The following is a 137654-nucleotide window of genomic DNA, read 5'->3' on the forward strand; positions in this document are numbered from 1 at the left end:
ACCAGTGTCTTGTTTTCTTCTTCTTCTTTAAACATAGCACCCAAGTCAACGCCAGAACTGCGTTTGTGGTTATTCTCACTACTGTCAAAATACTCACGAATACGAAGTGTCTGCTGCTGATCATCTTATTAGCATATTGCCTGTAAGTTTTCAACATGACCTTCCTTTTGACAGAGTCAGGCAATACAGATAATGACCAGGATCTTGGATATAACATGTCAACAATCACCATGGACAGCATACTGGAGTTCGCATCCAGAGCGACTTCCAGATCACATCCTTGTTCAAAATTTTGTTCGAATTTCATCGATACTGAACACATCTAGTTTGTCATATAACGCTGACGCAGAACTCACATAACTTCCGCATAATCTTCTGGAGCTGTGGGATCTGTGTACATTTGTGCATCTTGAGCCTGTGAAATACACGCTTTATGGTTTATAGAAACTGCTCATACGGTGCAGCCATTACCCTCTCCGTGCTGAAAAATGAAGTTAGTTATACAAACAACAATTCGTATAGATAATGGTATAGGATTATCACCACTATTGTTATAGTTATTCTGTATCAACCGTGGTGCCACAGTAGTTATCACAGCCGGTTAGAGTCTGGACGAGTAGGATCCCTTAGATCTGTCTCGTGGTGCTGATTTAGGTTTCCATGGTTTTCCAAAATTACACCAAGAGGAAGTTCACTCCCTTTCACTACTCTCCTCTATCAAAAAAGACCCTATGTCTGACGTTGGAATCAATGAGGCGTTAAACTTTCTTTAGCCTTCAGTTTCGTATATCCAAATAATTTATTGGTCTCGCGTCCTGATCTTTCATGCTGCCTTTCTATGAATGCTTTCAATGCTATGCTGACACAACCTGTGACGGATTTTTGTGTTGTAATTGGGGAATGAACAAATAATTTGAATGAAGACGATATTTTAAGCAATATAAGGAAGAGCTATTGTCGAAGTTAATTTAGTGACGTGAAATGAAAGCCAGCGTGTATATATTTCAGTCGTGTAATTAAGCAAGTCACATTGTAGCTGTAATTAATACGGTTTCCCAGACATGATAAGCTTCAGTCTTCAAAACTTAATCATCTCTTATTTTTGATGCCTTTTTTCTTCTTTTTTTGCTTGTGCTATTCCTCGCTGTCATCTTGTGATCTTTGAACGTGGGAAGAAGAAAGTGCGCCTTTGAATTGCGGTTTGCTCGAGTTTGTTGGAAAGTTGTTTGAATGTGGTACAATAGCAGAAAGCAGCTTCAAAGATTTTTCGGATACTCCTAGGTTGTGATTGTGCCGTTACATGTAGCTGTCATCGCATGGTTGACGAAGAATTGTTGCCGTTTTGAAATGGGGGTCATTTACAACAAAATACGCTGTAATTTCAATATGGCTGTACGTGAATACGTCGCACTGGAGTAGCGGGCATGATCTCTATATAGCATAACAAGGCTGACTTGCCAGTAATATGTTTTCATCTAAAACTATGAAGTGTAACTAAATACATTGTGCAGCGAAGTTGTTGTGAAATTAAATTTGAGAAATCAATAAATGAAGCTCGTTCTAGCAGCAGCAGCTGCTGCTGCATGTCAGTTATTTTGCACAGGTAGTTCCTTTTACGTGGAAATCTTTAATTAAAAAAAAAGAAAATAGTTTTTTGCGACGATTACTTGCCGTGAATGTCATACCGTGAGTGTTTTTAGGCCCTGATTGAAGACGTTAATTTTCAGGTAGCTGTTGGCTGGAAATTACTTTTCTAGCCAACAATGCGGCGAACTTGGCGAAATAGAATCAAGATTACTGAACTCAACGCCAATTTGGTATGTGTGCTTTGCGGAGGATATTACATAGATGCTACAACCATCATCGAATGTTTACATTCATGTAAGTCATTGTTTTCAATACACGCGTTAGTTTATTGTAGTAGTAAAAGGAAAATGATTTGACTGTAGGGTCTTGGTTCATCCGCAATATTTGTGTCGTCGTTGAACCGTATTTATTATACTGTAAAAGTAGTGGAACAAAAGTCATCACAATACTGGCAAATTATTTTGCTACGGAAAATTGACACCTTTGATTTCTTAGATGAGGGATCTTGTGTAATTACTTTAACTCTGGAACCAAAGTTTCTTCTTAAATAGTAGACAGCCAGGCAAACAATTTGACGTGAAATAATGAACTTAGTTTCAATAACACGATTGAAAGAGAAATGTAGTTTGCAGTGGAATGACAGGTTATCTGTACAGTAAATATCCCAACAGTTCCCTTTTGTACCAATGCACTTCGCTGTTTAAATTATTTATGTACCTCTTAGAGAAGAGGGTCATCGAAGCTTAAGAGACAAAATTGACATTTTTTCCAAAAACATTGAACGTCATGTGTTTACTGCTGATTCACGATTGCCATAAAATCATTTATTTTGATATGTCATACAATGTAAATCCTCGTTTGGAAATAAGTCATTGTTGTGTAACATTGTTAGTTGTTTATGTTGGCACCAAAATAGAACTTACTAAAGTGCAGTAGCATACATTGTAAGGGTTCTTCTAGGTTACAGTCAGTGCAATACCACTTTTAACTATGAACGAACTTTATAGTATTACACCACTGAGAGATTTGTCGTAATGAGATTATAGATTGTTCTATAACAGCATTCATTATATGTGAGTGTAGCATGTGCTATACAAAGTCATAATTTTTATCTAACTAGTAGCAGTGGACCTCCCATGTTTGTGGCACAATAAAAGATCACTGGACACAATTGATAACAATATAGATACTGTGATGATTTAGCTAGTAACATTTGATATTACTATTACTTCAAGTATACAAAAAATACAAAATATTGTGGTTTAGTTCACAGATAATCAGCTGACACTGTTTATTAAATGCTTATGTTTTGAGTGTATTCTAAGCTAGCCCAAATTTATCCTTACTCTTATACTTCAGCATATGTTTCAGTCCGAAATCTTGTAATTGAGTATATGTTTCAGTGGAAAGCTATAGTCTGTGTACTGTTGTTTAGTTTGTGTTACCTTTGTCTATCTCAGACTCTGTAGAGCTAATTGAAATTCATTCTTGATCATGGGTCCCATTTAAAAGCAACATGAACTGGGTGAAGGCGAAGATTCAGTACTAATCATTGGCTTTGACCTGTGAAATAACATTAAAGGCTGTTGTGACATCACATTTTGATGAGTATTTGCACAGTTGGTTGTTAGTTGCCAAAGCCAAATTACATGAAAGCATAAAACAAAATTGTGACACTGATCTGTAGCTTAGCCTGAAGTCTATAGTCTATGTGTGCAGTAAGAAGATCCCTGACAGTTCAGTGGACTGGGCACAGCAGCTTTGTGCACCTACTGCAGTCAGTCATGGTACGTGATTTTGTTAACATTTTGATAGCAATTCCTCAATGTTTCCACAGCGCTATAGACTGTGATTGCTCTTGTCTGCAGCTGTTGACACTTTGTAGTTCAAGGCCAACAACAGCATTGCCAGCTGTCAGGGATTAACTTTTGCTGACTTGACTGTAGGTTAGGTAGGAAGGAGCTAGTTTAGTTATGAGTTGGCAAAGACAACTAATGTGAAAGCAAGAAACCTGCTTGTCATGACAGACTTAATTTGTAGCTTAGTCTCTCTGAAAAAATCACCGTTAATATCACGTTATATCTCAATGTTGTTCATGACATTTGTTACATGGTTCCTGCATCACTGGTCATATCTGACAACTAGAATGAAATATTCCTCTTTATCCCATGCATTTGATGTACTGGAAGGATTCTTAAAGGGATGTGAGTGGCAGTATGGTGAACTCTGTTCAGGATCATCATGGAAGTCTGTAAGAAAAGGGAAATTTGAGCAGAAATAGAAAAGTTGCCATTAAAAAAAGGGGGGGAGGGGGATGCTAGGGACTGTACTAATTACAGAACTGTTTCACTTCTATTTCACACACAGAAAATAGAGGTAAACATACTAAAGAAGAGAGTAAAAAAATGACTTTTACATCAGGGAAGATCAATTTTAATTTCGATCTGGAGGCTTAGATATTAAGACATGAAAATTTACCATAAAATAATGTTGGAAATAAACTACAACACCATTGTTGCTTTCATAGATCTGGAAAGGGCTTTTGGTATGGTAAACAAGAAACTTTATTTTCGAATTTATTTAGGATCATAGAAAGCTCATTTGAAAAGTGTATCAGTAACAGGCTGCATGAATAACTATTAATGGGAGTCAAAGAGCAGTTAAAATCTGAAAAGTATGAGGTAGGGCTGCTGCCTTTATTCATGCAAATGAAACATGTTTATTGAGGACAGTAAATAGAGACCTAACTCACTGCATATGATTTACTTAGTTGCAGACACAGAAAAGGATCTGAGCATGATGCTGGAAGTATTAGTAGTTTCTCCTAAACAATGCAAGTTATGCTGGAGATAAATACAAAATGTCATTTCTTAAGATAACATATGTAATTCTCAAATTTAAAAAAGTAATCCTTGCTAGCATCACCTTCCAGAACAAATAAGTCCAACAAGGAACCACATGAACCTAAAGATAAGGAGGACTAACCAATGCTTAACGTCTGGAATGTACTCCTGTATTGAAGTGCAAGCAGGACAGTAAGCATAAAAGACATTCTGGGAGAAAATGTTGGGGTATGGAGGGAAGTAGCAAAAATGACCTGGACAAATTCCGTACTTTATCTTATAGAGCAATTTGTTGTGCTCTGTGCAATCCAATAGGACCCAAGAGTGCAATCATTTGCCAAGTTCTGTGGTGTTTCATTCAAGGAAAAATAGATTTCTTTAATTCCTTGTTCATTTCCAAAGCAAGTTTAATAAGCATTGTGATTACTAAATATAGAAAATACTGCTTTTTCTTTATTTTTGTTGATTGTGTTTTAAAATATGTGTGAAGGCTCTGATGGAAGCATTATTAGCCTGTAGCTGTCTTCATAACACCTTTCTAGTCTTTCTTATTTAGACAGATTGTCAACTCTTCACATTGTTATTTTTTGTAATAGATACCTCGTTTGAGCTTAATTCAGTCGTTCTGTGAACAAATTACGTTAAAAGTATAGGATCAAAGTGACTAACCGAAGTTCCAACGCAGGAGGGAAGATAGTCTTTACTGTTTTGATCCTATTTGGTAATAACATGTGAAATTCTCCTTGTCTATTATTATTATTATTATTATTATTATTTCTTCCTTGTCTCAGACGTTATGTCTGGTTAAAACTGGAAGGTGACGCGGACCTTGATCAAGCGTGACTTCCTTTTAACTGTACGGTATATGTTACATTGCATTTAGGAACTTTCGGGTAATTGAACAAGTGTCAATAATTAAAGATTTCTGTAGCTGTATATATAAGTTTGGATGTAGCTGTATTGCATTGATGTACTGGTGGATATTGTGTGGTATGACTCCTGTAGTTGATAGTATAATTGGTATAATGTCAACTTTATCCTGATGCCACATGTCCTTGACTTCCTCAGCCAGTTGGATGTATTTTTCAATTTTTTCTCCTGTTTTCTTTTGTATATTTGTTGTATTGGGTATGGATATTTCGATTCATTGTGTTAATTTCTTCTTTTTATTGGTGAGTATGATGTCAGGTTTGTTATGTGGTGTTGTTTTATCTGTTATAATGGTTCTGTTCCAATATAATTTATATTCATCATTCTCCAGTACATTTTGTGGTGCATACTTGTATGTGGGAACATGTTGTTTCATAAGTTTATGTTGTAAGGCAAGCTGTTGATGTATTATTTTTGCTACATTGTCATGTCTTCTGGGGTATTCTGTATTTGCTAGTATTGTACATCCGCTTGTGATGTGATGTACTGTTTCTATTTGTTGTTTGCAAAGTCTGCATTTATCTGTTGTGGTATTGGGATCTTTAATAATATGCTTGCTGTAATATCTGGTATTTATTGTTTGATCCTGTATTGCAATCATGAATCCTTCCGTCTCACTGTATATATTGCCTTTTCTTAGCCAAGTGTTGGATGCGTCTTGATCAATGTGTGGCTGTGTTAGATGATATGGGTGCTTGCCATGTAGTGTTTTCTTTTTCCAATTTACTTTCTTCGTATCTGTTGATGTTATGTGATCTAAAGGGTTGTAGAAGTGGTTATGAAATTGCAGTGGTGTAGCCGATGTACTTATATGAGTGATTGCTTTGTGTATTTTGCTAGTTTCTGCTCGTTCTATAAAGAATTTTCTTAAATTGTCTACCTGTCCATAATGTAGGTTTTTTATGTCGATAAATCCCCTTCCTCCTTCCTTTCTGCTTAATGTGAATCTTTCAGTTACTGAATGTATGTGATGTATTCTATATTTGTGGCATTGTGATCGTGTAAGTGTAGTGAGTGCTTCTAGGTCTGTGTTACTCCATTTCACTACTCCAAATGAGTAGGTCAATATTGGTATAGCATAGGTATTTATAGCTTTTGTCTTGTTTCTTGCTGTCAATTCTGTTTTCAGTATTTTTGTTAGTCTTTGTCTATATTTTTCTTTTAGTTCTTCTTTAATATTTGTATTATCTATTCCTATTTTTTGTCTGTATCCTAGATATTTATAGGCATCTGTTTTTTCCATCGCTTCTATGCTGTCGCTGTGGTTATCCAATATGTAATTTTCTTGTTTAGTGTGTTTTCCCTTGACTATGCTATTTTTCTTACATTTGTCTGTTCCAAAAGCCATATTTATATCATTGCTGAATACTTATGCTATCTGTAGTAATTGGTTGAGTTGTTGATTTGTTGCTGCCAGTAGTTTTAGATCATCCATGTATAGCAGATGTGTGATTTTGTGTGGGTATGTTCCAGTAATACTGTATCCATAATTTGTATTATTTAGCATGTTGGATAGTGGGTTCAGAGCAAGGCAGAACGAGAAAGGACTTAATGAGTCTCCTTGGTATGCTCCACGCTTAATCTGTATGGGCTGTGATGTGATATTATTTGAATTTGTTTGGATATTAAGTGTGGTTTTCCAATTTTTCATTACTATGTTTAGGAACTGTATCAATTTAGGATCTACTTTGTATATTTCCAGTATTTGTAGTAACCATGAGTGGGGTACACTATCAAAAGCTTTTTGGTAATCAATGTATGCATAGTGTAGCGACCTTTGTTTAGTTTTAGCTTGACATGTCACCTCTGCATCTATTATCAGTTGCTCTTTACATCCTCGTGCTCCTTTGCAACAGCCGTTTTGTTCTTCATTTATAATTTTGTTCTGTGTTGTATGTGTCATTAATTTCTGTGTAATGACTGAAGTTAATATTTTGTATATTGTTGGTAGGCATGTTATGGGGCGATATTTAGCTGGGTTTGCTGTGTCTGCTTGATCTTTAGGTTTCAGATAAGTTATTCCATGTGTAAGTGTGTCAGGGAATGTGTATGGGTCTGCAATGTAACTGTTAAATAATTTAGTTAGATGTGAATGTGTTGAGGTGAATTTCTTTAACCAGAAATTTGCTATTTTATCTTTTCCAGGGGCTTTCTAATTGTAAGTATAATTAATTGCTTGGGTGACTTCATGTTGCAAAATTATCACTTCAGGCATTTGTGGTATCATCTTGTATGTATCTGTTTCTGCTTGTATCCACCGTGCATGTCTGTTATGTTGTACTGGGTTTGACCATATGTTTCTCCAGAAGTGTTCCATGTCTGTTATGTTTGGTGGATTGTCTATTTTAATGTGTGTGTTATCTATTGTCTGGTAAAATTTCTTTTGGTTTGTGTTGAATGTTTGGTTTTGTTTCCTTTTATTTTCACTTTTTTTGTATCTTCTAAGTCGTTTGGCCAATGCTTGTAATTTCTGCTTCTTTTCATCTAATTGCTCTATCACTTCTTGTTGTGAGATTTTACCTAACCTTTTTCGTTTTTTTTCTAACATTTCATTTCTTATAAATTGTGTTAGCTGTCCGATGTCTTTTCTCAGTTTTTCTATTCTGATCTGTAGCCTGTGTTGCCATGCTGGTTTTGTGGGTTTCTTCTGTGTGTTGGTTGGTTCTGATCTCTGCCTAGTGTGTATATTTAGTGTAGTGAGTGCTCCTATATAAACCAGTAGTTGTAACTCTTCCATAGTTGTGTTTTCATTTATTTTGTTGTGTATGATTGTGTTGATAGTTTTTATTGTTGTTTCGACTTGTGGGTTATTTGGTGGTCTATACAAGAATGGTCTAATGTCTGTATTTGTGTCTTTGTGTTCTATATATGTCAGCTGAAATTTTTCTTCTATATCTAACATGTGTGTCACTTTGTGTTCTATTTGTGCTTGTTCTGGTGGCTGTCTTAAGATTTCGTTTTCCTCTGACTGTTTAATTGATGCGTGTTGTTCTTTGTTTGTTTGCTCTGGGATGTTTGAGTCCATTACTGTATTTTCTCCTTCTTCTGATTGCACATTATTTTGTTCCAGTATTTGTTGTACTTGTTGTTTGATGTTTTCTAATTCTGACTGGGGTATCCTGTTATTTTTTATTATTACACGGATCTGATCAGCTAGTCGTTGTTCTGTTAAAAATTTTAATTCTGGGTATCTGGTAATAAATGTTGTGTATACTTGTGATCTGTATCCAGGTGTGTTGGTTCCTAGGTTTGTTGCTTGGTAATAACAGAACATGAGGTGTCGATTAACTTCATCTGACCATCTCATCCTCTGTCTTTGTTTTCCTTCTAGGGTGGTTGCAGGAAGCATATCCTGCAAAACACCTCTATTTGGATTTGAATCATTTTCCAGTTGGCTAGCAGTGTCATGACCATTGTGGGCGGGCATAGGGTTCAAGCGCCGTCTCCGACTATGACGGCGCTTGTCTGAGGCTTGTTTAGTTCTGTCCTGAACCAACTAATCACACTAAAAGGGGGGTTAGCCCTATTAGTGGTTTGTTCTTTTCGTCGCCTTTTACGACTGGCAGAACATACCGGAGGCCTATTCTTTTCCCGGGCCTCCACAGGAAAATGTGATATTCTCCTTGTCCGTTATTATTATTATTATTATTATTATAATGTGAGTATCCTACGAGAGGTCTGTGTACAGAGAAAAGGGATCTGCCAAACACCATAATCTTTTAGGAGCAGCTGAATTCAAATTCTGCTCTGGTCTTTCTGTTTTAAATCTTTGTCACTAAATTGCTGTACACAAATACTGAGAATTCCTTTGGCAGAACTTCAGCCACTTCCTTGCTGTCTTTGTCCACCTTTTTCATCAGAATGCAGCAATGTTGTCACGACAAGAAATTTATAGTTAATTAGGTTGGGCTTCTAGATTTTGCATTCATGTTATTAGAATTTTTTCTTGTGGGATTCGTGTTAAGTTGTACATAAGCTAACACTTGTCTCAATAAATATGGCAGGGATTAGTAAATAAATGTTGAAGGTGTCAGATGTGTTTTTGTGTGATGAACCAATTTATGTAAGTGAGTCACATGAGTGAAAACCTCAGCAAGTAAACACATGAAAATTCTCTTAGCACCAATGCCTAAAAATGCTAAATGTATGTGAAATAAACTGTACTTGTACATAACTAGTTACTGTGAGTTCTTGATGATTTACATGGTTCCATAATATTCTCAATATTCTTATTTCCCATTTCACTTAATTGCTAATTCTGGATAGTGTCATCACAATACTCCTATTTATTTATTTATTCATCCATCCATCCATCCATGCTTAATCCATTCAGCACAGTGGAATAGGAATGTCTGTGAAAGTTTTCATAAATGAAAAATGCACATGTAAAACGTGCACAGTAGGGAATGGTAAGGTGAGGATAGAGCAAGAAGTCGACCATGGCCTTATCAGCTGAACCATTTATCATAGTGAGTTTCATGTTCCATGGACCATTTTTACAATAAATCATAATGATGTGGGACGAGTCTTTTACATACACATTACAACTTAATTTTTAATATGGTTGCATACTGAAAATTTAGACTTTTTAAAATGTCTACAAATGTGACTTAATAATTCCTGCCCAACACCTATTACACATTACAGTAATAGAAATACTTCTGCAGAATAGGAGTTGTCGAGAAGAAACTTTCACAATTTGTTTTCAAATTGTACTTTCCTGTCTGTCAGACATTTTGTATCACTGGGTAAGCTATCAAAAATTTTGTTGCATCATTGTCCACCCTTTTTTTTTTTTTTTTTTTTTTTTTTTTTAAGACAATCTTGATGTTCAGTAACGAATGTCATTTTTCCTAATTATGTACATTACTGTTCTTTTGAAATGTAGTGGATTGTTTACAATGAAGTCCATGAGGGAGCAAATAGACTGTGAAGCAGTAGTCAGAATGCCCAACTCCTTAAACACATGTCTACATGATGATTGTGGATGAGCACCAAATATTATTCTTGTAGCACATTTTTGAGCAATGAAGAGTTTCTTTCTTAAAGATGAGTTACCCCAGAATATTATTCCACATAACTGAATGAAAATATACAAAAGTCAACTTTACTAATTTGTCCCATCCCAAGATTTGCAATGATTCTAAGTGCAAATGTGGCTGATCTAAGTTATTGTAGGAGTTCTAAAATGTGCTTTTTTTCACTTTAAATTCTCATCAACATGGACATCTAAGAATCATTTAGTTTCCTCCCTATTTGTTATTTCCTCACCATGTTTTACACTTACCATTGGTGTAGTACCATAGATGTGCCGAACCATTCACAGAAAACCAGTCAATGATAGTTTTAAGACTATTGTTTACTATTACATCAGTTTCTGTACTACGCTTGGATTGATTGCAATACTAGTTTCATCTGGAAAAAGGACTAATACTGCTTGTTGTTTATTAGAAGGGATATTAAGTATATGAGGGACAACAGTGGATGTAAGATTGAGCCTCGGTGAACCCCATACGTGATTTCTCACCAGTCACAATAATGTCCCCGGACTATACTAAGTACAACTTTCGGTGTTCTTTTGGTTAGATATGACATTGTCCACTGATTGACTGTGCCATCAATCCCATAAAACTTCAATTTATCCAGGAGACTACTGTGTTCCACACAGGCAAATGCCTTAGACGTGTCACAGAAAATACCAACTGGTGCTATTTTATTATTTAATGCTTGTCAAATCTGGTGAGTGAACATGTAAATGGCATCCTCAGTACAGCAACCCTTCTGAAACCCAAACTGTGATTTGCTGAGGATATTATTGTTGCTAAGGTGAGATACTGTTCTAGAATACATCACCTTCACAAAATATAGCCTCAAGTCTGTTGTCGGAATTACTGATTTCTGATATCATGTTCATGTTCCTTAATTTTTTAATAACCTTTCTTAGCAAATTAGAGTAGTTTCTGTAGTATGCAACTACTGCGGACTCTCTGCTAGTTCTTGCGAAGAGATACGTTTCCCTTTTCTTTTCACAAGATACTTTAATCTCTGTAGGGATTCATGTTTTTTTTTTTTTTTTTTTTTTACATGGCTTTTTTGATTAGCTTTCAAAGAAAGCTTTTTCGAATTATGTCATGAATTTATCATAGAGTAGATTAAATTTATGTTAGCATTTGGTTCGTTATAAATTTTGTCCCAGGTAATCTCCTGTTAACTATTCTTAAAAACATTTGCCCTGGAGCTGTTAATTATTGTAACTGATTTCCAGTGAGGAATATCCATACTGTTAGGCACTGTGTTATTTATCTTAATTGTGCATCATGATCAGGGAGAACATTTGTTACTGGGTAAATAGTTATTTTTCTTGCTTTGAGACTCAGCAAGGAAAACATTATCAATTAGGGTCCTATAGTCTTTATCCACCCGTGTTAGGAAGTTAATTACCAAGATGAAATCGTAGGATCCAAATAGGGTTTCCTGGTCACTTTTCCTTTCAAAATCCAGTAGAAAATCTACAACCACCCTATTAACTGCTCGCTGCTGTATGACAGATAGCATAATAAGGAAACCGAATTCCTCATAAACATTTCCCAGTTTCCCAGTGGGAATCTATAGACTGATATAATTAAAACTGAAATATTTTTCAGTATTAATTCCCAAGCACACAGTTCTACGTGCTGATCACTACAAAATCTACTAGTCTCAATGTTTTTGACCTTGTGTTCTGTCTTAATATAGGTAACAGTGAGCTGTTGGAGTTAATCTTTTATATGAAACCTATCTATCCCTGTGGTTATGTGATGCTCAGATAGATACAGGATGCCTAGTTTTTCAGAGCAAGCAGACAAGGAGCTCTTGTACCCTATTACTTAACCCTCTAATATTTCGATGAAGTGAGCTAACCTTACTTTTTTGTGCATTCTTACAGCCAGACGGGGTAACTTTGTACCATTTTTTGAAAATACTGGACACGCCATAAATTATACATGACAGCAGACATTGTAACATTTTACATCTGTAGTTACTGAGTGCTTGGAAAAGTGAAAATGTATACTAACTATGCCTTATCAGTGTAAAATTTCAGTCACTGTCATTCAGGATAACTTTAGACCAGTCTTAAAGAGAAAAGTAATTTTTCCTGTATCTAATGCTCTAGATGAATTTAAATCATGCCAGAAGAAAATCAGGTGCTAATAAGAAGTGAAGACAAACAATGTTAATTGAGTACTGCAGGTGTACTTTGAAATACCAATATATTTGTATCAACCTGGTGTTGTTCAATGTGAATTACTGCTGCCAGAGCTTTTTTCACAGCCAACACAATTAAAGGATGATCACAAGCCTAAGAGCTTATAGGGAGTTGGAAAGACAACTGAAATAGTAACTAGAAATACCAGAGGTGATTAAATACTGTTACTTTTAATAGAAAATAATGCAGGTAGCTGTAGCAACAGTGATTTGAAACAAAAGTGGTAAGTGATACAGAGATACCCTGACTGGTAAAAAGTCACTCTGATTGACTGTAAGCATTTTATGGGGCACTTCTGTTATTTTGAATTCATTCAAAACAGTGTGCCTGAATCCTAATTCTAACCTAAAATAGGTATCTGACACAAGTAACCACAGGGATCTTGCCTTGTGTGATTGTGGCCCCCATACATTTTCTGCAAGAAGTCACGCAACCTATCTTTCCCTTTCCTGTTCAGGTGTAGGCTGTGTCTAGTATATCCCCATCTTCGAATTGTAGCAACAGGCACTATCCTCATATTAGTTTCCATTTCAGTCAGCAACAGTCTGCTCAACTCACTGTTCACACAACTTCAGCAGTGTTGACCCAAGGCTAGTCATGGTGTTGCAGGAAGTCCACAAAACTCACATTTATGTGTGTGCACTGATGAACCAAAACATTATGACCACCTGGTTTATAGCTTGTCTGTCTGTCTTTAGAATGAAATACGTCACTGATTCTGCGTATCAGAGATCCGACACATGTTTGATAAGTTTGTGGAGGTATGTAGCATTAGACATCTATGCACAGGCCATGTAATTCATATAAATAATGGGCCACTAATTTGCGTACGCGGTGATGGTGCCATCTGATAGTGACCCAGATGAGTTCCATAGGATTTAAATGAGGTGAATTTGGTCTCCGAGACATCAACATGAATTCACTATAATGTTCCTCAAACGACTGTAGCATGGTTTTGGCCCGAGACATGGACAATTATACTGCTGAAAGATGACATTGCCATCAGGGAAGACATCAAGTGTGAAGGGATGGAAGTGGTTCACAGCTGTCAGTGTGTCTTGAGTTACTGCCACAGGTCCCATGCAAGTGCAGGAGAATGTCTCCTAGCATACTGTTGTTCCCACCAGCCTGTGTACGTGACACACTGGACTTTTCAAGCTGCTGTTCACCTCGATGGCAGTGTTTGTGGAGACGACCATCGACCTAGTGTAGCGAAAATGAAATTCACCTGAAGAGGCGCCACGTTTCCATTCATCAACAGTTGAATCCTGATGGTCCCATGCCCACTGCAATCATACTTGAGGATGTCGTTGAGTCAAAATGTGAACATGTAGGGGTTTGTCTGCTGCAGAGCTCCATGTCCAACGACGTACAATGAATGGTGTGCTCCGAAACACTTGGGTGTGCACCAGCATTGTGCACTTTCAGTAGAGATGCCACAGATCACCATCTATCCATCTTTATAGAGCAAAAAAGCCTCTGAACCCTATGTTCTGTGAAGAGCTGTAGACGTCCAACTATTTAGCACCTAGTGGTAGTTTCACTGCCCTTCTACCTCATTCCATAGGTGCTCATGACAGTAGCATGTGAACATTTGACAGTTTCACCATTTTCAAGATATTTGCTCACAGGCTCTCCCTAATAATAATCTGCCCAATGTCAAAGTCTCTTATCTCAGCTGATTTCCCCGTTTGCAGCCCATAACTTTGCTAGGGTGACCCTCCGCCCACATCTTCTCCACTTAAATACTTCTGTTACCGCGTCTCGTGCTCTCAGCACCACCAGGCGGCGCCCAACTTCGCAGCGGGCAGTGGTCGTATTGTTTTGCTACTCCTGTTTATTCCAGGTCACCCCTAGTTCTGTGACATCTGTCCTTAGCCAGGCTGTTCCTTGCTCCACCTACTACAATAACCTGACCCTCTTTGTCATATTCTTTGCACAAAAACCCTTTGTCCTCAAGTCGCCTGCCTTAAGGCTAGCACTTGGCTTCACAGTACTTTTGTACTAGCACCCGGTTTTTAATTTGTCCTGAACCATGTGGCCTACACCTCTCCTATGGCTACTACATAGCAGCAAGGCTCATTTCTTCCTACTCTGTTTTGGAACTGACCTACACTTAGTTTCTTTGCTAGAAATTTGCTGCACCTCATGACCTTTTCCCCCCTTCAGACTATCTAGTTAAAATTTCGCGTGTTCTAATTCAGCCTCTTCACCGATTCTTATGTCTTTTTTACATAGCCTACTGTTTTGTGGGTCAGCCTCACTGAGTTCTCCATATACCCCATTAAAGTCATGAAAACGAAATCCCAACCCACCATCTACACCCACCACTCCCTCTTTGACTATCCTATGGTAACATCCATACTTACCACACATTGCAACACTGATTACTTGCAGAGAAAACAGAATAAAATCACTTAACACACTTTACACTACACCAATTTTTGTTATTTGTGAGTTGCAAAAATTAGGACTACAGGTTAGCACTTTGAAGTGTATGATGTAACTTGGGAAAACCTTGGAAAACTCAACTCAGGACGGTCGGACAAGGAACGAATCCTGCCCCTCCCACCTTCCTTGATATATAATTGGGAAAGAAAACCACATGTAGCTTGTCTACAAGGAGCTTACAGTGTGCACAAGGAGTGTAATCAGTGATATTACTAGAACACAAAACTTTGTTATATTATATAAACTTTTGGAAAAATGTAAATACGTGAACATGTTACCTAACACTGCTGAAAAATATAAACGCATGGACACCTGCCAAGACATACAATTATTCCTGCAACAGATTCCCTTCTCAGAGGGGGTTGTATTGCACTTTATCTGAAACAGGGAAAACAAACGAACAATTAGAAACATTCTTGTGCAAAAACACACACAACATATTGTAAAAATTGTTTTCCATAGGCATAAATGGTAACTGTGATCCCTCTAATAACATCAGTTAGAGTATTGTAACATTTCCTGTAATAAGATGCTGCAGATGTTGTGTTGTATGGCTGTTATTTTGATCCCATTGGTGTCTACTGGAACTTCGACCCTAGTTGATAATGCTTTCTTTGGTGGAGCTCAAAGCAAGAAAATAACTGTTTACCTAGCAACAAATGCTCTCTCTGGATTATGATGCACAGTTAGTTAGGATACATAACATAGTGCCTCACAGTCTGGATACTCCTCAGTGGAAACCAGTTAGAATAATTAATGGCTCCAGGACAAACAGTTTTAAGAATAGTTTGCAGATTACCTGGGATGATGAAGAGGCGACCTGGGATGAAATTTGTTATGAACCAAATGCTGACATAAAATTTAAACTATTCCACAATAAAGTCATATCATAATTTGGAAATACGAGGCATGTTTTTTAAGTAAGTACCATTTTGAAATTAAAAAAAAGACATGCTAAGATATCTCAATAATTTTATTTTTAGATGAAAGCCTGTACCTCAATCTACTTTTCTACATAATTTCCGTCAATACTGAGGCACTTGTCATAACAGACCAGTTTTTGAATACCCTCCTCATAGAAGTCTGCTTCCTGACTGACATAGAAGTCTCCCCTGACCTTGTGTTCTGGGTGACTTTCCTGAACTCTACTCCTTTTCCTTCACCCCCCGTTCCTGCCCCCGTAACACTTCTGCCAGAAGAAGAAGTCACTGGTTCCAAGAGCTTGCAACCTGTATATCTGTTATATGCATGTTCTCCTGCCACCACTTGGTGAGTAGATTTACCCATCCAATTACATTATATTTTCTACATGAGCTGTATCAGCCGTATTCCCAGCATATACACTCATGCAAGTCAGCTGCATGTAGGCACCATGTTGCATGAGCTCATTGAATAATTGTTAGTGCAAAACTCTTGTGAACTGTGCAGTCACTGTTCGCTCTGATGTTAAGGAGTAGAGAATCTAAGTTAATACCAATCGTCAAAAGTAATGTTTAATCATTGATGCAAAGAATTTGAAGAAAATATTTTTAAAGTGATGATACTGAGTTTGAGAGAGCCACCAAAGAAGTTTTTTTGCATGTAGTACAATAAGGAAGATACTACGTATATTTTGTCAATAAAATTTTTTATGATATTTTAAAGCAACGCATCAGTTAGATGTTCAATAAGTGCTCTTGCTTACTGAGTGAGACAGACACCAGGGTTGTACTCAGGGTGACAATAACATTTCAACTCCCCATCCAATTATCCTGATCTAGGTTTTCCACCATTTCCCTAATTTGTGACTGACCTGTTCCTTTGAAAAGGACATGGCCAGTTTCCTTCTCTAACCAGAGCTCGTCATCTGTTTTTATGGTCTCATCAATGGGACAGTAAACCCCCATCTTTCTTCCTCTCACAGTTATCTGTATGTATATTGGTGTCTTTTTTAAACTTTTATATTCAAGCGTTCATCTCCTGCAGCATATAAATAATGGAGTCATAATAGTCCTCATTTGTAATAAATAGCCTGCTTCATTCTAGTACTGGCAGCATTGCAGATTGGCCTGGGTGATCCATTACAGTCTACTGCAGTCAAACTACTGCACATTGATGTAGGTGTAATGGTTAACATTTAATAAGTGTGTATAGTATGTATTCAATAAGGCAGTCTGCAATAAGATTTAGGTGGACCTTTTTTATCTTGTCTAAATCCACTTCAACTTCATTGTTGAGTAAGACAGTAGTTTCAGTGACAGTAGGATGAATGAAAGTGAAGTTTGATGAGCACAGTTTGTCAATGCAACAGTTGAACCATAGAATATGCCCTTCCTCATGTCCTAACAGAAAGCTAATCATGTTGTTAAGTACATTTTTACCAGTCTGGTGTCAATTTGTTCTTTTATTTCCCACTTTCTACTGGATGTTTCTAGTTTTAGTGATAAACAGAGGACAACTCTATTTTTTACCATTGTACTCACAAGACATTTAATAGTTGTCAAGAAAGATGTTTCTCCAACAAATGCATAAAGAGATGACCTTCAGTCTCAATACATTTATTTATCTGTATTGTAAAGGGTTATCGACAAAACAATATTTTGTTGTCAGTGTCTTTGTAGTCATTTATAATATGTTCAGTCGTATTTGTATGATTTGTAGGCATTCCTTGTTACATTTTCTCTTTTAAGACACCACAGAGAAAGAAGTTTGGAGGTGTAAGATTGGATGGTCTAGAAGACCAATTTATTATACAGCAACTTCCAGTCCAGCAACTGCTGCAATTTCTATCAAAAATCTCCTGCACTTTGCCTAAGTAATGTGATGGCCAACTATCAAGCTGGAACCACATAATTGAAGATCATATAGCAATAAAATAAAGACCAACAAGTTTACACATCAAATTTTAATTGACCAAGGACACTGGTGATCTACTTCATCCAGTCCATGTGGGTTTATGATCTGCTTCATCCAGTCCATGTTGGTTTATTGAGCTGCAGTAAGGCATTGTTATGTCTATTTTCTTCATGATTCATGAAAATTCATCATCTCATAACATTGCATGGGGAAAAATTCTGGATTTATTTCTATTTTTCGCAAACCGGCTGTGATGTCCTAAGAACTTTAGTCTGTGATATTTCAGAGTCACAAGCAATATTTCGAGAACTTTTGTGATTGTTTACAGCAGTAGCATCTATCACTGCATTTTCTCCCCATTTTAATTCATCTACATGCTCTTTTTACAACACACATTTCCTCTGGTCATGACAGCATTTGTGGTCTCCCAGGTTCACCATAAATTAATCATGACTTGAATACCATAAAACAGCAGAAAAGACTGATGTAAGTCTGCCATATGATGTTGTTCTACAACACAGACAGAAGATAAACACAGACCAATGCTCTTTGCATTTAGATATTTACAACAGGAGGATAAGAAAGTCTATCTATCAGGTGACACTGTTGAACAAAGCTAAGTACAAACTCAGCAAAACTAACTCTCTGTTCAGTATGAATGCTCACATAAACACAACAATTTCCCATTGTGTACTGTGAGCTGGTTCAAGCAGTCTAACTTTCCTCTTAAATTCTGTATGTACAATTCTGCTTATGACGTTGGTTTTGGACCTTATTTCAAGAAAGAAAAAGAATTTAAAAATAAAATATAGTCAGTACAACTTTCACTTCTTTTCTTACAGAACATGAATAATTTTTTAAAAATGTGGCTTATCATTTTCAAAAAATGTAGTGTCCTGAATGTTTCACTAAGAGTGCTACCTGGCAGAAAGTGAATAGTGCCATATTGTATTCCCCTGTATTAATGTTAATTTGGTCTGTGCTATTTTCTAGGGGAGGGGGTGGATTGTTCTAATAATATTTTCATGCTTCAAGTTCAGTGACTTGCCATGTATAAGTTTGAAAACATAACTAAGCTTTTGGACAATGTCCTTCTTCATAGCTAACCACAGAATATACTGGCATAGCTACATGGTTGTGGCTGATTATATTGTATTGATACTGCACCTCATGTGTCGGCTGGAATGAGAGATAGGGGCAGAGGGGAGGCTCACACACATCTGCATCGTGCATAAGATGTGACTGTGTTGTCTCGTGTATATTCATATGAATTCTTCTTGAGAAGTCAGCTGAGTAATATCCTCACAGATAATAATCAACTTGATTTTTGTCAGTGCAGTTCACTGAGCTATCCTGCATTCACATGTAGTGTAGGTTCTGTCTGTTAGCAATAATTTGCAGTAAGTTTTAACAAAGGATAAATATTTGTAAAGTATCTTCAGTTTCAGAAAAAACATTTTTTTGAATTCCAGCTTATCTGTAAAAAGTTATTCAGTTGGTTGGTTGGTTTGAAGATTAAAGGGACCAAACTTCATAGGTCATCGGTCCAAGTTATACAGTAAACATGTTTAACATTTTTACTTATACAATTACATGCTTCATTAATCTGAGATTCATTCTAATTATTTAAAAAAAATTAAGGTTTTTGCTATTTATAACTTAATTTGTGTGTTTTATTACTTTCAGTTTGCAAGTCTTGCATTGTCCGTTACCTGGAAGCAAATAAATATTGCCCAATATGTGATGTTCAGGTTCATAAAACACGACCTCTTCAAAATATTCGCTCAGATGCTACTTTACAGCATTTGGTTTACAAATTGGTGCCCGGATTATATCAGAGTAAGTAAATCACCACAGTAAGAGGGAAATTGTTACAGCCTTTTCTGTTTTAACTGTCTCAATTAATGTTAAAAATTTTGAACTCCTAAGTTGAGAGAAGCCTCATATATACCATCAGAGTATTGTTAAAGTACACTAGATAAGTAAACAGTAAGGTCAGTAGTGAATATGTTACATACAAACATATAGGGTGACAGTTACTGAACTACATGAAATAAAATCATCGTAACTTCTGAACGGTTTGCATTAGGACATTCAAACTGCATGTTTGGCCACGGAGCATGATGGGAATTAGTATGTGCTCTATGGTTTGGTGTAGCGGCGAAGCCCACTTTCATTTGGATGGATTTGTCAGTAAGCAAAATTTGTGCATTTGGGGATGGAGAAAACACATTTTGCAATCTAGAAGTCTCTTCACCTTCAATGGGTGACTGTGTGGTGTGGAATGTCCAGTCACGGAGTAATTGATGCAATATTCCTGGATAGCATGGTGATTACTGAACAGTACATGAAGGTTTTGGAAGATGATTTCACCCCCATTAACCAAAGTGACCCTGGCTTCGACAAGTTGTTGTTCATGCAAGATGGAGCTTGACCCCATCGAAGCAGGAGAGTATTTGATGTCCTGAAGGAGCACTTTGGGACCGAATTCTGGCTCTGGGGTACCCAGAGGCCACTGGCATGGGTCTCGACTGGCCGCCATGTTCTCCAGATTTGAACACAAATGACTACTTTTTGTGGGGCTACATTAAATACAAGGCTACAGCAATAACCCCAGAACCATTGCTGAGCTGAAAACAGGCATTCAGGAGGTCATCGACAGCATTGATGTCCTGACACTTCAGCAGGTCATGCAGAATTTCGCTATTCGTCTGCGCCACATCATCACCAATGATGGCAGGCATATCAAACATGTCATATCCTAAATCGGAATATCCGTAGTGATGTGTTCATGTTGAATGAAGTGTGTGCACACCGTAGTTTGTAATTAATTTATGTTTTTTTCATATAGTTCAATAACTGTCACCCTTTAGTTGTTCCATTGAATTTTAATCAGGCAGGCTGCAGTATCCTTTGAATTACAGTCCTGTGCTCAAAAAAACTAAAATAATGTTATTTTTCTAGCTTTATAATAGTTACTCTTTATAATGTGAAGTGATAAAACTTCCAGATGAATAATGGGATATAGTTGTAATTTTACATTTCATTCAACTCGATGAAAGAGGAGAACTCTTCAGTGTATAAGTATGGAACTGGCATCAATGTGCTCTGGAACAGCTGCACTGTGTTTTCATTGTAGTTTTATTTGTAGCAACAAATTATTAAGACAGTGTATGGATAGTTTACGAAAATGCATTTTGTAATAACATTACTTAATTTTTGATATAAGGTAATTTTTTTGTTATTGAAGTCAGGTAGGCCCCCCTAAATACATTACACAAATGAAATCTTAAAATACATTTTCATCTACTCCAAATTAGAACTCTGTCTGAGTTTTCTGACATGAGATAAATTCAGTTAAATATGACACACAATGGTCTGCTTACATATCAAGTACTAAGTGATCACCATTATGGGTTAATTATGAAAAACAGAACATTAGGTTTATAATTAACCTGTTATTAGGTCTTCCGATCTGCCTACTTATTTCTAACATAACAAAAATAGGATTGTTTGTTTATCGTAGCGAGGAAAGAAATCTTAAATACGCCAACTGGTATTGGGAGTTAGAACAAAAGCAATACAAAAAACAGTACATCACTATTGCAGCAATTGTATTGTAAACAGTAGTGTATGATGTAGACTGAATTCCTGAGATGAACTTCAGTTGTAGTTAATTGCTGATAAGGCCTTCGTACTAAAATGTTAAAACTTTTTTTAAAAAAAGTAATTTTATTATGATGCTACTTACCATTATAAAGTGTGCACTCCAGACATGAAGCTGAATAAGCTTCTGTTTCATTTTTGTCATGATAACTAAACAATCTGCTGACATCACTCAACGTCTACATCTACATATATATGCTGCAAGCCACCATATGGTTGATGGTGGAGGGTACCTTGTACTATTACTAATGATTTCCTCTCCTGTTCCACTCCAAATAGAGTGAGGGAAAAATGACTGTCTATTTGCCCTTGTATGAGTATAATTTCTCTTATCTTCATGGTCTTAGTGAGAAATGTATGCTGACAGCAGTAGAATTTTTCTGCAGACAGCTTCAAATGCTGGTTCTCTGAATTTTCTCAGTAGTGTTCTTCAAAACAAGTGTCACTTTCCCTCCAGGGATTTCCATGTGATTTCACAAAGCATCTCCGTAACACTTCTACGTTGTTAGAACCTACTGGTAACAAACATAGCATCTCATCTCTGAGTGGATTCCATGTCATCCTATAAATCTGACATAGTGGTGATCCCAAACACATGAGCAGTTCTCAAGAATGGTTTACCTATGTCATATATGTGGCCTCTTTTACAGGTGAATCACACTTCCCTAAAATTCTCCCAATAACCGTTTGCTTTCCCTACTACAACAATCCTTACATGCACATTCCATTTCATATCACTTTGCATTGATACACCTAGATATTTGATCAGTGTGACTTTGTCAAGCACCACACTGCTGTATTCAGACATTACAGGATTGTTTTTCCTGCTCATGAGCATTAACTTCCACTTTTCTACATTTAGAACTAGCTATCATTTATCACACCAACTAGAAATTTTGTTCAAGTCATCTAGTCTTCTCCAGTTACTCAATGATGACATATTCTTATACACCACAGCATCATCAGCAAACAGCCGCAGATTGCTGCTCACCCTGTCTGTCAGACCATTTGCGTATATGGAGAATAACAGTGATCCTATCACACTTCCCAGGGGCACTCTCAACAATACCCTTGTCTCTGATGAATACTACCTGTCAAGAACGACATGTTCTGTTCTATTATGCCAGAAGTCTTCAAGACACTCACATATTTGGGAGGCAATTCTGTATGGTCATACCTTCATTAACAATCTGCAGTTGGGTACGGTATGAAATGCTTTCTGAAAATCGAGGAATGTGGAATCTGCCTGTTGCCCTTCATCCATAATATGCAGGATTTCATATGAGAAAAGGGCAAGTTGAGTATCACACAAGCAGTGCTTTCTAAAACTGCTGATTTGTGGACAGAAACTTTTCTGTCTTAAAGAAAATTATTATATTCGATCTGATAATATGTTCAAGAACTCTGCAGCAAACTGATGTTACAGATAGTGGTTTGTGATTTTGAGGGCTTGTTCTTTTATCTGCTTTATATAGAGGAGTCAATTTGCTTTTTGCCAGATGCTTGAGACTCCGTGCTATGCGAGAGATTTGCAATAAATGGGAACTAAGTGAGGGGACATTGTCGGAGAATACTCTTTGTGAAACTGAATTGGGATGCCATTCGGACTTGGCAACTTATTTATTTTCAACTCCTTCAGTTGGGTCTCTAAGCTAGGGATACTTATTGCTATGTTCTCCATAAAGGAGTCTGTGTGATGGTCAAGCAACAATATGTTTGTACGATTTCCCTGTGGGAAAAGTTTCTTAAATGCAAAACTTAAAACTTTGGCTTTCCTTTTGATGTTCCTACTGCCTCACGAGAGTGGTCAACGAGTCTTTCACTCACTTAGCAATGGTAAGTAAGACAGAATTTTCTTGGGTTCTTGGCATGCTCTTTTGCCAAGGTGTGATGGTGGAAGTGGTTGTATGCTTTCCACATTGATCTTTTTACAGATGCACAAATCTAGTTTTGCCTGTTGTTATCTACATGTTCCCTTGTGAACCAACAGTGCAACACCCTTTGCATCCTCAGCATTTTAAGAATATCGTTATTAAACCACAGTGGGTCTCTTCCGTCCTTAATCCACTTATTAGGCACATATGTCTGCAGAGCACTATTTACAGTCTTTTTAAACTTTGCCCATAACTCATCATGCCCATTATAATGGAACTAAATGATTGTAGTTCATTGTCTAACTGGGATGCTATCAGCTGTTTACTGCTCTTTCCAGCAAAAATACTCTTAGCCTTTTTGATTGATTTATGAAATTTAGTAACCATTGTCACTAAGATACCGTGATCACTAATCCCTGTCTCTATACTGACAGTGTCAGTATGGTCAGGTCTGTTAGTAGCTACAAGGTCTAGTGTATATTTCCATTGTGTGTGGGCTGTCGAACATGTTCAAAAGTACTTCTCAAGACTGTCTGTCTGTACCCCCTGCAATGAATCTATGGGTGTCCCAGCCTATACTTGGTAGGCTAAAGTCACCTCCAGCTGATATTGCATAATCTGGACGTTTCCACACTACTGACCATAGACTTTCCTTGAATGACTCTAAAATTGTCACAGCAGAATCTGACAATAGCCAGTAAAAGAAGTCCAACAATTAACTTGATTTCTCATAAGCCTGTTATAGTAGAATCTGATGGCCAGTAAAAACATCCAACAATTAAATTGACTTTACATATGCCTGTTATACACATCCAGATAACTTCACTGTCACACTCAAATTCGGCCTCAATAGAGAGAATATTTTTGTCAATACTCCTCGTCCAATGGCATCTAATGTGCCTTTTTGATATACACACATCAAAAAAAGTTTTGCATCATATTGGTTCTGAGAGTTCTGGAACCTGTACAGAAAACTGGAATAGATATAAACGTAAACATCATTTCCGCCCTTTTTATTGCTTATGAAAACCACACATAGAATGCTGTACCGCCATACAGGAGACCTTCAGAGGTGGTGGTCCACATTTTGTACACACTGGTACCTCTAATACCCAGTAGCACGTCCTCTTGCATTGATGCATGCCTGTATTCATTGTGGCATACTATACACAAGTTCATCAAGGCACTGTTGGTACAGATTGTCCCACTCCTCAATGCTGATTCGGCGTAGATCCCTCAGAGTGGTTGGTAGGTCATGTTGTCCATAAACAGCCCTTTGCAATCTATCCCAGGCATGTTCGATAGGGTTCATGTCTGGAGAACGTGCCGGCCACTCTAGTCGAGCGATGTCATTATCCTGAAGGAAGTCATTCACAAGATGTGCACAATGGGGGTGCAAATTGTCGTCCATGAAGACGAATGCCTCGCCAATATGCTTCCAATATGGTTACAGTATCGATCAGACGATGGCATACACACATCGTACAGCCATTACAGCGCCTTCCATGACCATCAGCGGCGTACGTCAGCCCCACATAATGCCACCCCAAAACAGCAAGGAACCTCCCTCCACCTTGCTGCACTTGCTGGACAGTGTGTCAAAGGCATTCAGGCTGACCAGGTTGCCTCCAAACACGTCTCCGACGATTGTCCGGTTGAAGGCATATGTGAGGCTCAGTGGTGAAGAGAACGTGATGCCAATCCTGATTGGTTCATTCGGAATGTTGTTGGGCCCATCTGTACCGCGCTGCATGGTGTCGTGGTTGCAAAGATGGATGTCACCATGGACGTCGGGAGTGAAGTTGCACATTATGCATCCTATTTCGTTCAGTTTGAGTCGTAACACGATGTCCTGTGGCTGCACGAAAAGCATTATTCAAAGTGGTGGCGTTGCTGTCAGTGTTCCTCCGAGCCATAATCCGTAGGTAGCGGTCATCCACTGCAGTAGTAGCCGTGGGCGGCCTGAGCGAGGCATGTCATCGACAGTTTCTGTCTCTTTGTATCTCCTCCATGTCCAGACATCATCACTTCGGTTCACTCTGATACACCTGGACACTTCCCTTGTTGAGAGCCCTTCCTGGCACAAAGTAACCATGCGGACATGATCGAACTGCGGTATTGACTGAGGTGTAGGCCAACTTCTGCAGGGGGAATTAGGACCAGAATACCAGGTCACAAATTTTTTCAAACCAAGTGCTAGTCTGGATCAGGTGACAGAGGATTTAGGTTCACTCTGTAAAGGATTTACGAGGGAAGACACCGTGGTTATTGTGGAACAGTATCGACGGAGATCCTGGGTACAGTATAGAGTGTGACCTGGTAAAGATTGCGTCAGCATCGAGACACACCAATGTTGAATTTGTATCTGTCCTGAGACGCCATGACCGGCCTCATATGAACTCTTCTGTTGGGAGAGTTAATTTGGAGTTGGAACGGCTGCTTGGGTCGGGTGCGGGGACTCATATTGGTGTGGTTCCTGTTGGGCCTACATCTCAACAGGAAAGGGAAGGGTAAACTGGCTGGGGTAATAGCAGGAAATTTAAGGGGGAGGGGGGGGGGGGGGGGGAGGCACTGCCATGAATGGTAAACTACCAGTGGTTACGGGTGTTGGAGCAGCACCTTTTATAGGATAGGTAAGACAGAAAGATGTCAAGTTCTGCGAGAGGTCAGGATTGAAACAAACCTTCAGTTTAGGAAAGAAATTAAACAGTACAATTCTAGCACATTGGATCACCAATCACAGCTGTCAATTATAAATTTTCACCAATCACCAGAAATTTTATCTCCACCAAGTTGTATCACAGTCCTAGGTAATTGCATTGATGAATTAAAGTCACCCAACCCAGTTGACATAATCTGCCTCTCTGAACACCATGTGATCACTGGTATAGGAACTAGGCCTAAGCACAATGAGAAACTCAGACAGGAGAGTAATGCAAATGTTAGAATAAGGAAAGGTTCTCATAAAAGTATAATTAAAAATAATGTACGTATATTTCATCAAAATATTGGGAGTTTAAAGAATAAAATAGATGAGCTTCTGGTTTGCTTAGAAGATTTAGAAGCTGGGGATGAAATAGATATACTATGCCTGTCTGAGCATCACATTGTTACTGATATGGATAAGGTAAATGTAAGTGGATATAAGCTCTCTGCACATGTAATTAGAGAAAACATGGAGAAAGGAGGAGTTGCCACGTATGTCAAAAGTTATCATTGTGCAAAAAGTGTAGAAACAAAAAAGTTTTGTGTAGAGAAACATATAGAAGCATGTGCCTGTGAGCTTAAATTAAATGAAGGCACATTTATAATTGTAACTGTATATAGGTCCCCATCGGGAAATTTTCATCTATTTCTGAAAAATTTGGACTCCTTGTTGTGCTATCTGTCAGACAGGGCGAAGCAAATTATTATTTGTGGGGACTTCAATGTAGATTCTCTGAAAGAGGGTAATAAGAAAAATGACCTTGAAGTATTACTCGGTTCTTTCAATTTGACACCCGTTATTGAATTTCCTACTCTGGTGGTAAAGCATAGCAGGTCACTGATAGATAACTTCTTTATAGACCAGGATAAGTTTAACCAGATAAATGCTCAGCCTGTTGAGAATGGTCTTTCTGATCATGGTGCACAGCTAGTTACAATATATGACATAGCTCCATTCAGCAGTACTAAACAGTCCTCCAAAGTAGTACGTTCAGTCAACGATTTAACAATTGCAAATTTCAGGGGAAGCCTACAGCAGTTAGACTGGGATGAGGTGTACCGTGAACCTGATGCCAATTTAAAATATAATTTATTTCATGACACTTTTGTAAATGCATTTGAAAACTGCTTCCCCAAGAAAATAGTTAAATATACTCGTAAGAAACCATGTAACAAACCATGGCTTACTAAGGGTATAAAAATATCTTGTAACCGGAAAAGGGAAATGTATCTGACAGCAAGAAAGAGTAGTGACCCAGAAACTATCAAACATTATAAAAACTACTGTGCTATATTAAGAAAAGTTATTAAAAAATCCAGAAGTATGTGTATCATGTCTGAAATCAGCAACTCTGATAATAAAATTTAAACAATTTGGAATATTATTAAAAGAGAAACAGGTCAACCAAGAGCACAGGAAGACAGTATTACCATCAAATTGAATGAAACTTTTATGAACAAAAAGTCAGAAGTTGAAAATATTTTTAATAATCATTTTCTAAATGTTGTGGATATAGTAGGATCCAGGTGTTTATTAGAAGATGCTAGGCGGTTAATGGAAGAGGCCATTCCTATGCAATTTGATACAATTGAAATCTCACCCACTTCTCCCCCTGAAATTAGGAAAATAATAAACTTGCTTAAAACCAAAAATTCACATGGATTTGATGGCATTTCCAGCAAAATACTAAAAGCTTGTCCTCAACAGATAAGTAAGACTCTCAGCCACCTGTGTAATAGCTCTCTGGAACAGGGCATTTTCCCTGATAGGCTGAAATATGCTATTGTTATACCTTTGCGTAAAAAAAGGGGATAGATCTGATGTCAACAATTACTGTCCAATCTCCCTTCTAACAGCTTTATCCAAAATTTTTGAGAAAGTAATGTATTCAAGAGTAGCTTCACATATCTGTAAAAATGAAGCACTGACAAAATGTCAGTTTTCTTTCCAGAAAGGTTTTTCAACAGAAAATGCCATATATGCTTTCACCAATCAAATTTTGAATGATCTGAATAACTGAACACCACCCATTGGGATTTTTTGTGACCTCTCAAAGGCTTTTGATTGTGTAAATCATGAAATTCTGCTACACAAGCTCAAGTATTGTGGCATGAGTGGGACAGTGCACAAATGGTTTAATTTGTACCTAACTGAAAGAGTGCAGAAAGTTGAAATAAGCAGTTCTCATAATATGCAAAGATCAGCACATTCTTCAAACTGGGGAACTATCAAGAATGGGGTTCCACAAAGGTCGGTCTTGGGTCCTTTGTTGTTCTTAATATATATTAATGACTTGCCATTCTATATTCATGAAGAGGCAAAGTTAGTTCTCTTTGATGATGATACAAGTATAGTAATCACACCTGACAAACAAGAATTAACTGATGAAATTGTCAATAATGTCTTTCAGAAAATTACTAAGTGGTTCCTTGTAAACGGACTCTCACTGAATTTTGATAAGACACAGTACATACAGTTCCGTACAGTAAATGGTGTGACGCCATTAATAAATATAGACCTTAATCAGAAGCATATAGCTAAGGTAGAATATTCAAAAATTTTAGGTGTGTCCATTGATGAGAGATTAAATTGGAAGAAAAACATTGATGATCTGCTGAAACGTTTGAGTTCAGCTACTTATGCAATATGGGTCATTGCAAATTTTGGTGATAAACATATTAGTAAATTAGCTTACTACGCCTATTTTCACTCATTGCTTGCATATGGCATCGTATTTTGGGGCAATTCATCACTAAGGAATAAAGTATTTATTGCACAAAAGTGTGTAATCAGAATAATAGCTGGAGTCCACCCAAGATCATCCTGCAGACATTTATTTAAGGATCTAGGGATATTCACAGCAGCTTCTCAGTATATATACTCTCTTATGAAATTTGTTATTAACAACCAAACCCAATTCAAAAGTAATAGCAGTGTGCATAACTACAATACTAGGAGAAAGGATGATCTTCACTATTCAAGATTAAATCTAACTTTGGCACAGAAAGGGGTGAATTGTACTGCCACTAAAGTCTTTGGTCACTTACCAAATAGTATCAAAAGTCTGACAGATAACCAACAAGTATTTAAGAAGAAATTAAAACAATTTCTGAATGACAACTCCTTCTACTCCATAGAGGAATTTTTAGATATAAATTAAGAAAAAAAGAAAAAAAAAACAAAAAATTATAAAAAAATTAAAAAAAAACAAAAAATAAAAAAGTTGTTATATTAACTTAATTATGTTGTTAAATTAACTTAATTATGTCATGTATTGGAAAATTTGACTCATTCCACATCATTACGAAATATCGTATTCATGATCCATGGAACTAATATTAATCTAATCTAATCTATTTGAGCATGAGAAATTTCCTGAAGGGCAGTAAAGTTAGGGACATTGTTGTGAATGTTGTTGTTGTTGTTGTTGTTGTCGTTGTGGTCTTCAGTCTTGTGACTGGTTTGATGCAGCTGTCCATGCTACTCTATCCTGTGCAAGCTTCTTCATCTCCCAGTACCTACTGCAACCTACATCTTTCTGAATCTGCTTAGTGTATTCATCTCTTGGTCTCCCTCTATGATTTTTACCCTCCACGCTGCCCTCCAATACTAAACTGGTCATCCCTTGATGCCTCAGAACATGTCCTACCAACCGATCCCTTCTTCTAGTCAAGTTGTACCACAAACTCCTCTTCTCCCCAATTCTATTCAATACCTCCTCGTTAGTTATGTGATCTACCCATCTAATCTTCAGCATTCTTCTTTAGCATCACATTTCGAAAGCTACTATTCTGTTCGTGTCTAAACTATTTATTGTCCATGTTTCACTTCCCTACATGGCTACACTCCATACAAATACTTTCAGAAACGACTTCCTGACACTTAAATCTATACTCGATGATAACAAATTTCTCTTCTTCAGAAATGCTTTCCTTGCCATTGCCAGTCTATATTTTATATCCTCTCTACTTCGACCATCATCAGTTATTTTGCTCTCCAAATAGCAAAACTCCGTTACTACATTATGTGCCTCATTTCCTAATCCAATTCCCCAAGCATCACCTGACTTAATTCGACTACATTCCTTTATCCTCATTTTGGTTTTGTTGATGTTCAGCTTACATCCTCCTTTCAAGACACTGTCCATTCCGTTCAACTGCTCTTCCAAGTCCTTTGATGTCTCTGACAGAATTACAATGTCATCGGCGAACCTCAAAGTTTTTATTTCTTCTCCATAGATTTTAATTCCTACTCTGAATTTTTCTTTTGTTTCCTTCACTGCTTGCTCAACATACAGATCGAATAATATCGTGAAGAGGCTACAACCCTGTCTCACTCCCTTCCCAACCACTGCTTCCCTTTCATGTCCCTTGAGTCATATAACTGCCATCTGGTTTCTGTACAAATTGTAAAAAGCCTTTCGCTCCCTGTATTTTACCCCTGCCACCTTCAGAATTTGAAAGAGAGTATTCCAGTCAACATTGTCAAAAGCTTTCTCCAAGTTGACAAATGCTAGAAACGTAGGTTTGCCTTTCCTTAATCTTTCTTCTAAGATAAGTCGTAGGGTCAGTATTGCCTCACATGTTCCAATATTTCTATGGAATCCAAACTGATCTTCCCTGAGGTCGGCTTCGACCAGTTTTTCCATTTGTCTGTAAAAAATTTGCGTTAGTATTTTGCAGCTGTGACTTATTAAGCTGATAGTTCGATAATTTTCACATCTGTCAACACCTGCTTTCTTTTGGATTTGAATTATTATATTCTTCTTGAAGTCTGCCGGTATTTCGCCTGTTTCATACATCTTGCTCACCAGATGGTAGAGGTTTGTCAGGACTGGCTCTCCCAAGGCTGTCAGTAATTCTAATGGAATGTTGTCTACTCCCGGGGCCTTGTTTTGACTCAGGTCTTTCAGTGCTCTGTCAAACTCTTCACGCAGTATCATATCTCCCATTTCATCTTCATCCACATCCTCTTCCGTTTGCATAATATTGTCCTCAAGTACATCACCCTTGTATAGACCCTCTGTATACTCCTTCCACCTTTCTGCTTTCCCTTCTTTGCTTAGAACTGGGTTTCCATCTGACTCTTGATATTCATACAAGTGGTTCTCTTTTCTCCAAAGGTCTCTTTAATTTCCCTGTAGGCAGTGTCTATCTTACCCCTAGTGAGATAAGCCTCTACATCCTTATATTTGTCCTCCAGCCATCCCTGCTTAGCCATTTTGCACTTCCTGTCGATCTCATTTTTGAGACGTTTGTATTCCTGTTTGCCTGCTTCATTTACTGCATTTTTATATTTTCTCCTTTCATTAATTAAATTCAATATTTCTTCTGCTACCCAAGGATTTCTAGTAGCCCTCGTGTTTTTACCTACTTTATCCTCTGCTGCCTTCACTACTTCGTCCCTCAAAGCTACCCATTCTTCTTCTACTGTATTTCTTTCTCCCATTCCTGTCAATTGTTCCCTTATGCTCTCCCTGAAACTCTGTACAACCTCTGGTTCTTTCAGTTTATCCAGGTCCCATCTCCTTAAATTCCCACCTTTTTTCAGTTTCTTCAGTTTTAATCTACAGTTCATAACCAATAGATTGTGGTCAGAGTCCACATCTGTCCCTGGAAATGTCTTACAATTTAAAACCTGGTTCCTAAATCTCTGTCTTACCATTATATAATCTATCTGATAACTTCTAGTATCTCCAGGGTTCTTCCATGTATACAACCTTCTTTTATGATTCTTGAACCAAGTGTTAGCTATGATTAAGTTATGCTCTGTGCAAAATTCTACCAGGCGTCTTCCTCTATCAACTCTCCCTTTTCCTACTATCGAATTCCAGTCCCTTCGCTATCTGGAGAATTTCTTTTATCTCGTCATATATTTCATCAATTTCTTCATCATCTGTAGAGCTAGTTGGCATATAAACTTGTACCACTGTAGTAGGCATGGGCCTTGTGTCTATCTCGGCCACAAGAATGCGTTCACTATGCTGCTTGTAGTAGCTTACCCGTACTTCTATTTTTTTATTCATTGTTAAACCTACTCCTGCAGTACCCATATTTGATTTTGTATTTATAACCCTGTATTCACCTACCAAAGGCCTTGTTCCTCTTGCCACCGAACTAATTCCCACTATATCTAACTTTAACCTATCCATTTCCCTTTTTAAATTTTCTAACCTATCTGCCTGATTAAGGGATCTGACATTCCACGCTCCGATCTGTAGAACGCCTGTTTTCTTTTTCCTGATAATGACATCCTCTTGAGTAGTCCCCGCCCAGAGATCCGATTGGGGGACTATTTTACCTCCAAAATATTTTACCAAAGAGGACGCCATCATCATTTAACCATACAGTAAAGGTGCATGCCCTCGGGAAAAGTTATGGCTGTAGTTTCCCCTTGCTTTCAGCCGTTCGCAGTACCACAACAGCAAGGCAGTTTTGGTTAGTGTTACAAGGCCAGATCAGTCAGTCATCCAGACTGTTGCCCCTGCAGGAACCACACATTTGTCTGGCTCTCAACAGATACCCCTCTGTTGTGGTTGCACCTACGATACGGCTATCTGTATCGCTGAAGCACGCAAGCCTTCCCACCAACAGCAAGGTCCATGGTTCATGGGGGGGTTGTTGTGAATACTTTGACAATTTACTGATAAAATTTTGACAGTCTGACTTCACTATTGGTGCGTCAACTGGTGAGTGTTTATCAGAGTACCATATACACTCAACAAGTACTCCGCTACCCGAGTAGCTGGTTCATTTGTGCGGTGCACCCCTGATGTATCAGGGTGAGTCCTACAGTTCTCCACCTGATAACTCAGGTTCAGAAATCTGCAGCCAAAACCATCACAGAGTTGATGAAGCCTTTGGCTGAGACCCTCCACTTGCTCCAAACCCAAGGAACCTGGTTAACTGTTGGAGAAATGCTGTACACTGCAAGCTCTGCATGCAGCCCACACATTAGGCTTTCATCACTTGTGCAAGCCATCTGCATGAAATGAGGGTGGCACTTCACCCTGTATGCTTGATATCCACAGGCAAGGCCGTCTCCACATATCGGATGAGCCTCCCCCCCCCCCCCCCCCCTCCCAAGCAGATGTACAGAGTGCTCATTGTCTTTCTTACCGTATCTAAATGCTATTTCCCTAAGAGGCTCCAGAACTCAACTAACGTTGGAGCTCCCAGTAACTAGCAATCCCCACCCCCTCTTCCCCCCTCATGTGTGCTTGCTTGTTCCTGCTGAAGGAGTGGCTGTCTGTCCACCCGCAAGGTGAATGGGCAAGGCCAGCTGACCAGCCTCCACAGTGGCCTTCTCCCTTGAGTGGCACAAATATGTCACTGCATGCCATTCACCTTGTGGTGAGGGCAGACCCCCACCACATTGGGTGCACTGGAAGATGCCTCGGCAGCAGAGTGGGTGGGCAAAAGGAACAACACCCGAGGTGTCCCATGCAACATGCCAGATTCTCCGCCACTGCTACAACCTGATGCTGCAGCCTGAAGGTGGTTAATGATAACCAGAAGTGCCTTTAGTTGTTTGCAGGTTGCACTGAGCTTGTCCTGTGCCTGCACACAGTATTACACAGCCTACCTCTCACAGCACAACTAATTTAAGATGTAAACTGTAGAAGCACACACAGATACCTAACTATGCTAATTGCTAACCTGCTGACGTGTTGCCAATGGAAGCTCACACTTTAATGAGCTGTGTAGCTGGCTGTTCAGAAGAAATGACAATTGTGCTACAAACTGCTTGACTCAACACTTTACAGTTACAGAAATGTGAGATTAACCTCATAAAAAGGAAAACACCCATGGAATTTAAGAAATATACCAGTAAGCTGCTGCTACTACTTAGCTATAATACTTTGCTAGGACAGATGCTTGAAGTATCAGTGTCACTGTTGTTATTTACTGAAATAATCATCTTCTCAACTGAATTTTCTAAAACAACTTCATTCTGTCATTCTCTTTCCGTGGTGATCTGTGTATGTTTGATAGCTTTCTTGTATTCCCCTCAGGTGACCTTCGTAACAGTTTCTTTTGTGAGAGCTGCAACTACCGAAAGAGTAAATTTATTATTGTTTTGTGAAATTTTGGGCAAACTGCTGGATGTCTACAACTTGCTGCCACAATATTTCGGCACAGAGTCTGCTGACAGTTCACCATAAGTTTTTATTGTCGAACAATCAGTACTTAGAAAAAGTTTTAAAATTCACAAATTTATAGTTATTCCTGGCAATGTAACCTTTAATTTGGTTCTTTATTAACTTTGTGTTAAAATGCCACAGCAGTAAGGTGGTAGTGTAATTATTGTATGCTTGCATTTTTTTTGCCAGCTCGTCAATTCTGTGTATTAAGAGTTGTGAATACTAGGCCCTTAAGCTCCACCTCTGTAATTTTATCGCCTACATCAACATGATGTTGAAGCCAATTCCTCCTCTCAGTTTGCCATGGTATTTGCCTTGTCAATAACAACTGAATGGTAAGGAGGGTAGGAGCATCCTGTCTTCTTGCAATTAAAAAATGGGCTACATTTTGGGGGAAACTCTTGCAAGGTGTCTGCATGAAGGAGAATAAGTTGTCCCCCTAGCCAGAAGACATTTCCATTGTTTCTTTAGTTGTGTTGTCTTCCCAGCCTTGCTTGAGAACATGACCAGAATTGACCCACATTTCATCAAGTCACACCACTTTGATATTCATGCCAAGGATCTGCCTTAAAAATAGGCATTGATGTGTAGCTAATCCTCTCTCCATCAACAGCATATGACCACAGAAAAGTCCATTGGGAAATCCTCGGTTGTGCAAAACAGTGAATAACAATATGTGACTGCATTGGAAAAAAGCTAACTCCTTAAGTGCGGGCAATAACTTGTTGAGTGCTGGATGTTCCTTTATATAATAATAATTATAAACCTGACGGTGAATCACACCCTCAGCAAATGAATTTATCTTGATTATCTGCTTACCTCTACAACATTTTTTCCATGGAGTTTCAAGCTTCGATGTTTTCCCAGCTTCCTGTTCTTTCTCAAACATTTCCTTGCCAATATCACAATAGTGTTTTTGTTTATATTCAAAGCTTAGCAGTTATATTGATTACCTTGTTAAAGGTGCACAGTGAGCAACCATTAAGTTTTTCTATCTCAAAGTAGGCTTGTAATGAGCAAACTATTTCTCTTGATTGACCTTGTACAGCAATAGCAATTACCTGGCCAAGAGAACAACATGGAACATTTAACTCATAACTTTCGACTAACTTTCTTCCGACATTGTTCAGTAGCACGTAAAAAATAACGGTAACAAGTCAGATAACAATTCCTGCAACAAGTAAAATGGAAACAAACAAAATCATGTGGTACAGTGATCATACAGTGCGACAGGCTGCCAGAAACTTGAGCACAGTGCTAACAGCAAGTGTTGTGATGGTGGGGATTAAGGTTGGGTAACTTTGAGTGCTTTCTGCGGCTACAAGTCTGAGCTTCTGCCACACTACATACATGGTAGCTGTCAGTCATAAGTAATTTTGAACAGTGAATATTTTACATACAGAAATAGTGAATTGCAATCAGTCAGACTTAAGTTTACTTTGAATTACAGTTATGTGCTTCAGACAACTGGAATAATCTTTTTTCTATCTTTACATTAATCACTCTTTTTATAATGTGAGGTCATGAAACTTCCACATGCTGGGAGTGTAATAAACAAGAATACAATCATTTCATTTGCATTAGATGAACTATGAATGTTTTTCATCTGAAGGGCAAGCTACTTCATCAAACTTTTTCCATACATCACTTTTCCTGAAATGGAGCCCACTTGGAGTTGTATACACTGCTCATTTAATATTCATCTTACAACATCCACAGATTCACAAAATACAGCTTGGTTAGAGGCTCTCTGATCCTTACAATTGGTCATTTTTCCCTGTCAGTGCTATTTTACAACAATGAGATTGGTTTTATGCTTCAAAGTACTGAACTGAAAAGGTGTTTGAATGTTGTGCAGGTGTGGTTAAATTTGATGCAGCTAAACTTCTAACTGTTGTTATTTATAGATCCCCAGACTCCGACTTCACAACATTTTTGCTAAAGCTAGAGGAGGTTCTTGGTTCACTTTATAGGAAATACAAAAAGTTAGTTATATGTGGTGACTTCAACATTATTTGTATAAGTGACTGTGCAAGGAAAAGGACGCTGGTAGACCTCCTTAATTCATATAATCTTATGCAAACCGTATTCTTTCCAACGAGAGTGCAAGGGAACAGTATAACAACCATAGACAACATTTTTGTTCATTCCTCATTACTAGAAGGGCATTCTGTTAGCAAAAAGGTGAATGGCCTTTCAGATCATGATGCACAAATTTTAACTCTAAAAGAATTTTGCACTGCAACACATGTTAAATATAGTTATCAACTGTTTAGGAAAGCTGATCCAGTTGCTGTAGAGACCTTTGTAAACCTTAACAAGGAACAAGAGTGGCAAGATGTTTATAGTGCTGATACAGTAGATGATAAATATAATGCTTTTCTCAAGACTTTTCTCGTGCTCTTTGAAAGTTGCTTTCCGTTAGAATGTTCAAAACAGGGTACTAGCACAAACAGGCAGGCTGGGTGGCTGACTAGAGGGAGAATATCTTGTAGAACAAAGAGGCAATTATATCAAAATGTTAGAAACAGGCAAAATCTAAATGGAGAAGCCCATTACAAACAGTATTGTAAGGTGCTTAAAAATGTTATTAGGAAGGCAAAAAGTATGTGGTATGCAGATAGAATAGCTAAGTCTCAGGATAAAATTAAAACCATATGGTCAGTCGTAAAGGAAGTGGCTGGTCTGCAGAGACTGGTCGAGAATATAGAATCAGTGCGTAGTGGGAATGTCCGTGTTACTGATAAGTAACGTATATGTACAGTATTTAATAATCACTTTCTGAATATAGCAGGTTGAACTAAATAGAAACCTAGTCCCAACAGGGAATCACATAGTGCTCTTAGAAAAAAGTGTTCCGAGACTGTTACCTGAAATGCTCCTCCATGATACTGACAAGAGGGAGATTGGGTTGATAATTAAATCACTAAAGACCAAGAACTCTCATGGATATGACGGGGTATCTAGCAGAATACTGAAGTATTGTTCTATGTATGTTAGCCCAGTACTTTTCCTTTAGGAGTGGTCGGTTTCCTGACCGATTAAAGTACTCTGTAGTGAAGCCACTTTATAAAAAGGGAGACAGGGATAATGTTGACAATTTTAGACCTATTTCTATGCCATCGGTGTTTGCTAAAGTTATCGAGAAGGTTGTATATACAAGGTTACTGGAGCATTTAAATTCACATAATTTGCTGTCAAATGTACAGTTTGGTTTTAGAAATGGTTTAACAACTGAAAACGTTATATTCTCTTTTTTCTGTGAGGTTTGGACGGATTAAATAAAAGGTTGCGAACGCTAGGTGTTTTCTTTGATTTGACGAAGGCTTTTGACTGTGTTGACCACAAAATATTACTGCAGAAGTTGGACCATTATGGAGTAAGGGGAGTAGCTTACAATTGGTTCGCCTCTTACTTTAAGAACAGAAAATAGAAGGTAATTCTCCGCAATATTGAGAGTGGTAGTGATGTTCAGTTCCAATCCATGGGTCAATGTTAAGTGGGGCTTTCCCCAAGGGTCGGTGCTGGGGCCACTGCTGTTTCTTATTTATATAAAGGATATGCCTTCTAGTATTACAGGTGATTCAAAAATATTTCTGTTTGCTGATGACACCAGCTTGGTAGTGAAGGATCTTGTGTGTAATATTGAAACAGTATGAAATAATGTAGTTCATGAAATAAGTTTGTGGCTTGGGAAAATAATTTGATGCTAAATCACAGCAAGACTCAGTTTTTACAGTTTCTAACTCACAATTCAACAAGAACCGATGTTTTGGTCAGACAGAATGGGCATATTATAAGCGAGACAGAACAGTTCAAGTTCCGAGGCATTCGGATAGATAGTAAGCTGTTGTGGAAAGCCCACGTCCGGGATCTTGTTCAGAAACTAAATGCTGCTTTATTTACCATTAGAACAGTGTCTGAAATAAGTGACAGCTCAACACGAAAAGTAGTCTACTTCGCATATTTTCATACACTTATGTCGTATGGTATTATTTTTTGGGGTAATTCTTCTGATTCAAAAAGGGTATTTTTGGCTCAAAAACGGGCTGTTCGAGCTATATGTGGTGTAAGTTCGAGAACCTCTTGTCGACCCCTATTCAATAGTCTGGGAATTCTGACATTGCCCTCACAGTATATATTTTCTTTAATGTTGTTTGTTGTTAGCAATATTAGCCTATTCCGAAGAGTTAGAAGCTTTCACTCAGTTAATACTAGGCAGAAATCAAATCTGCATGTGGAATGCACTTCCTTGACTCTTGTGCAGAAAGGTGTGCAGTATTCTGCTGCATCCATTTTCAATAAGCTACCACAAGAACTCAAAAATCTTAGCAGTAGCTCAAACTCTTTTAAGTCTAAACTGAAGAGTGGCTCACTCCTTCTATTCTGTCGAGGAGCTCCCGGAAGAGCTAAAAAATTAAGCAAATTCCAGTGTTACATTGTTGATTTTCTTTATTTAAACTTAAGACTTATCGCCTGAATATGTTTTTTATATTTCATTTTATCTGTTTCTACTATCGTGTTACAATTCCATGTATTGACCCGTTCCATGACCATGGAGACTTCTCCTTAATTTGGTCCCACAGAACAATAAATAAATAAATACGGGACTTCTGTACTAAGTCACAACTTGCCTTACACCGATGCATGCTTCAGTGAGAGAGAACAAGTTGTGAGTAGGAAGTGATCACAGTGCCACTGTTTCAGGCTCTTTATACTTGCAAACTATGGTGGGAATGAATGAAGCCAAGATAGGAATGACATAACCATGATGCATTGATTCCCAAAGTATGCAAACCTCATCATCAGACTCCTACTCACTCCGTTTTTGATCTCTGGAGAGGATGCACCACTGTGCAACACTTATGTCATATTCATTTCAGTATGCCACAATTTAACTTATTGTATTTTATATACAATATAAAATAACAACTCTATTATGAAAAGGGCAGGCTGCTACTCACCATATAGAGGAGGCTTTGAATTACAGACAGGCACAACAAAAAGACTGCTATACATTTAAGGTTTGGGCCAAAAGTTCCTTCTTCTGAGGCAGAAAATACACACACACACACACACACACACACACACACACACACTTTTGACCACTGTCTCAGACCAGTCCGGCTGCAGTAGCCTGAGACAGTGGTCACGTGTGCGCGAGTTGTGCTTGTGTCAATGTATGTACACACATCCACCCACTGATCTGCATCCCATGATTATGGTCTTTTTATTTATTTTTCTCTTTGCTCCGACTTTGTTTTAGCTTCAATTTTAGTTCAGTCCCACCCTATTCGCACAAGTTTCACCCATTTCCTCCAGGCTTCATCAATTCTATCCTTTTTGAGAGTTTTTCACAGTAAGTCTGGGCACAGCAGCCTGAGACATTGGTTGTGTGTGTGTGTGTGTGTGTGTGTGTGTGTGTGTGTTTCCTACTTCAGAATAAGGTACATTTGACCGAAAGTTTAAATGTATAGCATTCTTTTTTTTGTGCTTGTCTGTGACTCAGCATCTCCTATAGAGGGTGAGTAACAATCTAGCCTTTTTGTAATATTGTTGTTATTCCACCCTTGAATTTCCATTGTTTGATAATATACAATAGTTTCGGTATTTTATATACAACAATGCTGCTGTATTAGTGTGGGAAAAGATTATTCTCTGCCTTTTCTGATGGGTGTTGGTATTATAACGGTTATTGTATCATCTGTTCACCATTAATTTTACAGTTTGGCTTGCATTACTCATGTCATGCTTTAATAATAATAAGAAGAAGAAGAAGAAGAAGAGGAAGAGGAAGAACAACAACAACAACAACAAATGCGAAACTCTGATACTAAAACTCTCATTAGATCAGAATGCTTTTATGCTTCAGAATGCCTTTTGTTCAATACAACCAAACAATTAAGCGAAATAGGAATGAAGGAAAGAACAAATCAGGAAAACCTTGAGACCAAAATATGATGATGGAAAATTGAAATTAAGAAGTAGTAAACAAGTTCTTGAAGGAATAGAACAAATATTAGATACAATGAAGAAGAGAAGAGCTGCATACTGTGGACATCTAAAAAGGCTAGATGAAAAAAGACTAACAAAAAGGTTTTGTAACTTTTTTTGAAAGAAACTTAGAAACATGTGTGATGTGGATCAAAGAAGTTAAAGTAAACCTGAGTACAATGGGAATAATGGAGGAAGAAATAAGAGAAAGAGAAAAGTTCAGAGTAAAAGTAAAAAGTTTCAAGGGCTTCCAGGAGAATACAAAGAAAAGACAGACATAATATGGACTTAAGAAAGAAGAGAAAAACATACAAAAGGAATGAAAAACTGTTGTAAAAGAAGAATGGAGAAAATAAAGAAGACATAAGGTATTTTATGTGATCCTCTGTAGACCAAACAAAATAATAATAATAATAATAATAATAATAATAATAATAATAATAACCACACTGGCTGCTGTGAATCAAATAAATTGTGAGATTTCTCCCAAGGATGGGAAGCTACGGTATTTAACTCGCATCTTCTATTTTGACAAAACAGGCATCAGAGGCAGGGTCAGTGGAAGACATTTGTGTGCTTGTTTCGTAAGGGGAGACATCCGTACCACAAAATCTATGTTTGACTCGTATAGTGCCTTTGAGAACTGGAAAGGCTTTGTCCCGAACATGTTGTTAATGACAGGTGTGATATGAGAACATTGGAGTGTGAGGATGCTAGACTCGAGATAGTTTGCCATGCAGCTTCAGCCAGTATGCATACATCTACATCTACATGGATACTCTGCAAATCACATTTAAGTGCTTGGCAGAGGGTTTGTCGAACCACCTTCACAATTCTCCATTATTCCAATCTCATATAGCGTGCAGAAAAAACGAACACCTATATCTTTCTGTACGAGCTCAGATTTCCCTTATTTTCTCATGGTGATCATTTCTCCCTTTGTAGGTCAGTGTCAACAAAATATTTTTGCATTCGGAGGAGAAAGTTGGTGGTTGGAATTTCGTGAGAAGATTCCGTGGCAACGAAAAACACCTTTGTTTTAATTATGTCCACCCCAAATCCTGTATCATTTCAGTGACACTCTCTCCCCTATTTCACAATAATACAAAAAGTGCCGCCCTTCTTTGAACTTATCCGATGTACTCTGTCAATCCTATCTGGTAAGGATCCCACACCGGGCAGCATTATTCTAAAAGAGGACGAACAAGCATAGTATAGGCAGTCTCCTTAGTAGATATGTTACATTTTCAAGTGTCCTGCCAGTAAAATACAGTCTTTGGTTAGCCTTCCCCACAACATCTTCTGTGTGTTCCCTCTAGTTTAAGTTGTTTGTAATTGTAATTCGTAGGTATTTAGTTGAATTTATGGCCTTTATATTTGACTGATTTATCATGTTACTGAAGTTTAACGGATTCCTTTTAGCACTCTCATGTGGATGACCTTACACTTTTCACTATTTAGGGTCAGCTGCCAATTTTCACACCATACAGATATCTTTTGTAAATCGTTTTGCAGTTCGTGTTGATCTTCTGATGGCTTTATTAATTGATAAACGACAGCATCATCTGCAAACAATCTAAGACGGCTGCTCAGATTATCTTGAAAATTGTTTATATAGATAAGGAACAGCAAAAGATCTATAAAACTACCATGATGAACGCCAGAAATCACGTCTGTTTTACTCAGTGACTTTCCATCATTTATTACAAACTGTGACCTCTCTGACAGGAAATCATGAATCCAGTCACATAACTGAAACAATATTCCATAAGCACACAATTTCACTACAAGTCACTTGTATGGTACAGTGTCAAAAGCCTTCCGGAAATCCAGAAATACAGAATCAATCTAAAATCCCTTGCCAATAGCTCTCAACACTTCTTGCGAACAAAGAGTTAGTTGTATTTCACTAGAACAATGTTTTCTAAATCCAAGTTGACTGTGTGTCAATAGACCTTTTTTTTTGTTGAGGTAATTCATAACAATCGAACACAATACTACCACCACCACCACCACCACCACCACCATTAATATTGGTGTGACCTGTGCAACTTTCCAGCCTTTGTGTATGGATCTTTTGTCGAGTGAATGGTTGTATATGATTGTTAAGTATGGAGATATTGTATCAGCATACTCTGAAGGGAACCTAATTGGTATACAGTCTGGACCAGAAGACTTGCTTTTATTAAGTGATTTAAGTTGTTTCACTACTCCAAGGATATTTATATATATGTTACTCATGTTGGCAGCTGTTCTTGATTCTAATTCTGGAATATTTACTTTGTCTTCTATTGCGAAGGCATTTTGGAAGGCTGTGCTTAGGAGCTCTGCTTTGGCAGCTCTGCCTTTGATAGTATCTCCATTGCTGTTGCGCAGAGAAGGCATTGATTGTGTCTTGCCACTAACATACGACCCCCCCCCCCCCCCCCCCCCCTGCCCGCGTGTCCGGGGGTTAGAATAGGCCCAAGGTATTCCTGCCTGTCCTAAGAGGCGACTAAAAGGAGTTTCACATGTTTCGACTTTTATGTGATGGTCCCCTGTAGGGTTTGACCTCCATACTTCCAACTTTTCCTGAAGAGTGAGCCAGTTGGGGAAGGGCACCTTACATGGTGCATCGTGTCTATCGTGCATTGAGATCTTTAGCCCACTTTCTCGTCGTCGCATTGCAGTCCCGCCCATTCTCCATCTCTTGGGTGAGGACACCTTCCTGAGTGCGTTTTCCACCATGCACTATGCAGTGTTGCTTTCTGTGTCAACAATGACCATGGACTTCTTTGCACCTAATATCCAGCACGGTAGCCAGTCCGTTGTGGTGGGGCTGCCATGTACCCTGTTGGCTGTAGCCGCCTGACCACACATGGATCGCTCTGCTGATGCCTGCGCCGTTAACTCCACACGTATGTGCCCCCTGGGGCACCGGGACTCTGAGCAACGGCCCTCCTGCCGGTGGCCTTTGCTGCGTCTGGGAGGCGCCCGTGGGAAGGGCCCCTGGTTGAGATGGGTGGCATCAGGGCAGATGACACGCAATTAAGCATAGTCCATTATCTCTTGCTGGTGATGAAACGCCAGCAGTCTCTAAGTGTTCATGAGCTCGATTCAACGCACAAACGTATGACCCCAAATCGTTCCCCTCTCTGGCCACACCACGGGAGGAACGTCAGGCTAAGGATGGCAGTGGATCTTATTTGCCCCGGTACCTTGTATGTTTGAGAGTTGATGGGGAATCTTTCATGATGATGAAGCCTCAGTTTTTTGTTGAGCATTTACAGGACAAGTTCGTGGAGGTGGAGGGCGTGTCTAAAATGAGATCTGGGTCAGTCTTGATCAAAACAGCATCCTCTGCCCAGTCATGGTAGTTGCTCGCTTGTGACAAGCTGGGGGATGTTTCTGTAACCATCACACCCCAGAAGTGCTTAAATATGGTCCAGGGTATCATATTTCACAGGGACCTTCGTTTGCAGTTTGACGATGAGCTGCATGCCAATTTACAGCGGTGAGGTGTACATTTCGTCCGGCGTGTCCACCGGGGTCCGAGGGATAATCAGGTTGTCACCGGTGCCTTCATCTTGGCCTTTGAGGGTGATACATTGCCCGAGAAGGTCAAGGTGATGGTCTACCGCTGTGATGCTTTAAGTGCTGGAAGTTCGGCCGTATGTCTTCCTGCTGTATTTCCAGCGTCACATGTCGAGATAGCGGACGCCCATCACATCCCAATACTCCATGTGCCCCGCCTCCCATCTGTGTCAGCTGTGGGGAGCACCATTCGCCTTGCTCGCTGGATTGCAGGAGTATCCAGAAAGAAAGGAAAATCATGGAGTACAAGACCCAGGACCGACTGACCTACACTGAGGCTAAGAGGAAATTTGAACACCTGTATCCTATGCATATGACATCGTCTTACGCCGCCGCAACAACAGTTCTGGCACCATCAGCTCCGCCAACCCAAGTCACCTCTCAGAGCCTGAAGACTACACCTACCCCCTTGATGGTGGGGGGCATTTCCCTCCCTGTTGCTCCTGCACCACCTGCTTTGAGGGCAACGCCCCCACCCCCAACCATTGGGGATGTCCATCCCCACTTCTAAGCCGGAGAAGCGTAAGTCTTCTTCACCTTCTCTCGCTAGAAAGTGGTCCTTTGGGTCACTCCCTTCCCAGGTTTCTGCTAATGGGAAAGATGACACCCGCCAGTGGCTGAAGAGCCCAAAAGCAGCTGGTCATAGGGTTTCACACTCGTCCTCCATCCCGGAGACTGAACCAATGAAGTCCTCTCAGCCAGGGAAACCCAAGGAGCAGCGAGAGAAATCCAAAAAGAAAACACCTAAGATTAAGGAAATTGCGATGGCACCCACACCACTGCTACCTACGAGCTCTGCGTCTGAGGATGGGGTGGAGACTTTGGCGTCCCCTGTGGACTTAGATCTTGCCAGACCTTCAGACACAATGGATATAGACTGCTCAGGCAATAAGTCAGTGGAAGTAGGTGACTCTGAGGCATAAACTGCCTCATTGAATGTTCCATGCCTTCCCAGTCTCACGATGTCATCCTCCAGTGGAATTGCGGCAGTTTTCTCCACTGCTTGGCTGAGCTACGGCAGCTGTTGGCTTTACACCTGCTATCTGCGTTGCCCTCTAGGAAACCTGGTTCCCGGCAATGCGGACCCCTGCCCTCTGCGGCTATAAGGGATATTACAGTAACTGTAGCAACTATAGTCGAGTGCCAGGTGGAGTTAGCGTTTATGTCCTAAACTCAGTCCGAAGTGAACATGTGCCCTTTCAAACCCCTCTTGAAGCTGTGGCTATCAGAATGACAATGACGCAGGAAATACCTGTTTGCAATTTATATCTTCCTCCAGATGGTACAGTACCCGTGAATGTATTAGCTGCACTGATTGATGAACTCCCTAAACCTTTCCTACTTTTGGGAGATTTTAACGCCCATAACCCCTTGCAGGGTGGCACCATGCTTACTGGCTGAGGCAGAGATGTCGAAACTTTACTGTCTCAGTTTGACCTCTGCCTCTTAAATACTGGGGCCACCACACATTTCAGTGTGACTCATGGTAGTTACTCGGCCAGTGATTTATCAATTTGTAGCCCAGGACTTTCCCATCTATCCACTGGAGAGCACATAATGATCTGTATGGTAGTGACCACTTTCTCATCTTCCTGTCACTTCCCAGCTTCAGGCCCAGGGAGGCCTGCCCATGTGGGCTTTTAACAAGGCGGACTGGGGAACTTTCACCTCTGCTGTCACCGATGAATCTCCTCCACACGGTAACATCGATGTGATGGTTGAGCAGGTGACTACGACAATTGTTTCTGCTGCAGAAAACCCGATCCCTCGCTCTTTAGGGTGCCCAAGGCATAAGGCAGTCCCTTGGTGGTCGCCAGAAGTTGCTGAAGCAATTAAGGAGTGTCGGCGAGCTCTACAGTGGCACCCTTCCCTGGAGCACCTCATAGCCTTTAGACAGCTCTGTGCCCGCATTCGCCAACTTATCAAACGATGGAAGCAGGAGTGTTGGGAGAGATACATCTCGATCATTGGGTGCCATATGTCACCTTCCCAAGTCTGGGCAAATATCAAATGTGTTTTTGGGTACCAGGCCCCAACAGGTGTCCCCGGTGTTACGATAAATGACGTGTTATCTACAGACGCAAACACGATTGCCGAACACTTTGCTCAAGCCTCTGCATCGGAGAATTACCCCCCATCATTATGCACACTCAAACAGTGGCTGGAAGGGAATGTCCTCTCATTCACTACGCACCACAGTGAATCCTATAACGCCCCATTTACAGAGTGGGAGCTCCTCAGTGCCTTTGCACATTGCCCCAACACAACTCCTGGGCCTGATCGGATCCACAGCCAGATGATTAAACATCTCTCATCTGACTCCAAGCGACGTCTCCTCGTCATCTTCAACCGGATCTTGTGCGATGGCGTCTTTCCATCGCAATGGCAGGGGAGCACCACCATTCTGGTGCTCAAACCCGGTAAAAACCCGCTCGATGTGGAAAGCTATCAGCCCATCAGCCTCACCGACATTCTTTGTAAGCTACTGGAAAGTATGGTATGTTGGCGGTTGGGTAGGGTCCTGGAGTCATGTGGCCTGCTGGCTCCATGTCAGGGCGGCTTCTGTCAGGGTCGCTCTACCACTGATAATCTTGTGTCCATAGAGTCTGCCATCCGAACAGCCTTTTCCAGATGACAACACCTGGTTGCCGTCTTTCTTGACTTATATAAAGCGTAGAACTCGACCGGGTGACATCATATCCTTGCCACATTGTATGAGTGCGGTCTCCAGGGCCCGCTCCCGATTTTTATCCCAAACTTCCTGTTGCTCCATACTTTCTGTGTCCAAATTGGTGCTTCCTATAGTTCCATCCATATCCAGGGGAATGGAGTCCCGCAGGGCTCTGTATTGAGTGTCTCTCAATTTTTAGTTGCCATTAACAGTCTAGCAGCAGCTGCCGGGCCCTCCATCTCACCTTCTCTCTATGCAGACGACTTCTGCATTTTGTACTGCACTCCAGTGTTGGGGTTTGCTGAGCGGAGTCTACAGGGAGCCATCCACAAGGCGCAGTCATGGGCTCTAGCCCACAGCTTCCAGTTTTTAGCCGCACAGTCATGTGTCATGCACTTCTGTCGGCGTTGTACTGTTCATCCAGAACCAGCACTTTACCTTAATGACGATCCACGCACTGTAGTGGAGACATATCTATTCTAGGTCTGGTTTTTGACGCTTGATTGACTTGGCTCCCTCATCTTTGTCAGCTTAAGCAGAAGTGCTGGCAGCACCTCAATGCCCTATGTTGCCTAAGCAACACCAGTTGGGGTGCAGATCGCTCTATGATGCTGCGGCTCTACAGAGCCCTTGTCCAATCCTGAATTGACTATTGGAGTGTGGTTTATGGTTTGGCAGCGCTTTCAGCTTTGTATTTACTCAACGCTGTGCATAGCAGATCAGATGTGCGCAACTGCTTTCCAGTTACGCAGCACAGATTCGTAGTTCCCCTGACCATCCGAATTACCGTCTCCTTTTCCCACCCACAGCAGTCCATCTCCCGCATCAGTGGCCCAGGTTGGGGCTAACGACTGCAGTTCACGTGCAGTCCCTTCTCTCTGAACTAGAGTCCTTCCCTTTACCACCTCTACTTGCGGTCTGTTCACGTACGCCTCCATGGTGTACGCCTTGGCCGCAGCTTTGTCAGGATCTTGCACGTGGCTCTAACAACTCCATTAACCCTGCAGCTCCATGCTGTCACTTCCTCTCGATTCTTGGTGTGTTCTGGGGCTCTGAAGTGGTTTACACCAGCGGCTCGATGGCTGATGGTTGCATTGGCTTCACAGCGGCCATATTGAACAGCATTCCTTACCTGATGGCTGCAGTGTATTCACTGCAGAGCTGGTGGCCATTTCTCGTGCACTTCAGTATCTCCATTCATGCCCTGGGGAGTCTTTTCTTTTATGTACTGACTCATTGAGCAGCCCGAAAACTATCGACCAGTGCTATCCTCGTCATCCTTTGGTAGCGTCCATCCAGAGTCCATCTATGCTCTGGAACGGTCCAGTTGTTCAGTGGTGTTCGTCTGGACCCCTGGTCATGTCGGAATCCCCGGAAATGAACTTGCTGACAGGCTGTCCAAACAGGCTACATGGAAACCACTTCTGGAGATGGGCATCCCCGCAACTGAGCTGAGTTTGTTATTACGCCGCAAGGTTTTTCAGCTTTGGGAGACGGAATGGCAAAATCTCAGTACGCACAACAAACTGTGAGCCATTAAGGGAACCACAAATGTGTGGAAGTCCTCAATGAGGGCGTCTTGCAGGGACTCTGTGGTTCTCTGCAGGCTCTGCATTGGCCATGCATGGGCGACCCATGGCTACCTCCTGCGCCGTGAAGACCCACCTCAGTATTGGTGCGGCGTCCGGTTGACAGTGGCTCATATTCTTCTGCTATGTCCTTCTCTGGCTGCCCTGTGACTTCATCTTCGGTTGCCAGACTTATTGTCATTGATTTTAGCAGACAACGCCTCATCGCCTGATTTGGTTTTATGTTTCATCCGTGAGGGTGGATTTTATCATTTGATCTGAGTTTTAGTGCCTGTCCTTTGTCCCTATGTGTCCTCCACGCTAGTGCTTTTAGAGTGAAGGTTTTAATGTGTTGCAGGGTGGCCGGCTCTTCCTTTTTATTTTCGTAGTTGGCCAGCCACTGTAATCTGCTTCCTTGTTTTACTCTCTTCTAACTGTTTCTTGCATCTCTCTGTTGCTCTCTTGTCCTCTTTTGTTCCTTTTAGTGTTTGTTGCCTTTCCTTTGTTCTTGCGGTCTTTCCTTTCTTTCTGTTTTGTATTATACGGCTCGTCTATTTTAATCTTACACTTGTGGCATTGTTTTATTAGGAACATGGGACCGATGACCTCGTAGTTTGGTCCCTTTCCCCGTCTTTTAAACCAACCAACCATACGACCAGAATCTCTTTGGATTTTCTGCGAGGTTTTGAGACAAAGTTTTGTTGTGGAAACTATTATAAGCATCTCGCATTGAAGTCCACACTAAATTTTGAGCTTCTGTAAAAGATAGCCAATGGTGGGGATTTTGCATCTGTTTGAATTCGGCATGTTTGTTTCGTTGTTCCTGCAACAGTGTTCTGACTCGTTTTGTGTATCAAGGAGGATCAGCTCCATTGTTTGTTAATTTATTTGGTATAAATCTCTCAATTTCTGCCGATACTATTTCTTTGAAATCAAGCCAAATCTGGTCTACACTTATACTGTACTGTGAGCACAAGATATATAACTTTTCGGTGTTATGAAATAACTGTCTGCATTTGTTCAAATTTATGAAGTTGCAAACACTACGTGCTTATCTGGAGCAGCTTACTTTCATTTTCTCCATGCCACATGCTGTCCACTGTATTTCGTGCTGTATATCACAACCTCTGGTTTCATTATAATAGAGCTCCAGAAACAGCTAGCCGGCCGCTGTGGCCGAGCGGTTCTAGGTGCTTTAGTCTGGAACCGTGCTGCGGCTATGGTCGCAGGTTCAAATCCTGCCTCGGGCATGGATGTGTGTGGTGTCCTTAGGTTTGTTAGGTTTAAGTAGTTCTAAGTCTAGGAAACTGGACTGATGACCTCAGATGTTAAGTCCCATAGTGCTTAGAGCCATTTGAACCAGAAACAGCTTAATATTGCTGTGTAATCACAGATAATTGTTAACTTTGAAGAACATGAGGTAAGCTGAGGAAGACCTATGGAATAGGCAGTGTATGGTCCAGCTTTAATACCCCTTCTTTTCTCTTTGGAGGCACATTGAGTATTTGATGTACATTACTCAAATTGCTACCAGAGCTGAGCTGATTGCTTAAATCAGTGATTTGTTTCACAACAGGAAACAAAATCATGTCTTGGTTGACAGATGTTCAGTGAAACATCAGTCATAAAACTGTTTTAATTATAGCCATTTTGGTATGAGTAAGCACACCAATGTTGGTGTTTGACTTGGATATAGCTAGTGGTGGAAGAAATTTCCGCCTGTAGTATTTGCCCGGTAAACAAAACAGAGATGATAGTTTAAAAGTCTTGACTATCTGATATTAAACAAATTTAGTAGAGTAAATAAAATCTCTCCACATCCATTGACTCGTTTAATTAGGGCATATGAAAATGTTGGTATTCAGACAGAAGCTGTTATTATATGAAACTTAGGCACACAGGATTCTTTTCTATTATCATATTTCTAGGAAAGTGGGTATTAGGCTATAGAATATTAAGAAACACGTACCTTTAAGCTGCTGATTGTTCATATAAAAAACAGAAACGAGTCAGAGGAAAAGTTTTATGAGGCCATATCTCTAAGTGGTGCCCTTCTGAGCATCAGCAGTGGTTTGAGATCTTGTTTGAGTAATATTATGAAATATGTATAAATATAATAGAGGGAAACATTCCACGTGGGAAAAATATATCTAAAAACAAAGATGATGTGCCTTACCAAACGAAAGCGCTGGCAGGTCGATAGACACACAAACAAACACAAACATACACACAAAATTCAAGTTTTCGCAACAAACTGTTGCCTCATCAGGAAAGAGGGAAGGAGAGGGAAAGACGAAAGGATGTGGGTTTTAAGGGAGAGGGTAAGGAGTCATTCCAGTCCCGGGAGTGGAAAGACTTACCTTAGGGGGAAAAAAGGACGGGTATACACTCGCGCGCGCACACACACACACACACACACACACACACACACACACACATATCCATCCACACACATACAGACACAAGCAGACATATTTAAAGACAAAGAGTTTGGGCAGAGATGTCAGTCGAGGCGGAAGTGCAGAGGCAAAGATGTTGTTGAATGATAGGTGAGGTATGAGTGGCGGCAACTTGAAATTAGCGGAGATTGAGGCCTGGTGGGTAACGGGAAGAGAGGATATATTGAAGAGCAAGTTCCCATCTCCGGAGTTCGGATAGGTTGGTGTTGGTGGGAAGTATCCAGATAACCCGGACTGTGTAACACTGTGCCAAGATGTGCTGGCCGTGCACCAAGGCATGTTTAGCCACAGGGTGATCCTCATTACCAACAAACACTGTCTGCCTGTGTCCATTCATGCGAATGGACAGTTTGTTGCTGGTCATTCCCACATAGAATGCATCACCACCTTCCCTACCCTCTGGCTCCTATCCTTGTAACTGCCCCCGGTGTAAAACCTGTCCCATGCACCCTCCCACTACCACCTACTCCAGTCCTGTAACCCGGAAGGTGTACACGATCAAAGGCAGAGCCACGTGTGAAAGCACCCACGTGATTTACCAACTGACCTGCCTACACTGTGATGCATTCTACGTGGGAAGACCAATATGTCTGCTTCTGTCTGTATATGTGTGGATGGATATGTGTGTGTGTGTGAGTGTATACCCGTCCTTTTTTCCCCCTAAGGTAAGTCTTTCCGCTCCCGGGATTGGAATGACTCCTTACCCTCTCCCTTAAAACCCACATCCTTTCGTCTTTCCCTCTCCTTCTCTCTTTCCTGATGAGGCAACAGTTTGTTGCGAAAGCTTGAATTTTGTGTGTATGTTTGTGTATGTTTGTGTTTGTTTGTGTGTCTATCGACCTGCCAGCGCTTTCGTTCGGTAAGTCACCTCATCTTTGTTTTTATATATATATGAGTGAGTTTAAGTCCTTTATAACTGTTTAAACTGTTTACAAAAGGTTCATTCTGTTACAGATGAAATGCTACGGCGTCGTCAGTTCTACAGTGTGCATACAGATTCAAAGCCAGAACTTCCTGAGCAGAGAGGTGAAATAAAAAATGACTCCATTTTTTATTCTCCTGATGAATATGTGAAAATATCATTGCAGTATCACAGCACTTTTGACGGCGAGGGTAGCTGTGCAGATTTACAGGTATGCAAATATATTGCCTCCTCTCTATAAATGTTGTTGTAATTTATGTTGTGCAGCTTTAATCAGTGTGGCCAAAAAATTTGGTTAACCTGAATAATTTATTTTTCATTATGATTGGGTTCTTTCAACATCTTATTAGTGTAGATTTATCTCTTCTATCTCGCCATACTCAATTGCTCGGGTTATGTAAATGGCTTCAATGTTGAGGACTAAGCCATTTTAATTTACCAGTTCTTTTGTTCACCATTGTTTGATAAAAGCTGTTCATTTTTCCTATGGAACAGATCAGTGAGTAAAACATGTAGCCTTTCCTTGTTGTTGCTAATCTGTTCTGTGCAAAAGTCTTCATCCCTGCCTAACAAGTGCAATCTACATCTACTTCAAACTGCTTACCGTAATAAAGTCTGCCCCCCCCCCCTTGCAATATTGCCCCCCCCCCTCCCCTGTTGCACATGTGTTCTCCCCCCTCGCTCCCTCCCTCCCACATTCCATTAGCAAATTAATTGTTCTTTGATGCCAAAGGATGTGTCCTGTCACCTACCCCTTCTTTATATCAGGGTGTGCCATTAACTTCTCCCAAATTTGATTCACTACCCTTTCATTAGTTACCTGATCTAGCAATCTAATCTTCTTCATTTTCCTGTAGCACCGCTTTTCAAAAGCTTATATTTTCCTACTGCTTTGCTATTTATCATCCACGTATTACTCCCATGGAAGGTATCATTCCACACAAATACTTTCAGGAAAGACTTTAACACTTATACGAGGGTTGGAACTTTAATAGTGGCAACTATTTATTTACAGCTTCCAGAATGAGATTTCACTCTGCAGCGGAGAGTGCGCTGATATGAAACTTCCTGGCACATTAAAACTATGTGCCGGACCGAGACTCAAACTCAGGACCTTTGCCTTTCGCGGGTAATTGCTCATCCAACTGAGCTACCGAAGCACGAGTCACGCCCCGTCCTCACAGCTTTACTTCTGCCAGTACCTCGCTCGTCTCCTACCTTCCAAACTTAACAGAAGCTCTCCTGCGAACCTTGCAGAACTACCACTCCTGAAAGAAAGGATATTGTGGAGACATGGCTTAGCCACAGCCTGGGGGATGTTTCCAGAGTGAGATTTTCACTCTGCAGTGGAGTGTGCGCTGATATGAAACTTCCTGGCAGATTAAAACTGTGTGCCGGACCGAGACTCGAACTCGGGACCTTTGCCTTTTGCGGACAAGTGCTCTACCAACAGCTTGTACAAAATAGATACGTATTTAAAAGTTTTACTGACCTTCAGAGTAGTTACCAGCATTGTGTATAACCAGTTGCCAGCGATGTGGAAGTCGTAGGATACTCGTAGCAGTGCCAGTTGTGTTGACAGTTCGAGCAGCGTGGTCTATTGCCCGATGAATTTGTAGCAGTTCTGAAGCGAATGCCATGAAGTGTTTCCTTCAGTTCAGAAATCGAGTTGAACTCACAAGGACTTAAGTCAGGGGAGTGCAGTAGGTGGTATGGCACTTAGCAGCCCCTTCAGTCAAACAAATCAGTAACAGCTTGCATTGTACGTGCTTGAGCATTGTCTTGCAAAATGATGGTCATGTGTGCAGTAAGTGTCATCACTTCTGTCTGTAAGCTGGTCATAGGTTGTGTTCCAAAAATGAACAGCATAGAGACAGAAATGATGACACTTTCTGCAGGACCTGGCCATAATTTTGCAGGACAATGCTTAAGCACGTACAGTGCAAGCTGTTACTGATTTGTTTGACTGATGGGGCTGCTAAGTGTTATACCACCTACCGCACTCCTCCGACTTAAGCCATCGTGAGTTCAACTCGATTTCTAAATTGAAGGAAACACTTCACATTATTTGCTTCAGAACTGCTACAAATTTGTTGGGCAATAGACCGCGCTGCTCGAACTGTCAACACATCTGACACTGCTAAGAGTATCCTATGACTCCACATTGCTGGCAATGGGTTATACACAATGCTGCTGACTACTTTGAAGGTCAATAAAACTTTGAAACACGTATCTATTTTGTACGAGCTATAAATAAATAGTTGCTACTATTAAAGTTGCTACCCTCATATGTATTCAGTGTCAACACATCTCTCTTTTTCAGAAAGCTCCTGCTTGCTATTGACACACTCTGTTGTATATTGTTTTATGTCTGCTTTATGTCTACCATCATCAATTATTTTTTCTCAACAACAGCAAAACCTATCAGCTATTTTCTGTCTCTCATTCCATAGTCTAATTCCCTCATGAAAGACTGTACTCCATCACCCTTGTTTTACTTTTGTTAGTTTACATTTTGGTAATCCCTTTTTCAAGGCATGTATTCCATTCAACTACTGTTCAATCTCCTTTGCTGTCTCTGACAAAATTGCAGTGTCATTGCCAAACATCAGAGTTTTAATTTCATCTCCTGTAATTAATTTCATTTCCAAATTTCTCTGTGGTTTTCTATACTGCTTGCTCAAGGTGCAGACTGAATAACATGGAAGACAGGCTGCAGCCCTGTTCCATTCACTTCACAACTCCCACCTCTATTTCAAGTCCTTTGACTCTTAGGATTGCATTCAGGTTTTTGTACGAGTTGTAGAGTATCTTTCATTACTTTTACTGTATTCCACCTATCTTCAAAACTTCAAAGAGGGTTTTTAAAAGACTTCATGGTTACCTTTGACTGTAAAAACTTTATTCATACCTTTGACTGTAAAAACTATTTATTCATAACATCATTATTGCAATTACAAATGTGTAATTATAATGAAGTGGGATACTGCAGTAATTGTTATTCAGCACATGTCAGAAGTTTAAAAAATTTCTAGTATGTATGTATGTCATTGACATGCCCCTATGCTGAGTATTTAACTTTGCTGTTATCTTTTGCTTAAATAACATGAGTTCACTACACATGGTCACTGCTAATGGCAAATGAGGCTGTCCATTAATACAGTGAATCTGTGTACTGATTTAATGTTAGTTATGCAAAAGCTAATAGCAACATTAAATACTCAGCACATATATATGTGATAATGACACAACTTTTGCAGTATACCACTTGATAATGGATACACGGCTGAGATTATGGTAGTGGGTTTCATGAACAGTCAAAGGTGCCCATGAGATCTTTTAAAACATTTTATGACTGTGAACCACTGTCACAAAAAGTTAATTTGAAGAATGTATTCCAGTCAACCAGAAATTATTTTATGAGACGATAAAATTTGGCTCTTAGTTGTGGCAGACTGTTTACTGTCCCAATGCTCTGCTCTGCCCATGATCCAACAAGATAAATTAGTGGTAGGTGTCTTGAAAATTATACTTACCAACACTAATTATTGTTAATTTATTTATTGCCCTCGATGTATTAGCGTTGAGCCCTGTGATCCCGAAACTATGAGCTACTACTTAAGTTTGGTGTTGCCATTATATTGCAATTAAAATCAGACCCAGCAGATATTTTTCGTACGTAATTAATAGCCATAAGCAAGTTTGAGAATTTCTGTGTAACACTTGTGGGTATTTTGGCAATCAGGTGATATACCAGAGTGTTATTAGCAATGTAATAATGTTAACATGTGGTACATTGGACTTTCCCTTTCCATTTATCCAAATTAATGTACTAGTTTTATTCAGAATTTTCACAACTGGCACACAAATGTGGAAGGAAAATATTTACTTTAGACGCATATCTATCAATTAGATAAAATTTTGTTTCATTGTAAGTGATGAACTGACAAGTTATCTTCCTGCTACTGTTTTTAATTATGGTTGTAGTTTGAGGTTCAAGTTGAGTGAAAGATAAAAGTTCCTGAATTTTATGTTGATGATTGTCATGTTAGATGAGACATATCTGGCATGATAAAACTGGTCGTATTCAGTTGCGCATAGATGGACTTTACATGAAAATTATCAGCATAATATTACAAACAACTGAGGACAGCAGGACAACAAAAATTGAAAGATGTTCCTTGATTAATATTGAATTTTTTGTGCATATATTTTTTGTTACTGATGTTGATTGCAGAGCTTTAAGACTTAATGTTAAAAACTAAAGTCCCTCTTTTTTTTGTCTCAAATACCATTTGCAGCAGATGGAAGTTGTGACAACAGTTTTTCTACCTTCAGAATCATGTGGAATATTGTGTCCAATACTGTAGGTTGCTGGCATTTATGTGTGCAGGGAATACTAGTCTGCTATCGCTCGTTTGGACAACTGGATGAGTCAGTGTGGGTGCCGCTATATGGGAATCAATGAAAAATTGCTACTCTCATGTGATAAGCAAAAGAATGGCTCTAATCCAGAACCAAAAGCCAGTCAGTCTGTGCAGGGAACAAATATTTATTTAATTTTTCGGAGGTGAGAGGCACACTGCTAAGTAATGTAAAAAGTTTTTGGAATGTGTTCTGTGGAGAGAGGAAAACCAAAGTGTCATGTAGTTGCACTCATGTGGGATATGGGCTTTAATTGCTTTATTTCTTTCACACTCTGCTTCTAATGCTGTCATTTCATTTGATACTGTTAGATCCATATGTGTGAAAATAGAGAGAAAAGGATTACAGTAAAGCATCAAATAATTGTCATTGTTCTATGTTGTTGTCACTGCTTTTAACTTCAGTGTTATTTGCCCTCCTCATCCCCCCCCCCTCCCCCTATGCCCCTTCCCTGCACTAGTGTTGCTGAGATACGTTGTTTCTTCAAGGGCTTGCTTCTGAGATGAAGACTGCAGATAAGAAAATGTGTTGTTCTGCTGTGTGATGTTAACTGTTAAAACCCACTATGTGCTGTAATATTGTACATTGATCTTAAACCTAGTTATAAATATTTTTTGCAGTTTTTATTAATAACATATATCTAGACAAGATTTGTTGTGTATTTATAATTTACATTAAATACTTTATTCATCATAACATGAGAGAGAAGAGAGATTTTTGTAGCAGAATAGTGTCTATAAATTATCTGTATCTGAAGCACTACAGAAAAGTTAATTGCTGAGATGTTAAAGATACCTGAAAGGCAACAAAGTATGTAAGCAATGTAGAATTTGCTCACTGTAAAACTTCTAATGCTTTCTGTGCATTGATGTTCTTAAAGATGGAAGTTTTTGGAAGGTATGAGGGAATTGGAGCAGGAGCTATTTTGAAGTGAGAAAATAGAATAATATGAAAATGGCAACAAAGAATTTTAGAGGCAATAGTGGTGAAGATGGTGCTAAATTAGTTCCCAGAAACTTGCTGTGGAGAAAGATATTAATAGAGTGTCTATTTTATATGTCTTTAACTCATTCAGTGGAAAATTTGTAGGAACGGAGAAAGTTGGTCAATGGAAGCTTTGAGAAGTCATATTTGTGCTTTATCCATGAATACCAAAAAGTGTGTCAATTTTGGGTGTAGAACGAATATATCGTAAAGAGATATTCTTTCTAGTATGAAATTAACTATCAAATTTTTAACATAACTGTTTTGGATTATACATATCTTGAGAAACTGTCTACAGTTTTCATTGTTTAAATATCAGTAGTGGCTGGAGACATTTTTGTCAACGCCATCCCAGAATGGGCAACCAATACTGAGTCAGTGCTTAGATGTTGTATCGTCTTGTTGTGATGCTTTTGGGTGAAAAGAAGTCATTAGATACAGGTTGTCTTGTTTTGGGGACTGGCTGGGGAGGAAAAGTGATTTCTCTTGTTTGTATCAAGTTTACTTGGTCTGTTATATTGACATCAATATTAATTGTCTGCAACCACTGTTGTACAGGGCCGACCCCACTCTTTACCCTCTGCCTTCTCACACCCATTTCCCCCCCCCCCCCCCCCCCCCCCCCCCCCCGGCCTTTGTACTCGCAGTAACTGAAGAAGGTAATTGGCAGTCATTAATATTGTTTGTTCAAAACATGGTACCAGTAGCCCATCTGAATATCAAGCAATTGATCTCTAATTCACTCTTGGGAGATAATGTAAAAAAAGTCACATTGATTCGAAGTATTTTAGCCACAATGGTATTGTGGAGCCCAGCAGTAGCATGAAGCAACAGAACTTTAACATGGAGCAGTATGTTTAATTTTTGCGAATGTCTAGTAACATTTGTTCAAAGCTCAAGTGAATAAATTAGACGTAGTTAGGGAAAGGAAGATTTAATGTAAATGATTACATGAAGTATGCGGTTTTTAGTGACATAATGTGAAATTGGCATTTTATACAAAACATCGCAAAATTTAGCATTTTTCCCTATTCCCGTCTAAAAGTGTTGTAAATCTGAGGATAGCAGTTTGCTATACTGATAGCTGGTAAGAAAAAATCGAACTTACTTAGCCACTTTTAGTGTAAATAAACTCTTAAAAACAGGAAAACTTAAAACTTTAATAAACTTTCTATAGAAAAAAATATGATGATGGCAGCACTGCAAAAAACAAGATTTACTTATGTATATCCTTTCAATCAGGTTATTTAAGGGGAGACCAGCTTTCATTGTAAACAAAAACGTATTAAACTCAATAATAGAATTTAAGTCAATTAATGAAAGACTTTCAATACAAACATTTGAATGTGCAAACAAAGTTTTTGGCAAAATGGTCAAAACACCCTAGACCACATTCTATCGGAAAAAAGTATTACTACTTGGAGACTTTAATGCACGATTTGGCAAAGAACGTCAGCACAGATCAGTAGTAGGAAAATTCCCTCCGCATAAAAGAACCAATGCAAACGGAGAAAGACTCTTATGGCTATGCAGGCAGCACAACATAGTACTAAAATTTACATTCTTCAAAAAACTGCCTAGAAAGCAAACTACATGGGCATCACCAAATCTGATTTGTGATGAAAAACAACTCAGTCATGTTGCTGTAAGTAGACCCTATGTAATGTAGGTACTCAATGTACAAGTTGCCAAGAGCAACAATTTAGATTCAGACCATTTCCTGTATATCTTTAAATTCAAGGTTAGACCAATATTTAGAAAAAAAGAACCAATACCAACTGAGGAAGTTTGATGTACAGAAATTATCTAGAGAAAATGCAGTTTGAAAAAAGAATACCTAAATGTTGGGAACAACTTCAAATATAAATTATTGGGACTGCAGAAGGAACTATCCCTCTTAAAAAGAAATGGAAACATGCTTGATGGAATTATGATTGTGATGACAATGAGCTTGGAATATCTGGAAAGCAAATAAAAATGATAAGTACACAAAAAAAATTATAGAAGCAGAGAAACGTGTATCAAAAGGTCTCGGAGAGATGGGTACCACATATAAAAGATCAATTTAATCACATATTAAGCAGCAATAGAGAAGGTAGAGGAAGAAGATCCATCAATACTAAGTGTGTTCAACTAGGAAGAAACCCAAATAAAATCACCATAGGTTGCCTGGCTTTTGTGGATGACATGGCGTTAACTACTCATTAACTGGATAATGCCACAGAACAAATCTCAGAACTACAGAAACAAGCAGACAATATAGGACTTAAAATATCATTTGAAAAAACACATTTCATGACAAATATCAGTGATGCCCCTCCAAATCTTAAAATTCATAACAACACAATATAAAAAACAAACTGTTGTAAATACCTAGCAGAATGGATAAAATGAGAGGGCATTCCAAATGACAAAAACTGTATGTAACAAAAAAACTTCATCCTGAAACACAAAAATAAGACACTATCAAACAGTAGTACCGCCTGAAACACTGTATTCAGCAGAAACAATTAAGCTAACAAGATTTGGGAATTTTGAAAAACTGCAAAAAGGTGATAGAAAAATTCTAATGAAAAAATTGATACCTAGAAATTATAGCAATGTTGAATACAAATTAAGATCAAACAGAGAGCTCTATTTGAAAATGAAAAATATAACTGATGTAGTAAGGAAAAGAGGACTACAGTTTTATGGACACACATACGGAATGAATGATAACAGGCTAACCAAGCAGATCTCCACTTTACTAAACAGCTACAATTTCAAACCTACATGGTGCACTGAAATTGACAAAGATATGGAAAAAACAGGAATTAGAATGGACATAATATATAAACAGAATACTTTCTAGAGAAGCAACACAAAAGGCAGGACTTCAGGACAGAAAGAGATCTGCAAAAGGAAGAAAGTGCACCCAGGAAGAAAAGGGACAACATTCTCGAAGGATGTAGGAGGTCTGGGAGCAATGGAAATTAAACACAGAGAAGCAAAACCAAAGTTGATTTATCGTACCCTTCAAAAGGGTTGCTCAAATAAATAAATAAATAAAATAAAAAAGTTTTTCCTGTTCTTGGTCATAGTATGTAGTTACCATATTCTTTAAACTGAAGTTGAGTTTGCCAGCAACCTTTTCAAGGCTCCATAGACTTTTATTGTTGACTCTGTACTTCAGGCAGGAATTTTTTTCTGTGTACATCTCATTCTCATAGACTGTGGTGCCTTCAGCACCAATTCAATCCCATGTGAAATATTTGATGATGGAAATTACCATGTTTTCAAATCCTGTAGCAAAATTTGCTAATATGTTCTTTAGTGAGTTTTAAGAATAGCCTGCAATTCACAGAATATTGAATAAACTCATTCATTTTTCACCACTCATTTTTTTAAAATTATTTTCTTCGTTTGCTGTATTTTCTGTGATTTATGCTTACAACTTGGTTCTTAAAAAATCTTTGATTGCCTTTCATATGTATCCATAAGTTACGAGCAGCTGTTTTGGACCATTCAATTAAGCTCACCATCCAGTTGAGCTCAGTGTGGTAGAACTGGCCAGTTCAGTTGACATTTGTGGTAAAACCATTAAGAATCCTACGTGTGTGTGTGTGTGTGTGAGAGAGAAAAATAATCACAATGAAATAAGACTCGCATACTGCAAGAGTTAAGAAGTCATGGAGAAACATATTCTAAACACATGGGAGACCCCTATATATTTGTGTATTCGAGACGTATAAAACCTGCTGACACCCAAATATGAAGGGGATACAGCCTCCAACTTTAAGTTAAATGAGCAGAGACAGGGCTGCTGGGCATATATGTAAACAACTCAAAATGTTCAGTACCTGCCTTTCTTGTAGTTAATGTCCACAGTTGCTGTCTGAATTTTCAACCCTAGCCATTTGCAAAGTGATATCATTTTGCAACATGCTTTACGCCAATTCCCTCCTGTACTCCTTCTGCCCTCCCACATTTGCTACACTTTCTAGAAGAATTTGCTATATTTTGCTATGAAAGAATGTTATACATAAACCTGCCCTATATTTTGTGCCACATTTCATAGTTACACTTTTCTTGACGTTTTAAATGGACTTGTTATATTAAGTTTTACATGGGAATGTATGTCCGGACACAGATGTTAACAGAAACTCTAAGCTTACATTTTAAGCCTGCTGATGTCTGTGTTAGGGGTGAGGCTTCCACCTAAATGATGAGCTCAGTTGGGACAGAGCTATAGTTGAATTGGTTGTGTATGTGAATGACAGATGACACATTTTCGTTCCAGCACTCTTGTCAAAATGTGTCAGGTCTCAGTTATTCAGTGGGTGTTCATATAGTTGAACACCATTTACTTTTAACAATTTTTGAAGCACATGCTGCTACACATGTACATACAATTGTTTGTAATACATGTCTTAAATATTGTCCAGATGACATAAAGATACTTGAAGTTTATCACTAAAGATGGGCATGTGTTCCAATACCAGTCCAGCACATTAAATTTTAAAAAAATCCATGCAATTGATGTCAACATTTCAATAATCAAGAATGAAATTCCTTGGTTTTGTGTGATCTGCATAACATGCACTGTGTGAAACATAACACTCTATCTTTGCAACTGTGACAAATAGTTTTAAAACATTTGCTGTAAATCTGCGTGTCCCATTAATTTTTAACACTGTCATATATTTATTTGCTGTGATTTCATATTATGACTCACCTCTCCCGATGCACCACACCATTCTTAACTCATATTTTAATACAGGCAGTGTACTGGGAGGGGAGTTACTCTTTCTACATTTCCATAGAATAGAGTTTCTGAATGTACTATACTGTGTAAGGAGCTGTGCTTTCTCAGTACAGGCAGATGACATGTCAGCATTGCAGCAAAATCCACCTTTGTCATTGAGTACTCAAGTTCTGCTCGTGTACCCTTACAATTTCTGCTCAGTTGAAATAGTTCATGATTTGCATTCCAGTGACCACTTCCCCTGCGGCATAGTGTGGATTTCTGCCATCTGGTGCAAACCCTAAATTTGTCATCCCCTATTTTTGCAATTTAGCAAAAAAATCTGTGATACTCTGTTGCTACTACATATTTCTTCAAAATAAAACATCTATAAAATTAAATTTTTACTTTGCATTTTTTTGCAATGCAAACTCTCTTAACACATTCATCAATTTTAATTTGTACCTCTTGTTTGATTGCCAAAATAGTTAGATCTCTTAATCTCAATGTGGACATTTTAGATCTTAAATAATTTTTGATCAGTTTCAAATTAGAGAATGTTCTCTCATAACTGACATTACTTACGGGAGCTGTGAGGAATATTCTCAGCATTATAACTACACTGGTCTCCAAAATTAAAGCAACAAATCAGTATTTCCCCATTCTGTGTCTAATTCACGACGCAATCATACAAACTGTCAGCAGACGTCCTTACAATCGTATTCTGCATGGAAGGTGGCATTCTGGTCAATGGACAACCACGCCAGCGATGTCAGAGCACCTATCAAATGGGGTAGTGTTTGACAGGTAGTTCCTCATCCACAATTGCTGTGTACCCAGTCACAGACAGTGTAGAATGGCACAGAGAAGACACCTGCCAGACTGTCTGCAGTGGAAAACCATATGAAGAATGGAAACAGTACAGTCGCAAACTGATGCGACCCGATCGCTTAATGTGAATCGTTCTGTTGTTTCTCGGACATGGTGACAGTTTGTAGAGACCAAAACTGTATCCTGAAGACCAGGGCAGGGCCAACCATCTGTGACATCAGAAAAAGAGGACCGTTATTTGGCTATAAGAGCATGACAGTACATCCTTAGTACTGCACGGCAACTGGTATCTGACCCCACAGCATCCACTGGACATGTTGTATCGAGGCAAATGGTGTACAATAAATAGGCTTCTGTTGAGTGGCCTTTACTGCCAGAGACCCGCTGTATGTGTACCTCTGATGCGTCTTCACAGAAGGGAATGTCTAGAATGGAGTCATCAGCGTGCCACCCTGATGGTCAAACAAGGGCCGATGTTCTTTTCACAGATGAGTCCCGATTTGGTGTGGAGAGTGATACTTGACAGATTTGCATCTGGAGAGAATGTGGAGTTTTGAGGCCCAAACACTGTGAAAAGAGACTGATATCAAGAAGGATCCCTAATGGTGTGGACAGGGATAAAGCTAACCACACAAATAATTCTTCATGAAATTGTATGGGTGAATCGGCAAGGTTTAACTGCTGTCAGGTATCATGACGATATCTTGGGACTTTTGTGCAGTTGTTGTGAGCTGCTGTGGGCTCAGACTTAGGACTGATGTACGATAATGCTTGACCTCATAGAGAACAGATGGTTGATGTTCTTTTGGAAATGGAAGATACTGCACCCATGGCGGGCCTGCTTGCTCTCTTGATTTGAATCCCATAGAGCATGTCTGGGACGCACGCACAAGGAGACGGGTTGCATCATGTCAGCTTCCGCCAACCACTCTCACCATGACATTGATGACATCATTCACATCATGCACCATCATTGCCGTGCCTGTATTGCTGCCTGAGGTGGCCACAACCCATACTGAGCACATTAACCAGTTGTCAGGATGTGTGTGAAAATCCATTAAGTTGGAAAAAATGTCGAACATTTTTGTCTACTATTATGCATGTTGCAGTTGTTTACATTCTGTATTCTTTACATTGTTTCTTCTTTATTATCACCTGTTTTTTGTGACAAAATAAATGTAACCTTGCAAAATTTAAGTTCTCTCTGTCAGTATCTTAAGAAGCTGGGTCGAGGTTGCATTCTTCATCGATGCCAAGTGTTATTGCAAGCCTTAGGAAAGCATATTTTTCAGTTAACTTCAGGTGCTGCCGGTATCTTTCTAGAATTTCAGCAGTTACTCTATCTAATGAAAAAAAAAATCATTTTAAATCATATTTTTGTGATCTCTATGTCCAAAAATGTGCTGCCTCCTGATTTATGGTGGTGGTGGTTAGTGGGATATTTAAGGGGGACTAAACAGCTAAGGTCATCAGTCCCCCAGCCTAATTTGTGTTGGAGGTTTAATAGAAGAGCCAAGTTCTTTACACAAGCTTTTAGTGTAACTTAAAGCCTTATCTTCAAATTTCTTCCATTTCTTCTCCAGTCCCATCAGTAAGTTGGTTATTTTTAGAGCACACTGAAATGCATTAAGACCTTCCATATGCAAAAAATTTTGGGCATCATTCACTTCAAGCAGCACCGATTGTCAGAGACTCTAAAACCATAGAAATGAAAATGATTGCTTTGTGACTAACCAAGTCCGTGCAGCCAATCATGTGTTCAAGTATTTGTCTATTTCTGTTAGCTTCTCTAGCATTGTCAAAATTTCTTTGTAACAATTTCGTGTCATGTTTACTGCACCCAGTTCCCATCAAGTACTGAATCATTGGAAGAATAAAACTTATATGTATTCAGTTAGTTTGTGTTATCAAACAAATGACAACAGCAGCACAGTAATGACGCTTTGGAAGGATAATAAGTTGTCTAAGTGTGTAAAACATTTTTATCATTTGTCAATGTGTGCCAAAACTATTCTTGCATTAGCCACCTCTTTGACAATAGTTTTGAAGTGATAGGAGTCTATTCTGGCTTTCTCATGCGTGGTACTGCTGGCCCATGAGCAGGATGTTGTGACTCGCCGATCATTCAAAGTGCCGCCGCGCAATTACGCACGTCCTCTACGTGCGGCGCTGTCTGTCTGCCAGCCATGCAGCAGCTGCGCCACCTAAGCGGCCAGCCGAGCAGCGGCCGCTAGACTGGGACTCAGTGCTCATTCGAATGCTAACGTGTACACATGTCTTACTTGTCAACTTATTCTGTGACTTATATGTGTTGTGTCGTTCCGAAATATATGTGTTAAACTTGAAGTTCTAACAATTGGCGACGAGGTAGTGGATTTTTCCTTTTCACCGTTGACTCACAGGGTTCCATGGCTACTGTTGAGCAACTATTGCAAAATCTCCTTGAACAGCAAACACTTCTAACAGCGGCAATTCGCGATTTCGTCGCAGCGTCAAATGCGGGGCGTTTCTCGTCGTTGGCTATACGGCGGAAGACTGGTCAGATTATGAAAAAGTCTTCGACAGCACTTCTTGGCATTTCATGCCACGGACGAACAACCATGTAAGTCTCTGTTCCTTTCCTGGATTTCACCTCAAATGTAACGGTTGTTGTCGCAATTGGCTCCTTTGAAGGATCCTGCATCTTTGTCCTTTGCTGAAATGTGCTCACTTCTGTCTGTCTATTTTCAAAAGCAAATGCATGTGGTAGCCTCTCGTGTTGACTATCGCGCTTGGGCTGCTGAACTTCACAGTCGAAAGTGTCAATTTGTAACTTCACAAAGAATCCTATGCTGATTCCATGGTACGGGGTGCTATTATCCGGTCAGCGCCCGACAAAGAAGTTCGGCAACGTGCCCTTCAGTTGGCGAATCCGACTCTAGATGAAGTTCTCTCCATTGCGCAGTCTTTTGAAATTTCTCGCACCGCTGGGGCGCAAATAGAGGCGTGGGGTGATGTCGGGGGAAATACAACCTCTGTGCATTGTTGACGACCCGTACGGCACGTCCCTGCCGGCCGACGTGGCCGCAGTGCGCTCCCACGTGAAGCCTCGGCTTAGCCATAAACAACCCGCTAAGAAACTGCAGCAAAACCCCTGGCAACTTCCTTCATGTCCGCGGTGTTTTACGAAACATTCACGCGAGGATTGTCCCCAACATTGGGCTGTGTGTCACAATTGCAAAAAGAAAGCTCATGTGTCTTCAGTTTGCAAATCCGACCGCATACATAATGTTCATGAACATGACGCTGATTCTGATTCTGTGTTGTCTGTCAATTGCACTTCTTCCCTTTCAGGGAAGTTATTCCTCACTGTCCAAATCCTTGGTCGAGATGTTCGCATGCAAGTGGATACCGGTTCTGCTGCCACTATAATTAATTCTCAGACGTATCTTCAGCTGGGTTCTCCACACCTGTCCCCTGTCACTCGGCAATTACGGATGTACAATAAACAGAAGATTTCTCTCTTGGGACAGTTTAATGCTGAGGTATCTTACAAATCCGTTGTTCGCACTGTTCCCATATTTGTGGTCGACCAGAGCAATGCAGAAAATCTTTTTGGTTTCGATGCCTTTCGCGTTTATGGGTTCTCCATAGATGACTCTGTCAATATTGTCTCTGAGCTATTCCTTATGCTCAACTGGATTCCTTGTCGACGACATTTTCGTCCCTTTTTTCTCCTGGGTTAGGCCATGCAAACGACTTTGAAGCTCATATCACGCTCAAACCCACTGCTCGGCCTAAGTTTTTTCGGGCTCGGCCCACTCCTGTGGCCCTTCGTGATCGGGTAAAACGGGAGTTGGATCGTCTCACTGCTTCAGGAGTCTTGCTTCCTGTCACTTCCAGTGAGTGGTCCTCTCCTGTCATTGTAGTTGCGAAGCCAAATGGTGATATTCGTCTCTGTGGCGATTTCAAAGCCACTGTAAATGCTCAATGCCTCATAGACACTTACCCTATGCCCCGTCCTGAAGAACTGTTCACTAACCTTGCTGGAGGCCAGTATTTTTCTAAAATTGACCTGTCAGAAGCTTATCATCAACTTCCTCTCGACGGTGCTTCCCGGCAGTTTCTGGTCCTTAACACGCCTTTCGGTCTCTATCAATACCAACGCTTGCCATTCGGGGTTGCTAGCGCCCCTGCTCTCTTTCAGCGATTCTTGGAACAATTATTGCTCCTTGTCCCTGGGTGTATCAATTACATGGACGACATTGTTGTCACTGGCTCCACCACTGAAGAACATCTTCAAAATCTCCGCACACTTTTTCATGTCTTACAGACTGCCGGTCTTAAGTGTAATCTTCAGAAATCACAATTTTTTCAGGCATCTATCACGTACTTGGGGTTTCAACTCTCTCGGGATGGTATTCGTCCACTTCAACAAATTGTCGCTGCGATCGATGCCCTTCCTCACCGTACATCTGTTAAGGAACTGCAGGCCTTCTTGGGGAAAATAGCATACTATCACAAGTTTTTACAGTCTGCGGCTTCGGTGGCTCAGCCGTTACATCGCCTGTTGCATAAAAACGTGCCTTTTCACTGGTCCGTGTCATGTGAAGCGGCTTACCAGAAGTTGAAGACTATGCTGAAAGAGGCCCCGTGCCTGGCTACTTATCGACCTGGCCAACACCTTGTTCTTGCCACAGACGCCTCTCAATACGGGGTCGGTGCAGTCCTTGCGCACCATTTTTCTGACGGTTCGGAACAACCCTTTGTTTATGCCTCCAAAACGCTCACGGATGCCCAACAAAAGTATTCTCAAATTGAGAAAGAAGCTTTGGCCATCATTTATGCTCTTCATAAGTTCGGTGTTTTTCTCTATGGCTCAAAATTTCATCTTGTTACGGATCGCAAACCACTTGTTTCCTTGTTTCATCCATCAACGTCACTTCCCGACAAGGCTGCACATCGCCTCCATCGTTGGGCTCTTTACTTGTCCCATTTCAATTATGAGGTTCATTTCCGGCCAACGGCTCAACATGCGAATGCTGATGCTCTTGTCTCGCCTTCCCATGGATCCTGATTAGGCATTCGATAGGGACGAACTTTTGTGTTTCCACCTGGATGTTGCTGAGCAGCGGGTTGTGGATGGGTTCCCCATCACTGGGGACAGGCTGGCGGCTGCTACGGGTTCTGACCCTACCCTCTCCTGGGTTTTACGCTGTATTCAGAAGGGTTGGCCAGATCGCCCGTCCGCTAAGAGTTCTGATCTGTTGTGGAACTACTACACTTTGCGCTACCGCCTCACAGCTAGGGATGGTGTTATCCTCCTCTCCACTGACAATGTTTCTCTGCGTGTTGTGGTACCTGCGTCTTTGCGTGCTTCGGTCTTGCGCCTCCTTCACCAAGGGCACTGGGGTGTGTCTCGCACAAAATCTCTGGCGCGCTGTCATGTGTACTGACCTGGCATCGACTCTGAAATAGCACACATGGTCGCTGCCTGCGGCCCTTGTGCGTCACAGGCTGCTGCCCCGAAGTCATCTTTTTTACCGTGGCCTTCGCCTGGGAAGCCCTGGGAGTGCATTCTTGCTGACTTTGCGGGACCCTTTTTAGGTACTTACTTATTGGCTCCTCGTAGTTGACGCCTACTCTAACTTTCCTTTCATTGTCCGTTGCACGTCGCCTACCACCGCGGCAACCACCAGTGCTCTCGCCCGCATTTTTTCTTTGGAAGGCCTCCCCTCTACTCTTGTTGCTGATAATGGTCCGCAATTTGCCTCATCCTAATTTGCGGATTTTTGTGCTCGTCACGGCATTACGCATGTCACAGCCCCGCCGTTCCATCCACAATCCAACGGTGAGGCCGAACGACTGGTCTGCACATTTAAGACTCAGATGCGGAAATTTTTGACTTCTTCTGCTGCTGATGATGCGCTTCTCCAGTTTCTGGCGTCTTACCGTTTCGCCCCCATGGGCGACCACAACCCGGCTGAGCTCTTACATGGCTGACAGCCCCGCACGCTACTTCATCTTCTGCGGCCTCCCACCTCACGTCCGCGGGTGCCTTCACTTGGCTGGTTCACCGCTGACGACCTCGTCTGGGTACGGGGATATGGCAGGCGGCCAAACTGGAGCCCGGGCCGCATCTTAAGACACCGTGGCAGACGCCTGTATGAAATCCAGATGGACACGGGTGTTGCAGTGCGTCATTCGGACCAGCTTCGGCCTCGGGTGCCAGCAACGCCTGTTCCGAATGCCGCCACACCACCTTTGGCTCTACCTGACGCTCGGGATCTTGGCATCTCTCAATACTCACAATGCAGCCCTCTCACCGTCATCGCGATGCCAGCGCCAGAACGGACGCCACCAGGAGACGTGCCCATGCAGGAACCGGAGGACCATCCTCTGTCAAAGCAAATCTACTCGCCTCCTCCTCCAACGAACGCCGACACATCGCCCATGTCTCCTGTCATATCAACTGGAATTGCCGCAACGGGCAGATTGGTGCATGGGGCCCCAGCAGATTCGACCCCTATGTCTCCTGTCATCTCGACCCGTTATCATCGGGGACACTTCCGTCCGTACGGTAAGCCTCCCCCTCGAGACTTTACGGCGAGTCAAACAAGGCCTATGGACGTTAGCCATCTCCAGGACACCTCCATCAAGACCAGTGCAACAATTTCAAAGGGGGGAAAAGTGTTGTGACTCGCCGATCATTCAAAGTGCCGCCGCGCAATTACGCGCGTCCTCTACGTGCGGCGCTGTCTGCCAGCCATGCAGCAGCTGCGCCACCTAAGCGGCCAGCCGAGCAACGGCCGCTAGACTGGGACTCAGTGCTCATTCGAATGCTAACGTGTACACATGTCTTACTTGTCAACTTACTCTGTGACTTATATGTGTTCTTGTGTCGTTCCGAAATATATGTGTTAAACTTGAAGTTCTAACACAGGGTCTGTGTTAAGGTGCCAAAATACTTTGAGACCTTGCTATATTAATAGCAGTTACATGTTGGAATATGCATTTGTATACCATTTTCCAGTATTGTTTCCGACAAAATCAGACCCAATTGATGTGGTTACAGTTTGTTCTAGTGCTTCAATTTCAGCAATCAGATTGGAAGCACTTGAAGCTGACAAATTCGTAGTATTGGTTACAGGTCCTAGTGAGTCTTTAGTGCTAGGTACCTGTACTATTCCAGCTACTTCTTGGTTTTGAGCAGCACTAGCCTGTGAAGAACTCACACATGATGACCCTGCCATAGATTTTGGTGTCTCGCAAGAAACTTTCACAAATGTTAGTATAGTCCATTCATTTTTTTTCTCATACGTTCCCCCTTGGCTTTCTTCTTATTTCAGTTTGATGCTCCTTTCTTTCATACCCTTTTCCTGGGTTGGTCGAGGTATAACAACACGAAACCATGATTGAAATAAAAAATAATCCTACCACGAACATGTGGCATGTGCATAAAATTAAATTACATATAGTTGAATATGTTCAAATGAATGAACAACTTTCTACATAGGTAAAATACAAGTAGTATATTTGTTTAGGCAAAATCTTATAACTGTATTTTAAACCAGTTCCACTTGTCCAAGTACTTGTGTAGTCCCAATGACAGTACAGTTATCTGATGCTGCACAGACAGGATTATCCACCCCAGCTGCTCTCTGTTGCCTTGCACATCTGTGCTTTCCGTGGCCCCCTCTGCACAGCACTCATTATGCCACTGCACTTCCCCACCTCTTTTTCCTGTTTTAAATACGAAGACAGTTTCAGGAATGAATGGATCAATTGACAAGTGTGACACGTGATGGTGCTGAAGAATCTATCTCAAAGTCCTCAAATCACCTTAAGAGACAAACATGCTCTTCTTTGTAATAAGTGTCACTGTGCAATTAGGCAAGGTGTTTAGCTCTGTAATGATGGTTTAAATGCAGACTGACTGTATTTGGAGAAACTCAAATCTTCTCAAATCACAAGGGCAAATGCATGAAGAAAAATTGGAGTACAAAAGGAGGTCATGTCAAGAGTTTGCATTTGCTAAATCAATCTGCTAACTTCAGAAAAGTAAGGAAAACTTCCAGGAGTATACATGGTAGAATTGGAAGTTGACCAGTAATTGTTTACATAGATGTGTTTCTCCGAAAAAGTTCCAGAGATATCATTCTGATAAAATATATTGGATCTAATGGTAACAAATAGATCTCACCTCTTTGAGGATGTTCTCATTGAATCTGGTATCATTGACCATGAGGCGGTTGTAGCAACAATGATTACCAAAGTACAAAAGGGAAATAAAACAAGTAGAAAGATTTGTTTGTTCAAAAAATCGATACAGAGATAGTAGTGTTGTATCTCAGTGAGCAATTTTGAAACATTTAACTCTCCACTGGAGCATGTAGGAGAATTGTGGCTCAAGTTTAAAACAACAGTTGATAATGCACTGCTGAGTTGGAATCAGATGGGGCGAAGTGGCTGTGTGGTTCTAGGCGCTGCAGTCTGGAACCGCGAGACCGCTACGGTCGCAGGTTTGAATCCTGCCTCAGGCATGGATGTGTGTGATGTCCTTAGGTTAGTTAGGTTTAACTAGTTCTAAGTTCTAGGGGACTAATGACCTCAGAGGTGGAGTCCCATAGTGCTCAGAGCTATTTGAACCATTTTTGAGTTGGAATCGGGAGAATCTGCAATAAAACTTTCTTAAGATTTTGGGATTGGCTTGCAAATAGTAAGAGACTTGAAGGAATACAAAGAAAAGCTGTTAACTTTTATACTAAAGTTGACAGCCAAGTTGGACCATCCCTGCATGTGTGCCTGAAAACCTCAGCTTATGCTAAACTACATGAAGCCTACTCATGTGGTTCAAGCAGAAGAGAGCAGAAGTTCCCGTATCTGGTCCAAAGTTAATAGAAAAACTCTGAAGTTTGAAGGAAAATTTAATGCCTGACCAGGGTAGTGACTCAGGTTAAACATTTCTTTGGAAGTTGAGAAACTACTGTCTGGAGCAAGAAATTTAGTGCCAACGATGATGAAGCTGATGTTTTTGTATGCTGAATTCTTTGGTTACATTGAACAGTATTATTTTCTCCATAAGTCTAGTAAAAAAAGGCTAACTGTTATTTTGTGCACAAATTCAGCAGGTGAATTCAAGCCATTCATTATTGGCAAGTTGTAAAAACCATGTTTCATCCAAGGATTAATGAAATTATCAGTTAATTACATTCACCATATGAGAGTCTGAATGGATACTACTATCTTCAGAGATTGGTTCCATTCCATGTTTTTCTTGTTGTGTGTCCATATTTGAAGTGAAAGGTTTGACAGAGAGAGGTGTAGTTTTATTGTACAAGGCACCCTGCCATTCTGTGGTAAATGTACTTGTTTTGGATGATGGAATGGTTTTTGTATGTGTCATCCACCTTTTGCTAAGTCACTCATGCTGCCAATAGACCAAGATGTGATTATGGCTGTGAAACACTTAGAGTTGAATTTTATGAAACAGCTTTTGCAACAAAAAAAAAAAGTCTGTATATTCTCTGTTTCTAGAAATTCCTGTACATGCTTGTTTGCTATTCATAGTATTTATAAGGCATGAACTTAACATTAGCTCCTGTGTGGAAGAAAATTCCAACACACTCCACCAACAGTGCCTCTGAAGACTGCAGTGGTGAGGGATGTGGTACTGTTGGTCATCTGATGATGTAGTGACGAAAACATTCACAAGTGGTAGAATAGTGATGCCTATTAACTTGGATTTGTGTGTCCAAGTTGTGAGGTTATAGTGAACAAAGTGTCTTCTATAGATGAGAGCATAGATGAGGTGATTGAGGTACGCATTATCACCCACATTCGGGGCACTGAAATGTGTCAGTCTGTTATTGGAATATACAGGACAGAATTTAACTATATTAACATTTTGACTCTCCAGAAAATGAGAACCACAATTAGGAAAAAAATGTAAAACAGAAACAAAAAAGTTGTTTTAATAGCAATTTTGTAAGTAAGTTGTCTGTTTCTGGTGAATTATGTGTAAGTAATGCAGTGAGCTCTTAACTGACATATGTAGTACATTTTGAAATATAGCAATTAGCAGTTTCCAATGGGAATGTGTGTTTTGGATTATCCACATTTTTCAGTAAGGTGTACAGTCTTTGGTCTGCATTAACCCAGATAATTAGGAGATTGTTGGATAGTGGGATTACTCACCAGCCTGCTTGCTAAACAAACTCAGAATAATGTTGGGAATTCAATTGTACCTCAGACTATGTTTTTAAATCTGTGTTATATTACAACAGAATGCCACAACTATGTTCTTGAACATCATGATTATACTAATATGTTTACACAGAGAGAGACCCTTTGCTGCTCTATTCTTTTCCTTGATTGTTTCTTTGTCTAGGACTGAGGCCACCATTGTACACAGATACACTATATAAATAAACACTATCCATGAAAGGGTGCATTTTATAGTCATTCCCTGAATGTGTCCTCAAGTTTGACTTCTCGAACAGATTAAGTTTTTGATAAAGAAGTACTTACAGCCGAAAGAGCACTGGAGTGGGTGACATATTATGCCACAAAATTACTTCTCTGCTTCAACTTGAGTGCCATTCAGCATCTTCAGTTGATGTACACAGCAGAGAGGAAATGTGTATCCCACAGAACTATCTTATCTCTGCTATGGAAATGGAGTCTCATTCAGCTGGGTGAAAAGGTAGATTGTTATGCAAGAAAATTATCACAAATAGAACAGCTGGTGATGTGGTGTTTTCACTGAGCAAAACATTTTGCTGTCATTGTTCAAATTCTAGATACTTAAACAACATCCATGATATGGCTCAGTGGGTAAGTGGCAAACTAAAAAGGCAAATGTCGAGTTAGATCCCTGGTCAGTCCTAGGATTTATCAGTTTTTTTTAACCCTGAAAAGGATTTGTTAATGCGAAAAATACACAATCTTTTGTGTTTCACACTAAACTATACATCTTGCAATAAACCAGCTATAATTACTATATGCTTGATAAGATTTCTCCAAAACATATTTTTCAGTTAGCGTATGTTGCATGAAGATCTGATGTCTTGAGTTAAGTGCATATACAGCCAGTGAGAAACATTTTTATTGTGTTACCAAAGTGTTAATCTTAACCAGTGGCATTTACCATCATAATACCATGATTTGTTCAAAGTGTCAGGTGAAAACTGTCATGTGACTCTACATTAAATTATACACACATCAAAAAAAGTTTTGCATCATCCCGGTTCCCAGAACTGCTGAAGATAGACGTTGACTGTGGATATTGTATCACAGACACAGTCCCTTTGACTGTTCAGAGATGTCACTAAACCCGGCCAAAGATGTAAACAATCATACATGAGCAGCACCTATTAGATGGAGGGGTCCGACAGTCGATCAGTTCCAGTCATTCCACCAGGAAGGAGGTACACAGCTCATGTTGTCTGTAGTTCAACCATGCCTAGATGGTCAATACTGTGGTTCGATTGCATCTGCATTGTTAGTTTGTGCCAGGAAGGGCTCTCAAGAAGAGAAGTGTCCAGGCATCTTGGAGTGAACCAAAGCGATGTCGTTCAGACGTGGAGGAGGTACAGAGAGACAGGAACTGTCTATGACGTGCTTCGCTCAGGCCGCCCAAGGGCTACTACTGCAGTGGATGATTGCTACCTCCGGATTATGGCTCGGAGGAACCCTGACAGCAATGCCACCACGTTGAATAATGCTTTTCGTGCAGCCACAGGACATCGTGTTATGACTCAAACTGTGCGCAATAGGCTGCATGATGCACATCTTCACTCCCGACATCCATGGTGAGGTCCATCTTTGCAACCACAGCACCATGCAGTGCAATACAGATGGGCCCAAAAACATGCCGAATGGACCGCTCAGGATTGGCATCACGTTCTCTTCACTAATGAGTGTCGCATATGCCTGCAACCAGGCAATCGTTGGAGACGTGTTTGGAGGCAACTGGGTCAGGCTGAATGCCGTAGACACACTCTCCAGCAAGTGCAGTAAGGTGGAGGCTCCCTGCTGTTTCGGGGTGGCAGTATGTGCGGCTGACGTACGCCACTGGTGGTCATGGAAGGCGGCATAATGGCTGTATGATATGTGAATGCCATCCTCCGACAGGTAGTGGAACCATATCGGCAGCATATTGGCGAGGCATTCGTCTTCATGGATGACAATTCGCGCCCCCATCGTGCACGTCTTGTGAATGACTTCCTTCAGGATAATGACATCACTTGACTAGAGTGGCCAGCATGTTCTCCAGATGCCTGGGATAGATTGAAAAGGGCTGTTTATGGACAACATGACCCACCAACCACTCTGAGGGATCTACACTGAATTGCCGTTCAGGAGTGGGACAATCTGGACCAATAGTGCCTTGATGAACTTGTGGATAGTATGCTATGACTAATAAAGGCGTGCATCAGTGCAAGAGGATGTGCTGCTGGGTATTAGAGGTACCAGTGTGTACAGCAATCTGGGCCACCACCTCTGAAGATCTCGCTTGTATGGTGGTACAACATGCAAATGTTTGGCTTTCATGAGCAGTAAAAAGGGCAGAAATGATGTTTATGTTGATATCTATTCCAATTTTCTGTACAGGTTCCGGAACTCTCGGAACTGACATGATGCAAAACTTTTTTCGATGCGTGTATAACTCAACAAAGTATGTAATAATATCTAAAGCACTAAGTACAAGAACTCCCACACCTCCCCATTCTCCCCCCACCAACCACGATTGCCGCCACCACCACTACCACGACACCCTTTTATCGAATGCCTTAGACTACATTAATACGTGAAGTGATCATCTTAAAATGCACACTTTCAGAAAACAGAAAGTTGAAAGAGTATTTTCAAGAAGGAGAAAAGTAATACTTCAGTTTGCTGTGAGGCACCTTTAATGTACATTTTATGTAAAATGTTGATTATACACTGATGGAAAAAATTGCAACACCAATGTAGAGTAATGATATTTCAGGAATACATTTGTCTAGATAACCTATTTTAAATGATTGACATTGCAAGATCACAGGTTAATGTAAGCATGAGATAAGCCATTGCAAATGTGAAATGCTGGTACATTAATAACCAGTGTAATCACCAGAATGTTGAAAGCAAGCATACAGACATGCACACATTGTGTTGTACAGGTGCTGGATTTGAATTTGTGGAGTTCCATGCCTGTTGCATGTGCTACTTCAGTACAGGGATAGTTAATGGTGTCCATGGACAAAGTTGAAGATATCGTTTGCTGTGTTGTATGTGTTTATGGAATATACCGTTGGCTCTTATATGTGGTCGATGTGAGACAGATCTGCTGATCGTGCAGGCACTCTGTAGAGCATACTGGGTTACAGCAGTAGAAGGTTTGGAAGCACCTCCTGGAATGCAGTTCACAAATGGCAGCACAACAGGTTGAATAACCAGATTGACGTACAAATTTGCAGTCAGCGTGTGTGAGATAACCACAATAGTGCTCCTGTTGTCATACAAAATTGTACCCCAGACCATAACTCCAGGTGTAGGTCCAGTGTGTCTAGCACATAGAAAGGTTGATTGCAGGCCCTAAACTGGTCGCCTCATAACCAACACATGGCCATCACTGGCACCAAGGTAAAATCAGCTTTCGTCAGAAAACACAGTAGACCTTAACCCTACTACCCTCCAATGAGATATTGCTCGACACCACTGAAGTCTTAAATGGTGGTGGTTTGGGGTCAGTAGAATGCACACTACAGGGTGTCTGGCTCAGAGCTGTCCTTAAAGTAACCAATTTGTAACAACTCATTGTGCCACTGTGATGCCAACTACTGCTCAAATTGTTGCTGCAGATGCAGTACAATGTGCCAGAGCCATACTCCGAGCATGATGGTCTTTCCTCTCAGTAGCGCCACATGGTTGCCTGAAACCAGGTCTTCTCATGACCACTGCTTCCAGTAATCATGTACAGTGGCTATGTTCCTGCCAAGTCTTTCTACAGTATTATGGAAGTAACTTCCAGCTTCTCATAACCCTATTACATGACCTCAGTCAAACTTCGTGAGGTGTAGTAATGGAGTCTTCGTTGCCTTAAAGGCATTCGTGACTAACATCAACCCACCACATCCCATCTCAAAGGTAACTAATGTTCATGGCTGTTACAGCATGTATTTAAAGCAAACCTGATTTGTATCCTCATAGTGGTGCTACTAGTGCCATTCTTATGTGAATGGCACAAAATTTAAATAGACATCATCTTTGAGATGTAGAAACATGCCTGCCAACTTTTGTTTATGTTGCACAACTCCTTTTTTGTGTTGTGATTTTTTCCGTCAGTGTAATTAAAATTGCATACCATTCTCAATAAAAGTAACAAGTTCATCAGCTCTTGTACCGTATTTTGTAAAATATGGTTATTGGAGGTAACTCATCAAACAATGCCCAACACATATGCCCAGTGTCATTAAATGTTTTAAAATTATTTGTCAAATGTCTCATTCTGTGGTGTCCTGTTTCACTCTTCCTTTACATACATTTATTACTTGAAGGATAAAAGGAAGTCCTTGTAGACACTACTTATTTCAAAATCTAATCCACACCTTGCCTCACCTGGCTGTCATGAACTTTTTAAAATAAATTGTTATCAATAAAATCACATGTATTCAATCTTGCTACTACACAAAAATATAATATTTTCCAAATGTAATGCCAAAAATATTTGGAAGTTGTAACATTCGGTTTGTCTCATTGACAATCGATAAGAAGTGCTGGACATATGTTATTGAATGTTTGTGTTCACGCGACAAAGTTTTTGAGTCCTTTGCTTGCCTTTGAAAAGACTGTATGAGAATGCCATCAGAATTAGACCACCACTGGCACTTGCCATAGAACTTTGGTCACACTGCTTTATCATATTTGATAGTAAAGTGTTAAAAATCTTTTTTGTGGTATCCTGTTTTGGGTATCCTTTGGATTTTACATTAAATAATCACTTTTTTATTAAAAAAAAGTATTGCTACCTCTACTTAAAGTGTGAGTAGCAATTACTCAGAAAGCAGTGTTATTCTCCTGTATTCGGCTGGTAGTTGCCACACTGTAAAGCGTACAAAGATTATATTGGCCCATTTGGTCAAATGTTTGAAAATGACTAACTTTGAGGAATGTTGCAGGGTTATTGTGATTTGCTGCTGGTTTTACTTATTTAGTGTATGTTGTCCTGTATCTGAATTGTTTTTATTGTGAAGACTTCTGGATTTTTGGTTGTCTGACACTTCATATGGAAATAAAGGTTTGTTTCTATCCAGACTGTTGGTGGCTTTTAATACCTCCCATCACTAGGGACTGTGTTCTGTTTGTATGTGTAAGTCTTATTTGTATGTTGCTGTGGCTTATTTGTTGGTGATGTTTTTGTGCACAGTAATACACTTGAACGGTCTTGTACTGAATGTGCTTTTTGACACAGCTGATCATTATTTTATATGTAGGGTTATATTCTTTTAAATGTGTTTCTGCCATGGGAGTAAATACTGTGCCGCATGTTGTGTTGCACAGGCAGAGTGCATTATTGTAAATGTATTTATTGAAGAATTTGCGTCTGTTAACAATGTTTCTTGGGTATGAATCTGGAGTGGTCATGGGTTAAGGGAAGACTGTTGTGATAAAGGTCAACTTGAGTCCATTTGATCTAATCACAGTGAACATAATATCATTTTTCAGTAGTCAAATAAATGACATTTTCATTGAATCTTCAGTTGTGCTATTATGTGCAAATGCCAATGACAAATAACTGTTGTCGTTTTACAAAGTCTACATATTTTATCAATAAGGGGTGCAAATTTAGATAACAGTACAAGCTGGAATATATCTGTTGGTGAAATATTGCATTCGATTGCTGGTTCGAATTGTTCAGTAACTCATATTGTGTCCATGATGTAAAGGTTATCAGATTACAGTACTTAAAATGTTTTTGTAACTGGTTGATAGTACTTGTCAGTAACATATTTATATTAATTTGAGCAATAAAATGTAGTTCTTACTTTCACAAACTATGTATTTCCAGCCAGTGAAGCGTTACCTGAGGTGCCCAGCTGCAGTAACGGTGCGTCATTTACAGAAGCTGATAAGAGCAAAATTTGGGCTAAGGGAAGAACATATCGTTGAAATTTTGTACCTAAATGAACCCCTTGATGAAGATTTTACACTGATGGATGTTGCTTATATCCATAACTGGTGCAGAGTAAGTAGAGTGTTTTTTAACATTTTTGAAAGCTTTTTTATGTATTAATTGTAGAGCATTAAATTTGCTAGTAGTTTTCCCGGTGGCTTTTGGCAAGTGATCTATGTTTCTTTCAAGTCTGAGAGTTCTGAGATGCTCCACTATATGTTTGGTACCACCTTTCTTTTTATGTGTCCAGCTGTTGCGGTATGACCCAAGATTTCATAAATTCCAAATTGTTTCTCGGCACATGTATGACAAGATGCAAAGTGTAGTATTTTTGTCATGTTTTAAATAAAAGACAAAATGCATTGTACATACTTTGAAGTGTGCCATTAGTGTACAACCTTCAGTTCACAAACTTAAAGAAATATTAATAGTATTTTTCATTTTTGGGGGAAGGGGTGCACTTCATGGTAGTGCTTGGTTTTGAGTGTGCTTAACACTGTGAGATGATGATGTTATAGGAAGCAGATTTTTATATCACAGAACTGGCCCACTACTGTCTTTCAGGGACACTTGTTTTCTCTCTCTCTCTCTCTCTCTCTCTCTCACTCTCACTCTCTCATCCCCCCCTCTCTTTCAGTAGTATATTGATATGAGTATGAAAAGATATTTGCTATTTACCATATAGTGGAGATGCTGAGTCGCAGATAGGCACAACAAAAAGACTGTCAGAAAATAAGCTTTTGGCCAACAAGGCCTTAATAGGAAATGGACCACACACACACACACACACACAAAACTCTCATGCACATGACCACTGTGTCTGGCTGGGCTCAGCAGGCAGAGACTGTGGTTGTGTGTGTGAGAGTTGCATTTGCTTGAGTGTGTGTGTGTGTGTGTGTGTGTGTGTGTGTGTGTGTGTGTGTGTGTTTCTTTTTTTTTTTTTCAATGAAGGCCTTGTTGGCTGAAGGCTTACTTTCTGACAGTCTTTTTGTCGTGCCTATCTGCAACTCAGAACCTCTGCTATATGGTGAGTAGCAACTATCCTTTCCATAATATTGTCACATTCCGTCCTGGATTTTCCATTATTTAGTATACTGATATTTGTCAAAAGGCTTCTCATAATCCATATCCTTATTTATAGGCTTCAACTTCTTTTGTGTTGGTTGGTATTGTGCTCTTCTAGTTGTTCTGTTGGGGAAAAATGTGACACTGTATGATGATTGTTAATTTGATATTGTAGAATAGAATAATTTTATACAGATTCTAGCAAGTCTTTATTGTTTCAGAAGGGCCTGATGAATTTGAGATATCGAATTTTTGAAAGCTGTGCTAAGAGGTTGAAAATAGATTATGGTCTGCAAGTAGAAAAAGAAGATAGCAAAGAACTAGATTTAGTTTGTGATGATGAACAAAATGGTACCAAAGATAATTTGCAAAACAAAGATGCGGAATGTGAGTTTTCTTCTTTCAGCCAACCACCTAATAATTTGGTGGAATGTGAGGACACTTCAAATGGTGATGTGCTGCAGAAAAGTGATGTATCCAGTTGGAAGGAAGTGCAGATACAAATAAGTGAAAGTGGTGTAATGAGTATCACAGATATCACTTCAGGCAACCAGGAGTTGTCATTAGAAAACATTGTGTCTACATTGAAAACAAGTGATGATGTTTTGGTGAATTCAGTTGAGGTTTTCTTCTCGGAAAGCTATGGACCAGTGGTTAATGGTTCAGGAGATACTAATAACCAGAGTGATAAAAATTTGTTGTGTAAAAGAGTTCCAGACAATTCAGGTTCTTCAGAAATAGGATCTCTGGTTGACACAACATTTGCAACTTCCAATTTACTCCTCCCTGGCTTAGCAGAACCTCAGTATCTTCAGAAAACCCTTGATTTAAAGGAAGATGTCAGTGATAGAAAAGAGGTTACTAAGTTCTGTGATTCACCAGTTATAACAGATAACAAAAAATCAGATGCTGGTGTAGGTCTTGTGTCACTTCCTGAATCACATTCCTCTCTGGACTACAACTATAGCATTGACAACTCAGTTTATCAGGCTGTGCCACATTCAGAAAGTTTTCACACGCACTGCTTATTACAAAAAGATACATACTCTAAGCAGGAAAAGTCTATTAAGGATCAAATTCTGAAGGGACATGAGAAGCAAAATTTTGCTACCCCCACAGTGATGTGCAGCTCAAGAAGAAGTACATATGCAAATTCTCCTGTTGGATATAAGACACTGAAAACTCCACCAAAAAGTTGGAATCCTAGTCTTTCACGTCTTAGTTATCTTTCCTCCAAGACGAATTCTTTGTTTCAAGAAAGAAGTGACCCCATTAAAAAAACAGATTCCATGAATGCTACATCACCAGATGTCTTACAGTCTTCTCAGTGCTCAGATAAGTTATTGAAAGAAGTTGGTGGCAGTAACAATACAACTGTAGCAAAACCACCACGCTTTTTTAAAATGCGCAATATGCCTCGATTTTTGGGAAATCCAGCTTCTGGTGTTAAACGTATGTTTCAGGTTGTGTCACCTGGTGGCCAGAAAAATGATGGTATGAGAACCCCCTACTTGAGTCAGCTTCCAACTAAACAAAATAACATACAGCTTGTCAAATTGAACAGCAAACCGCCAAATCAGCCATTTACAGGTAAAAATGGTTCTCCTCCTTTCACTCTTTCACCATCTACAAGGACTCATGTAGATTCGAACAAATTTGTAATGCCTGGCTTTTCTACTTATCAGAAGAATTTGCTACAGTATTCTGAATTTCAAAATGTTTCTCCAAGAAGTGGAATAGGTTCCAAAAATATATCTCCAAGTGGAACTACCGATAAACAAATTAGTTCTGTGAGTGTACCATGTGCATCTGAATCAGTGCCAACAAGTATGTCTCTATCAAAGACTCAGAACTCTCATATTTCACCCAATGCAGTACAGCTGCTCTATGGAAATTTACCTCCAGTTTCAGCCCCAGTTGCTACTGTATCATCTCTCATTCAGCTTAATGATGATTTTCATATGCAGTCTCCTCCTTTAAAACATTACAGTCCTCTTTCGTCACCTGTTGATACCTTTGTTAATCCACGACATCAGCAGAGGCAAGGTGTTTCAACTTCCATTGAAAAGGAACAACAAAATCCAGCACTACATGGTCAGACTCTTGCTGGAACAGTTGCGCTAGAGGGTCCCCCAGAGACAGAGCAACAACAGAATATAAACAAAGATCTTTCAATTGCTCACAATAACAGTAATGACAGTAATAGTTGTAGAACTGTGCCAGCTTCCGATCAGCATAAACTTTCAGTGAGCAGGATAATTGGAACAGTGCAGCCAAAATTTTCACCCCAATCTTCTTCCTCAGAAGATGATAAGCAGGCAGCTAAAGTCAACACAGATAGCACAAGAACAGCCCAAAATTGTGCTGTCTGTGTTATTGAGGAAACATACGTTCCACAGGTTTCCAATTCTACCACTGTTACTGCAGGGAGTGCAGATACAATTAACTATCCTGGATTAACAGGAAAGTTGCCAGTGTCAGAAAGTAGTTGTACTGATTCTAATTCAGAGACTAATTTGAAAGGAAGGTGTGATTCAGACCACATTACTCTTGATTTACAGTGTGAACAACCTCAAAATTCAGACACTTCTTGCAGTGGCCTTAGTTCAGGACTTTGTGATGGTGGTTTAAAAGGTACTGAGAAACCTGTGGAAGTATTGACTACAAATAATAATACAGAATTTTTTAATAAAGAAACTTATGTACATTGTGGTGAAAAGGAAATTATTCCAAGTGTATAATGTGTTTGTCATTTTTAACAGTTTCTTATGAACTGTGTTTTTACACATTGTTGTGCAATAGAATGGTTTGTTTGTTTTTGTTACCATTTTAAAATTTTGCTGCGGGATATTCACAAGTCCAAGTAATATAATTGTGAACACAGATTGACCTTATTGCAGAGTGTGTATTGTACAAATTATGTTTTTAACAGGAAATTTGTTGTTGAGATTGGAAATGAAATTTTAAGAAATTATCATATTTAAATTGTTGAGAGAGAAAAGAAACAAGCTAATGTCTAAAATGATAAGAGATTTATAGCTCTTATTGTCTATTGTTAATTAATGAATACATAAGTTTGTTGTTTATTTGAAAATACTTTACTGATGCTAAAGTAAAGATGGTAATTTTTTAATATTGTATATCTCATTACATTGTGTTCTGCTTCTAATGAGTGAAGTTTATATATTAACTTTAGCAGAATATTTTGTTTTATGCAGTCATTCTTATTTTGAGTGCCTTGGAAACTGGAATAGAACATTCATGTATTACTCAACAAAGCAAAGTGTGGGCCTGGTCTTTACTTCTACTATAGTGATGTATAAGTAAGAAGGCAGGTGCATGATGCATTGTACTCAGTCAGAGACGGAGAACTCTTTGCAGCATCACCAGTGTGTTGTCAGGCCTGGTGGTCTAGTGGTAAAATGAATATCTGGAAACTGAAAGGTAACAGTTTCAAATCCCAGCCAGAGTACAGAATGTTTCAGTCTCCCTTGAACGTAGCCTTCACCTCTCAGTGATACTAAGATTTGCCACAAACAACATGTTTCAGATTCCCAAATAAACTGTAGGTCCCCTTTTCCTGGTAGGCTTACTGAGGTAGATTAGACACATGCAGGTTGCTGAATGTTGTCCAACTGAAATACTTGCACCAGCCATTGATCTGAACAGATTTTTTTTTTTTTTATTATTATTATTATGATTATTATTATTGTTACTACTAGTAGTAGTAGTAGTAGTAGTAGTAGTGGTGGTGGTGCCACCACCACCACCAGCCGTGGTGGCCGAGCGGTTCTAGGCACTTCAGTCTGGAACCGGGCGACTGCAATGGTCACAGGTTCGAATCCTGCCTCGGGCATGGATGTGTGTGATGTCCTTAGGTTAGTTAGGTTTAAGTAGTTCTGAGTTATAGGGGACTGATGACCTCGGGTGTTAAATCCCATAGTGCTCAGAGCCATTTGAACTGCCATTACAAACACCACCAATGTGTTGGCTTTGTCAAATACCACATGCTGTAGCCATTGTGTAGCCTGGTAACTGATAGTGATAGAGTAAACATCACACCAGGACAATGTGTCTTACTTGTGACTGTCTGTAGGTCAGTATATATGTTTGGAAAACTATCTCTGCTGCTTCGTAACATTTTTGCTTTGTGCCATCCATAATGAGTACTACAGAGAATTAGTACCTTCACCACATTTAAACGAATAAGGAAATCAATGCTATACGTTGTACAGGCACCTCGAAGCACATGCTGCAGACAAACGTAGCAGATTGACACTCATAGCTGGAGTGTTGCGTGATGTATTGCTTTTGCCTTTAGACACTGTGCATTGCCTCACCACCTGAGTTCTTATATGTACATCACTAAAAGTTTGATCATGTGCCAGGATATAGTCACGTTAAAGTGTAAAGTGGTGCTTGCTACTAAGTTTTAGTTTAAGCATGCAAAGCAATAACATAAAAAATTCCATGGACTGCCATGGCAGATTGTTGTTAATGTTAATTGAAGACAGGAAGAAGAGTTCCATTGAAAATGAGACATAATATGTTTCAAAATTACTGAAATATTATAAGATAGTTGCATGTAAAGTAATAACTGAGTATTTCATGCAGAGGTGAGTGTTATTAGAGTGTCTTCTCCAAATAGGAAGGAAAGAAGATGAAAATGTTTAATCTAAGTGTCCTATAGGTGACATGCACAAAGGTGCTACAAGAGCCTGTTTCTCTTATACTAGGCTGTTCCAGCTGGCACAGGTTGGTGGAGTTGGGTAATCAGCTGATGCTCGGGTAACCTTGCAGCCAGGCCATAAAGAGTATGTGATTGTACTGCACTGGCTGAGCACATGTGTGTGCAGGGTTGGCCAAGCATATCGTGCGTGTGCAGAACACATGTAAGAGGGTCATCTGACAGGTAGTCTAAGCTGTATGTATCTGCCCATGAGCCCAATGAGGGGTGCCCTTATTCCATGTGAATGTGTAGGAACAGCATATCTTGTACTATTAAGCATAGATTTCGTTGCACAGTCTTAGAGGAAAGAACCGATCAGATACATTATTATGCCAGTGTGATACTATTACAAAAGGTGCCAGAATAGGTGGTTAGCCAAGTGCCAACAGTTCAACACAATTATCAAACTGAGCTTTTATGATGAAACTAAGAGTCCATAAGGCAAATAATTTCTGTTGAAATGTGGATTCACAAATTTCACAGTAATCAGTGCTGGTGAACTGGCAGCATCTGATACTGTTGTCAAACAGATTGCTACAAAAGTGTTAGATGATTACTGAAGGACACGTGCTTTGACTAATAATGAAACCTTAAAATGCTTTAACATCAGATAATGTGTACCAGTGAAGAACCTTCATTATTATTTATGGCTGTTTCAACAAAAGACTACTTCATGATCACAGATGACAAAACTCTTGAGATTGCAATAAAAAATAACATACATGGTTATTTCTATAGAAGGTATGGACAGCATAGAACATCTCTTTGTTTTCTTCTTGTAACTTGACAGTCATTTTAGTGATCATGTATTCGATTAGTGGTAGAGCACCCTCCACTTAACAATACCGCATCTTATCTGTTGTTTCCCCCTCTTCCAAACTCTCTACACCCCACACATCCCCTCCCCCGTGTCTGTAAAAGTGAGGGTTTTAGCATTCTGGCCGGGACCACAGCTAGCCTTGTTGGGTAATAACCAGATCAGTTTTTGATGCACCACTTGATCACTTAAAAAGGTAATTTTTTACTATAGAAAATGACTGTTAATGTTGTGGAGTTAAATGCGTAAAGATTTTAACAAACTTTAGCAAATCATGTAATGTCAGTATTTTTGATATTTCTGGCAGGGATGAAGGAATGTGGGATTAATGTGTAAAATGCTGTTGGGAGTGGTGGAGGTTGGGAATAGATGATTAAATAAATGTAATTACATTAAATCATTTTTTGCAGGTATTACATACAAATTTTGTGGGTAGATGTCACAGCAGCTAAGACTTTCAGGTACCTGAGAAGTAAGAAATTTTAATTTGGTAAAGAGGTGGTACCAGTAGTAGCTTTGATAGTAAAGACACCCTATTATGAGCAGATCTTAAGACTGAAATGCTGACTGGTTCTATTAAATATTTTGAAACAAATCACTAATAAAATGTCATTTACTTTGTGGCAGCTAATGGAGCAGCATACCTCTGAGAGACCACCTTCTTTTTAAATATGAACTAGGAAACACATGGGGAAACTAGAAGACTCTCATTTGGCTTTAATTGCTGGGTATTTTAGCTATGAAATTCTGTATCAAATTCGACTGAAAGTAGCAACAGTGTGCTCAGATTCTTGATATAACGTATTTTGATGCAAAGAAGATGTTGTGAATAACATTAAAAATCTGGACAAAATCTGTAATCTTGGTTGAAATGGAGGTAAGGTGAGAAGTCATAGATTAATAAGAAAGCTATTAAAAGTCTGTAATTTTATGGCCAGCAGAAAAGTGTCATGCACATTTGCCAGTTATGCTGGTCAGTGCAAATCCTTTCCATACATGTATCAAAAAATTGAACTCTTTTTATCTGGTGTAAAATGTTACTAGATGAAGTAAATGTTGTTGTTGTTGTATGTGTTTCGTATGAAGTTGTGTGATACTTGTACAAAACATTTTTGGGTAGTAAAGAATTTCTATCTTATAGGAAACTATGAAAGTTTTTTTTTTTTTTTTTTTTTTTTTTTTTTTTTTTTTTTTTTTTTGCCAAGAATTGTTGTTTCAGTGTCGAAAAGTGTGTGAAGTATCATAATTGTTGAACATAATTTATATAGCAATTTTTTTGTGTAATACCTCATATGGAAATTATATTGTGATATAACAATTTATTCCCAAACCTCTGATGGGATATTTAATGCATGTTTGTTGTAAACATTTTGTTGAACTCCTTGAAATTTGTATTATAATGTTAAGTAGTGTAATTTACCCTACTTGAAATGTTGAGAATCTCTGAACAGTTTTTTTGCACATTTTGTCTGTATATATCACCCCATATTGTAATGTGGAGAATTTTCTTTCTCAGCTCTGTTAAATAAGATAAACAGAAGCCATATTCACAGAAGTGCCTGTTCCACTAATTTTGCACATAATATTTAGGCATTGTGTGGTACAATCACAAACAGCTAATTTACAAAGTGCCTGTATATTGAGGAAACTTATGATATAACATTGGTTTACTTCTTCAGCTCATATAGCCATACCACAAAAATAGTGAAAATCACGTGCTATTCACATTCCATTTAACTGAATAAATATAATTAATGCATTTGACATCACAGTTGTTTTGCTGAAGCTGAATGCTAACTTTTTTCCTGTAATAAGTTTCTTACAGTGTGTGCCACAAGAATCCTTACACTTCTATTTGTTTTTTGTAAATAAAATGAAAATAAAATTGTGATAGCAAAAGATTATATATATATATATATATAAAATAAATGTTGTATATATGGATAGTTTGTATTCACACCCAGAAAATTATAAAGCAATTGTGGTGCTTTGTGATGTACTTTTTAAAAGAAATTTAAAGACTTGTTTTATGTGTCTGGTGTAGATAAAGCTGTTATTTGGAATATCACCATCTTTCCACTGTTAATGTGTGTTGTGTAGGTAATGTACTCGATTTTGAAGGGACCAGAGGTACAAAATTTGTAACTTCAGAGTTTATTTTGGATTGCTTGTGATTCGATCAAAATGTTCTGTCATTAGAACAATTTCCTTTAATTCATATACTGTGATTCACTGAATTTGTATGGAAGTATGCTTACTGTGTACTTGAAGATCTATAGTCTCTCATTCATATTTTAATGGAAAAGAAGGAAAACTTGTGAAATTTTCATTAATAGTATTCTAGTTGAGTATATATACATACACAATACAAGGTGATTGATGCAGTTTGTATGAGATGTGATCCACAGAATAAAAACACATTGAAAAATGAAAATATTTTATTTCTTGTGTTGTAATACATAAGAACAACAAATTTAAAAATCTTTATTTTTTCTATGTTATTCATATAACATTTGACAGCGAGAAGTAAAGAGGTGACATTGAGCTTCTCGAAGACGCTAATTTTGCTGAAACACTTTTTCTGAAAGTGTCACTAATGGGTAAGAACAACGTGCTGACATAGTCCTAATAATACTATGGTGGCTAACATAGATGGTTAAGGCATACGAAAAAACTGCTCACTATCTTCTCAAGAAAAGGAAAGCTCAAAAGTAATTTTCAAGAATGTGTAAACATTTTAATAATTGAGGTACTTGGGGGTAGATAATGGTAAGCCGTAGTAAGTATATTTTACAATATAGACATTTGGAAGTTCACAAAATTCCATAATACATACTTTAAGGTATTCTTTTCATATGAAACAGAACATTTTTAACTACTGCTCTCAGCAAAAAACATTTAAGTGTAGGGAATACATGTAATTTTGTGCCGTGTCATTTTAGATCACCGAAGTTTCAGTGCCAACATTTGGCTTCACTGATCACAATTCCCATCACTGTCAGTGTAATCTAAGATACTGTCATCAATTAATTCTGGTTCATTAACGTGCTCTGTGTCTTGGTACTGAGTCGAGGATAAATAATATCCACGATGCACCGCAGGTATATAGGGAAGCAAGTGCATGACTTCAGACAGTTTCTTATGCTGTAGAGGATAGATATTTTGATGTTAAGGTCATAATCCAAGATGTCTGTATTGGATGGCCATGCTTTTTGACATTAATTTCATGTAAGTCTCCATTAACAGTGTGCAACAGGAAAAATGAATCAGGATTTGTGGCCAAAAATTTGAACACAGTAGTATCTAATAGGAGTCATGTGTGACCAGGTATCAAAAATCTGTGTTTAATATCTTTGAGTTTGTCACCACGTACTAGTGACAACTACAGGCACGTAACCGTCCAGTTCTTATTTTTTCCAACACAGTTATCTGAATAGCATACTATTCTGGAAGCACCGCTGTTCGTCTGGAGAAATTTAAATATACAGCTACAAATCACTGCCGCATTTTGTGACATCTTCAGTCCACATGTACATGTATCTGATGCCTGTTCTACAATTGTGCATACCCACATTGTACATCCATAGTTTTTGCGTGTGAAAAGCTGGACCAGCTGTAAGTTTTGGAACAGGGAGGGACTGCTGCAAGTCAACTGAGATAACCATGGTACTGGAACTGGTTTGGGCTCTATCAATATCTGCTGCCGTGGTAGCCTGCATTGCCTTTGTTTTCCAGTGATTTAGTTCTCATTTCTTCTGCAATTCACTGACTTTTAGTGGCTCATTGGTTAGGTTGCAACACTTAAATCACAGTATCAAGCTTGTCGCACACTTTACATGTGTCATAAAGTGGCATCTTGAAGCCTATGTTGTTCTGTGCAAAAAATCCGTTTGTACTTACCTTCTGTAACAGTGGAAATTTTCTATTCCTCACAGTAGGATAGGTGTAAAGAACTGATTGTCATCTCGCAGTCAAAATAAACCTTTGCTTCTTGTGCCTGCTGTAGTGACTTTGGTGAGTGGGTATGCTTCATATATGCTCATGAACACCTTCCATCACTTCAGGTGGATATTTCTAGTGATTTGTATGGTGCTCCCTTTGATCTTTCTTTATAAACTCTTTACCACTACCAACTTGCTGTACAATGTTTTCCACTCTTCCTCTTGATTTGTGTAGTCCGTGAACATAGAGAAATGCCTTCTTCTAGACATTGATGAGTTTGCCTTGAATCTGAACAGAATACGTAGCAGTGATCTTTCAGGAAGACTGCTATTTTTTTCGGGTAGGAACGTTGTGGAGGTGCCATTGAGATACCTGAAAAGATGTAGTTTTGTGCATCAAAATTCATTAAGTCCCAGAAACCATGGAATATTGTGGAAGCTGGTTCTCCTACCTTTGTGCATTTCCAACAGTAGTTACATGGAGGTGCAAATTTCTCTGGCAGCTACTTTTTTTTGGTTGCATCACTCGTATGCTCTTGACCCTTAAAAATAAAAATGATTTCATTGTTACAATTTGTTTATAAAAAATTGTATTACTTACAATAATAGTAATATAATAGTATTCTCTACTGGCTCCCCGAAATAACGATATTAATAACTGTCATTATTTAAGTAAAATTATATCATTTTTCTAATATTCTTTGATTCTGTTTAATAGCCATATTTTAATGCATACTAGATTACACCGACGTTTACATTTAGCGCTTTTATTTGACTCTGGTGTCCGCTGCTACCGTTGATGCCTTCCATCCTTAGCAGCGAAGATAAGCACCTCTCTAACTAAAGGTCTGAAGTCTCCTTCGTTCCGGAAGAAAAAAAGAATTAAAAAATTACTAATAGCATGAACCTACACTGAACAATAGTGCAATTTAACAGCTGTATAGTGGCAAGCCACAATAACCCCTAGAACAATACAGAAATTTAACATCTATATAATGAAAACCCACAATAACCTCTATAGTGGGCACCTAGAGATGCCCGTTGGAAGTATAACAATTGTTTACGAGTAACGACCCCCATATAAATATCTTAGAAAGTGTCCCATAGTTCATGGTTCCAGTAATTATTAGTGTTAAGAATGTTTTTCACTGTCATGGTAATTCACTTTGCCACATGATATGACATGGCATGCCACATAATTACAATTTGTGATACTTACCTCTAACAATGATGAGATATCGCATATAACTGGCTGATAATCCACATCTGCAGCACTGTCAGAGCACAAAGATTCAAAAACCATCTGCTTTCCTATCAGTTCCACAATGCATCATCACATCTATACAAGTCACACTGTTTCCTCTGCAAGTTGCCATCTTGGCTATGGCTTACCATACTAAAAAAAGGGGGCGTGCAGTGTCTAGGGGCAATATCTAACCCGGAGCATCTCAAAGTAAAGCAGTTATCAGTGGAAAATAATTGCAGCTGCTTGTCAAAATGTGGTATTGGTATAAATGTAGCTGTAGGCTCCACTAATTATGTAATAATGTTGAACTTTAGTACATGACTGCCACAGGAGGAGGAATAACACATTTGAGTGTTATTTTCACGCAAGTACCATTTTGTTATGCAAAGGGTTGCTATTTTGGTATAGCAAAATAGTTTCTACACCTTGTAGATTGCAGTAAAAAGAAAGCCCACGCACTGACTGGGACCAGATAAGAAAGGAAATGGCCCATGTCATTTTCGAAGGAACCATCCCAATTTGGTTTATTTCATTGTTCTCTCCAAAAATATGTCAGTGCAGAAATTATATGTACTTGGAATTAATCTGTTTTGGCTTATGGAAAGAACGTTTACTACAGAAATGCAGTTTCTGGTTCATGACCAAAGTTAGCTATCCTTTACTGGTGTTGGAGCCTGACAGTGCCGTAGAGGGTACAGGATAAACAGACTGCTGCAGTTTTATTATTTTTGTTGTGATGGTCATGGTACTGACATAAAAATATTATTTTTAATATTTCCCCCTGTCGAATTATTGGGTACACTGTCACTACAAAGCCTGCTATCACTGTTCAGATGACACTCTTTCCCCATTTTCTCATTTATAGCAAAGAATATGCATTAAAGGCAGTGTGGTCAATATTTAATAAGTGTATGTTTGGGCGAAGTGTGGGGGCGTGAATTCGTGCTGGTTAGTGCTGTTCCTCTCTAGCAATGTAAATATTTTGCTGATTTTTGCGAGTCTCACTGTGACAGTAATTGTTTCGGATAACAGCGAAAAGTGATCTCACTTTTGTTGTCAGATCATTAATTTTGCTGTTGTAACAAAACTGGTGTGATACTCTGTTCAATTTGGAAAATAAACTTTTAGAGATGGCAAGATGGAAATTCTGTATGATGGCAAGAAGAAACAGGTAGTTTGGAAAAAAAGCATGTGGATGGGAAAAAAGGTTAGTGAAAGTTAACTATTTTGCAACGTGTGTTTTATGTTTATTAATTTCGAGACAAAAGGCTTTGAGACAATCTTTAACCTCTCACTTTCAAGAAAACATAAGTGTAACTTTGAAATTATATGTGGATCACATCAGATACATTTAGAATGTTCAGCTCAGAGACAACTTTCAAGTTTGGTGAGTGCACCAGCAATACAGATGTTAAGTACCAAGGACAGTTCCAACAACACTAAATTGATTCGGATGATGAAATCACTGATTTTTAATTTCTCTGTGGATTTGTCAAGTGATATTTGTCACATTGTAAAGATGATGTTCTCTGATAGTGTTCCTGAACATTTTTCACTTTCATTTAAGAAGTTGAGATGCCTAATAACTGATGGCCTGACATAATTTTTCTGGGTACATGAGTTAGAAGAAGAAGCATATTCATTATATTACACATTGAGTTTCAATGAAACTACCAATGTTAAGGAATTACAAACAACCTTTACATTTTGATCAGAGAGTAAGTGTAGCATAACGACGCACCATTTAAGAACTTGTTCAGCAAAGGAGATGGTAAAATGTTATATCATAAATTGTGTGAGCACTTTCTGAAGCTAACTTATCCCTAAATAAATGCCTTATGCTGGGATCAGATGCACCTACATCAATAAAAAAAGTGTTTTGGATCTTAGATAGTAATCTTCAGGAGATCCAAGGCAGACAACTTACAAACATCAGAACTTACAACATGGAACATGCCTATGTAAAGGCTCTGGAATGTTTAGTTGAAGAAGCCTCTGAATTTCTGGCCAATATCACTATATTATTAATACATCATTTAAAACTGGTGAATTCCCTTCTGCACTTAAAAAATCAATAGTAAAACCACTTTATAAAAAAGACTGTCCAGATACCATACAAAATTATAGACCATTGTCACAACTCTCAAGTTTTGCTCAAGTAATTGAGAGGATTATGTATAAGAGACTGTTGAGTTTCCTAAACAAATGCAAAATTCTAACCAATGCACAGAATGGATTCAGGAAAAACAGGTCTATAGAAACAGCTGTATATCACTTCTTGGAACAGGTTTTAACTGCAATGGATAATGAGGACTTCTACTGTGGAATATTTTTAGATCTATCCAAGGCATTTGAGCTCATCAGCCATGATATTTTGCTAGAGAAACTGTATTACTATGGAGTACGTGGAAAAGCATACAGCTGGTTTCAATCGTATCTGTGCAACAGATATCAAAGTGTTGAAATAATACATAATGGCACAAAATATTACTCAGCATATCTGAAAGTCAACTGTGGTGTACCCCAGAGTTCTGTTCTAGGCCCTCTGCTCTTCTTAGTTTTTATTAATGATTTTCCTAACCATCTAACAACAGCAGAATCAGTACTTTTCCCAGATGATACGAGCCTTTTTATTAAGGGAGTTAGTGAAGCTGGCCTACAAGAAAAAATAGCTTAAAGGTTCAAGGACAATTACTTAATTATAAATAAAAAAAACCACTTGGATGAACTTTAGGCACATAAGAAACAAAGTAAAAAATAACATAAGAGTAGAGATTGGGAAATGTCTGATAGAACAAACTTCTTTTACAAAAAAATTAGGTGTATGGCTGGACAATAACTTGAGATGGGAAAAACATGTTGAACTATTGAATAAAAAAAACTTAGTAAATACTGTTATATATTAAGAAAACTTAAAGAAACCTGAAATTTTGAAACAGTACTATGTGCCTACTACTCTTACATTCATAGTAATCTAAGATATGGTGTTATATTTTGGGGGAATAGAGGTTTCGCAAAAAGCTGTTTTAAGCTCCAAAAGAGAGCTATTCGTATTCTGAAGGGTGTTGCCTACAGAGATCCATGTAGAGGACTCTTTAAGGAGTTGAAAATTTTGACCATCCCTAGTTTATTCATCTATGAATCAGTATGTTTCCTAAAGTCAAATCAAGAATTCTATTCTCTAAACAGTGAAGTACACGACTATCTGACCAGAAACAGGCACGATTTCCATAGAAACATACATTCAAAATCCCTGTACCAAAATAGTGTGATGTATCTACCCAAAATAATGTTCAATGCCTTACAGCCTAACCAAAAGAAATAAAAAGCATACAAAACTTACATATATGTAAAAAACAATTAAAGAGGCTACTTTAGGTCAGAGTTTCTATAACGTTGATGAATTTCTTTGCTATCTAAACAGATAGTGCTCATCTTTTGATTTTTCTGCATAATCCTTCGTTTTTTTTTTCTAACTTGCATGTAAATAGAAGACAAAATATGTGAAGTTTAAGTAAGAAAAATATTAAAGTGTAATTAAGAAAATTATATTCCCCTCATGTATTTTTCTTTGTATAAACTTTGTAAATTTTTTTTCTCATCTTTCATGTAAAAAGAAGACAAAATATGTAAAGTGCAACTAACAAAATGTTATTTCCCTTAATTGTTAAAAATATAAATGATGCTCTCTCTCTTTCTCTCTCTCTCTCTCTCTCTCTCTCTCTCTCTTTCTGTATGAAAATTCCTATATAAATGTATATGATAAAATGGATGATAATCAATTGAACTGAATTGTATTTTTTTGACTGGTGGCCTGTTAAGCTGGGAAGAATTTGAAGAAATTTTGTCTAAGTTTAACATTCTACATCACATGTTTTTGACATGACAACCGCAAGATGGCTTGCTTTACTACGAGGGCAGTTCAATAAGTAATGCAACACTTTTTTTCTCGGCCAATTTTGGTTCAAAAAACCGGAAATTTCTTGTGGAATATTTTCAAACATTCCCGCTTCGTCTCGTATAGTTTCATTGACTTCCGACAGGTGGCAGCGCTGTACGGAGCTGTTAAAATGGCGTCTGTAACGGACGTGCGTTGCAAACAATGGGCAGTGATCGAGTTTCTTTTGGCGGAAAACCAGGGCATCTCAGATATTCATAGGCGCTTGCAGAATGTCTACGGTGATCTGGCAGTGGACAAAAGCACGGTGAGTCGTTGGGCAAAGTGTGTGTCATCATCGCCGCAAGGTCAAGCAAGACTGTCTGATCTCCCGCGTGCGGGCCGGCCGTGCACAGCTGTGACTCCTGCAATGGCGGAGCGTGCGAACACACCCGTTCGACATGATCGACGGATCACCATCAAACAACTCAGTGCTCAACTTGACATCTCTGTTGGTAGTGCTGTCATAATTGCTCACCAGTTGGGATATTCAAAGGTTTGTTCCCGCTGGGTCCCTCGTTGTCTAACCGAACACCATAAAGAGCAAAGGAGAACCATCTGTGCGGAATTGCTTGCTCGTCATGTGGCTGAGGGTGACAATTTCTTGTCAAAGATTGTTACAGGCGATGAAACATGGGTTCATCACTTCGAACCTGAAACAAAACGGCAATCAACGGAGTGGCGCCACACCCAGTCCCCTACCAAGAAAAAGTTTAAAGCCATACCCACAGCTGGTAAAGTCATGGTTACAGTCTTCTGGGACGCTGAAGGGGTTATTCTGTTCGATATACTTCCCCATGGTCAAACGATCAACTCTGAAGTGTATTGTGCTACTCTTCAGAAATTGAAGAAACGACTTCAGCGTGTTCGTGGGCACAAAAATCTGAACGAACTTCTCCTTCTTCATGACAACGCAAGACCTCACACAAGTCTTCGCACCCGAGAGGAGCTCACAAAACATCAGTGGACTGTTCTTCCTCATGCACCCTACAGCCCCGATCTCGCACCGTCGGATTTCCATATGTTTGGCCCAATGAAGGACGCAATCCGTGGGAGGCACTACGCGGATGATGAAGAAGTTATTGATGCAGTACGACGTTAGCTCCGACATCGACCAGTGGAATGGTACCGTGCAGGCATACAGGCCCTCATTTCAAGGTGGCGTAAGGCCGTAGCATTGAATGGAGATTACGTTGAAAAATAGTGTTGTGTAGCTAAAAGATTGGGGAATAACCTGGTGTATTTCAATGCTGAATAAAACAACCCCTGTTTCAGAAAAAAAATGTGTTGCATTACTTATTGAACTGCCCTCGTAAGTTAAGCCAACAGAATTTTGGAACAGTGGAGTGGTATTCAGTATTACTTTCTTAAGCATATACTTCTACAGAAAAAGAATTCTGCTATTGCTCAGTCCCCCAGTGCTACAATGCCATTGTGAATGCTTTAAAAAACCTTCAATGAAAGCTGAACTTCATTTCATAATTTCATGCGCAAAACTATTAAGTAAATTCACCCAACATTTTCAAAGCCAAACATCTTTGATTTACACATTGCACACAGAAATATAAAAGACACTTCAAACTGTTTTGATTTGTTTTTTGAACGGTTGTGCTTTGAGAAAAAATGAGAATATTTTTGAAGTTCTTCGTAATGAGTTTTTTACATTTGATAATTTGCCTCCTCTTAACCAACTTCCAGTAGTAGTTAGTGGGCAAGTAACCAATGAACGTACTAAACTGGAAGAATGTGACTAGTTGTGGTTTCTAAAAAGTGCCCAACGTGTTAAATAGCAGCCTGCAAATATGTGATAGAAAAGACAAGCTTACCAAATGCAGCACTGCAGAGTTTTAGGTTTTTTGGCCCCAAAGAAAGAATAAAGAGCAGAACATGTTAAAAGTTCCAAACAGGTTGCCATTCGATGTCCAGCAAGATTACTTACTACATGAGTGGAAGATTCTACGGCAACAGCACATAAAAAAATCATCATCCATAGAGCTAAAGTATCCAAATGTATCAAAACTTGTTAAGACTTCATTATGTTGGATTACATTGGTTTGGTTGTGCCCCATGACTGTGATGTAATCCAGGATGGAAAGGTGGTCAGCATTGGTCATAACATCATCTGTATTTTTTATTGCATAGCAGATCTAGATTTCAAATGAAATTGCAACTATCATTGATGTATTATAAGCAGTCATGCGTACCAAACATAGTTATAACATAAGCATTAGGGGCTAATGTTTGTGCATGCCTGAGTTACATTGGAATATATGTCATTATAATTACATTCAGTCTACACAACTACTTATAATGCAATAATGATAGCTGCACTGTCAGTTGAAAACTAGGCCTGTGTTGTGATAAAAAAGACAAAGGCGACTGACATTGACCTTTCTGCCCTTGTTAAGGCTTCTCTTACATTGACACATGCGGACTTAGAGAGAAGATATTGCATTTTGAAGCCCACATTAGGAGAAGACAAGGCTGCGATGACTTAAAGATTTTTTGACAGTGTTTTGACTGTGAGGGATGCGTTGGGACACTGCCCCCATTATCGATCTGTGCTCACTGACTGACAATTCAGCAAGTATAAACAGCAAGCACATGCAAAATGTAATGCTTATAAGGAAGAATGTGAAAGAAAAAGAAAGGTTGAGTTAGAAGAGAAGAGGAACAAAATCAAAAGCATCTTGAAGAGGAGATTAAAAATATGAATAATAAGGAAAATGTAAATTGACTATGAGACAGCTGCTCTGAAAGTAAAGAAAAAAGAACTCGATCTGCCTAAGGAGGAATGAGAAGAACTTCTCCCTCAGATGTCAGCTAAACTGAAGAAAGCATAAAAAGACAATGATTTAAAGGCAGCAAAATTGGTCCAGGATATGTCTGAGGGTGCACAAATCCTGAAAATAGAAGAAAACGTGAAATAAAGACCGGGGCGATTCGCACATTTATTGACTAGTTATCTATGTGAGCAGACTTCCAACATTTCTTTTGTATTAAGGTATGTCCACATGCTGCCTCTTTTGTTGTGTACAATTGGAGACGCACGGGAATAAAAGGGCATGCACCCAAATTTGTGGAAAGAATGCATCTACACATGAGCATCCTCCATGTTCAAACGTTGTCTCACTGCACAACGAGTCTGCTATGAATCTCCTTCATTGCTTGTGAGCTTGTGTTGCGTTTATTATGAAGAAAAGGTGACAGAAAAAGAAAACGCAAAAGCTACTGTAGATAAAGAAGTATATGAACAACAGACACACAAGAAAGATAAAGTGATAACTACAGTGGTCTCCAAATTTCAGGGGCAGGTCACAACAAGATTTTAGATTTTCTACTTGCAAAACTTCAGCGATAAGGCTGGCACTGAAATTTTGTTAGTAACAGACACGTTACATACTCAACTGAATTATTTATTCCTCATTTCAAAACAAAGCATTTCAAGTCTACCAAATGTGAAGCTTGTAATGTGGAAGGACTGTAATTTTATTATTATTACACACTTTTACCGCCAGGATAGTGATTAACTTGAGTGATACACCATTATTCATTTTTTTCCTTGTTTGCTTCTTTCTCTCTTTCCAAAACCTGTTCATTCTTGTCTGTGTTGCTGTTTCCTTTGATCTGTCCCTATTTTGCCTGTTTTTTTCTTTTCTTTTACTTCAAATTTCGTGTTAATAGTTTGTTTCTGAATTTCTCTTTCGTTTCAATACTGACCCCTGCGTGTTTCAGGTCATCTTCTATTTCTTGAAATCAATTGTTTCTTTTTTTTTTAACTATTTATTACATCAAAAATCCTCTTTGTAAGTCTGTTGTTGTTCATTCTGTGTATATGTCCATACATTTTTAGTCGGCATTTTGAGATCATCTCTGTCTGTTCATATAATACTTTGGTTGGTCTCTTTATCCATTGCCATCTCTGTGTACTGCTCCAAAAAATTTTCTGAGGATTTTACGTTCTATTTTTTCTGTTTCTGTTATGCCTAATGCTCTGATTGTGGTTGTTTCTGATGCATAGAGCGCTTCTGGTAGTGCAACTGTACTGTAGTGCCTGAATGTAGCCTGTCTTGAAATATTTCTTTTATTATAGTGCACCCATGTCAGTTTGCATGCTTTCTGAAGTTTTTTGTTCTTTGCCTTTTCAGTGCCTTATTTGTTCCTCGTGTTTGTTTATATTCCCCAGGATATCTGAATTTTTCCACTCTATTGAACTTTCCGTATTTCGTGTACATGGCTTGGTTGTTGTTGTTCTCTCTTTCCATGTATTGCATCTACTCATACGATACCGGTATCTGTAGACCTATTTTTGTAGACTTCATGTACGTGTTCCAGCGCTTCTTGTCTATTGTTGCTTGGTACTGCAAGGTCATCTGCAAACGCCAGGCATTTAATGATTGTCTTGTTTGCACACGTTCTTCCTAACTGAATTCCTATTACTTTTTCTTCCCATTGTTTCATAATTTTGTACAAGCCAATGTTGAATAAAAGCGGTGAGACGACCTCCTTGTCTGAGCCCTGTATGTATCTCGACTGGGCCTGAGATTTCTCCCATAAATTTTATTTTGAATGTAGTGTCTGTTGTATGTGTGTCCTAGTTTTTCTGTGTATTCCATATTCTTCTAGTGTGTTAAAGAGAATCTGCATGTCTACGGAGCCGTAGGCCTTCTTAAAGTCCACGAATGTGACTACAGTGTCGTTCGTCTGACAGACCTTCAGGCACATTTGCTGGTTTTAAATTTGTTCCATACAGGACTTTCCTTTTCTGAAGCCTGCTTGGTATTTACCTATCTTTGTATCAGCTTGTGGTTATAGCTGTTGATTAATGTGTTGGAGAAAATTTTGTACGTGACCGGTAATAATGAGACACCTCCGTGATTATGAAGGTCTCTCTTGTCGCCCTTTTTGTTGAGAGAGTAGCTCAACGCACACTTACATACATGTAATTTTTCTGTATTCCATATTTCTGTAGGAATTTCATGGATTTTCTTTATGATGGTTTGGTCTTTGAGTTACAAGAACTCGAAAATAATGCCATCATCTCCGGGGGCTCTGTTGCTTTTCTAGTTGTTTTATAATCTCTTCTACCTCAGTTACCCAAGGTGGCTTTGAGTCTGCGTTTGGTACTGTTTTCGTGAAGAGTAATTTTCCTTTAGGCTTCTCGCAGTTGAGTAGCTTATCAATATAATTTTTAAGAATTTTGCAGATTTCTGTAGTATTTGTTTCCAGAGATCCGTCTGTTGTTTTGAAGCAAATATTTGGAGGCTGATAACTCTTTACATTTTTCCTGAGAATGTTGTAGAATCCTTTTGACTCTCCTAATATATTTTGAGGGTTGTTTCTAGACAATGTGGAAATTGTAATTTATTATTTGATTGTTTTATACCTCTTTTCACTGTAGGAAATGCTCAAACTTGTAATTATTAGCGTATTTTGTGTCTATACAATATTAAAATTTATATCTATTAGCACCTATAAGTACTGTTCCCGTGTATAATTATGACTCGTTCCATATCTATGCAGTTCTCTTGCGTACTGATCAACGGAACACGAACAAATAAATAAAAATAAAAGCGATTATTCCTGAAAGTGAGAAATACTTGTGGGAGTCGTTGAGTGAAAGTTAATTTACTTTCAATGCGTCATTCATACCATGAAACATGGTACGAAGATTAGAACCCGGGACTCGACAAATTAGGGAATTTCATAGACGCCAGAATCCATTAGAACCGCAGTTGTGTTATTCATTTTCTTATTTTTTGCAGCATCACTGTGCTTCATGTCTATTTTTAGTAGTATGTTCAGGAACAACATATATCCCATCACTCATTTTCTTCAGATGTCAGGCTCCTTACTTGTGCTTTTAAGTTGCCATAGCACGAATATTCGTCTACAGTTTTCATATACACTTTTCACAAATTTTTGGCTTATTCTTCTGAGTTCTCGTATGTCGAAACTTTACGGTATCTTATTCTTCACAGAAATATGATCTGAGACTTTTTATCTAATACGTGACACTCAGGGTAACACATCCATTTATTTATTTAGTGCCCATATTATCACATTCATGGTATTGGACTTGTCAAGGTACAAAACAGCATAAAATATATATTTACAACATGTACAAAATCTTATCATTCTTATCAACACATCTTTATAACAAAAACATTATTCTGCTTAATTATATTATAAAATTATATACAGGATGATTATAATTAAAGATAAACTTTCAAACCGCTGTAGAAATAACACCACTGGTGAGAATGATGTCACATTACAACAGAATATTTTCGGAGAAGGGGGAAAACGCATGGAAAAAGAAAATAAATAGTTACAAAATGCAGCAATAGATGACGCTGTAAGCTTCATAATTTAATAGTGGTCGACTACAAATGACAAATGAATCATACAATAATGCCTATGGTGTATGTTTGACGTACTACTCAGTGTGCATGGGTGTACTGGTGTGATACTGTTAGTTACATAAGCCCATCCACCACGGCAAGATCATATCACATCAGATGGGAAAAGTCGGTTTATACGAGGGTTGCAACTTAAATAATGGCAACTATTTACTCACAATTGGTACAAAAGAGTTACATGTTTGCACCTGTTACTGTCCTTCAAAGTAGTTCAAATGGCTCTGAGCACTATAGGACTTAACTTCTGAGGTCGTCAGTCCCCTAGAACTTAGAACTACTTAAACCTAACCAACCTAAGGACATCACACACATCCATGCCCGAGGCAGGATTCGAACCTGCGACCGTAGCGATCGCGCGGTTCCAGACTGTAGCGCCTAGAACCGCTCGGCCACTCCTGCTGGCTTCAAAGTAGTCATCAGCGTTGTGTAGAACCCGTTGCCAGCTATATGGAAGGTGTAGTATATCATTAGCAGAGCAATGTTGATGGTGCGAATGGAGCAGTCTACTGCCTGTCGAATCCCTGGAACAGTTCTGAAGCGAATGCCACGAAGTGGTTCCTTCAGTTTTGGAATCAAATCAGAGTCACAAGGGAGTACGGTGGATGGTACAGTACTTCGCAGTCCCATCGACCGAACAGAGCAGCCACAGCTTGCGCTGTATGGGCCCGCACATTGTCGTGCGAAATGTAAGATAGGTTGCGCAGGAAGTGTCGCTGCTTTTTCCGCAAAGCTGATCGCAGGTGATGCTCCATAAACGAACAGTAATACTGTGCACTGACGGCCTGCTGTGGAGGAACGTAATGCGTTAGGTTAACACTATCACAGTCGTATACAAGAAACATCATAACTTTCGACTTTCGCGGCGACCCATAATGACGCCATTCGTTGGATTGGCGTTTCAATTTTGGCTTCGTGACATTCGCTACAGAATTGTTCCAGAGATTCGACAGGTAGTAGACCACTCCATTCGCACCATCAACAGAACAGGCTCTGCTAACGGTATACTACGACTTCCACATCGTTAACAATGGGTTCTACACAACGCTGGTGACTACTACTTTAAAGGACAGTAACAGATGCAAACATGTAACTGTTTTGTATCGGTTGTGAATAAATAGTTGCCACTATTTAAGTTCCAACCCTCGTAATTGTCCAGAGGCATAAAAAGCATCAATCACATTGGTTTTTAAGTCCTGCGGCCAAAAACTGTATACAAAGCATCAACCAAAATCAAATCGGATTATTAATTTCCGTGTGACTGACACAAAACATGTTCAATATACAGTCCACCATTTTCAGCAAGTTGAAATCGAGGAACAGTATGTTCCACATCTGATCAAAGTGTTTCCATCTTTAAGGTATCTCAACGGCCAGAAGTCACGCCCATTAAGATCAGGTAATTGGGACAGCCAGGCTGTAGGGAAATGGCGGCTGATAATTCTAGTATTTCCGAAATGGTGCTTTAGCAGCTGCTTAAATGGATTTACAATGTGCAGAGGTGGGCCATCTTGCGTAAAAATGATCCCATTCACACATCCACGCTGTTGGAGAGCTAGGAGGACGCGGTTGTGCAAAAGACACTCATAGCGCTTACCAATGACGGTACAGGTAACAGGACCGGATGCACCAGTCTCTTCGAAAAAACATGGCCCTATGATAAACCTGCACCACACAGTGACCTTTTCACGATGAAGTGATACTAATTGATTTGCAAGTGAATTTTCAGTTGCCCATATTCGACAATTCTGTGTATTGACATATCTTGTCAGATGGAAGTGGGCTTTGTCTGTCCGCATCATTGTCCACTTCCATGCAAGCAAGAAATTTTAAAGCAAAGGTCTCTCTTGGAGGCAAGCCAACAGTAAGCAGCTCGTGCACATGCGTAATTTTGAATGGATAGCAAAGAAGGATGTTTCGTAGGATTTTATGCACCGTGCTGACGGGTATGTTCAATGTTTTGGCAATTGTCTGTGCATGATACGTTTGCACACCACCACTCATCTCCTCCTGCATTGCTGTGGCCAGTGCTTCCACTGACGTCGAATCAATTCATTTTCTCCCTCTACCAGATTGCGCTCCAAAAGAACCCGTCTTTTCGAATTTCCAAATCATTTTCTCCAGACCCACAGCAGTCATTGGACCAACGTCTTTTGTCAAACCCTTCAGTGTCCGGAACTTTTGCAGAGCGACGTGTGCACAGTCATCATTCTTTTCATACAACTTTACAAGCAGAGCATGATCCTGCATTGAGACAGTCAAGGCGAACGTGACAGACGAAAAAGGAGGAAAAGCCGTGTATGCAGCATATTTATACCAAATTCAGTGGGTTGTGTGCATGATTAGTGTTTTCATTTAAGTGTTCTGACACATACAGTACCATCTATTGATCAATTTTCACACTATTTTTTTTCTTCTGCCATACATTTTCCCCTTCTCTGATAATATTCCGTTGCAATTTGACGTCACTCTGACCGGTGGTGTTATTTCTACAGTGTTTTGAATGTTTAATTATAATCACATGGTACATAGATACAGATAAAATAAACGCTAGCAAAACACCTTGGTCGATTTTACTAAACTATTAAATACCAGAACTTTAGTTAAATAAGCATAGTAACATATGGCACAGAAGTTAGGTGCATAATTAGACACATACATTGATGAAAGAAGTCTAGTTTTATCTAGGAATACTTTGATAATTATGAATTTTTATTTAGAGAGATCATGAGGCAGACCTACATATTTCAACAAAATTGCAGGTATTCATTAATACTGTAGACTTTTTTAGTTCCTTTTTAGGTGCCTTAATGTTTGGTATTTTTCTGATGTTATCAGGCAATGTGCTGTAGAGAATTTTTGGTTTGTAAACAACAGTGTTCTGATATATTGATTTTTTTGTGCACATCCCTATGATAGTCATCCCTGTGCCTTGTTTGATAATTGTGGATCTCACTACTCAGAGCTGAAACTTGATGGTTTTTAATGAAACAGATACTTTCTAATACAAAAATAGATGGTAAGGTCATGATTTTTAACTCCTTAAAAATACCTCTACATGATTCTCTGTAAACAACATCACTTAATAATATTACAGCTTTACTGCTTTGCAAAAGAGGTATTTCCCCAGAATACTATACCATGCCTCAGTAGACCATGCATGTATGCATAATATGCACTTAACACTGTTTTGGTATTGCAGCAATCTTTAAGCATTATTAATATGTAACAATACTTGCTTAATTCTTTGTTAAGCATTTCTACATGTTTCTTCCATCTTAGATATTCATCCACCAATAGTACTAAAATGTTTATGTGATTCTTTTGCTGAATTTGGCTATTCGATAATATGAATTTTACATTGGTTCTATTTTTGTCCCTTATATGGTTAAAGTTCATCCATGGTTTCCTTGTCACTGACAACTAGACAGTTATCTTTAAACCATTTTTCAGCCACTTCTGCTGTTTTCTCGATTTTTTGCTGCATCTCATAATCATTCTTCCCTTTTATAAAGAAGCTGGTATCATCAGCAAATAATATAGTATCAGCTGTTGAAAATTGTTGTGGTATGTCATTAATAGAAACCAAGGATAACAATGGTCACAATACCAAGCCCTGGGATACCCCATAATTAAGTCTTTCATATTCAGAATGGTGCAAATGCCCATCCTGAGAAATTTGCACTCTTTGTTTCCTGTCAGTTAAATATGACTTCAACCACTTGTAGAAAACACCATAATTATATAGTTTTAACAGTTGCAGAGTATGTTTCCTGTCAGTTAAATATGAATTCAACCACTTGTAGAAAACACCGTAATTATATAGTTTTAACACTAGCAGATTATGTTTTATAAGATCAAACGCTTTGGAGAGGTCCAAAAACAAACCTCAAATCAGTTCCTTGTCCTCAATAGCCCCGTAAACAAGTTTTAGGAAATTGAAGAGAGCCATTTGCATAGATTTGCCTTTTCTGAAACCATTTTGTGCATTAACAAGAATTTTTATTTTTGTGTAGGAAGTCCAGCAATTTGTCATACATTGCTCTTTCAATTATTTTCGAAAGTGCAGATAATAATAATAGTAGTCTGAAATGTTTAATGTCAAACTTGTCACCACTTTTATAAATTGGTATTACTGTTGACTACTTAAGTTTACTTGGAAACACACCAGTTTCAAAGGAGTCATTCATTACGTCCACAAGTTGAGAGACAACATTATCAGTACTATATTTAGTAATTTTGTCAGAGATACCATCAAATCCGCAGGTCATTTTACACTTTATTTTACAGATAGCCGTTTTTTTATGTGTTACAGAATAGATGTACATTGTCCTTTCATTTATTGTAGTTATTATCTTTGTCTTTGGATTATATTTACCTGTGATCAGGTTTTGGGCCACATTAATATAATGACCATTAAATATATTATCTATCAAAAGCGGATCATCAACAATTTAAATTTCTCTGTTTTATGATGATTGTATTACTTGCATTTTCATGCTAGCCTATATGACTAATAATAACTTTCCCCATTGGCTTTACTTTGTTGTTCCCCATTCTGATATATGAATCATTGTGCATCTTTTTTTGCAGCAACTATAGCTTCACTGTACGTTTTCCTATAACACTTTACATATGGTTTCAAGGTAGTATTTTGCTTTGCACATTTGTATTGCATTCTAAGACTTTCTGATGACACTTTGATTTCACTTGTTATCCATGTATGTGATTTTTTGTTTATTTTGTTCTCTTCAGAGGGAATGAAATATCATAGCAGAATTTATAATTAGAGAAGAACTTGTTGAATTTTATATTTACAGGACTATTGATTTCAATGTTCCAGTTTACATTTTTAATATGAGATTAAAGACCCTGTTGCTGTCAACATTAATTAATCTTCTCGCAATATATATGTTGGAGTCATTTTTCTCATGAGATTTCTTTAAAATCAAGTTAATTGCTTGATGATCAGAGAAACCTGTATCCAATACCTCATATTTAAAGCCACATTTTTATTTATCAATGAGTATTTGGTCAATAGTACTTTCACTGCTGTATCTGGTGGTATCTTCTACACATATGTCATTATTGTATCTTTTTAGTAGATTAACCAGTTTCTGCCATTTTTTACAGTTGTCTTTGAAATTAACAATGAAATCCCCAAGCACAGTTATGTATTTCCACTGACTATTTAGACAGTTGAAAAGATTTTCAAAATTTCAGAGAACAATTCAAAATTGCACGTGGCGACCAATATTTACATGCTACTTTAATTTTACTTTCTGTTAGTTCACATAAACAATATTCAAAATCATTTTCAATATAGGAGTCATTTTTAAACCTAATTTCCTTTGAATTGATAGATGCATCTATGCATGTTGCACACCCTCTCGAATATTTACTCAAATTATCTTTAGAAGCTGCATTACACATGACTGTTTTCTCCTTTGGAGTCAACAGGCATTATTGCACATAAATCGCTTTAAAGCATTACCTCAATTCACTATACAAACAAATATGGGCCCCAGCTGCCTGTCGTTTGCTAAAAACCGCAAAGATCTCCAACGAAGCCACGTAGCAATACACGTTACTCACGGCTTCCATTTCCAGTAAATTTTGCATGCCCAAATGCCCTTGCGTAGTTATGCTGCTGGACATTTAAGCACATGTGGAGAGTTGAACACAAGTGTAGGCGCACCTTTAGAGTAAAATCATATGCATTACATAAATTCAATTCGAAAACATAGGTACAAAAGCCTGACATAAAATTTAAACTCGGTTTTGGTGCTATTTTTTATCAAAAGTCGTGTGGGTATCGAGATATATTGTGTAGTGTTATATCGTCAGCTGTAGTGTTAACTGTGATTTTCAGAAATGTTGGTCACAGTATCTTCATTCATTGCTATATGTTCCCAATTATTGAAGTGAGAAAGAAATACCTTAAGAAGTTTTGAACCCTTTCAAAGATTTTCGCAATTTACGAGTTTTTGTATAAGCTATTTCGTAATAAACCGGTGTTCGTGATTTACAGTTACTGTGAATAAGTAGTATATCATGTCATATTAGTTCTCTCTTTCGAACTTCCAGCATGCTGGAGTAGCTGTGGGCCAGCAACTTCTGTTAATCAGTACAATGAAAAACCTGTCCAAAGTCGCAAATTTTACTTTTTTTATTCATTTGATAACTAGTTTCGGTCTGAGACCCATTTTCAAATCATCGTAACATAGTCAAAAATGGTATTTCCAAAGAATAAAACCATGCCAAAAATATGCAACAAACAGATAACTCTGTGCTGTCTTTCACTGAAACTGAAACTGAGCCAGTCGGACTCACTTCACCTGTTTTGGGGAAACCTTCTTTCTCCCATGCAGCCCCGGATCTACGATATTTCCTAGCTGGGGCAAAAACTTGATAGTGGCATCCCTCCCTCCCCCTCGAGTGCTTGAGAGAGGACGTCAAAAATTTTAAACAATCGATTTTTCAAAATATGTTCGTTTTGTAGCGAACATCTTTCTGAAGAATTTGATATACAAAACATTTATGTTCGAGGAAATGTAAGTCATGTTATTTGGTCTTAAGTGTGCCTAAGTGCAGTGTAACGACTCTTCACACAGCATTATTCTATCTCATGTCACTGTATTTCATTCAGGACAATGGAAATTAAAATGTCCTTTGGTGCTTCTCCTGCTCACAGTCGGCCGGTTTGACATTAAAAAAAACTTATAATTAATGCTGGGTGGGATTATTTGTGACGGAGAGAATAACAATTCTTCATAAAATTTACACTCTTTATTGTCTATTAGCTAACAACTTTCTCTTTTGTATGATGTAAAAGTAAATATAGGAAACATAAAACCAGTAGAGTCAAGAGACAAGCAAGACACATTTCTTCAATTGTTTTGTCCCAGCATTTTTTCTCTCTAATCTTGCTTTTCTTTCTGCGAAAGAATCTATTACTTCATCAAAGGTCGTCAAACGTTTTGCTACATGTAAAATTAAAATGTCGTCTAGTACTGAAAAAGCTGTTAATACGAACAGTAGCCAAGAATGGTGTGGTTTCTCAATTTAATTATGGCTATTTGTCACTGTCTGCTAGGTAAAAAGAAATCTGCCTGACTAACATTGCAGCAATTTAACACAACAAATAAGCGAGGCTGTTTTGGGACAAATGGTCACTTTTATCTATCTCATTCTATTGGGCCTATTACAAGCAAAAAATTTTATGTTAGAAAATATTTTCACACTTCATTCATGTGCTCCAGTTTCTCAAGCATGAGCCCAAAAAATAGCAGTAGTACGGATTTTTTATATAAATTTGGAATCGTCATATTCTTTCATATAATTTGTGTGATGTCCCCGTTTCTTCTCCTTCCACGTTCTAACAAACAATCTTGTTATCACTAATTCTGTAACTATTCCTGCCATTGTCAAAACTTATTCTCCAGTTACCTTCATTAACCCTGCCAGAATCACCAGTTTAGTTATCCCATGTTTATTCTCTAGTTAGGCGTTATTAAGTGTTTGTACAAAGCGTTTCTCGCGATAATCCGAGAATAGAACTTATGCAGCTGGTAACTCGGCACTGTACAACTTGTCATTAGTAGTCTAGTGATCTGGCGAAAATTTTCTGTCAAGATAATATGTAATCGCTCTTGTTATTCCTGCTAGTCGTTTATATCCACTTGGCAGTCTAAATCTGTTTATTTCGCTAGTAATTATAACAATGCTTATCATTCGCATACCCAATGAACCACATGAACAAACAGCGATTGATATTTACCCATTCGGGTTTATTTGGCTCAGCTCATAAAGCCTTATGTGTGTGAGAAAGCTTCTTATTTCTAGATGTGATGGGGATTCCCCTGGCAGAGATGTCATGTACACTATGCATGCATTCAAAAATCAACATATGATTCGTTCAGAAATCAACTTACAATGTGTTCAAAAATGTTCAAAAAGCTACAGGGATGCGTTTCAAAATCATATGAATAATCGATAGACCAACATGCACTGGATGCCAGGCGCATTGTGAAACAAGGTTTTTTTCTTCAAGAATATGAATTTGGCGCCCCCTGAAATTTCCACCTGGGGCAGATACCCTGCTTTGCCCCCTCTACAGCTGGGCCTGGTCCAATGTCAAGAAAACGCCAACACAAAAGGTTAGGGGTCTATTAATTGTCTGCAGTTCAAACATATGGTGAATAATGGTACCCTGTAGGGAACTGGCAACAAGGTATAGGAAGCAACACCTGTGCGTATGCTGGGAGGCCTCATTCAGCATGTTGAAGAGGCTATTCCAGCAGCCATTGAGGAAACAGAGTGCAACAAACTACAGAGTGTGGCGAACAGTGTAACAAACAATGCGTGTCATCTGGACCCTTAGGTCATACTTGGATCATTCTAGTGACTAGCAGAGATGACTGAGAAAATCAGCTTTGCTCACAGAGTTTCAATGAAGCTCACAATCTGCAGCACTGTCTCCAGAACAGAATGTGGCTCTCATGGTTCTTAATCGAGTGGAAGGCTTCAACCAGAGAGTCTGAGGGTTCTGTGAGAAGCTAGACTGTAACTTCCTAGACTTGCGCCATAGTGTTGAGAGTTTTAGGGTCCCCATATATAGGTCAGATGTGCACTACACGTCACAGGCAGATACCCAAACAGCTGACTGTGTGTGGGGTGCACATAAGGATTTTTTTAGATTAGGTGACTTCCATCCAATTCAAATAATGATAGCTGTGGGAAACCCAGAAGTGTCAATGTAAGATTCAAACAAATGCTTCCCACATATGAGAGTATCAAAATCTTAGTGGTTAACTGCCAAAGCATTCACAACAAAGTGCCAGAGGCCAAATCACTCCTATTGGGCACAGAAAGCTGGTTGCAGTAGACAAGAAACTTAAATCCACCAAAATGGAAGCTGAAACTGCATGTGGGACCGTCAGGGCAAGACTCAGTATCAAGGATAGGTAAAAAATTATAATAGGGTCCGTCTACTCACCAGCAGATTCTCCTAATGATGTAACTGAAGACTTTAGAGAAAACCTCACTTTGCTTGTACATAAGTTTCCTAATGATACTGTAATCATTGGAAGAGACTTTAATCGTCCAACAATCGATTGGGATAATTATCGTTCTGTTAGTATCTTGTGAAATGTTGCTAATTGGTTCAAATGGTTCTAAGCGCTATGAGACTTAACATCTGAGGTCATCAGTCCCCTAGACTTAGAGCTACTTAAACCTAACTAACCTAAGGACGTCAAACACATTCATGCCTGAGGCAGGATTCGAACCTGCAACCATAGCAGCAGCGCGGTTCCGGACTGAAGCGCCTAGAACCACTCGGCCACAGAGCCCGGCTGTTGCTAATTGCCTTCTCTGACAACTACCTACAACAGAATTCAGAATGCCAAACATTATGGAAATGTACTAGATCTAATGGCAACAAACAGCCCTGACTTTGAGGAAGTCCACATCGAAAGTGGAAAGTCACAATGGGGCAGTTACAGCAACAGTGAGCACCAAAACACAAAGAGGAACTAAAACAAGTAAAAAGATTTATAAGTTCAGCAAACTAGACAGAGAAACAATAATGTCATATCTCAATGAGGAACATGAAACTTTTAGCTTAGGGCAATAACATGTAGAGGATCTACGGATCAAGTTTAAAAGAATTAGGACAGTTTGTAGTGGGAATGATCCTCAATGGTACACAGTCACTGTAAAGAAACATCTAAAGAAATAGAGACTACTGCATAATAGGTATAAAGCAAAGCATAGGGTTATAGATAGACATATGCTGAGTGATACACATTTGGCAATCAAGAGAGCAATGTATGAAGTCTTCAGAGACTACTGTAGCAGAATATTCTTAAATTACCTTTCACAAAACCCAAAGAAATTCTGCTCATATGTAAAGGCTGTTAATGGCACCAAAGTTAGTGTTCAGTCACTCATGGACGAGACTGGAACTGAAGTTGAGAGTAGCAAAGCAAAAGCAGAAAATCTTAACTCTGTTTTGAAATGTTCCTTTACAAACGAAAACTCAAGACTGTTGCCACAAATTAATTCTTATACCACTGAAAGGATGAGTGAAATATGTATTAGTGTCAGTGGGGCTGACTACCAGCTGAAATCTTTAATACTGAATACAGCCCCAGGGCGCAACTGAATTCCTATCATATTCTATACCCAATTCGCAACGTGGTTAGTCCCTCTGTTAACTATAATGTATTGTAGGTCAATCAAACAAAATACTGTGAACAGTAGCTAGACGAAGGTATAGGTCACATTTATCTGGAAAAGTGTACCAGAAGTGATCCACAGAACTGCCTTCCAGTGTCTTTGACATCCATTTGTTATAGAATCTTAGAACATATTCTGGGCTCAAACGTAACAAGGTATGTCGAACAGAATGACCTCTGCGTGAACCAGCATGGATTTCAAAAACGTAGATAAAGTGAAACTCAACTCACACTTTTCTCACACAACATCCTGGAAGTCATGGATTGAGGCAGGCAGGTGGATGCAGTGTTTATCGATTTCCGAAAAATGTCACTGGATTGAGGATTTCTTCGCAGGAGGACACAGCATGTTGTATTAGATGGTGAACCATCTATAAATGTAGAAGTGACTTCTTGTATACTGGAAAGTGTGTTGGGTGCCTTGTTGTTCGTATTATACACTGCTGGAAAAAATAGGACACTTGGAAAGGCAGTGTCAACTTTGATCCAATGGCAGTATGTGCCTCCTGGGGGTAATAGATATATTCATAATGGTTTCAACAACGTCTGTCAACAGATAGCGTAGTGGCATAGCTACCAGAGCAACATTGTGTCTATCCTTTAGTAGGGAATACTCACAGCCAGAAGGATCAGTCTGGTGCAAACGTATGAAGCAAGCAGGCAACCATGCCACATAGGTGCACTTGTGCTTCCTACAGCCAACTGAGCGAGTTTGAAAGGAATCTAACTGTGACCCTGGAAGTGATGGGATGGTTCTTTTGGAGAACTGTCACACGAGTTGGACATGCTGCATCAGCTGTGTAACAATGCTGGTATCAGCAGTCGTGTTAACATTCTCACACTCTTAGATGAGGTTCTCGACAGATGTCCACCAGGATCGTAATATCGTAAGGGCAGCAGTGGCAGATCGTACAGCTACCACAGCACAGATAAGAAGGCTTGTGAGCCCAGACGTGTCATCACGAACTGTTGCAAATCGGTTATTAGCAGTGGGGCTACGGACATGCACAACTCTAGCCTGTCTTCAAATGGTTCAAATGGTTCTGAGCACTATGGGACTTAACATCTGAGGTCGTTAGTCCCCTAGAACTTAGAACTACTTAAACCTAACTAACCTAAGGACATCACACATATCCATGCCCGAGGCAGGATTCGAACCTGCGACTGTAGCGGTCGCGCGGTTCCAGACTGAAGCGTCTAGAACCGCTCTAGCCTGTCTTCTACTCACGCTACAGCATTAATACGCACAGCTCGACTGGTGCTGTTAGAGGACCATTTGGAAGACGGAATAGTGTGCTGTGGTCTTCAGGTGTTCCAAGATGGCCGCCGAGTAAGTGACGCCAAAACTATTTCCAGAAAGTTAAGTGATTTAGACAGGAATATAATTTAGTTTAACACCGACAACAAATTAAATACGTGCATTAGTGTATCGTTTAGTCTTGCCGTTAAAGGGTTCACTTTTCTTTGCGTATTTTTTCAGAAAACACGAAAAGATCGTAACGTCGCGAAGTCGCGTTTAGGCTTAAATTTTGTAAACGTGTTTGTTTCTTGTTTCACGGTAATTTGACTAGTTTCTCGGTAACAAATAAGTAAACTACCGTAAATAGCGTATAACTTCATTGTTTTAATACAGATTTCAGAAAAACAGCGTACCTTTATATCAGAAACTTGCTTATATACATTTGTTTATAGGCCTAATTCTCGTAATGTTTTTGGGAATCAAACTTAAAGTATCCCGTTTAATTGTCCTTTTTTTCATTCCATCGAGTGAAATATATAATAAATAGCGTATACCTTCATTGTTTTAATACAGATCTCAGAAAAACAGCGGAATTATAAATCAGACACTTGCTTGTATACATTTGGGAATAGGCTTAATTCTTGTAACGTCTTTTTTGATTTTCGGTAATTTAATTGATTTATTCTAGCTAAAGTATTATTTTTGCCATTAGTGAGAAGTGCCTGACTTGCTGTAGAATTGTTAGTTCTGGGGTTTGGTGTGATGGATGCAGTAGTTTTTTCACTTGGGGGGGGGGGGTGGACTGCAGTGGCGTGGGTGTCGGGAAGGTTGATCTGGCCCATCAGTGGTTATGTAGGATTTGCAGCAGAGATAAGAAGATAGTGTAACAGGAGGGGAAAATTGCTGCCCTTCAGGCACAGCTATATCAGGCTAGGGAAGATCTGGACAGGTTAAGGAGGGAGAAGGGCAAAGAGAGGTGGGAAGTGGCAACAGGTAACAGAAGGAACAGGCCTAGAACTAAGTGTGACAGTTTTGTGGTGAATGTCAAAAATAAGTTTGACTTGTTGCTTCAGTTAGAAACTGATGAGCCTCAAGCGGAGGTAGGTGTAGACAGGATACAACAAACTTTCAATAGGAAATTGAAAAAGAATGTAGGAAAGTCATCGAAAAGGAAGAAAGTTTTGTTGTTAGGCAGTTCTCATGCCAAAGGTGTAGGCCAACTTCTGCAGGAGGAATTAGGACCAGAATACCAGGTCACAAATTTTTTCAAACCAAGTGCTAGTCTGGATCAGGTGACAGAGGATTTAGATTCACTCTGTAAAGGATTTACCAGGGAAGACACCATGGTTATTGTGGGAGGCCAGGGAACAGTATTGACAGAGATCCTGGGTACAGTATAGAGTGTGACCTGGTAAAGATTGCGTCGGCATCGAGACACACCAATGTTGAAATTGTATCTGTCCTGAGATGAGAAATTTGAACTCTTCTGTTGGGAGAGTTAATTTGGAGTTGGAGCGGCTGCTTGGGTCGGGTGCGGGGCTCATATTGGTGTGGTTCCTGTTGACTCTCTCAGTAGGTGGGACTATACCAGGTACGGCCTACATCTCAACGGGAAAGATAAGGGTAAACTGGCTGGGGTAATAGCAGGAAATTTAAGGGGGGGAGGCACTGCCATGAATGGTACAATACCAGTGGTTACAGGTGTTGGAGCAGCACCTTTTATAGGATAGGTAAGACAGAAAGATGTCAAGTTCTACGAGAGGTCAGCTTTGAAACAAATCTTCAGTTTAGGAAAGAAATTAAACAGCACAATTCTAGCACACTGGATCACTAATCACAGCTGTCAATTATAAATTTTCAACAATCAGCAGAAATTTCATCTCCACCAAGTTGTATCTCAGTCCTAGGTAATTGCATTGATGAATTAAAGTCACCCAAACCAGTTGACATAATCTGCCTCTCTGAACACCATGTGACCACTGGTATAGGAACTAGGCCTAAGAACAATGAGAAACTCAGACACGAGAGTACTGTAAATGTTAGAGTAAGGAAAGGTTCTCATAAAAGTATAATTAAAAATAATGTAAGTATATTTCATCAAAATACTGGGTGTTTAAAGAATAAAACATATGAGCTTCTGGTTTGTTTAGAAGATTTAGAAGCTGAGGATGAAATAGATATACTGTGCCTGTCTGAGCATCACATTGTTACTGATATGGATAAGGTAAATGTAAGTGGATATAAGTTCTCTGCACATGTAATTAGAGAAAATATGGAGAAAGGAGGAGTTGCCATATATGTCAAAAGTTATCAATGTGCAATAAGTATAGAATCAAAAAAGTTTTGTGTAGAGAAACATATAGAAGCATGTGCCTGTGAGCTTAAATTAAATAAAGGCACATTTATAATTGTAACTCTATATAGGTCCCCATCAGGAAATTTTCATCTATTTCTGAAAAATTTGGACTCCTTGTTGTGCTATCTGTCAGACAGGGCGAAGCAAATTATTATTAGTGGGGACTTCAATGTAGATTCTCTGAAAGAGGGTAATAGGAAAAATGACCTTGAAGCATTACTCGGTTCTTTCAGTTTGAGACCCGTTATTGATTTTCCTACTCGGGTGGTAGGGGATAGCAGCTCACTGATGGATAACTTCTTTATAGACCAAGATAGGTTAACCAGATAAATGCTCAGCCTATTGAGAATGGTCTTTCTGATCATGGTGCACAGCTAGTTGCAATATATGACATAGCTCCATTCAGCATTACTAAACAATCCTCCAAAGTAGTACGTTCAGTCAACGATTTTACAATTGCAAATTTCAGGGAAAGCCTACAGCAGTTAGACTGGGATGAGGTGTACCATGAACCTGATGCCAATTTAAAATATAATTTATTTCATGACATTTTTGTAAATGCATTTGAAAACTGCTCCCCAAGAAAATAGTTAAATATACTCGTAAGAAACCATGTAACAAACCATGGCTTACTAAGGGTATAAAAATATCTTGTAACCGGAAAAGGGAAATGTATCTGACAGCAAGAAAGAGTAGTGACCCAGAAACTATCAAACATTATAAAAACTACTGTGCTATATTAAGAAAAGTTATTAAAAAATCCAGAAGTATGTGTATCATGTCTGAAATCAGCAACTCTGATAATAAAATTAAAAAAATTTGGAATATTATTAAAAGAGAAACAGGTCAACCAAGAGCACAGGAAGACAGAATTACCATCAATTTGAATGAAAACTTTACGAACAAAAAGTCAGAAGTTGAAAATATTTTTAATAATCATTTTCTAAATGTTGTGGATATAGTAGGATCCAGGTGTTCATTAGAAGATGCTAGGTGGTTAATGGAAGAGGCCATACCAACGCAATTTTATGCAATTGAAATCTCACCCACTTCTCCCTCTGAAATTAGGAAAATAATAAACTTGCTTAAAACCAAAAATTCACATGGAATTGATGGCATTTCCAGCAAAATACTAAAAGCTTGTTCTCAACAGATAAGTAAAATTCTCAACCACCTGTGTAATAGCTCTCTGGAACAGGGCATTTTCCCTGATATACTGAAATATGCTATTGTTATACCTTCGCATAAAAAAAGGGGATAGATCTGATGTCAACAATTACCGTCCAATCTCCCTTCTAACAGCTTTATCCAAAATTTTTGAGAAAGTAATGTATTCAAGAGTAGCTTCACATATCTGTAAAAATGAAGTACTAACAAAATGTCAGTTTGCTTTCCAGAAAAGTTTTTCAACAGAAAATGCCATATATGCTTTCACCAATCAAATTTTGAATGATCTGAATAACCGAACACTACCCATTGGGATTTTTTGTGATCTCTCAAAGGCTTTTGATTGTGTAAATCATGAAATTCTGCTAGACAAGCTCAAGTATTGTGGCATGAGTGGGACAGTGCACAAACGGTTTAATTCGTACCTAACAGGAAGAGTGCAGAAAGTTGAAATAAGCAGTTCTCATAATATGCAAAGATCGGCACATTCCTCATACTGGGAAACTATCAAGAATATTGTTCCACAAGGGTTGGTCTTGGGTCCTTGGTTGTTCGTAATATATATTAATGACTTGCCATTCTATATTCATGAAGAGGCAAAGTTAGTTCTCTTTGCTGACAAACAAGAACTAACTGATGAAATTGTCAATAATGTCTTTCAGAAAATTACTAAGTGGTTCCTTGTAAACGGACTCTCACTGAATTTTGATAAGACACAGTACATACAGTTCCGTACAGTAAATGGTGTGATGCCATTAATAAATATAGACCTTAATCAGAAGCATATAGCTAAGGTAGAATATTCAAAAATTTTAGGTGTGTCCATTGATGAGAGATTAAATTGGAAGAAAAACATTGATGATCTGCTGAAACGTTTGAGTTCAGCTACTTATGCAATATGGGTCATTGCAAATTTTGGTGATAAACATATTAGTAAATTAGCTTACTACGCCTATTTTCACTCATTGCTTGCATATGGCATCGTATTTTGGGGCAATTCATCACTAAGGAATAAAGTATTTATTGCACAAAAGTGTGTAATCAGAATAATAGCTGGAGTCCACCCAAGATCATCCTGCAGACATTTATTTAAGGATCTAGGGATATTCACAGCAGCTTCTCAGTATATATACTCTCTTATGAAATTTGTTATTAACAACCAAACCCAATTCAAAAGTAAAAGCAGTGTGCATAACTACAATACTAGGAGAAAGGATGATCTTCACTATTCAAGATTAAATCTAACTTTGGCACAGAAAGAGGTGAATTGTACTGCCACTAAAGTCTTTGGTCACTTACCAAATAGTATCAAAAGTCTGACAGATAACCAACAAGTATTTAAGAAGAAAGTAAAAGAATTTGTGAATGACAACTCCTTCTAGTCCATAGAGGAATTTTTAGATATAAATTAAGAAAAAAAAAACACAAAATAAAAAAGTTGTTATATTAACTTAATTATGTTGTTAAATTAACTTAATTATGTTCTTAAATTAACTTAATTATGTCATGTATTGTAAAATTTGACTCGTTCCACATCATTACGAAATATTGTATTCATGATCCATGGAACTAGTATTAATCTAATCTAATGTAATCTAGTGATGAAAGAAGATTCTGCCTGCATGTAAGTGACGGTTGTTTGCACGTATGATGTAGACATGGTGAGTGATGTCTGTTAGGGTGCATTCCTCCACCCCAGGTCTTATGGTCTACAACTGTCGTTCACCTCTGATGTTCCTGGAGGGAACACTAACTACCCCTCAGCTAATGCAGAATGTTGTTAGAACAGTTCTCTTACTGTTTTTGCAATAGGAATGCTTGCCCATATGCTGCCCGTGAAACTCAATGTCTCTGCAAGATGTGCAGTAACTTTCCTGGCCATCACAGAGAAAAAGAGCAACCATAGGTGGCACAAAACGATCTCCTGTGCGTTATGAATCTATTTCGCCATTTGTGGCATCAGAAGGCATTGCAACATGTATTTCATTTGCAGACACAGTAGCATTCGGTACAGAGTAGCATGCCTTCACGATGACAATTTCATAAATGACAAATGCTGTCGATAAAAGACAAATTAATAAAAACAATAAAAACATAATACCGACAATCAAGTAAGCATTAACATTACTGGAGGAGTCGAAGGACTTAATTCTATTTGCTTCTTCAATGAAATTTAACTCATTATTTGAAGAGGTTGCATTTTCATGTATGTCCTTAATCAAGTTATTGTCTTCAGAAAAACTTGATAAGGAATGCTTTCCATATGTAAATATGTATGAATCATTGTAATAAATAGATAACATTCTAGTAAATGGCAAATGTCCAGCTGCATGAAATGTAGTTGGCAACACACTAGGCATATCAAACAGTTCACATGACAAATCACACTGTGTGGCATTCAAGATTAATCCACTAATTAACAAGATTAATCCACTAATGTTCAATTTTAGTGTAATGGGTAGCTCAGGTGTATCATAGTTTTTACATGTAAATGTGACATCAAGGGTGGAGTTAAGTGAGAAAATTATACCTTCAGAATATCATTTAAGAAATGGATGATAAAGATGCATTAAAATTCTAGGGCAATCATCTGTTGGGGGATGATTCATAAACAATTCTTTCTTACAGCTGTACACTCTACTGTCTAAGAATACTGCCGATTCAGGGCAAATTAACTTATGACTACGTTCACACTTATGCAAATCATTTTCATTTAAGGACACTAAATATCTTCGATCCTTGCTTATCAGTAGATAATCATTCAGTAAATACTTTACATGAATACCTGCCTGTCTCCATTTCACAGGGCAAGTATAAATCTTATACATTTCAAAATTATGCTTTGATCTAGCAATGGGAATAGAAACAATAACAGTTAATTTATCCTCAATCATTAAGGAGTGTGTGGTGGTTAACTTATAGTAAGCATATAAATTGTAAGATGTAACAGGGTAAATCGTGGTAAATGTTGCATCTAGCTTTCGTTCAATTGATAGTAGGATCTGTAAAAATTGTTCTGGATGTAGTAGCACGCTGCTCAGACAATCATTTGAGCTACTTTCTAAGGCTGTTCTTAAGTTAAGTTCATCAATTCTAGCATTTGATAAACTTTCAGTAATCCTTAACAAAAGAGTGTTTAAATCTAAGTGTGCACTTACAGCATTTAATCCTTGAAATAGTTCTTGGATATTTGTGTTTGTTTCATTACAAAGTATGAGGAAATGTGGGATAAATTGCTTTACAATCTGTTCAATGAAAACAGTGTGGTTAGTAATGGTTCTTTGCATATTCCTTAATACGATAATTTCATTAGAGAGGTTAGTTTAATCTGTACTGGACTGTTGTTCAAGAGCTAATATTTTATCTTTAACTTCCAGTAGATCTCGACTAGTTAAAATACCAAATACTGTATGAAGGATACTACCTCAAAAATCAAACCAAGCTTGTTTATGCCTAATTAAAGTTTTATGCAGCAAAAACTTTAAAAAACAGTAAATCTCTTATTCATAATTAGCAGATGTACACTCTACCTGCATTTGGCTGTGATCCAGTTATTATACCAAGATGTACCCATTTCCAAAATTGTATCATTACCCTTAACAGAACGAATTAGGTCAATTTGCCTCTTCACAGAAATGAACTGTTGCTGGATTTCACTCAGATTGTACTTGAGGACAAATTTTGTATTACTTGTTAAAACCACCATGTCTGATCGTGGTTCAAACAAAACACCTGTACTCTTTGGTACTATTACTACAGCATTAGAAGAATACGCTATCATAGCAAGCATTAGAATGAAAATTAACATGGTTAATTAGTTCTAAGTACTTGAGTTAACAATGAACATAAAATAAACGAGTTTCTTGGGGTAACCTGTGGAATAAAAGGTTTAGTTTCACTTGTGCACTCGTGCAATAGCTTCAATACTAAATTTTCACAACACGTTCACATAAGCACATGGTGGAAATAAACACACACATTGCACTCTCACACACTACACACATTTACGCAGATTGTAGGGATGTCTGGAACAGGATCGCTCGGAACGTGACAATACCTCGGACTCGAAGTATGGACTGCGTCCTCGTTATTCTCGCTTCCTGGGTTTGAGAACAGCAGGTCTGCCTCTCGGTCCGTCCACGTCGTCTTGCAATGCTACAGGAAATCTACACAGAAATGACTTTACACGACTGACATGAACGACAATCTAACGAAAGGGCAGTTGGAGCTTAAGAGTGACTGGCGACAACACCTCCAAGATTTTATATGGTCCTTTCAAAAACTTCTTAATCTTTTTGACTTGACTTTTCTTTAACACCACGTTGCTCAGATACACAAGATCTCCAACTCGATACTGTGGCACTGCTGCTTGGCGGTAATGTTGTCTTGCTTGCTGAAGAAAGGATTGATGATTCTGCTGTTTCACTCCCCTCCATGTTTCCTTTAGCTTGCATGCTAGATCCCTTACGTGTTCATTGCTGATTCCAGCAGTCGATCGTGCAAAGTCCAAGGGTGAATGCATTCTTCTTCCATAGACGACCTCATATGGACTTAGGTCATTTGAGCTGTGCATTTTGGCATTGCAACAACTTACCAAGTATGGTAAACAGACATCCCAACTGTCGTGTTTGCTGTTCACATAATGCCTAACCATTTTAATAATTGTTGTGTGGACTCGCTCGACTCTTCCATTTCCTTCAGGGTGTGCTGGTGTGGTCCTTAACTGAGTTATTTGTATGAGCTTACAAGTCTGTTTAAGTAATTCACTCATAAAATTCGTTTCTTGATCACTGATTATACTTAATGGTGATCCAAACTTAAGAATCCATTGTTTTATAAAAACTTTAGCTATACTCTCAGCGCTCTCATCAGGTATTGGTATAATGAGAATGTATCTAGAGAAATGATCTAACATTATCAATATGTATTTGTTTCCTTCTTTAGTCTTAGGCAATGGTCCTACGACATCTAGCCCTACTCGTTCAAATGGTTCACTTCTTTCTGGCAGTTCTTACAATGGGGCTCTACTTTTTCCTACAGTGTTCCATCTGTTACAGGAATCACATTGTCAAACAAACTCGAAAACGTCAGCTATGCGACTCGGCCACCAAAACATTTGAGTTATTTTAATGTTTGTTGCTTTTTTACCACAATGTCCTGATAATAAAGAATCGTGTTGCTCTCTCATTATTTGCTCTTTCATGCTTTCTGGAATAACTAGGCGGTTTCCTTTACTAATGATTTTGTACAATAATCCATCTATTTCGACAAAATGTTGATCATTTTTCCATAATTTGCATTGTGGATCTTCTTCTTGAGCTGCCTTTAACTCTTCTTCTTGACTTATTGTAACACAGACATTGACTTTTCGACTCATTGCATCAGCATTCACATGTTGTTTACCAGGTCGGTGAATAACTTTAAATTGGTACTCACTGAGTCTTAATGCCCATCTTGTTAATCTGGAACTTGGATCCTTTAAGCTCAATAACCATTTAAGTGCTGCATGATCTGTAATAACTGTAAATTCTCTTCCTGTTAAGAAGCATATGTTATGTGTTATACCAAAAACCAAAGCACAAAGCTCCTTCTCAGTAGTAGTATAATTACATTCTGCTTTGTTTAATTGTCTGGAAGCAAATGAGATTGGATGTTCATGAACATCAACTTCTTGACAAAAGATTGCACCTATGGCAAAATTGGATGCATCGGTTGAAAGAATAAAAGGTTTACTGAAATCCGGATAGGCTAACACTGGGGCTGTGGTTAGAGCAGTTTTAAGCTCTTCCATTGCCTTTTTGCATTCTGTTGACCCATTAAATGTGGTTCCTTTCTTCAGTAGCTGTGACATTGTATGTGCTATATTCATATAACCGGCTATGAATCGTCTGTAGAAATTTGACAATCCCAATAATGATTGTAGTCCTTTCAAATTCTGTGGCCCAGGAAAATTCTTTACATTGAAACGACCCCTTAGAAAAATTAATTAATTACTGTGCTGATAAACCTCTTACATTATTTGATTTTCAAACAGCTGAGCAGAACTGAACGCACTCAGACATTTTGCTCTTTACCTATTCTGATCAACACTAAACTGACACACAATATTTTTAGCGCAACGCAATCTGACTTTCAAAAATCCCTACAAAAGAATGGCCCAGACTAACATTAACCTATACCTTCACAAATCACTTACCTCACCAAAAATCTTCGTTACTCGAACTACTGCAATACAGCAAGCGCCACTACTGCCAGCTAAATAAAAGATTCAAACTACTGAAGGCACTAAATACTGATAGGCATAGTTAGCAAATGAAAGATTTTAATAGAGAACAAACAATGTACTTACCTTAATAGTCATCAAAAGTCATAATATATATAGCAGTTCATGACATCCAGTCTTACAAATTTCAAAACTCCGCCATTTCTCTCCCCACATCCACCACTGCTGGCGGCTCACCTCCAACTGCGCAATGCTACGTGCTGTTAACAGCCAACTGCCCAACACCACAATGGCAGAAAACAATGCAAACTAGCCACAGACTGCACACAGCACAGCCAGTGATTTTCATACAGAGCGCTACGTGGCGTTACCAATAAGAAAACCTAAACAGCCTACTTACATCTTCAATTAATTTTGGATCAGGTCGAACACCTTCACTGGTTATTACATGACGAAGGTAGTTAACTTTACTTTGTGTAAAATGACATTTATCTATTGCACTTCTTATACGCTCAAAAACAGCTTGTAGTCTCTCAGTATACTGCTTCATGTTTCCACCAAAAATTATTACGTCATCAAGGTAAACAAGTGATTCTGTTGGGGTGACCCCTCGTAAAAATGAATCCATCAGGCGTTGAAATGTAGCTTGAGCATTACGAAGTCCAAATGGCAGACGAAGATACTTGTATACTCCTGTTGCTGTTACAAATGAAGTTTTTGTTTGATCATCTGGATGCACTGTAAACTGGTGATAACCACTTGTTAAATCACATACTGAAATAATTCGACATCTGCCCAAGTAATCCAAGTTTTCCACTAATTCGATAAGGGGTAAATGTCGGGTGTGGTCACAGCATTCAATTATCGGCTATCAACACAAAATCGGAAATGTGGTTCTCCTGAAATTGATTTCTTCTTTACAATTAGAACAGGCGTACATCACGGTGGGTCTGAAGGATCTCTTGTTTTTATAATTCCGGCTTCTAATTGTTCTTTAACCATGTCTTCTACCAACTCTCTTTGACTAATGGTACTCGGTAAGGTTTCTGTGTGATTGGGGCAGCATTCCCTGTATGAATACGATGCTGAACTAAATGAGTGACAGGTAAATTTGCACGTTCTCGGAATAAATCTGCATACTCCAGCAAACCAGGCGCTAAACTCTTCTGTTCATCAACTGTCAAATGTTCTATCTTGTCCCAAATCTTTCGCTTCGGTTCTTTATCAACTTCGTCTCCTCGTTGAAATTTTGCGGTACTGTTACACAAATCTGTGTTTATAACTGCAGCATTTGTTACCTCATCTGGAATATGTATTACGTCATTTTTACTTAAGCTCGACACTCCAGCAACTTTCGTTCCTCCTGGCAAAACAACATCCTCATTGCTCATATTCGTTATTGTAACCGGGACTTTTGCGACATTCTGTCTCACCATTGTAGCGACACCTACACTTCTAGCAACGTAACAATGCATTGTATCCAATAACTCACTTTTCTCGGATCGCTCAATTAATAACAAAGTTCCTTCCTTGCGTTGGGGTGACTTAACTTCAGGGTAGATTGTCTTTCCTGCTCCCCTGGGAATTTGCTGAGGCTGATCAATTTGAACATCGACTCGGACGGTTTGAACTGATGGATCGTTTGGGCAGTCCATTCTCACGACGCCTTTGAGTACGATCTGAAGAAAGATTTCCTAGGCTCTAGTTACTATGGCCTAGTCTGACCTTTCTTTCTGCGACAAATTTTTCTGCTTCGCTAGCGGACAAGAAATCAAATCCAAGTACACCGTCGTAACGCGTTTCGTTATTTGAAACTAGTTGCACCCTTGCTGTGTATTTGTCTTTATTTTCACCTTCATCTTGGCGTTGGTCAAGAATTAATTCTGCGTCAACTTCTCCATAGTTAGGTAGCTTTCCACCGTTTAACCCTCGCACTTTTAATAGCGGCGATTTCAATTTATCCCGTTTATCTATGCAACACCACATTAATGAGGTCTGTGCTCCTGTGTCAATAAGTAGCTTGATGTTTCTCCCCCGATATACAGTACCTATCACGGAGTCATTTTCGGTCTGATTATCGCTAGAACTAACAGGAATCAGTGTCTCTGCCAAGGGCCGGATGGAGTGGTAGCCCGTACATCCCCGTACTCGTTTAAAGATCTGGCAGATTGTCTGTTGTTCGCAATACCTTTCTTCTTGTTGCGACAATCTCTCGAAACATGACCCTGCATCCCGCAATGATAGCAGATTCGATTTTCTTTACAATCCTTAACGCTTGTGACCCAACTTATTGCATCTGTAGCGTTGTACTGTTGTGTTGAAAACACTACGTTCTTGTTTCTGCATCTCATTCGGTCGTCTTAGTGCTTCAACGAAACCAACAGCTGATTCTACTGCTTCCTGAAACGTTTTACATCACACAAATCTAACAGCTTTGCTTACTTCCTTTCCGTGCAACCCATGAATGAATGTGTCGAAGGCTTTCTGGTCGGCTTCGAACAAATGAATTCGATTTTCATTTTCATCTTCTACTAACTCGTACGTCTGAGCGTTGATGTTCCGAATTCTTTGAGCAAACTGCTTGATAGATTCTTCTCGTCGCCTTCGCAAACTGTGAAGCTGCTCTCCGTAAAGCCTGATCGCGTTTTTACGTTCAAATCTCTGAACAACAATCGTTCTAAGCTGTTTTCACGCAAGTAGGCTCCGCGCTAATGAAATCCTGTGCTGCTCCCTGAATTCTTAATTTGGCAACCACTAGCTTATTGCAATCTGTCCATGATTCTAAAAGGGTGGCACTTTTAAGTTTACGAAAAAACACTTTCACATCATCTTCGGCTTTCCCGGTAAACACTGGTACTGATGGCAATAATGAAAAATTCTTTATTGTAGTTGTACTTGCATGAACTATCATTTGACAAGTCTCTCGGAATGTTACGCTTGGTTCTTTCTGCTTTTAACTGCTGAATCTCTTCTTGCAGTTCATTAATAACAGTTTGTAGATCGACAATGTTACTCTGGCTGGATTGCGACATTTCGTCTAATTTAACACAGTGGGTCACTCAAATGTAAAATAAAAATCCATCTCTGCCTTTCGTATTCTAGCCAAACTGGAGTAGAGCAACCTGAATTCCAGCGTTGGATGTCCCCGCGTAGTCGGAAGATGTTCACGCTACTGCTGCTCGAAGTTCACGTTGTACTGTGCCTCTTCAGGACTGTAGATTTTTCCATAATTATCCCTATGCTGACACCACTTCTATAAGAGGGTTAGTCTGTGTTGTTGCCCGGATGATGATTACACGAATATTTTGTCAGGATTCGTAAGCGGTGGGTCCTTGAGGTACAGCAATACGCAAATACGAGAAGTACGTTTAAACAGTTTTATTAACAAAAGCGGATTATAAAACACGCACGCTACGCTCACCCATCGTCACTGTGTCTGACATTCTAACACCAGCTAATTACAGTCGTATCGGAAGGCTCCATGGTGAGCTAAGAAGAGAGACATATTCGCGCCCCAGGCCGTGCTGGTTAATACTCCCCACTGCGGACGGCGGCCAGTCGCATACTCCCCGTTGCAGTGCGGCCGGATGCGCGTCTACTGACCAAGCAAATTGTCAGCATTCCAGACAGGTTGGCTGGCGAGCGGGTGTTAATGTACTGTGCGGCTGCGCGCAATCCGTAGATCCTTACAATATGGAAGTAAAACAATGCGTGAAATTCGAAAAAGTTTGCAGTGAAAAATAGGGATAGCTGTGATTTTGCGTTTGGTGCATATTACATAATATGACATTTAGCTAACATCACCATCAGTCAACAATCTCGAAAAAACTGATTTGATGTAGCGCACTCATTTGCGATCGCGCCACACCAGCGATAAAGCCAGAGTGAAATATTCACAACATTCCTCATAATTCAAAAACTGTTTGAGATATCGAAATGAGATTTTGGCAAAAGAGAGCACGCAAACAGGAGAGTATATTGCCGTATGGTTCTTATGCAAAACTTCATTAACTACTGTGTTCTTCCACTAACTACAGACTTTTTCCATGAAAGAATGTAATTTTTAGGTTCCATCAGTAACTGGTGAAATGAGAAATGCTATGGGTTTTAGAACAACATAAATCAAGAGATTACACATTTACATACATACGCTCTTTCATAAGCTACAGACCTTACATTTCCTCAGTTCCTCTCTTAATAAACTTCATAATCAACTGTTTCACAATGCTCTCACATTTGAGTTTAAGAGAGCCTGCTTGTAACCCCCATCACTACCGCTCTCCCACACATACCCTACTGAGTGAGCATCTACCAGCCATGGTATTCTGTGTGGACTCCACACGTACCATCAGTAATCACTTTTCACTACAAAATTCATCATTTCTAGCATCACATACCTCCACAGCTCCTTCAAGGAAGCCAGCCACTGATACTCTGGAATCCTGACCAAGGAGGTTATAGTCCCAACTCTTCTTCTTTACACACCAACCACGGCTCTTTGGCCACCAAAACAATAGAAATGCAGTGTGATTATCGATGCCAAGGATAAGATACAGTATGTAGCCTATAGTCTCAACTCTCATCTAGCATCTGACATGCAACTAGACTCCACATTTAAGGCCCATCCACATACAACAATCTGTCTGCACAAATATCTGCACACATGTCTGTGCATGCAATAAATCGATGCAAATGTGATGTGTTCACATGATGCAAGTTCCAATCAACTGCTCACCTGCCATCTGTCAGTCTAGAAACTAAATTTCAGTGGCAAGTGATTACATTCACACAACCTAAAATTTTGTTTCATTTATTCAGAAATTCGTAATGGAGGGTATTTCACTATTTCCTATGTTCAAAACTTGTGTTGGAAGAAAAAAATACAAACAAAATGAAAGAAAAATGAAATGAAAGTTCTAGAAAATGGCTCCTCAAATGAAGGCAATTTTCACAAACAAATTTATTTCGTAAGGCACAGGGAAAAACTGACGACTGGCATAATTATTTTTTGAATGGATTTGGAAACATGTAGTTATAGTTTGATACACATAACTTCTAACATAATACAGAAAAATGCTTGTATCAGGAGAGCAAGTTCTCCATATGAGCAACTGTTGATGATGTTAAGATTCCTGGCTACAGGAAGAGGCTACAAGCCTTGAGTGAAATTAACCTATCACATTTAAAACTATTATGTTGTCCTGAAGGAGGAGATCTCGACGGCAAGTATAACACCTTAGCTCTGTAATATGCCAATTATGACAAGGTAAAAATAATATTTTTAGTTTTAGATGTGTTGGAAACTCATTAAATTCTAAGAAATTATAGACATGGACAATGAATTATAGTTTTGTTTATTTCTGAGTTGCAATTTTAACTCCCTACCTGTAGTCTACCAGTAACCCATTATAAACTTTTGCATCAGTTTAATTGATCTGGAAAGTTTTAACTATAGTATTGTGGTAGTGAATTGTACAGTTCATCACTAATTCCCTCCTGTTATGAACCACATATTATATTAGGATTTCTTTACTTTGCTTAGCTGTTTGCAATAAATAATTTGCCTCTTTATTATTGTCTTTGTTTGCCATACTGCGAACCACTTGTATTTTCCCTACTAAATAATTATAAGCAGCTGCCTTCTTAACTCAATCGTTGTATTCTTTGCTCTTAACTTTCTACAGACGTGTGTGAATCCTATAAATGTCAATAATCTCAGCAATAAACTCTCTAGAACACTGGCACATATATGTGATTTTAAAATTCAATGTGTACACACAGATGGGCAACATTAGACCTAACAAACATCAGGCTGAAATAGTATGCATTAACAGCAGAGTTATACCACTTCTGTTATAAAGTATAGACTACTACATCATATCGGCACTGGTACTATCTTGACTTGATGTGGCAGACACCATAATGGTTTCAGTTTAATTAGCTGTTTCGTATTATACCTTGCAGTATGTCATTTCAAGGTAATGGCACATTGAAGATTTATCAAAATTATCATTGAATGTCAGTTAATGATGCATCAGCAATATGAGTCTTCAAGAGATACTATATTACATCAATAATTGTTCCATAGATCATGAATATGACATTTCTAAATTATGTGGAACTTATCAGTTTAATGTAATTTTTCATTATATAATTTCTTTACAGTTACTACTTCATATATAAAAATTCATCTGTTGAGTAGAAGGAGTTGTCTTTCAGAAAGTCTTCTAGTTTTGTTTTTAAGTGTTGATTGGCTGTCTGATAGACTATTAGTCCTATTTGGCAAATGACCAAAGATTTTTGTGGCAGCATAATTCATCCCTTTCTTTCCCAAAGTCAGATTTAACCAAGAATAGTGAAGATCATTCTTCTTCTAGTGTTGTAGCTATGCACTTCACTATTATTTTTGAATTGGGATGGGTTATTAATAACAAATTTCATAAGTGAATATATGCTTTGTGAAGGTGCTATGAATATCCCAAGTTCCTTAAATAAATGCCAGCAAGGCGATCTCCAGTGGATTCCAGCTATTATTCTGATTACACACTTAAGTGCAAGGAATTCTTCTTCTCTTAATGATGAATTACCCCAAAATAATGATGTCACATGAAATCAGTGAATTAAAAAAATGAATAGTAGGCTACTTTAGTGATATGTTTATCACCAAAATTTGCAATAAACCTAATAGCATATGTAGCTGAACCTAACCATTTCAGCAGATCACCAGTATGTTTCTTCCAATTCAATTTCTCATTAATGCGACACCCAGAAATTTTGAATATTTTGCCTTAGCAACAGACTTCTGTTCAAAGTCTATATTTATCAATGGTGTTATGCCATTTACTGTACAGAATGGTATATACTGTGTTTTCTCAAAATTCAGCAAGAGTACAATTGCAGAGAACCACTCAATAATTTTCTGAAATACTTTAGTTACAATTTCCTCAGCTAGTTCCTGTTTGTTGTATGTGATTATTAAACTGTATCATCAGCAAAAAGAAGTAGCTTTGGATCTTCATGAATGTATAGCAGCAAGTCTTTAATATATATGAACAATAAGGAACTCAAGGGTGAACCCAGTGGGACACCATTCTTGATATATCCCCAGTTGGAGGACTCTTCCGATTTTTGCAGATATCTGTGATGTTAATATCAACCTTCTGCGTTCTTCCAGCAAAATATGAATTAAACAGTTTGTTCACTGTCCAACACATACCACGATACTTAAATTTATCTGGAAGGATTTCATTATTCACACAATCAAAAGGCTTTGAAAGATCACAAAATATACCAGTGTGTATGTTCGGTTATTCAGAGAATTTAATATTTGATCAGTGAAAGCATATATAACATTTTCTGTTGCAAAACCTTCCTGAAAACCTGACATTTTGTTAGTACTTCATTTTTACAAATATGTGAAGCTGCTCTTGAAAACATTAGTTTTGCAATAATTTTGGATAAAGCTGTCAGAAGTGAGACTGGATGGCAGTTGTTAGCATCGGACCTATCCCTTTTTTATGTAATAGCTTAACACCAGCATATTTGAGTCTACCTGGAAAAATGCCCTGTTTCAGTGGGCTACTAAGTATGTGGCTGAGAATCCTACTTACCTATTGGGAACAAGCTTTTAGTACTCAGTTGGAAGTGCCATCAGTGCCATGCAAGCCTTTACTTTGAGTGAATTTATTATTTTCCTAAGTTCATCAGAAGAGGTGAATTTCAATTTTATCAAATTACATAGGAGTTGACTCTTCCATATACAGTCTTGCATTTTCTAACAAACAGCTGGATTCTATTTTCTCTACAACACCTGAAAATGATTATTAAAAATATTTTCTTCTTCTGACTTTTTATTTAACAAACTTTTCATTGAGTTTGATCGAAATGCAGATTTCCTGTGATCTCGGTTGTCCTGTTTCCCTTTTAACAATATTCCAAATTGTTTTAATTTTATTACCAGAGGTGCTAATCTCAGACATAATGCACGTACTTCTGGACTTTTTAATAACTTTTCTTAATACAGTGCAGCTCTTTTTATAATGTATGACTGTTTCTGCATAATCACTCCATCTAGATATAAGATACGCTTCCCTTTTCTCTTTACAAGATATTTGTATCCCTTTAGTATGCCATGGCTATTTAAACGGTTCCTTACAGTTTCACTGTTTTCTTAGGGAAACCGTTTTCACATATACTCACTAAGTTATAGTGAAATAGGTTAAATTTTAAATGAGCATCAGGTTCCCTGTACACCTCATTCCAGTCTAACTGTTGCAAGCTTTCCCTAAACTTTGGAACTGTTATATTGCTAATGAATTCACTGTTTCGGAGGACTGTTTTGCGTTACTGGAATGAGCTATGTCATATACTGTAACTAGCTGTGCAACATTATCAGACTGACCATTCTTATTTTATTAAATTTATCTTGATCTATAAAAACATTATTTGTCAGCGTGCTGCTTTCCTGTACCACCCAAGCTGGAGAATCACTAATTGATGTCAAATTCAAAGAACCATGTAATACTTCAAGGTCAGCCTTTCTATTGTACTCTTTCAGACAATCTCCAATGAAATCCCTACAAACAATAATTTGCTTCCCTCTGTCTCACAACACTACAATAAAGACTCTAAGCTTTTAAATAATAGCTGAATATTTCCCAATGAGGAACTATACACAACTACAATGATAAAAATACCATTTTTAGTTTAAGCTCACAGGCATATGCTTCTATACATTGCTCAACACAAATTTTTTTAGTTTCCAAAGTTTTCACACTGTGATAAATTTTAACATATATGGCAACTCCTCCTCTCTCCATAGTGTGTCTACTTACATGTGCTGAAAGCTTATATCCGCCTGCATTTACCTTTTCCACATCAGTGATGTTCAGACATGCCTAGTACATCTGTTCCACTCTCAGTTATTAAATCTTCTAAACAAACAAGAAGCTCATCTACATTGTTTTTCAATCCCCTGATATTCTGATGCAGTAGGCCAACATTATTTTTCACTGTTTTTTATGAGAATCTTGTGCCATACTAACATTATTTTTAACTGTACTTTTATGAGAATCTTGTGATATTTTAACATCTCTAGTACCCGCCTGTCTGAGCTTCTCACTAAGCTTAATTTCATTCGATGTTGAATCATTAGACACTGATCTTAGCCTAAGAGAGGGATACTCTCATGAGTGTCAGTGCCCCCCTTAAAGTTTTTACTATTATCCCAGCCAATTTACCCTATTGAGACCCAATCCTTGTGTAGTTCCACCTACCAATAGCATCAACAGGAACCAAACCTATGTCTGACAAAGTAGCCACCCAAAGCAGCTGATGTAGCTCCATATTGACCCACCTGACAGAGCTGTTCAGTTGGGGCTGATCATACTACATGAAACCAGGAACCAAGCCAACATTTGCTTGGTTCGTGCAGACGCTATTTTTACCGGCTCGTACTCAATATGTAAGTAGGCTGTTTAGGTTTTTATGTTGGTAACGTCACGTAGCACTCTGTATGAAAATCACTGACTGTGCTGTGTGCAGTCTGTGGCTGGTTGGCATTGTTGGAATATTTGCTGATGTAGTGTTGGGCAGTTGGATGTGAACAGCGCGTAGCATTGTGCAGTTTGAGGTGAACCGCCAGCAGTGGTGAATGTGGGGAGAGAGATTGCAGAATTTTGAGAGCAGACGATCTGGACGTGTGTCCATCAGAAAGAGTAAATTTGTAATATTGGATATCATGAACTGATAATATATATGATGACTTTTGAACATTATTAAGGTAAATACATTGTTTCTTCTCTATCAAAATCTTTCATTTGCTAACTATGACTATCAGTAGTTAGTGCCTTCACTAGTTAGAATCTTTTATTTAGCTGGCAGTATTGGCGCTCACTGTATTGCAGTAGTTAGAGTAACGAAGATTTTTGTGAGGTAAGTGAATCATGACAGGTATAGTTTATTGTTAGTCAGAGCCATTCTTTCGTAGGGATTATTGACAGCCAGATTCTGTTGCGCTAAAAATATTGTGTGTCAGTTTAGTGTTGATCGGAATAAGTAAAGAGCGAAATGTTTGAGTACGTTCAGTTCTGCTCAGCTGTTTGAAAGCCAAATAACATAAGGGATTTCTCAGCACAGTCATTCATAAATTTTTCAAAGGGGATGTTTCAAATATTGTAGACTTGTTTCCTATCAATACTGTTTCCTGTTCCTACTCTCTATCCCTTGCACAATACTCCTACAGCTATATGATAATCAAGACAAAAGGCGAAACTCGTATGACATAGGAGTAGTGTAACGGATAATGTCGTGCATAACAGATTCGAAAGGAGTATGCTCACGTCCTATTAGGTGAATAGGTGCTAATTTTTTTTTAATTTTCGCCTTAGAGCTCTTAACACATTAGCATGTTCAGAGACCTTATGAATGCATGACAAGTGTGTCCTGCAATATTTGATATTTACATTTCTGTCCGGTTAGAAAACGAAAAATGAAATGAATATTTGCCTGCTTATTTCCGAATATGAGGCGATTTGCTAGTGTGTGGTTAGGCAAGAACCTAAGAGGACAGCTTAAATTGCAGGGCGTCAAACGAGGACACTCTTCCTTTTCTCAAATTTTTGACCGTTTATTTCTTAGTATATGCAAAGATCATGAAGAGACAGTTACATCAAACACTACAATCATGTCACAACGGACTTCTTGCTAGCATAATTCTGCCACTAACTATATGTGTCTGAAACACATTTTGTGCGCCAGATTTGTGGCGAACTCCTATCCACACACCATGATTTATCTGTGCATGTGTGACTGGTAGCCCAGATTTGAGGAATTTTCCTCAAACCTCCAAGTTACAGGTTTGTAAATAATCATATCTGCACAAATCTCCTGTGCATACGCAATGATCGTCTGTGCAGGTGTGACATGCACAGATATTTGCACAGACAGATCGTTGCGAATGGAAGGCTTTTAAGTGAGAAATACGAGTTTCAGAGATTTTTGTGTGGCGCACAACACAAAGTCATCTTGATCTTTACAGCTGACATTTAAACCGTATTATCATTGAAAGCATTTATAATGTGTAAAAAAGTAATAATAATTAATTATCTTGTGTAAAGAAAACTTATGTTAAAGTGACACGTTCCACATCATTACGAAATGTTATATTCATGATCTATGGAACAAGGATTAATGTACGAATGTATGTACGTAAACGCACTGAAATTAAACGCATTTCAAAAGGGAAGGTTTTTTATTATACATATTGTGTTACGTTCCCATTCTCTGCTGGTCACAGTATCTGATTCTAACATTGTGCTACACAGATTCGCTTCTTCCTGCGTATTACTGCCCCTCGGGTCACTTAAGATGAATTTAATCTTTTAACAGAGAGAGTAGCAGAAAATACAACTTTTCAGAAACAGAGAAAAGCATGCTACTGTGCTGTAGAGATCAAAACAGAAATTCACGTTTTTCGAAAACAATAGCTTGTCCCTCTTGCATCAGACTTCTCACTGTATTATACACTTCAGTTTATCTTTCCACCGATTTAATTTTCATACTAAACATTTTCTCTATGCATGTACTTTGTGATTGTGCCATGAACATTACAGTTTTCTCACTTAGTCTTCTATCTGTGAAAGCCAAACATTGTAAAATGCTTCAGTTCAATCTAATATACACATCTCAGAACATATTTTACGCATTTCAGTTCTTATTTCATCAAAAAACAATGATGGTATCTCATGAGCCGATCTGTTCGAAGTAAGGAAAACCTTGTCTCATGTCGTCAAGCACAAGGGTGTAAATTAATTCTAAACACAACTGTTGGGTCTGTTGATGCAAATACAGCCTCTGTGATACTTTTTGAGCATTTCATGTACTGCACTATTCCTAATAATAAGAACAAACCCTTCTTTTCTCACGAGTGAGTGCCTTAGGTTGCTTACATCTTCTGGCTTGTAAGACAACACATTAGAGTTGTCGCTAACATTGATCTCATTGACCTACTTTTATGTTTGATGCTTATGTCTTTATGTGCTGTGACATTTGAATTTAAACTATTGTATTGCTTAGTGTTATACAAATCTTTTTAATACCAGATTAATTCGCGCTAACTTTAATGCAGATAGAGGTTCTTTTATTTTGTCATGTATTGCATGGACTTGAATTCTGTGGGCCGTTTTCTCAAGTTTAAATGACTTATGACAGTCTGTTGTGCCCTGACAAAGTGAGGGGGTTACAGGTCAATCTGTGATTTCCAAGTGGTTAGGGGCAAATGCAGAGAGACAAACTTGTTCTTATGGTAGGTTGGTTGCTTAGATCAGCTCCACATACACTGCCACAGGGCACCTACAAGAGGTGCAGATTTGGGACTTGATAGGATATTCACAGCAGGAGATTCAGGGAATTTGGAGATCTGAATAACCCTATTTATTTACATTTAGATTAACTACTACGCTAAAGTATAATTCTAAACATTAGAAAAAACAAAGAATGCAATTGGTTACACAACATAAGTCAGTGTTTTGAGTCCATGAGGTGAGAGCTAACAGAAGTAGCAATCACTAGCAGCACTGTAAATGAGCGACTTGGAGATGGCATCACAGCAGTTTGACTGAGAACTCTCTTAAATACAAAAAACCCTGGGATTTTTAAAGGGTTGTGGTGGTGCACTATTTCTCCCTATCTATAGTCAGCCTGTCAATCCAACAGCACTTACAGGCATTGGCCAATCTGACATGGGGCTCTGTACCTCCCCAGTCCCCCGGTCAAACACATTAACAGACTTTCTCTCCACCTACTCTGTAAGTGGGGATATTTTGGGACTTTATATTAACAAACTACTCCAAGTTTGGAAGCATCAACGTTCAGCTCACAGCTAAACATCACTGCTAGCAACACAAGGTCCTGCCGTGAGGTCGCTCGTGAGTGGGGAGCTCTGTTCCAACAATTTGACCCATGTCCCATCTTATTCTAGCCTGTGTAAACCCACTGATGTTGCTGTTTTCAGGAGTAAGTATGAAGCTTGCTGCGTATGCTAAGACACGCTTGTTTGCCAACATCTTCTACTGTGACACCTTACAACAACATCTATGTCGTGGATGGAATTTCTGGTTAATTCTCTGATGTGGAAGTTCTATTCTGGGTGCCTGCAAATTGCAGGCGCCTCCTGTTAGTGTTTACTTCTTGTAACGTAAATGCTAACACATTTTCCTACTCTCTGCTGTGATTTCCTATCTCTGTGTTCCCTCGCTGGCTTCCAACAGCTTTAAGCGTAACAAGTCAATTAGTCATCAATAGATAACAATTCTGATGTCCCACATGAGTAGTCACATATTTGATTTTGCAGCTGTCATTTCCAGTCTTGGCTACTTCAATACTGAAAGGACAGACACTGTTCTCTTTTACTTGTCATGTGACATTATCTGAAGTATAATACGATCTGCACTTTTTTATGTTAAGTCACAACATATTTTGTTCACTCTTCTGCTTCCAATCACTAAACTTCTTGAATGATTTAAATTCATTCTCTTTTGAGGTGATCAACACATCATGTCAAGTGATCAAAATAGTATTTCTTAGAAATGACTGAAAGATCACATAGCAGAATTTTATTTTCGTACTAATGCCATTTTCTGATGCATGTTTATTTCTTTTGCAGCACATTAAAATACGATACTTGTTAAGCCAGATAAGGCAAAGTTTTGTTTTGTTTGCATTTTAATAAAAACTTTATTTAATCACTTAATTATAATGAAACTTACATGTATATAGTAGTTCTACAATTTTTATTTGCATGAATTTTGAAAAACGGCCCATCCTTCTTGAAGGATTTTAGCTGAATATACATTCACTTAACACAATGTCACTATTTATCTATTCAAACAATACTACTTTACTATTTTCTGTGGAACAGTATGAAACATGATACCTGAAGTGGTACACTACATTTAATGCACTGCATTGCAGTTTTTTTTTTGTTACATTGGCGACAGTAAAGTTGTTTCTTCTTTCCTGTGGTTCTAGTGGCAAATTTGCAACATAATGTTCCAGCTTGTCATATCTAGAAGCAATTTTTACCATTTTAGGTGGTCTTCGTTTCTGCGTAACAACACAGCAGTTTGATTCCAGAACTGCAGTGACAGTTCTTCGATCAAATGCCGCCCAAAATGAGGCACCATGCTTTCGTCGACTGAATGATTTTGCATATGAGGCGTATGCTCTCTGCATTTTTTGTTTATCATGCTTATAAGGGGCCAACCTGTCAGCACCATCAAGTTCATCGTTGTTGCAAATGTGAATATTTGACATAATGAACTTGAAGCGATCCCTAGATATTGTATTAGAAACTAAAATGTTGTGTACATCTGTTGACATCTGCCAATACATCTCTTTCCTTGTCAGGGCGACGTAACAACTAAGAAGCAAAATAGCTGACAAACATATCATTTCCTTTTCAGATCAATCTCCAAGTCGGATCCTCTTCGTTGTGTATTGGTTGGCATATTTCACCACTGTGCTTATAACATCATTATCACAAAATAGTTCAAAATATTGTAATGGTGACCTCAATGAATGCTAAGCAGTACTCATTTGCGGCCAGACTGTGGTTGTAGGTGAATGTGTGTTTTACGAAGCTGTATGTATGAGATGGTTAAGCTGATTTTTTTTGTTTTAGTGCAGTGGATTTTTTGGTGTTGCATTGGATACTGCAGCATTGGATGTGGAAGGCCAAGAATCTCTAGTTTTTGAGAGGTTAGTATCTCCATATAGTATCTCCATAATTGGTAAAGATAGATGGAACTGGAATTTCTATGTTTTTAGACATAGCCTTACTGCAAATTGCAGCTGGAAGTTTCAACTGACTTGCTTTATGAAAAAGTAATATAAACATGGGGTCTCAATTCTGATATAAAAACAATGAAAATAAAAAAAACTATGTGATGTTAAACGTGTTTAAGGGCATATTTTATACATTTTAGTGATTAAAACCACAACCTTTGTCGCTAAAAGTTTGTATAAGTACACATAATTACGTTGTAGCGAAATGGAAATGTCATCAAACACTATGTCTGATTTTTATATGCAATAAGCTAATTTCCTTTTAGATGGATGTGCTTAAATAGATGGTCATGGAGGTAATATTTGGCAAAGAAATATCTATATTATCATATCTATATTATCCTTTATCAATCTAATACGATATTCTGAGATTTTATGAGAATAATTATATCTCTAATAAATATATGCACACAGAGATTATACTTACCCATCGATGAGAAAGTCGGACAGATAATCCATTTTCAGCACACCAAGTTTTCACATGCACACGGAATAAGTGTGACTCAACAATGGAAGATAAATTATGTTTTAAACAATGGAAAGGGTCTATTGGATGAAGTGTATACTAATGCCATCTATTGACAAGCAGAATAACTAAGTGTTATTAGCAGTTTTAAGCGCCACTGTAAAAATCCTTCCAGAAGGACAACAGCCGTATATGGGTTAAACTTTTTGCCACATTAACTGTAGAAATATCTGTATAATATTTGGACCCTTCATTGTATAGTTATACACTTAACTTTTCTGGATGTGCCTGTAATACGTTTTCCTTAAATTCTTGTTGTAATCAGAGCCTCTTCTGCACTCTAAGCATCAGACATAATGCCTCTGAACAGTGCACATTCTTCATCTGCTGTCA

General features: G+C 38.8%; 1 protein-coding gene across 2 annotated transcripts; it reads left to right on the plus strand.

The window, feature by feature from the left end:
* Positions 1-1179: 1179 nt before the first annotated feature.
* Positions 1180-83385, plus strand: LOC124555459. 2 transcript variants are annotated; one of them, XM_047129381.1, is made up of 6 exons: positions 1180-1603; positions 1728-1881; positions 19579-19731; positions 51502-51680; positions 78466-78642; positions 79857-83385. In XM_047129381.1, the coding sequence occupies exons 2-6, from the start codon at positions 1764-1766 to the stop codon at positions 82374-82376; spliced, it is 3147 nt and encodes a 1048-aa protein (XP_046985337.1). In that variant the 5' UTR covers positions 1180-1603; positions 1728-1763; the 3' UTR covers positions 82377-83385. The 2 variants fall into 2 exon arrangements, with proteins under 2 accessions (XP_046985337.1, XP_046985338.1); XM_047129382.1 differs by having other exon boundaries at positions 79860-83385.
* The last annotated feature ends 54269 nt before the right edge of the window (positions 83386-137654 follow it).

This window comes from Schistocerca americana, chromosome X (assembly GCF_021461395.2).
Source record: "Schistocerca americana isolate TAMUIC-IGC-003095 chromosome X, iqSchAmer2.1, whole genome shotgun sequence".
NCBI classification, from domain to species: domain Eukaryota; kingdom Metazoa; phylum Arthropoda; class Insecta; order Orthoptera; family Acrididae; genus Schistocerca; species Schistocerca americana.

What these genes read in the sequence shown, in the direction of transcription:
- LOC124555459 (XM_047129381.1), top strand. Translation starts at nt 1,764, where the DNA reads ATGCGGCGAACTTGGCGAAATAGAATCAAGATTACTGAACTCAACGCC. An exon ending in GGTGCCCGGATTATATCAGA is followed by an intron (nt 19,732 to 51,501) that starts GTAAGTAAATCA and finishes ATTCTGTTACAG; the next exon opens with ATGAAATGCTACGGCGTCGT. An exon ending in GTAGCTGTGCAGATTTACAG is followed by an intron (nt 51,681 to 78,465) that starts GTATGCAAATAT and finishes ATGTATTTCCAG; the next exon opens with CCAGTGAAGCGTTACCTGAG.